The sequence below is a fragment of the Moschus berezovskii genome, chromosome 11 (genome assembly GCF_049115385.1).
Source record: "Moschus berezovskii isolate FMDL1 chromosome 11, NW_MosBer_1.0, whole genome shotgun sequence".
NCBI classification, from domain to species: Eukaryota; Metazoa; Chordata; class Mammalia; order Artiodactyla; family Moschidae; genus Moschus; species Moschus berezovskii.
The window spans coordinates 63,632,866-63,742,542 of record NC_142470.1 but is presented as its reverse complement, the minus strand read 5'-3'; the positions used below and the strand labels follow the sequence as shown (position 1 = coordinate 63,742,542).

General features: G+C 38.5%; 1 protein-coding gene, 1 non-coding gene and 1 pseudogene across 7 annotated transcripts; 2 read left to right on the top strand and 1 right to left on the bottom strand.

The window, feature by feature from the left end:
• Positions 1-7,619: 7,619 nt before the first annotated feature.
• SANBR (SANT and BTB domain regulator of CSR) lies at positions 7,620-67,031 on the top strand. 6 transcript variants are annotated; one of them, XM_055400812.2, is made up of 21 exons: positions 7,621-12,809; positions 19,405-19,563; positions 22,679-22,865; positions 23,679-23,772; positions 25,824-26,062; positions 28,903-28,961; positions 30,353-30,513; positions 33,650-33,736; positions 34,868-34,978; positions 37,810-37,933; positions 40,376-40,528; positions 46,794-46,939; positions 47,781-47,877; positions 48,840-48,872; positions 50,329-50,428; positions 57,452-57,543; positions 58,981-59,009; positions 59,088-59,161; positions 59,641-59,729; positions 63,534-63,625; positions 64,634-67,031. In XM_055400812.2, exons 1-21 carry the CDS (start codon positions 12,759-12,761, stop codon positions 64,668-64,670), a joined length of 2,214 nt encoding a protein of 737 aa, XP_055256787.1. In that variant the 5' UTR covers positions 7,621-12,758; the 3' UTR covers positions 64,671-67,031. The 6 variants fall into 6 exon arrangements, 5 of the variants coding, with proteins under 5 accessions (XP_088697536.1, XP_055256787.1, XP_055256790.1 ...); XM_055400815.2 differs by lacking the exon at positions 7,621-12,809 and adding an exon at positions 14,504-14,766; XM_088841410.1 differs by lacking the exon at positions 63,534-63,625 and having other exon boundaries at positions 7,620-12,809.
• A 27,602-nt stretch (positions 67,032-94,633) lies between these two features.
• Positions 94,634-96,735, bottom strand: LOC148776176 (dual specificity testis-specific protein kinase 2 pseudogene; annotated as a pseudogene).
• Positions 96,736-100,824: 4,089 nt separating this feature from the next.
• Positions 100,825-100,929, top strand: LOC148776175 (U6 spliceosomal RNA). The gene has a single exon (XR_016038709.1). It is a non-coding gene; the product is annotated as a U6 spliceosomal RNA (small nuclear RNA).
• Positions 100,930-109,677: the final 8,748 nt, after the last annotated feature.

Sequence of the window (109,677 nt, the reverse complement as noted above, 5' to 3'; positions counted from 1 at the left end):
CTTGAAGAGATCTCTGCTGCTGCTGCTGCTGCTGCTAAGTTGCTTCAGTCAGGTCCGACTCTTTGCGACCCCATAGACGGCAACCCATCAGGCTCCGCCCCCCCTGGGATTCTCCAGACAAGAACACTGGAATGAGTTGCCATTTCCTTCTCCAGTGCATGAAAGTGAGAAGTGAAAATGAAGTCGCTCAGTCATGTCTTTTCCTATTCTGTTGTTTTCCTCTGTTTCTTTGCATTGATCACTGAGGAAGGCTTTCTTATCTCTCCTTGCTATTCTTTGGAACTCTGCATTCAGATAGTTATACCTTTCCTTTTCTCCTTTGTATTTCACTTCTTTTCTCAGCTATTTGTAAGGCCTCCTCAGACAACCATTTTGCCTTTTTGCATTTCTTTTACTTGGGGGTGGTCTTGATCACTGTCTCCTGTACAGTGTGACAAACCTCCGTCCATAGTTCTTCAGGCACTCTGTCTATCAGATCTAATCCCTTGAATCTATTTGTCACTTCCATTGTATAATGGTAAGGGATTTGATTTAGGTCATATGTGAATGGTGTAGTGGTTTTCCCTACTTACTTCAATTTAAGACTGAATGTTGCAATAAGGAGTTCATGATCTGAGCCACGGTCAGCTCCTGGTCTTGTTTTTGCTATGGGCTTCTCCATCTTCGGCTGCAAAGAATATAATCAAAGAATGTAATATAATATATATCAGGAGTGGGTATCAGCCTGGCTCACGGGCTCTGGGATCCGAAACTATTGGATATAGTATGAGATATGAAATCAACTTATTCTCCAGCTAATCATTAAAAGGATTATTAATAAAACCACTTCTCTCTCTCTAGAGGAAGATTATCTTGGATTTACTTTATTATTTATTAGCACTATTTCCTTGAAATTGTGGGTTAAGATAAATAAGGAATGCCAACTGTTTATCCAGCAGCATATATTTGGTTGTAAAAAGCACAGGCTTTGACATTTCTCTTGAGTAAGATACAACTGGTAACCAAACTTGTTCTCCTCGGAGAGACGAGGAACCCACCCTCAGGGATTTTTACACCATAGTGGTTCCTGTGGCATATGAGGCTTGCCAAAGGTGGATGCCAGGCTTACTGTACTGTGCCCTTTCTGGCAAGCGACGTGACCTTATTACCAAATTATATCCACTTGAGTCTTGTGAGTATGAATATCTGGTGCGTATGCAGAATAGAATTGCAAGTTTTTTCTAACACCATCTGTTAAATCCCTTTTTCACCCATTTCACTACATACCAGTTTGTCATAAACATGAAACTTGCGGCTCTCTGTTCTGTTTATTGATGTCAGTTCCTTTCCCAGTATAACATTGTCTTAATATAACTTTGTAATATGTCCAAATAGCTGAATCTTTTTTTTCTACTTTGATAGAATTAACTTTTGTTGATTTTTATTTTTTTAGTATCCTTTTAGTCAAGTTCCCAAAAACAAGCTGCTGAAATTTTTATTGAAATTGGATTGAACTTGCAGATTACTTTAGAATTAACATTTTTATAAGGTCAAATCAGGGTATATTGATCTTGTATTTGTAGCTTTGATGAATGCTTTTTAGTTCTAAAGTTATTGATTCTCTTTGGTTGTCTGTGAAATGTAAATAATGAATTTTATTTCTTCCTGAAAGGCCTTATACCTTTCTTTCATTTTGACTGTTTTGGCCAGGTTGCCAGTCTATATTTGACAGAGCTGTGGTTGCAGGCATTTTTATCAAATTTCTACTTCAGATTCTAAACTTGCTCTATTAAGTGCTATGTTTGCTGTGAGCTTTATGCTTGTTAGTCTTTTTCAAAAGAAGTTCCTGTTTATTGATAATTTATATATGCCTTTGTTCAGGTGGTGTTTTTTTTTTTTAATTTTTCACCTTTAGTAATAGTAATATAGAGAATAACATTGTTTGTCTGATATTGAGCTATTCTTGCATTCCTACTTGATGTTATTTTTTAATGAAATGATTTATCAAAAATATACATATAAATGAGTATGGTGGCTTAGTTGCTAAGTTGTGTCCGACTCTTGCAACTCCATGGCCTGGGAACCTACCAGGCTCCTCTGTCCATGGGATTCTCCAGGCAAGAATACTAGAGTCGGTTGCCATTTCCTTCTCCAGGGGATCTTCCCAACCCAGGAATCAAAACTGGTCTCCTGCATTGCAAGGAGATTCTTTACCGACTGAGCTACAAGAGAAACCCATAAATGAGTATAGAAGATTATTAAAAGTGGGGTATTATGCAGAAATGTAACTGTATGTTCAGAAGGCAGAATTGCCACTATATGATGAGGTGTCCTAGAAGAAGATAATTTATGTATTGGGTTGTGGGAAAGATCATTTGATTTTTCCATACAATAGTACAGAAAAACCCAAACCAACTTTCTGGCCAACCCAATATTTTGAAAGATGTGCCAGCACCTAGAACTAGATACCTGCCTATAACACAATCAGGGGGATTGGGCTGCTTAGGCTTTCCCACTTTTAAGTTTCTGATGGCTATCCTTCAGCACTCAGGAGTAGGTCAAAGCAGAACATTTGTGTGTTCTTAAAAAATCCAGGAACCAGAAGGAAAGAGCTAGACCATCAGCAAGCCAAGTACAGCTAGTAACGTAGGTTAGGCTCACCCAGGCATTGTCAGATTTTTTAAAAAATATGGTACCATGTAAGAAAGCATTATGTTGAAGTCTTGAATCATTCTGCCCAAATCTGAACTGGCCACTCTCTTTGCCTGGTACAGTTATCCTGGACTTTGTTTTTATTTTCCTGAAGAGTCCGATGATCTTTCTTTTTCTATACCCTACTCTTAGTTTTTCTTGGTTTACTCTCTTTGACGTAAAGCACATTTAGCAGCTTCCTGAGTAAGGCTCTATGGGAGATGAAGTATGGGTCCCTGAATGTCTGAAAGTTGTCTTTAATTCTGCTCTCGGTTTAAATAATAGTATGATATAAAATTCCAAGCTGGCTGTTGTTTTCTGTTAAAAATTTGAAGGGATTCCTCTGTTGTCTCCAGCTTCCATTGTGACCACTGAGAAGGCTTGAAGCTGTTCTGATTCCTGTTCCTTCATATGTGCCCTATTTTGTTTTTGTTCGTTTTTCCCTCTAGAAGCTTGTAGGATCCATCTGAGGATAGTAATGATTGTAAGTTACTTTGTTTTCAGGTTTCTATTTGGCTCCATAGACTTTGCCCCCCTGTATTACTGTGTGTGTATTTATGTTTTATCTCTATCACAATAAAGATTTTCTCTCAGGTTTCTGCTGAACTTTGGTTGTCTGCTTATGTTTAAGAATAAGAGGCTGAACAGTTGATTGAAGGCTTTGAGCAGACAGGCAGGGCTTTTTGTCAGTGAACTTTGTGATAAAGCCAGTTCAGGGGGCATGACATAGGATTTGTTACATTTCCCTGATTTAAACATTCTATCCAGTCTCTGGCAGAGTGACACACCAAACTTACAAAATGGTCAGGGAAACAGACCAGAAAGCTCTTCAACTTTAGGTAGGTAGGCAGCTCCAATGAGAGAGTGGAAAACTGCATGTGTATGGATCTCCTTCCAAACTCACCATTCAGCTAAATCAGTCCTCACCTAAGAAGCTGCTGGTAAGAGAGAGGGAAGGAGAAAGAGGCACCAGTGTTATAGAGAAATATTGCTATGTGAAAACAGAGAGTAGGGAATTGAACAGTGTGTTAAAAGTGAATGTATATTTTAAATTTATATTTGCTTGGGGGAGGTCTCTTTGCTGTTTCTAAGAGAAATACATGTAAAAATCTCCAATTGTTGATATATTCTCATGGTTTTGTCAGTTATTTATTTTTGCTACCTTATAAGTTTTGTACTTCGCATGCTTTCTGTTTTTGTTTTTGCTTTTAATCAGATTTTCTTCTGCAGGTTTGGAAGCTATACATTCTATTTTTATTGTCATTGTGGTTATTTCTAACACATATTTATGTTTACCTTTCTCTGCCAGTATTTAAAGTTATCACCATGGGAGTCTTACAGCAACACCGAGGTATTGACGCACTGTCATTCTCCCCCCTTCCCCCAGACATGGTACCTGTTGTCTCTCTGCTCCTCGTCTTCACCCATGTCGATATCACTTAGGGTATTTATCCCACTTAATTTTTCATTTTGAATATTTGCTAATTGAACAAATAACTTGTCTGAGGTTGCTATTTATTTCCTGTATACATTTTATCCATTCATTTATGTGTTTAATTATCAAATTAGTATAATCACCTGGTTTTAAAAACACATAAGGAAATAAGAGCCGTCCCTTGCCTCACTCCAAAGTCCAGATCCCAGAATCAATTGTGTTTAACTCCATGTTGTTGTTTTTACCTTCTTACTTGTAAGTAATGTGCTCAGCTTGCAATTTTGACTTAGCAACGTTAGAGGTTATCTATTCCCCTCTCCTTCCCACCCTCCATGGAGGATTTGACTGCCTTATACTACTATCCCACTCTTCCTCTCACCCCTCTTCCTAATATTATTTTAATTTTTAGTCAATTCAGTTCAGTCGCTCAGTCATGTCTGACTCTTTGCGACCCTGTGGAATGTAGCACACTAGGCTTCCGTGTCCATCACCAACTCCTGGAGCTTGCTCAGACTCATGTCCGTCAAGTCGGTGATGCCATCCAGCCATCGCATTCTCTTGTCCCCTTCCCCTCCCGTCTTCAGCCTTCCCCAGCATCAGGGTCTTCCCCAGTGAGTCAGGTCTTTGCGTCAGCTGGCCACAGTCTGACAGCTTCAGTGTCAGTCCCTCCAGTGAGTATTCAGGACTGGTTTCCTTTAGGATGGACTGGCTTAATCTCCTTGTGCTCGAATTTTTAGTCAAGTCACTGAAATTGTTTGCATTATTGTGGGCGTGTAAATATTGTTTCTTTCTTCCCTGTTGTTCATTTCATATATAACTTTCTGGTTTTCCCGGTATTGCCTTTGCCTTGCTTGTTTATTTGCCTCGTTTCTGTGTACTGTACCTGGCTACAAGTTGTGGTGCCAAATGCTTTCGTGCTGGGCCTTTCAAGAGTTCTGCAGTGTAAACAGCTGTCAGAATCCCAGTCTCAGGTATAATTTCATCACCTCTGCTAAGTCAGTTACCTCACATTCATTTGCTTTTTTACTCCTTCTGAAAGTCTCATTGTTGTCTTTTATGCTTTGACTTGGTTTAATACCTCTTACTCTTTTATTGTCATTTTGGGGGAGATTTTGAAGGGAAAAGAAAATAAGGTGAATAGTTAATCTCTTGTTTTTCTCTAATCATGTTTTGTATACCCTTGAGAGACTTACCATAGTGCTTTCCACCCTACCTACCTCCCCCTGTTCTGTGTTGAACTCAATTCATTAAGAGGTTTTTCCCACCACCACCACCCCCATCAAAGCAACTCTTGTTGAGGTCACTAGTGACCATTACACTGCTTTTCAGTGACCCGTTCTGTGTCTTTGTTCTACCTGACTTACAGGGGCACAGTTGATTACTTCCTCCTGCTTGAAAATCTTTTTTTGTTTTTCCCCTTGGCTTCCAGGACACCATACTCTTCTGCTTTCCCTGCAATATCATTAATCTCTTCTTTTTCAGTCTTCATTGCTGATGTCTCTTCATATCCCCTATCTCTATATATTGAACAGCCTCAGGGTCTAGACCTTGGACCACTGTTACAGACTTACTCACTTCCCTGATGAGCTTAACCAGTCTTAGTTCAGTTCAGTTGCTCAGTTGTGTCCGACTCTTTGCGACCCCATGAATCACAGCACGCCAGGCTGGTGACTTATGATACCATATGTCTTGATTCTAGAGTTTGTATCTCTTCTTTTATCTGAATTCCAAAATCATGTATCTGCCTGCCACTTCACTATCTCTACTTGGTGTCTTCTAGGCATCTTAGGTTTAGCATGCTTAAAAATCCTGATTTTTCTTTCAAAACCTATTTCTCCTCCATTCTGTGTCAGTAAATGACAACTCCGTCTTTCTTTTTGTTTAGGCCAAAAATTTTGGAATCCTGTGTTTCTCTTTTTCATTCATACCCCATATTTGTCAGGAAATCCCATTCGTATTAACTTTAAAATAGATTTTGCATTCAGGTACTCCATTCTCCACTGCCTACTGTCTGGTCTAAGCCGCATCATTGCTTGCCTTGATTATTGTAATAGCCTTTTTTTTTTTTTATTTCTAAAAAAGAATTTTATTAAAAAAGCACAAATGCAAAGAAATGAACAGAGGAAAATGTATGCGTCGAACCTGGACTGGTCACTTATGATAATATACATGCTACAATTCCATTCTCCCCAATCATTCCACCTTCACCCTCTCCCACAGAGTCCCAAAGACTGTTCTAAATGCCTATGTCTCTTTTGCAGTCTCTTATACAGGGTTCAGGTTACCATTTTTCTAAATTCCATATATATGCGTTAATATACAGTATTGATGTTCTTCTTTCTGGCTTACTTCACTCTGTATAATTGGCTCCAATTTCATCCACCTCATTAAAACTGATTCAAATGCATTCTTTTTGATGGCTGAGAAATACTCCATTGTGTATATGTACCAAAGCTTTCTTATCCATTCATCTGCAGATGGACATCTAGGTTGCTTCCATGTCCTGGCTATTATAAACAGTGCTGCAATGAACATTGGAGTACATGTGTCTCTTTCAATTCTGGTTTCCTCGGTATGTATGCCCAGGAGTGCGATCGCTGGATCATATGGCAGTTCTATTTCCAGTTTTCTGAGGAATCTCCACACTGTTCTCCATAGTGGCTGTACTAGTTTGCATTCCCACCAACAGTGTAAGAGGGTTCCCTTCTCTCCACACCCTCTCCAGCACTTATTGCATGTAGACTTTTGGATAGCAGCCATTCTGACTGGTGTGAAATGGTATCTCATTGTGGTTTTGATTTGCATTTCTCTGATGATGAGGGATGTTGAGCATTTTTTCATGTGTTTATTAGCCATCTTTATGTCTTCTTTGGAGAAATGTCTGTTTAGTTCTTTGGCCCATTTTTTGATTGGGTCACTTAGTTTTCTGGAATTAAGCTGCAGGAGCTGCTTGTATAATTCGGAGATTAATCCTTTATCAGTTGCTTCATTTGCTATTATTTTCTCCCATTCTGAAGGCTGTCTTCTCACCTTGCTTAGAGTTTCCTTTGCTGTGCAGAAGCTTTTGATTTTAATTAGGTCCCATTTGTTTATTTTTGCTTTTATTTCCAATATTCTGGGAGGTGGGTCTTGGAGGATCCTGCTGTGATTTATGTCGGAGAGTGTTTTGCCTACGTTCTCCTCTAGGAGTTTTATAGTTTCTGGTCTTACATTTAGATCTTTAATCCATTTTGAGTTTATTTTGGTGTATGGTGTTAGGAAGTGTTCTAGTTTCATTCTTTTACAAGTGGCTGACCAGTTTTCCCAGCACCACTTGTTAAAGAGACTGTCTTTTCTCCATTTTATATTCTTGCCTCCTTTGTCGAAGATAAGGTGTCCATAGGAGCGTGGGTTTATCTCTGGGCTTTCTATTGTGTTCCATTGATCTATATTTCTGTCTTTATGCCAGTACCATACTGTCTTGATGACTGTGGCTTTGTAGTAGAGCCTGAAGTCCTGCAGGTTAATTCCCCCAGTTCCATTCTTCTTCCTCAAGATTGCTTTGGCTATTCGAGGTTTTTTGTATTTCCATACAAATTGTGAGATTATTTGTTCTAGTTCTGTGAAAAGTATTGTTGGTAGCTTGATAGGGATTGCATTGAATGTATAAATTACTTTGGGTAGTATACTCATTTTTACAGTATTTATTCTTCCAATCCACGAACACGGTATATTTCTCCATCTATTCGTGTCCTCTTTGATTACTTTCACTAGTGTTTTATAGTTTTCTATGTACAAGTCTTTTGTTTCCTTAGGTAGATATATTCCTAAGTATTTAATTGTTTTCATTGCAACAGTGAATGGAATAGTTTCCTTAATTTCTCTTTCTATTTTCTCATTCTCCACTGCCTACTGTCTGGTCTAAGCCGCATCATTGCTTGCCTTGATTATTGTAATAGCCTTTTGACTCTGTTCCTGTCTTTACCTCACCAGGCCTATAGTCTGTTGTCAAGAGTGGAACAGGGTGATCCTTTTTTAGAAAATCTTAATCATTACAGTCTTCTGCTGAAAACCCTTCAGTGGCTTCATATTTGACTCAGTAAAAACTCAAAAGTCCTTATATTGGTCCACACGGTGTTAGGCTATCTGACCCTCTAGTCTTTGCCTTTTGCTTCCCTCTCAAGAGTCACATTGGCCACACTTGTACTTCAGGCATGCTTCCCATATGAGCTTTGAACGTTGTTTTTCTTGTGTCTGGAGCACTTTTCTCTTGGATATCCTCATGACCCTCTGCACCGTTCTGGTTATTGCCCAAAAGTCATCTTCTCAGTGAGCCCATCCGTGTCACCTATTTTAACCTGCAACGCTTTCTGTCTCCCTCTGCATTCCCTTATCCTCCTGCTTTTTTTTTTTTTTCTCCTTTGCAGCACATATTATGTATCCTCCTGCATCCCCATACTTGAAAACAGTACCTGGCAAATTGAGGCACTCAATTATATTGAAAGAATGAGTGGATAAATTGTAATAGTAATTGCCTGTTCCTAATACTCTCACTAATGGCAAAAAGTTTCACTCTGAAAAGAGCATAAATGAAATTATGTTATGAAAAAGAACATAAATGAAATAAATTACTGTTATGAAATTAACAGTAATGTTAATAGTGAACAACAAAATCAGTTCAAGGTAAATTAATGGCTTAAATTCATAACTACTAGTGGAGAAGGCGATGGCACCCCACTCCAGTACTCTTGCCTGAAAAATCCCATGGACAGAGAAGCCTGGTAGGCTGCAGTCCATGGGGTCGCTAAGAGTTGGACACGGCTGAGCGACTTCACTTTCACTTTCATGCATTGGAGAAGGAAATGGCAACCCATTCCAGTGTTCTTGCCTGGAGAATCCCAGGGACAGGGGAGCCTGGTTGGCTGTCGTCTATGGGGTCGCACAGAGTCGGACACGATTGAAGCGACTTAGCAGCAGCAGCAGCAGCATTCCCTAGATATTTATAGTTCATCAATGTTTTGTTCTTTATACTACTAATAGTAATAAAGATTTAAATACATAGAAACCTCAAACTATATGCCTTTTATTACTTAAATTTTGTGCAGTTTAAATTTGGTTGATTTTTAAACACCAATAATACATTCTCCAGGCAAGAATACTGGAGTGGGTAGCCATTCCCTTCTCCAGGGGATCTTCCTGACCCAGGTCTCCTGCATTGGCAGGTGGACTCTTTACCCATTAGAAGAGGGGGAAATTATCTCTACCTTTTACTAGCACAGATACTGAGGGACAAGTGGGAAATTTACTGTTCAGGAGTAAGCAGTCAAGATTTCTACAGTGTTGAGCACTGAGCTGCCCACACATAGCACATATGTGTGGACTATGTATGTATATGTACACAGATGGCTTGCAGGCTGAGCATTTGGCATATCAATTTAAGTGGTTATTGTGAACAGGGACCTCTACTTCATGGTAGTTTTTTTTAAAAAGCTCTCTGCTGGGATATGGGACATTTTGGGGAAGTAAGTATGGCCCCCAACGCACCCTTTTTCTTTCAGACCTTAAAGCAGATGAAGGAAATGTGCTTTTATGAATGACTTTCACTTTACCACATTAATTTTGTTTTTATTGTTGTTTTATACAACCCTTTGCCTTGTCATAAAGGGAGTTATGTTTAATTTTTTTTAAGAGTAGTTATTTTTTTAAAAAATATAACTTGGCTGCACTGGGTCTTAGTTGTGGAATGTGGGATCTTCGTTGTGGCATTTGGGCTTAGTTGCCCTATAGCATGTGGGTTCCGAGTTCCTCGACAAAGGATCAAGCCCACATTGCCTGCATTGTAGGGCAGATTCTTAACCACTGGACCTCTAGGACGTCCCTGTTTAATTTTAAATTATGTTCTCCAGTAATATTTGATGGTAGCTGAAGGTTGGGGGCGGGAGGAGAAGGGGACGACAGAGAATGAGATGGCTGGATGGCATCACCGACTCTGTGGACATGAGTTTGAGTGAACTCCGGGAGTTGGTGATGGACAGGGAGGCCTGGCGTGCTGTGATTCATGGGGTCGCGGAGAGTCGGACACGACTGAGCGACTGAACTGAACTGAACTGAAGTCTGAAAGGTATTTGCATTTTTATTGCCTTTTATCCATAAACATTTTTCCATGTTTTTTGCAGTGCTAATGAAGTCCCTTTTCAGTTCATATTTCACTGTAGTTAAAAATATTTCAGGGAATTCCCTAGTGATCCAGTGGTGAGAACTCAGTGCTTCCACTGCAGGGGGCACAGGTTTGATCCCTGGTCAGGGAATTAAGATCCCTGCAAGTTGGGTAGCACAACAACAAAGATTAAAAAAATGATTCTAGTGAAGTGAGTAATAGAAGTCTGAGTATCATATAATCCTAGAAACCAGGCTGTTGGGTAGAGACTGGTCATTGGCCACCAGTGTTTACTCTCTTGTAATTCAAAAATAGAACTCCCACCTTTTAGTTGGCCATGTAGCTGATCAGATGGTTTCTACCTTTTCTATTCTCCTACTTTGTGGTTACATTGTAGCCACTGGGATAGAAGTCGAAGTGATGCATGTGACTTCCGGATCCTGCCTTTAACAGTACTGGGCATGCATTCTTCACCCTGTCTCCCATTCCCTCTGTAGGGTGTGCAAGTAAGAATGAGTCATCCGCAGCCATTTCAGAGGCCTGTTTCAGTGATTATATTTTGGGTCTCTTTGTTAAAGCAACCTGTGTGTATGTGCTCAATCGTATCAGACTCTTTGTGAACCCCATGGACTGTAGCCCATCAGGCTCCATGGAATTTGCCAGGTAAGAATACTGGAGTGGGTTGCTATTCCCTACTCCAGGGGATCTTCCCAACCCAGGGATCAAACCCGTGTCTCTTAAATCTTCTGCATCAGCAGGTGGATTCTTTACTACTGTGCTACCTAGGAAGCTCCTAGATCAATTTAGTCTGTACTAAAACTAATAGAGGGATAGCTATCTTATGAACAAAAAAGGTTTAGACTGGAGAAGGATAGGAAGTGGATCAAAGTCTTAAGTGAGACTGCCTATTCCACATAAAAGGGCTCAGGACGAAACATCTGCACAATGCCAAAGATTCTTCTTGGGCAAAGATTGTTGAACCTAATGAGGTGGCTATTTGACTTTGGATAAGTCACTTAAACTTCCTCTGTTTGATCTTAAAATGAAAAGATTGAAGAAGTTCTCTCAAGCGTCCTTTCTAACTCTGTCATTCTTTAAATGTATATTGCTCTAGAAAAGACTGGAGAGCAGTGAGGAAAAACTTCAGACTTTATTAATAAGTATCTAAGTTGATCCCTCAGAGAAGGACAATAGTATGTGGATCAGCAGCAGGAGTGGTTATGGATGGAGTCCAGTTGTAGAGCTCTATTCTCTTCTTTCTCTGCTTGCAATTGGTTAATTCTTAACTGACTTCATTTCTTTTGGTCAAAACTTGCTAAAACCAAGGAATAGCAGATAACAACAAACTCACATTCTGACCTTTTCTAAACCACTTCCCTCAGAGCCATGGGCTTGATAATCAGTCTTTAAAGTTAGTGTGGGTGAAAATACTTTTGGGAAAAGTCACCAGCCTGCAATTTGTTCTTCCCACCAGTGTCCTGTGTATCTTAGATCTTTGTTATTGTAGTGCAACAAAGATCCCGTGTCTTTTAGGGAATACACTAAGCTTCTGTAACAAATAGACACACACCAAAAAATAAAATACAGTAGCGAAAGCAAGACAAACATTTTCCTCATGTAACAGTTCAGAGGTAGGCAGGAAATCTAGGGTCTGTTAGGCAGCTTTGCTTCACAAAGTAAACTTCAAAACCCAGGTTCTTTCTGTGACTGCTCTGCAGTCAGTCCTGTGTGGGTTCTTGTCTTCATAGTTTAAGCTGGCTTATCTCCCTTATAACTGAGTTTCAGCTTGTGTGAAAGTGTTATTTGAAAACTGGGTTGCAAGAAGGAGAACATGGGATCTTTATCAAAGCGATGTTTCCCTGAACAGCAAATAGGAAAATTTTAAGCTAAGGATATATGCATATTCATGAAGGGGTTTGAGCAGAGAGAATTCAGCATAAAATTGGGGCAAAGGTCAACAGAGTTCGAGTCTTATTTGATTGAAGTCAGGAGGGTCAACATCATCATTCCATCCTTCACCTGAATGGGGGCCTTAATTCCTGCAGATCTCAAAGATATAATTTTATTATATATACCCCTTGAGGAGGAACTAAAATTGCTTTACCACTGCACTATTGCTTGACTGCCTTTTCTCTATTTCTGCTTTCCCTTTGTTCCCTTAAGATCATTAATTACTGAGACCTGTTTAAGGGCAAGCATTGTAGCCAGGCTTGGATTATGAAGTGGCTTAGGCCCAAATGGCTTCTTTTATGTTCATAGCAGTGCTATTTACAATAGACAAGACATGGAAATAACCTGTCCATCAACATATGAATGAATAAAGATGTGTGTTTGTGTGATGGAATACTGCTGCTGCTGCTGCTAAGTCACTTCAGTCGTGTCCGACTCTGTGTGACCCCATAGACGGAAGCCCACCAGGCTCCCCCTTCCCTGGGATTCTCCAGGCAAGAACACTGGAGTGGCTTGCCATTGCCTTCTCCTGATGGAATACTACCTAGCCGTAAAAAAGAATGAAAAATGCCATTTGCAGCAACATGGATGGACCTAGAGATTCTCAACCTAAATGAAGTAAGTCGAAGAGAGAAAGACAAACACTATATGGTATCACTTATATGTGGAATCTGAAAAAAAATACTGTAAATGAACTTATCAATGAAACAGTCTCAGAGAACAGATTTGTGGTTGCCATGGGCAGAGGAGAGCTAGATTGTGTTTGGGATTAGCAGATGCAAACTATTGTATATGGAATGGATAAACAACAAAGTCCTATTGCATAGCATAGGAAACTATATTCAACATCTTGTAATAAACTATAATGGAAAATAATATGGAAAAAAATGTAACAATTGTTTCGCTGTACAGCAGAAGCTAACAACATTGTAAATTAACTAAAATAAAATTTTCAAAGAGAAAAGATACTGACATGTAGCATTTACCCTACAAGATTGGGCCTTATACATCTGACTAGGTTCCTAGTTCTGTCCGACTCTTTGTGATCCCATGGACTAGTTCTCAAGGCCAGATTACTGGAGTGGGTAGCTTTTTCCCTTCTCCAGCAGATCTTCCCAACCCAGGAATCGAACCAGGGTCTCCTGCATTGCAGGCAGATTCTTTATCGACTGAGCTATCAGGGAAGTCCCCCTGATGAAAGTGAAAGAGGAGAGTGAAAAGGTTGGCTTGAAGCTCAACATTCAGAAAACAAAGATCATGGCATCTGGTCACATCACTTCATGGGAAATAGATGGAAAAACAGTGGAAACAGTGTCAGACTTTGTTTTTTTGGGCTCCAAAATCACTGCAGATGCTGATTGCAGCCATGAAATTAAAAGACGCTTGCTCCTTGGAAGGAAAGTTATGACCAACCTTGATAGTATATTAAAAAGCAGAGACATTACTTTGCCGACCAAGGTCCGTCTAGTCAAGGCAATGGTTTTTCCCGTGGTCATGTATGGATGTGAGAGTTGGACTGTGAAGAAAGCTGATCGCCGAAGAATCGATGCTTTTGAACTGTGGTGTTGGAGAAGACTCTTGAGAGTCCCTTATACTGCAAGGAGATCCAACCAGTCCATTCTAAAGGAGATCAATCCTGGATGTTCATTGGAGGGACTGATGCTAAAGCTGAAACTCCAATACTTTGGCCACCTCATGAGACGAGTTGACTCACTGGAAAAGACTCTGATGCTGGGAAAGGTTGGGGGCGGGAGGAGAAGGGGACGACGGAGAATGAGATGGCTGGATGGCATCACCGACTCTGTGGACATGAGTTTGAGTGTACTCCGGGAGTTGGTGATGGACAGGGAGGCCTGGCGTGCTGTGATTCATGGGGTCGCGGAGAGTCGGACACGACTGAGCGACTGAACTGAACTGAACTGAACTGAGGTTCCTAGTAGTAGTCACCAAAGTAACGTCCTTCCTGAACCTATTAATGTAGGAAACCTCAAGTAGTAACCCAAAGCTATTTACATTTTTCAAGAGACGCCTCCTGATGAAGTCCACGCTTCACCCAAGATATTTCTTGCATCCTCAGATCATGCAATTTTCCTATTTTACCTGGTCTAAGCGGGTATATCAAAGCCACCAACAACTTCATTCTCTATGAGTTCTTTCTCCCCCATTTCGCCCTTCCTTCTGGACTCAGAGGCGATCATTCTGAGTGAAGTTCTGGCTCTGGAGGGCATCTGGTTGCTAAGAGACAGGACGCTGGGAGGGTGGGGACGCTGCACTGCGACAGGCCTGAGAAAGAATTCCAGGGGGGTGGGGAAGAAACCGGCAAAGGCTACACCTTGTAGCCGCTCTTCGCAGCACCCGCTCCCTGCAGCAGGAAAGGAGCTCGTCGTTCATTGGCTGCGCCGCTGCGGCGCTGGCTTGCGATTGGCCAGGCGGCGTCGATCTCCGCGTTCCCCGCCCCGCGGCGCTGGTACCCCGCCGGTTGGGTTTGCGGGTCTGGTCGTGGCCGATTCATGGCGCGGGTGGGGCCGGGCTCTGCAGGTGACGGGGGCGAAACGAGGGCCATTGCGGCCTAGAGGTGAGTGACGAGCCGAGGGAGCTCGGGGGCTGGTCGGGGGCGGAAAGTGCGGCGAGAGGCTTTACGGTTGGTGGCTAGCGTCCCCCTCTGCGGCCTCCTCCGCTTTAGGGCAGGGCCGGCGTCTCGCTAGTGGAAAGTGCCCCCGAACCGCCGCGGCGTGCATCGAGCGGCCCGCCGGCTCTGCCTTCTCCAGATCCCCAAAGCCCATCCCTCCACTGAACCAGCTGAGGGAGCACAGCGTCTGCCGTCCTGGCCCCACCCCTAGTCCCTGCCCTGCATCTTCCCCTGTCCCGGCCCACTGCTTTCCCCACGCCTTTGTCCACCCCTCACCCGCTCAGCGCCCGGAGTTTCTGCACCCGAGGGGACGCGGGAGACCACCAAGGTCTGGGCTGCCTTAGAGGACTTGCAGTGCAGCGAGCCTCTGGGCCGAAGGTTGCGGGGCTTTGATGTGTTCTTTCTAGGTTTCAATTGTGGTTTTATTCTCTCCTTCACTATGAAAGCCAGATGCCCGTTCTCGCGGTCAGAAAGCCTGGCACAAGGCTTCTACCCTGGTAATGACTCAGTGTTGTCTCCCATCCTGTTATGCCAGAGGCCTTTGACCTGCCCTGCTGGCCGCTCTAGAACCTATCCTTCTCAGTCTAGGGGAAAAGTCTCTGTCTACCAGATCTTTTTCTATTTCAAAATAGGAAAAACAGGTGCCAGTCTTGGGCCTCTGTTTGGTCTTGTTAGTACATTTAAACTACCGTCGTGGAAATGAAGAGGGCATGAGATGTGTTAAAAAGTGTAGACTATTTAGTAAATAATTTTTGTTTTTGGTAAATAACGTTTCATACTAAACATTAGCATGTTTTTCATATTTTATCATGAATGGGAGTAAATCTAGTAATAGTGTAATTTGAGCTTCAAACTTTTTCTTATTGTCAGTTTTTGATAAGTCTGTACTTCTTTTCCAGAAGGGGATGCACAGTTGCAGCTACTCTGAGAGAATTCTGACTCTAGGGATGCTTTCTTGAATATCTGTTTAGCTGGAATTAATACTGGGTAGTTTTCCCTTGCTTGGTGTGATTCAGTTGTGTAAGGAAAATATCAACAGAAAAAAATTGTTTTTCACATTTAGATGATGTTCAGTTCAGTTAGTTCAGTCACTCAGGCATGTCCAACTCTTTGTGACCCCATGGACTGCAGCATGCCAGGCCTCCCTGTCCATCACCAACTCCTGGAGTTTACTCAAACTCATGTCCATTGAGTCAGTGATGCCATCCAATGGTTTCATCCTCTGTCGTCCCCTTCTCCTCCTGCCTTCAATCTTTGCCAGCATCAGGGTCTTTTCAAATGAATCAGTTATTCAAATCAGGTGGCCAAAGTATTGGAGTATCAGCTTCAGCATCAGTTCTTCCAATGAACACCCAGGACTGGTCTTCTTTAGGATGGACTGGTTGGATCTCCTTGCAGTCCAGGGGACTCTCAAGAGTCTTCTCCAGCACCACAGTTCAAAAGCATCAATTCTTCAGTGCTCAGCTTTCTTCACAATCCAACTCTCACATCCATACATGACCACTGGAAAAACCATAGCCTTGACTAGACGGACCTTTGTTGGCAAAGTAATGTCTCTGCTTTTTAATATGCTATCTAGGTTGGTCATAACTTTCCTTCCAAGGAGTAAGCGTCTTTTAATTTCATGGCTGCAGTCACCATCTACAGTAATTTTGGAGCCCAAAGAAATGAAGTCTGACACTGTTTCCACTGATCCCCATCTATCTGCCATGAAGTGATGGGACCAGATGCCATGATCTTCGTTTTCTGAATGTTGAGCTTCAAACCAACCTTTTCACTCTCCTCTTTCACTTTCATCAAGAGGCCTTTGAGTTCCTCTTCACTTTCTGCCATAAGGGTGATGTCATCTGCATATCTGAGGTTATTGATATTTCTCCCGTCAATCTTGATCCCAGCTTGTGCTTCTTCCAGCCCAGCGTTCCTCATGATGTACTCTGCATATAAGTTAAATAAGCAGGGTGACAATATACAGCCTTGACGTACTCCTTTTCCTATTTGGAACCAGTCTGTTGTTCCATGTCCAGTTCTAACTGTTGCTTCCTGACCTGCATATAGGTTTCTCAAGAGGCAAGTCAGGTGGTCTGCTATTCCCAACTCTTTCAGAATTTTCCACAGTTTATTTATTTATTTATTTTTTATAATTTATTTTTTTTTATTTTACAATATTATATTGGTTGGTTTTGCCATACATTGACATGAATTAGCCCCAGGTGTACATGAGTTCCCCCTCCTGAACCCCCCTCTCACCTCCCTCCTCCCTTTATCCTCCCTCTGGGTCATCCCCGCACACCATCCCCGAGTATCCTGTAACATGCATTGACCCTAAACTGCTGATTCGCTTCACACATGACAACATACATGTTTCAATGTCATTCTCTCAAATCATCCCACCCTCACCCTCTCCCACAAAGTCCCAAAGACTGTTCAATACAACTGTGTCTCTTTTGCTGTCTCCACAGTTTATTTAAGTGATCCACACAGTCTCATTAAATGTTAATTTTTTAAATGATTTCAGCTTTATTGAAGTATAATTGACATAAATTCTCAAAATTTTTTAAATTTGAAGGGAGTAGCTTTTTGTTCAGTACCACAGCCTTTTCCCTCCCTTGCCTTTTCCCTCCCTTGGCTCACAAACAGAAGCTTTGGAAATTGCTTCATTGAATCATTACTAACTTCATAATGTTTAGACTCTCTCTCTCTCTACCCTAAGCGATCATTCCCATTTGCTATCTACCCTATATTCTACTTCTCGAATATAATGGAAAGAGCATGGATCTGAGAGTCAGTTTTACCTGGGTCTTTGTTCTGCCTCTTATTAACTCTGTGGCCTTGTCCAAATTATTTTACTTTTCTGAATGTGTTTCTTCATCTTGTAAAATTGGGGAAAGACACTATCTTACAGGGTTGTGGTGAGAATTGAAATAAGTTATATAAAAGCCTTAGCACAGCTCCAGGCTCCTAGTAAACACCTGATAAAGAAGTTCTTAAAATTAAGGTTGAAGGAAATAGATTCTTTTTCTCTTTAATACCTCCTCCACAATACCAACAGTTATTATTTGTCCCGCCTCTGCCCTTGCATGGCTCCCTTCTGCTTTGGCTCTCAGCAGATGGTATTAAAATCATCTGTTTGTTTACCTGTATCCTCAGCTCTCTACTAGTAAACTTGAGGACAGGAACCATGCCGTATTTATTATGGTATTCCCAGTGTTTGGCCTGGCTTATAGTTGGTACCCACTAAATGTTTATTGAGGTACATCCCTTTGGAAAGCCTTCTAGAGACTTTTTTTCTTGCTCATCATGTTGCCTGAAGATTCTGGACACACCCTTAGTCGCTTGATTCAAGGTCTCCTGGATTGAACCAGAGGATATGTGATAGTAGGACCAGGGTGGGGAACCAAGTGAAAAAGCAGGGGAAGCCACCACTCTGCAGGAGTGAGTGTGAGTGTGTATGTGTGTGGAGGTGCTGTGGCTTTTTATATATGAGAGTCAGATGTTTGGGTGTGTGTAAGGGTTAAACCTTGTCAGGCCAGTCACCACATTGCTTCTGAAGAGAAGGAATAAGAGAACTTTACAAAAAATGTTTCAAACATATAAAAACAATGCTAATTACATTTGTTAATATAATCTCTTCACCATATATAATTCATAATCACATGCACAATAACTATTATGCTTATCCTAAAATGTCAGATTGACTTGGTTCTGAGTTTCATTTGATTACATCTATCAAATTAAGTATACTCAACCTTCATTTTAGCATGGACATCCAATCACAGAGAAAGAAAGTATGGCTTGGGACTGCAATGAAATTATCATGTAACTCTTTTTTTTTCACCGTTTAGCTCCACCATCCATGAATTGCTAATCAAAATATGAATCAGCCACACATAAGGGGTTTTTGCCTGGCGTGCTGTGATTCATGGGGTCACAGAGAGTCGGACACGACTGAGCGACTGAACTGAACTGAAGGGGTTTTTTAAGGAAGATATATTGTATTCAACTTTTTCTCTGTTCTGTTATGAAAAGCTTTTAACATACAGCAAAATCAAAAGAATTTTATAGTGAACACTTGTTTACCCATCACTTATCTTCTATCCTTAACATTTTATCATCTTTTTAAAATCACATATTTACCCAGCTATATATCCTTCTAGGCTTCCCTGATGGCTCAGTGAATAAAGAATCAACCTGCAGTGCAAGAGTCATAGGAGATGTGGGTTTGATCTCTGGGTCGGGACGATCCCCTGGAGGAGGGTAGAGCAGCCCACTGCAGTGTTCTTGACTGGAGAATCCCATGGACAGAGGAGCCTCGTGGGCTGCAGTCCATGGAGTTGCAAGGAGTTGGACACGACTGAGCAACTAAGCACACACATCCTTCTATCCATGCATCTACCAATCCATAATATTCAAGTGCTATTATATTTGAAGAGACTTGAGCTATATATTCCGTGTTGATTTTTAGTTCAGTTTTATTTTTCTCTTTTATAGTAGCAGTTAATTCTTAGGATGAATTATAACTGATTTATAATGTTTTGAAAGCATTTGGATTTCAGATGCAAATAAATTTGTCTTCTCCTTTTCTAGTTCCAAAAGATGAGTCGTGGATATTCAGAAAACAACAATTTCCTAAACAATAACAACCAAATGGTATTGGACATGATCCTTTACCCATTAATTGGAATCCACCAGACAATCAATTGGGAAACTGTGGCAAGGCTTGTGCCTGGATTAACACCCAAAGAGGTAAATAACAGTCTTCCAGATAGCTACTGAAAAGAAATCAGAAAAAGTGATCAATTTAAAGGAGTAACTACTAAGAAAGAAAAAGTATTTGAGTTTCACATATTCATATGCATGTAAAAACTAAATATGTATAAAATATGATTTGACTATATATAAAATCTGTGTAGATATGTGATTTATTAACCCACCTGCTATGATTAAATTCAGCCTTATTCTACATATTTATAACTGAATGGGTAGATAAAACTTTTGTAAATCCAATTTTATTATTAAATTGCTAATCCTATGCTTCTCAGAATTGAGTAATGTACAGACCTTTTTAAAGGAAAAAACTTGAAAACTTCCAATGATGACCTAAATTACTATCACAGTGGAAATTAAATGTGCACTAACAATACCAGGTATAAACACACCTATACAATCATAAACCAAATTTTACATTTTATAGACACAAGTGAAAACTCAAACCAACATAATTTAAACTAATAAGCTTAATGTGATCAGTAATAGTGTTTTGCTGAAATTAAATTGCGATTATAATGCAAATATTGTATAGTCTTTTGTGGCACAAAATTTTTTGTGTTTAACCTCTATTGCTGAAAGCCCTTCAAAGCCTGTATTCTTTCTCCACTTTTCTCTAACTTGTGGTGAAGCCTTGTGTCGCACCAAGACATTACTTGCCTTCCCTGGGCATTAACACATCTCTTCTCTACTAAGTCTGTTTTCTACCTTTGTCTTAAAACATTCTGTCATCCTAATAATTCAAATGATTTTTATTAATGTAAGCCCCAGAATCAAAACTTGCAACCTGAAAACTCTTAGAGGGTACTCTTTCTGGTAGTTCATCTCTGAACTCTAGTTTGAGAACACGGACCTCAGAATTTTTGCTATTAAAAGGAACCCTAAAGTGAGTGATTGGGGGTGGGAGGAGAAGGGGACGACAGAGAATGAGATGGCTGGATGGCATCACCGACTCGATGGACATGAGTTTGCATGAACTCCGGGAGTTGGTGATGGACAGGGAGGCCTGGCGTGCTGTGATTCATGGGGTCGCAAAGAGTCGGACACAACTGAGCGACTGAACTGAACTGAACTGAAAGTGAATGAATCATCTCAGGTTTCTAGAGGTAGAAAGGACATTAGCGATTTTATCCAGTAGATTTTAAGCATTTTCACTACTGCCTTTCCCATGATACATTCTCAATACTTAGAGAATCAGTGAATGACCCAAGTTCTACCCTCTTCTTTTACAGCTGAGAAAACATATCCACAGAGATTACTTGCCCTTGATTATAAGTCTTTGTGAAATGATGAAGGAACTTACTTAGTGTATATTATCATTCCTTAATCTATACTTTTTCATTTTTTGGATTTTTACATGTTAGGTTTTAAAACAAGGCCAATCTGTGAATTTGACTATTTTTCCAACTTTTTATTGTGAATATTTTCAAACATATGGAAAGGTTAAAAGAAGAGCGTAGCATCCGTATATCTTTTATTTGGGGTCAGCAATTCTAGATGTTTGCTTGATTTATTTATGTTACTTTTTTTTACATTTAAAAGTAAGTTTCAGGGACTTCCCTGGTGGTCCAGTGGCTGAGACTCTGAGCTCTCACTGCAGGGGGCCTGGGTTCAGTCCCTAGTCAGGGAACTAGATCTCACGTGCTGCAATTAAGACCTGATGCAGCTAAATAAATAAATATTCTAAAAAAATAAATAAAAGTAAGTTTCAGACATCATTCCATAGACTGCAGCATACCTCTTAAAATAAGAATATTATTATATAACTACCTAGCTACAGTAGCATGGTCAAACCTAGGAAAATTAATAGTAACTCCATCATATCATCTAATATCCACTGTGTATTCAGATTCACCCAATTGAAAAAATATATAAAATTTTTTTTTTGGTCACACTGCATGGCTTGTAGGATCTTAGTTGCAGGAGCAGGGATCAAATTTGTACCCCCTGCAGTGGAAGCACAGAGTCTTAACCACTGGACTGCCAGGGAAGTCCTTTACTTATATATCTTTTAAATGTGTTTTCAAAGGACTAAACCTTGAGTAGGCATTTGTTTGTAGTAATAGTACTATAATATTATTAGTAAACAGTCTTCATTAAAATGGTGCTCAATATCTAGTGGGCACTTGGTAAATATTTGTGTAGTCAATGAATGATGCCATACCCAATGCATTATTCTCTTACCATGTATGTGTGTACATAGTATATATTTTTCTCCTTTTGCACCTCCCATATTACTCGGTCTGCTATGTAACTTGCCATCCACATTGCTATTGATGGAGGTTTAAACATGAATACTATTAGAAGTGCTCTCTGATGAAGACCCACATTAAGGAAGGCATTTTGTGTTGTGACCTACTACACTCAGAAATGACATTTTCATGGACAACTTAACTTAGCCTTACTATGCTTGATGCACTCTTGATATTTTCCAGTCTACTGTATTTTTTTTTCACTGCTAATCTGGTCTTTCTAAACTAATTCTATGACTAACAGTGAGTTAAGGGAGAACATTGTGCTAGAACAAACTGCCCAAATACATGGCCATATATTTATAAGTGTTTTTAAGTGTTACTACAGTATTTTGTGCAAGATGAACCTCACTGTTACTACATAAATAAGTGTTACTGCAGTATTTTGTGCAAGGTGAACCTCACTGTTGGTAAGAACAAAGACTCATTATTTTAATGAAGAAAATCTAGGATCACACATCAGATACTTTTTGATTTGTTTTCTATTGAAGGTTAGAATTTGGTCTTGTTCCTGGTGGAAAACTCAGTGTGAAAATAACAGCCAAGTTTTCAACTAAAATTTTTAAATTGTCAGCTGATAATAGACATAGGTCATGGGGAAATAATGGTTAGTGAAGGCATTCTTCATTTTCCTACAAGAGTATAAATATATTTAGACTTTGAGTTAAAGCATATTTTTAAAAATCTACCCTGAATTTTTAAAAAGAAAAAAGTAAGTCAGAGACTTTCATGTATTGAAACATGCACTGGTTTTCTAGATGTTACCCAAAAGATTAGTTTTTCACTTATAAAAAGTGATTAAAATCCCCAGACCTGCGTTTCCTTCCTTTATGCCATTACAGTGTGCAAAGAGGTTTGATGAGCTGAAGAGCAGTGGAAGTTCACCTGTGGACAACCAGTATAGTACCCTCATGGCTGCTGGAGAGAGTCCTGTTGAAACTTTAGCCACTTATATCAAATCCTCGCTTCTTGACACACAAGGAGAATTTCAGGAGACTCCAGTTGGTCAGGATGCAGTTTCTAAAACAGGTAAGGTTTTAAAAGCAAAATGCAGTACTTATCCTTATGATAATTCTGAAAAATATTATGCATTCCCGTCAACTTTATTTAAAGGGTAATAGAAACCTTAATGGGAAAAATCTGTTAGTATTTGTATCTTCCTGAGCTTTAGAAATTTGTCTTTGCTATATTTTAAAGAAATTTAGATGTTCACATACAGGGCGAACACTATTACCAAAAAAAATCTTTTCACTGTATTAAAATCTACTACTCCATTGTGTTAGCCTATTTGTGTCATAAAATTTAGAGGACTTTGACCTGTACCTTTTACTTAATTTTTTTTTAAACTGAGAGACTCTTGCTTGTCTCTCACAATACTTTTTTTACAGCTCCCCTCTATGAAAGTCAACAGTAGCTTCAGATGACACAAAAGCAGGGTATGGGAGATGTTCTCCACATTAAATTGAAAATGATAGCTAGTTTTAGAAATCTCAATGCAGTGAATTGTTTTAATCTCAGCAATAGCAGAATATTGCTACAAAAATTTGCTTCAGGAAGAGAAACTGTTATTGTAGGCTTTTGAACATTTGACCCCTGTCCCTCCATACCAGGTTAGTATTTTTTTTTTAATCTTTAGTGTAATGTTAGCAATTTGTGACTGTTTTTCACTGTTTCTTTCATATACCTTTAGAAATATTAAGGCACCTAACAAAGTACCATCTTTAACTACTCTTGGAAACCTTGCGTTTATAGTATAACCATTCAATAAGTAAAAACCCATTTTCAGCTAGAAATGCTAACCTCCCCCCTTTGTCTTTGTATGTGTTTGTTTCTGTATTTAAGGAAGACATAGTATAGCTTCCACAAGGAATTGTTCTTCAGAAAGTGAAAATTGTACTACTCATAATGGTGGAGAAAAGACTGAAGAATCTGAAGGGTAGGAGGCTGGTTCTTTGCTGGATAAGCTTTTACTATGAATATCAACTTCAAATTATAAAATGATGATTATATATATATCAGTTACCATAATTTAGAAATTTCATATTACACAGTTGCTAAAACAATTGATATCAGGGTAGTTGATGTGTTAAACTATCAACAACTGCTTAATAGGTGAACATATGGCTTATTCAAACTACTTATACATTAGACAACAGTTTTCCACTTTAAAAATTCATTTTCATCTTATAAATATTAGAAATAACATCTATTAACATAAAGTTTTGGAAAGTAAAATTTAAAACCCAAAGACAAATCTCTGCCATTAGTTCTATAACTTTATTAAAGAAACTAGATGTGTATTTTAGAATTATTTGGATATAATTACTCGTTATAGAAACATTTAAAAATTAAAATATATATTTCAGTGTAATGCACGTTTTAATAATTTTGTATTGTTTTGTGTATTTTATGTATAATAAACTGAATATATTTTAAGTATTCACTTTTGATGAGTGTTAGCCTTATAACCAATAAAGATAACATTTTCATTATCTCTAAAGGTTCCTTTAGGTATTTTCAGTTTTGATAGTTTTTTAATAACACATATCATAAAATTTACCCTTTTGAAAAGTTCTGGGGATGGATTCTAGAGATGATGGTGGTGATAATTGCATAATAATATGAGTGCATTTACTTTATATACATTTTACCACAATAAATAAAAATTCACCCTTTGTAGCTTATGAATTTTACTTTACTCACGTAGATTTTTTTTAAATTTTATTTTTACCATGACACATATTCAAACTACATTCTTAATATTCAACAAATACTTTTTCTTAGTTGCATGGCATTTGGGATCTTAGTTCCCCAATCAGAGATCAAACCTGTGTCCCCTCCTTTGCAAGGCAGATTCTTAACGACTGGACCACCAGGGAAGTCCCCTCACATGGATTTTTAACTGATAGGTTTGTTTGTGTAGCATAAAAATTTATCAGGTTAATTCTTTACTATTATTATTTAGTATTTCATGTTTTGGTCCAAAAATTCACCGAATTTTCATGTTTCATTATACCAGCCATTATCTGTTTATATTTTGACCGTAATTTCTTTGGAAGAACAGTTTGCAAAGTTGCTTAAATTCCTTTATTTTGACAAAGCGCTGATTCTTAATCCTTTTTCTGTTGCCAGTTTTACTTCAGATGTAATTTCTTTGTGTTAAAAATTTTTGAAGTTCATTTAAGTACACATTAAATTCATATTGTAGATTAGTGTATCTCTTCCTATTTAATCTCTTCCTTTTGTAATGTAATGACATGAAGGCAGTTGTGGATCACACTGGTATTTCTTTTTGAGGTAATATAATTTTCAAGGGCATATAAATTCAAAGAGTATACAATTTTTGAAGTAGTCTTTCTGATATATCATCCAGACCTATTCTTAAATTGTTTTTTAAGTATGTAAATAAGCACGTTGTAGTGTTGAGAGCTTTTCAACCACATTTACTGATTTATATTTATTGAATGCCTAGATACAAGCTTTATAGCTGTTAAAAATAACAAAATAGCTATGCTAATTATTCACTATTCAATGAATAATTTTAACTTTTTCCTATTCATGAATAGTAAGAAAATTCTGGTGTTTCATCTTTATCTACTTCTGTATCCATTACCATGTAAAAGTGCCATTTTATGTTCCTCTCAAGAACTAGAAATTGTAATTTAATTTTTCTTTGTGAATTGGCATTTTTTAAAAACTCTAATTATAATTTGAAAATAATAAGTTTCAAACCTTTTATAAGTTGTATAGTAAAAAAATTTTGTTTTACTAAGTCAGTAGCTTAACTGAAATTAGTCATAGTTTTCAGATACAGATCAGGGTAGAAAGGTGCTAATGTAAACTTCTGAATGTCAAACCTTGTAAAACTGATATGTGGTTAAAACCTTGAAAAACGTCTGGTTCTGATACTTCCAATACATGTCAATATTGTTGGCTCCTCTTCTAAAACTCTAATAATTTCATTTCTGTGTAACATTTTTCATGAAGGCCAAACATGGTGATCCATGTATGTGATGAAGCAAAAAACTTGAAAGAAGATTTTATTTGCCCACGAGATCTTTTGATATCAGAAATGAAGTACTTTGCTGAATATTTATCTGTGGACGCCCAGCGCTGGGAAGAGGTGGACATTTCAGTTCATTGTGACGTTCACATTTTCAACTGGTTGATAAAATATGTTAAAAGGAACACTAAGGAGAATAAAGATTGTGAGATGCCCACTTTAGGTAAAAGACAATCTATTGCTTACTTTGTAGTGAAATTTTTGTGTCAGTTGGTAGTTGCTTCAGGCAAAATAGGAAATGTGGAAAATTGTTCAAACCTTAGTATTTATGTTCAGATTAGTAATCACCGTTTAGGAAACTGATACCTCATTCTTTTTTAGCAAATTTTAGTGAATTTATGGCAAATGGACAGGTCTCTAGATTAGCCATTTTCACTGTATGTTTCGATGATCTACCACTGGTATCCTAAAGATTGTTTTAGAGGGTCCACAAGGTCAAGGGAATCTGCTTAATAATGCCAGGATGTTATTTGTTTTTCCCTCTGTGTTGACATTTGTTCAGAAAGTGCAGAAGTAATAGCGGATGGAACTGTTGGAGCTTTAGCACACAGCAGGGAAGGAGCATCACGTTGTGTGAGGGGCCACTGTGTTGTTCAACTCATGTGCTCATAGTAAAATCAGGAAAAAAAGAAAAGGAAAAAATACTTTCTCTTAGGAATATCCTTGATGAGGCAGTAAAAATGACTAATTTTATTAACTCTTGACACTACATTCTTTTGACATTCTACATGATGACACAGGAAGTGCACTCTTGCTGCACACCGGAGTATGATGGTTGTCTGAAGGAAAAGCACTTGTGCAGTTGCCTGAGTTGCAAGCTAAATTAGCTGCTTTCTTACAAAACCATTTTTACTTAGAAGAATGGCTGACAGACCCTCACTTAAGCATCTGGCAGATACTTTCTTCCTTTTTTATTTTTTTTCTTTTGGCTGTACTGCACAACTTGCAGGATCTCAGTTCCCCAACCAGGGGTTGAACCCGGGTCACGGCAGTGAAAGCTCAGCATCCTAACCACTAGGACCAGGGAATGTCCCAGGCAGATAGTTTTTTGAAAATGAATTAAGTGAGCCAGTCATTGAAAGGGAAATAACTAACAATATTTGTTGCCAGTGATAAAATTCATGCTTTTAAGTAAGAATTAAGAGTTTTGGAAAGCTTGTATCTGCTTCCATGTGCTTGATAGTTGCTCTATATTTAAAGCCTTTTCTTTAAATATTAATAAATAAGACTTTTTATTATAATGTATAATGAAACGTTTCAACATTTGAAAGATCTGCATAACTCAGTAAACCAGTGTCTTTCAAATGATTGATGCATGATGTTAACAAAAAATCATGCATAGATTAAAGATCCATTCTAAGTGCAAGGTAGCTCAGAGGATTTTGAGATAGTAGAATAGGAAATGCTCTTAGTATGATTTTGATTCCCATTGCAACTAACCTTTAAGAAAGACTACCCACAAATTCAGTGTGGAAACAAATGTGAGAATCAAACTATCTGCCCTTAAGTCAGAAACTGAAGAGATTTATAGAAAACATCTTTTCATTTTGTTTTGAAAAATACAGTTGTTTTCATAAAATTATGTTAATATGTAATGAGTTTATTAATTCATTGAAAAAGAATAATGAATATTTTAATTTTTTTCTGTTTTATTTTCCAGTATAGTAAATACAGGTAAATATAACCCACTTAAACAAAAGCTGTCTAGGAATCTCTGTTTTTAAGATTTTGTTTTTAAAAGAGGTCTTGAGAGCAAAAGTTTGAGAACCAATGTTCTAGATGATAAGAGTAATTACTAAGTAATCTTTTTGGGGCTTGTATAGGAAATCACACTGGTGGGGTTTAATATAAGTATTTCTGTGCACTAGAATTACATTTTACAGTAATATCAAAATATTTCTAATTTCTTCAGTTCAGTTCAGTCACTCAGTCGTGTCCAACTCTTTGCGACCCCATGAATCACAGCACGCCAGGCCTCCCTGTCCATCACCAACTCCTGGAGTTCACTCAGACTCATGTCCGTCAAGTCGGTGATGCCATCTAGCCATCTCATTCTCTGTCGTCCCCTTCTCCTCCTGCCCCCAATCCCTCCCAGCATCAGAGTCTTTTCCAGTGAGTCAACTCGTCGCATGAGGTGGCCAAAGTATTGGAGTTTCAGCTTTAACATCAGTTCTTCCAATGAAACACCCAGGACTGATCTCCTTTAGAATGGACTGGTTGGATCTCCTTAATTACATCGCTAATAATCCAGACCTTGGGTCTTAACTGGAATGGGTCATATTATAGTTGAAATTTTTCACCAACTCCTTCCTTTCTTTGCCATTTCTTTTTTGAGAACCTTCCATCTAGAATTGTTATTTAAGGAAAGATTGGGATTACTTATTATAATTATTGTGTACATAGTCCTTTATTTAGGAGGACTGTCTTAGTACTGTAACAGTAAATATCAAAATGTTTCTTTTTCCTTAAATATAACTCATGGAAAATGACTGAGGTTTACTGAAATAATAGCATCAGCCAGAATCCCCTTTCCCTGGCTGTACCTTTGAAGTCTGTCTGTAGGAAGTGACTTTTCATTTCTGCAATAGTAAATTTTCTATTATCTTTAAGAATCTTTTAAATTAAGCATTTGTTCATAACAAGCATTTGAACCACTTTTGAAATAACTTCACTGTGATTTTTGTGTGATGAGTTATATTCTCAATTTTAATTATCCTTTTCCCTGGTTTAGTTAAGGAGGAATTAGCATATATCATATCTTTAGCTGGAGTCTTTTTACTTGATGTAAATCTAATTCCAGGGCAAATTTGCTATATGTTTTCTCTATACCCTAAATTTTAACTTCGCATTTTCTTTCTTTCTTACATATAAGCCATAGTAAGATTTTATTAAATTGTTCTTATTAAAGTAACCTCATCTTTTAAGGAGAGAAGGAGCCTGTTCTAAGGAGATTGAGATGAAAATCAAAAGGAGAATTTAATTTTTTCTCTCTCTCTTTTTTAGAGCCAGGAAATGTCATTTCAATTCTTATTTCTTCAGAGTTTTTGAAAATGGATTCACTGGTAAGTATTAACAAAAGATCCAACTCTGCTATAAACCTGTGCTTGATTTAACATATAACTTGATGTTTTCTTCAAGTGTCTAGAAAATTCAGAGACATCTTCCTAAAGTAGTTGTTGATTCAAGACTGTGATTCATTAGAATAAGCCGCTGGTGCTTGGAGGTACTTTGTTCTATTGGAAAAGTCTTAAGGCTGCTGTGTGTCATTTGTGCAGGATGCGTATAAAGCTGGCAACTTATCCTCAAGGGAGGAGTTAGCTGTTGCATCAGATGAAACTAAACAGAATTAATTTTGCCCCTAAAGGGATTTGGCCATAAAATCAAATTAAAAGAAAATTAGTTGCAATATATATTATTTTACTATTTAAATAATTGGTTTAAGCTTGTACTGCTTATTTGGGGCTTTCATTTATAGTTGAGCAAACTAAGAAATGAATGCCCAACTGCTAAAAGATGTATTTTGTATGTGTAAACCACATGCTTATGTCTGTTGTTAAAAATAGTTGATGAAACATAAAAGCACAATATATACATATCAAACTCTTAACACTGAATATATTTTTCTTCTTTTTCCTTTTATTTAATACATGTCTTTATCATTCCAATGTTTTTTTATGTTTTTTGTAGTTTTAAATGAATATTTGCTTTTAACCTTTGGTAAAACTACACAGAGCAAAATATTCCTTTACTGTGTTAACAGATGTGAAGTTCATTTATTTGTTTGAGGTTTTATTGTATTTTTGTATTTCTTAGTCCCTCCGTCTTCTGTTGTTGGTGTTAATTGCTTCAGGGGAGGGTTATAGAAAAAAAAGAGAGACTAAAAGAGTCTCTGAGTTTTGATTTTTGTAATCCAGGACCTAAAGCATGATTTTTATGTCATAGCAAAATATTTAGAAGAATACATAATTAACCAGTGCTGTTTTTCCCCAAAACACAATCTACCTTGAAAAGTAAGTAAATATACCTGGCATTGAAAAAAGGCAGAAAGCAAGCACAACAGAACTGAGAAAACCCTAAAGTGACTAAAATTGTTTCCGTTAGAGAAATGGAGACGTAAAATTGTCACTAAGTTTAGTAATAGAAAGTCACATACCTGTACCCTTGAGTTTGTGGACTTAAGATTTATATCTGCCACAATCATGAAAGATGTTCATTAAATTGTTGTTCAAAATATTCTAAGAAGTTTGAAATTTTTTCCAGCTATGTTTGTATAAATTTGACCTACTAGACCACTTTGGAACAGTATCATTTAATGCAAACAGGCAGAGCTAAGTTATTGCCTAGCAATACATGGATTAAGCCTTTAATGAATCTTTATCTTTGAAAACTATTGATATGACATTATCTTTTCTGTTTCTATCTTCAACACTTATTTTCTGTGTTTTTTGTTTAGGTTGAACAGTGTATACAGTATTGCCACAAAAATATGAATGCCATTGTAGCAACCCCGTGCAACATGAACTGTATTAATGCAAATCTTCTTACACGTATAGCTGATCTGTTTACACACAATGAAGTTGATGATTTAAAGGACAAGAAAGATAAGTTTAGGAGGTAATTTTTAACATTTAATTTTAAAGGTAATGTTCCTATTAGAATGTGTTATTTTTATTTGATTTTAGTAAAAGTTCTGTATTTAGAATATATTTGGAAATCTATTTCCATTTTATTTTAAATGAATTAAAATATGGGGCTTCTCAGGTGGCTCAGTGGTAAAGAATACACCTGCCAATGCAGAAGATGCAGGAGACGTGGGTTCAATCCCTGAGTTGGGAAGATCCCCTGGAGAAGGAACTGACAACCCACTCCAGAATTCTTGCCTGAAAAATTCCATAGACAGAGAAACCTGGTGGGCTGCAGTCCACAGAGTCATAAAGAGTCCGACGCGACCGAGCAACTGAGCATACCTGCGTAAAGTAAAATATATTCTGAGCTGATGGCTCGAGGTGAAAAATAGTAACTAAATTAGTTACTTTATAAAAGGCGTATATAAGCAGATTACGATGGTGAATTATGTTAAAAATTATCAAGAAAGGGCCTTAGTATAAAGGGGAAGAGTTGTGTGAGATGAGGTCAACAGCATTAGGAACTGTTTAGGTCATACAAGGAGTGTATACTTTATTCTAGGTGGAATGGAAGCAGAGGAGTGGCATGATCTGATTTGTTTTTAAGAAATCAGTGTATTCTGTGTGAAGAAAAGACTATAAGGATATAAGAAGCAAGACCTATTTGAAGTCTAGTGAGGTGGTCTAGTGAGAGATGGAAAGCTTAGGACTAGAGTATAGGCAGGGGCTCTGGAAGGAAGTAGGTGGATTCAGAGTATGTCATTACAAAGATTTGACAGATTTTCAAATGTGGTGATATGGGAAAAGAGAATATTTTAGGATAATTACTAGGTTTTAAGGTTGAGTAAGTGAATGATAGTGTCATTAATAGAGCAGTGACTGGGGTGAGGGGAATCAGAAGATGTGTTTGGATCTTGTTGCTGCTGCTGCTGCTTGTCATTGGGATTGGATCTTATTAAGTTTATTTAATACATTTAATATACTTCTTGGACATTCAGGTAGGATGTCAGGCAGATCTGAGTCGAAGTTTAGGTCAGAGTTCAGGGCTTAAAATAAAAATATGAGTAGATGAGGTTTAAAGCCATAGAACTGAATGAGATTTCCTAGCCAGACCATGTGTTCTCCACCGAATTGCAATGGCGCCTTTACTGTAAATCAGGAGACTATATATGTGAGGTCTCTTTCTGAATTCTCCATTTTGTTCTGTTAATTTCTTTGTCTATACTTTTATCAGTAGGACACTGTCTTAATTACAGTAGCTTTCTAATCTTTTTTTTGGTATCTAATAATCTAAAATTCTGGAGAAGGAAATGGCAACCCACTCCAGTATTCCTGCTTGGAGAATCCCATGGATAGGGAGCCTGGCAGGCTACAGTCCATGGGGTTGCAAGAGTCGGACATGATTTAACGACTAAACCACCACCACCACCACCACCAATCTGAAATTCTCCAGCTTTGCCGTTCTCCAAGATGGCTATCTTAGTCATTTTATGTCCTTTGCATTTCCATATGAATTTTACAATCAGCCTGCCCATTTTCTCTTTCTTTTTCTCTCATATACACACACACATACCTGCGAATTTGAGGGTTAGTATTGAACCTGTAGATTTGGGAAGAGACATCTTAATAATATTGAGTCTTTCCGTTCATGAACATGGTATAACTCTATTTTAGCAGTGTGTTATAGTTTTTAGTATAGAGACATTTTTCCTTTTTTTAAGTTAAATTTATTCCTAGGCATTTGAATTTTTTGGTGCTATTATAAATGCTGTTTTGTTTATTTCCTAATCGTTAACAAGAGCATAGTGATAAAGACTGCCCAACATTTGGAAGATTCAACAAAGGAGAGTTAAGGAGCCTGAGAAGCAAGAGCCAGAGGGTCAAAAGGAAGGCAAAAGGAAAGAGGGTTTCAAAAAAGAGGAAGCAATTAAGTGTTCAAATATGTGGAATGCTGCTACCATGTAGAGTAAGATGAGGACAGAAATGTGGTTGGTTGGATTTAAACAACTTTTTTCCAGATGTTTGCTCTGAATGATTACAGAAAAATTAAGTTCATGTCTAACATGATTGTGTTATGTGCATGCTAAGTCACTTTAGTCATGTCTGACATTTTGCAGCACCATTGATTGTAGCCTACCAGGCTCCTCTGTCCATAGCATTCTCTAGGCAAGAATACTGGAGTGGGTTGCCATACCCTCCTCCACAGGATCTTCCCAACCCAGGGATCGAGCCTGCATCTCTTACATCTCTTGCATTGGCAGGCGAATTCTTTACCAGTAGCATCACTTGGGAGGTCCAGATTATTATATTATGCATAATAGTAAAGTGTTAACATTTATTGAATGTTTAATACTATGTCTAACACTCTTTTAAAACACTATCTCACTTAACCCTCTTAAAATCTTCAGTTCAGTTGCTCAGTCGTGTCCGACTCTGCTACCCCATGAATCACAGCACGCCAGGCCTCCCTGTCCATCACCAACTCCCAGAGTTCACTCAGACTCATGTCCATCGAGTCGATGATGCCATCCAGCCATCTCATCCTCTGTCGTCCCCTTCTCCTCCTGCCCCCAATTCCTCCCAGTATAAGGGTCTTTTCCAGTGCGTCAACTCTTCGCATGAGGTGGCCAAAGTATTGGAGTTTCAGCTTTAGCATCAGTCCTTCCAATGAACACCCAGGACTGATCTCCTTTAGGATGGACTGGTTGGACCTCCTCTTATGCATTTGAAATTAGTAGCCCCATTTTCTAGATGGAGAAAAAAAGTTTCAGAGATTTTAAGTTGCCAAAGGTCGTGTATGAAATTATTGGTAGACCCAGGATTGTTAAACTTCCCAAATCCTCAATCTGGAATTTTCCTAACAGAGAACTGAAAGAGAGGGAGATATCCATGTGTCTCATTTTTCTTGTGAAAATTGATTCTTGATCAAGCAATTCTCCTTAGTAGGTTTACTTATTTAGAGCAGTAAAAAATGTATTAGAAATTCCCAAGGAAGGACTCTCTAAGGACTTATTAGTCTTATTTTCTACGTGTGCAAATAGGTCAGTGTTTATTTTCATCACTATCAAGTAATTTTGGTAAAGTGGATAGAGAAAATTAATTTGTTGGTCATTTGTTGTTACTAGTAAACTTTTTTGTAAGAAGATTGAGAGACTGTTTGATCCTGAGTACTTGAATCCAGATTCTCGGAATAATGCAGCAACATTATACAGGTATATTTTTCTTTAGTTTGCTATATATTGCAGCTAAATTCTTTAACTTTAGTACATTTGAAATTTTCTTCTTGAATGTTTTTTGTATTGTCTTTCTTTGTTGTTTTTTAATTTTTATACAGTTTTAAAGGTTACTTTCCATTTACAGTTATTACAAAATATTGGCTATATTTCTTATGTTGTATAATACATCCTTGAGCTTGTCTGATACCCAGTAGTTTGTATTTCCCACTCCCCTACTCCTATTGTGCCCTTCCCTACACTTTCCCCGCTGATGATGTCCTCTATTAGTCTGCTGCTTTTTTGTTATATTCACTAATTTGTTGTATTTTTTAGATTCCACATATAAGTAATAACATACAGCACTTGTCTTTCTTTGTCTGACTTATTTCACTTAGCATAATGCCCTCATGTATGTTGCTGCATATATGACAAAATTTCAGTTTTATGTTCAAGTAGTATTCCAGTGTGTGTGTGTGTGTGTGTGTGTGTGTACTCACCACATCTTTATCCATTCCTGTGTGTGTGTGTGTGTGTGTGTGTACGTGTACTCACCACATCTTTATCCATTCCTGTGTGTGTGTGTGTGTGTGTGTACTCACCACATCTTTATCCATTCCTCTGTGTGTGTGTGTGTACTCACCACGTCTTCTTTATCCATTCCTCTGTTAATGGACATGGGGTGTTACATATCTTGGCTGTTGTGAATAATGCATCTGTTAACATTGGGGTGTATGTATCTTTTCAAATTAGGTTTTGTTTTTTTTTTTATGTATACCCATGAGTGAAATTGGTGGATCATATGGTAGTTATATTTTTATTTTTTTGCAAGACCTCATACTGTTTTTCACAGCGGCTGTACCAATTTACATTCTAACGATGTACAGGTGTTCCCTTTCTCCATATCCTCACCAGCATTTGTTATTTGTGTTCTTTTTGATGATGTCCATTCTGACAGGTGTGAGGTGATAGCTCATTGTGGTCTTCATTTACATTTCCTTGATGATTAGATGTTGAACATCTTTTCATGTCTGTGTTGGCCATCTATATTTCCTCTGTGGAAAAATGTCTGTTCAGTTCCTCTAGCCATTTTTTAATCAAGGTTTTAATTGTATCTTTGTGTTATTATAGATGCTGTTTGTGTAGGAAACTTTTAACAAAAGAAACAGAAAGAAGAATTCCTTGCATTCCTGGAAAAATCAATGTGGATCAGCATGGAAATATTATATACATTCATATAAGGTGTAGTGAAAATAAAATACAGCTTCTTAAATGTGAATTAATGGTGTATTTATAAAGCAAAACTACTTCTAAAAGGAATGGGACAACATTTTTTCTTCATGTGATCCAACTTTGATTTAGAAAGATGGTACTTTCGAAACAAAGTTGTTGTAAAAGTATATTTTATCTTGAAAGATGTTCTGATCGGTGCCATTAAAATGATTTTTCACTGATAGATTTTAAGTGTTATATTGAATTTGACAAGAGAACCAGATTTATTTTCAGATGAATTTTAGAGTGAGGCAAATTGTCTTTAAAATTGGATTTTCTGTATTTAGTCTTCATACTTCTTCAGTATTATATTAATGTATAGTTCTTTTTCATTCCCCTTAAGTTCAAAACTAGTTCTCATCCTGAGTTGGAGAGTAGGTGGAAAGGGTTATAAATAGGAATAATGTCTCAGGAAAACAAAAATGTTAAAATATATTTGTGTGTTCTCTGACAGTATCCTACTGCTAGTGATTTATTCAGAGAGGTAATGTTGATTTATGAAAGCACTTAGTAAGGACATTGATTGCTGTATATAAATAAAATAAGCACGCAAATGATTAAATGAGCTAAAATATGTCTGTGTATTTGTATCAAACACAAAACATATTTTGTATTTGTATAAAACATCTGTATAAAACACATCTAATTGATTCTGAATGTTCGGTCTTTGAGAATGTAAAAGAATATGTAGTGTGTGTTAGTTGCTTAGTCATGTGCAACTCTTTGCAACCCCATGGACTATAGCCCACCAGGCTTCTCTGTCCATGGAATTCTCCAGGCAAGAATACTGGAGTGGGTAGCCTCCAGTATTTCCTTCTCTAGGGGATCTTCCCGACCCTGGGATCGAACCCAGGTCTCTTGCATGACAGGCAGATTCTTTATCATCTGAGCCACCAGAGAAGCCCAAAAGAATGTATAGTTGCACAGAGAATTGATAGTAAATTAAATAAGAAAAAAAAAACAGGTTATAAAACAAGACTCAAGGGTCTTCCCTGGTGGCTCAGTGGTAAAGAATCTGCCTGCCATGCAGGAGACACAGATTTGATACCGGGTCTGGGAAGATCCCACCTGCCGTGGAACAACTAAACCTGTGAGCCACAACTTCTGAGCCCACAGGCCATAACTGCTGAAGCCCTAAGTCTATGCTCTGCAAGAAGAGGGCCCACCACAGTGAGAAGCCCATGCACCACAACTAGAGAGTAACCCCCCTTCTCGCCACAACTAGAGAAAAAGCCTATGCAGCAAGGAAGACCCAGCACAGCCAAAAAAAAATAAACTTTTTTTTAAAACAGAAACATGTTCATTAACTGTGGTGTTACCTTTGAATGATAGTATTATGGATGATTTTCATTTGCTTTTCGCTTTTCTTCCTTATTAAAAATGTGCAGTACTTTTATTAAAGAAAAAACCGTACAAATGTTAATTTCATATTGTGAACATTAAAACAGAAATCTAGAGGAAAAACATGACATTTGACTCTAGTATTAATAGCACAGTCAACATTAAAATGTTTCATTTTTCTCTTCATATAATAAAGGGAATATAAGCACTTGGGATTTTATACCTTTTTATCTTGAGACTTGACTCGCCTTTTGAAAATTACTTCCATTTTGACAGCAATAACTTAATATTACTGTATGAAAAAACAGAACTAAATTTGACATCTGTTTTGTTGTTTTATTCAAAGTATTTTTCCTGCAAGTTAGCTGTTGATGACATTTTTTAAATGTCTTTAAATAACTTAAAACAGATGTAATTTGTAATAACATGATGGCATTTTGTTGTATGTTGAACTAAAGACAAAAATAAAAATAATTCAGAAAGATTAGGGACTTAGAGAAGCATAGGAACTTGTTACGTGTAACTATAGCAAATGGAATTTTAAGTCTTGTCTTTTTAAATTTATATCATTGAACTTAAAAATGTGTATTACTGAGACCTGATTGTATATTACTTTATTATTCCATTACTAGAAAATAATTTTGAAAATAATGTACAGAACTGATACATTAATGGAGTGTTTAAAATTATCAATAATTTATGATGTGTACAATTAAATATGTTCCATTTAGTGACATATGCTTAAGTCCCAACTGTTAGCCTGCTTAAACTGTGTTTATTTTTAAAAGAAACTCCATACCTCTCTTTTCTTTTGGCTGTGCTGGGTCTTTGTTGCTTTGCACAGGCTTTTTCTAGTTATGGAGAGCAGGGGTACTCTTTGCTGTGGTGTGTTGGCTTCTCACTGCAGTGGCTTCTCTTGTTGCAGAGCACAGGCTCTCGGCACAGGGGCCTCAGTAATTGTAGCACGTGGGCTCAGTAGTAGCAGTGTGTGGGTTCTAAGACAGGCAGGCTTCAGTTATTATGGCACACAGGCTTAGTAGCTGCAGCTCACAGGCCTTAGACCATGGGCTCAGTAATCATGGTGCATGGGCTTAGTTGCTCTGTGGCCTGTGGGATCTTCCTGGACAATGGATCAAACCGTGTTGCCAGCATTGGCAGATAGATTCTTAACCACTGGACCACCGGGGAAGTCCTTAAATTATATTTAATTTATAACCCTTTATCTTGAGTAGTAAAATAATTTGGCATTCAGTCTGTGACACTTTTCTGTTGTCCACAGGAAAAAAACAATAAAATTCCCAAATGAAATTTTATCTAGCATTCAGTATAGTCCCTTCCATAGCCGTCATTTGGGGAGTGTTCTTGAAAATAAGCCACAAATTTTAAAATATTTGTTTAAAACAAATTGTTTATATTGCTTACTTGTGAAATAATGTAACAACTGAGGCTCTTTTCTCTAGAGATAAGACTTGGGATGTTCATGAGTATTTGAATAGTCTTTTTGAAGAATTAAAATCTTGGAGAGATGTATATTGGCGCTTGTGGGGAACAGTCAACTGGCTAACTTGTTCAAGATGTTATCAGGTAAGTTGTTTGTTTTTTTAATATCCTGTTGTGTAACCACTGAGAGCAGGCTCTTTTGACATATGCTATTTAATTAGTTAGGATGTGTTTGTACAATATCTGGCATCTTTTTAAGAAACTAGTGGCAGAAACAATGGTGCTGTGAAACATTGCTTGCATCTGACCTCATTTCTCTTACTGTTATTCTTCCTCTTTTTTATTTCCATTGCTGAAACAATCAATGACTTGATGAATTTTTATAAAACCAACAGGTTTTTAAGTGATTGAATTCATTTTTTTCAATGGAAAAAAAATACAGAATTCTTGTTGCCTTTCATTTATTTCCAGCCACTGTCTCTCTGTTAGCCCATAAATTTCTTTAGAAATTCATAAACACCTTTGCAGATAGGATGCTATTGAGCTGTGCCCTTCTTGTTATTAATAAATTGTGTTACCAAAAATGTTTTGTCCACTTCTTCTAAATGAAAGCTTAAAAGCACAAGAAAACTTACAATTTGAAGGTCTTTATAATAAATCCTTTTATAAAATAATTAGATCTTTATTGGTCACAATCATTCCTAATTAGTCTTATGTATAAATTCAGAGTGTTCTGCATAAAATATTTTACGAATCCTGTAGGTCTCCCTGCCCCCTCACTTGGGTACTCATTTTCAAAGGAGTAAGGCAGCACAGAGAGCAGCTTATTAGAGCCATCAGAGTGACATTTTATTCAAACTGTGTAAGTTTCTTCCCAGTGACTCCCTATGTCCTCACAGTTTTTAAAAGCTTGATTAATTGAAGTATAATTTACATACAGTAAAATGTATCCTTTTTGTGAGGTTTGACAAACTGATACAGTCGTATAGCTACCACCACAATCAAAGCATAGACTACTTCTGTCATCCTTAAAAATTCCCTTGTGGCTGTTTTTAGTCAGTTCCTTGTCCCATCTCAGCCTCTGACAGCCACTGATCTATTTACTGTCTCTGTAATTTTGACTTTTCCAGAATGTCATATAAATAGAATCATACAGTATTTGGCTTTTTGAGTCTAGTTTATTTTATGTAGCAAAATGAATTTGAAATTTATTCACATTGTTGTATCTGCCCATTTGTTCCTTTTTAGCCTTAGGTAGTAGCCCGTTGTAGGAATATACTACAGTATGTTTATCCCCTTACCAATGAAGGACTGCAGGTGCTTCTAGTTTGGGGCCATTATGAAGAAAGCATCTTTAAACATTCCCATACAGACTTTCGTGTGAATATGTTTCTCTTGAGTATTTACCTAGAAATAGGATTGCTGGGTTGTATGGTAAATGTAAACTTAACATTTATACCATACCTAACAGTTCTCCAAAATCCCTGAACCACTTTTTATCCTTTCCAGCTATGTATAGGAGTTCCAGTTGCCCCATATCTTTTCTAACACTTGATATTGTCAGGTTGGTTTGGGTGTTTTTTTTTCCTACTTAATAGATATATAGTTGTCCTCCCCACAGTGGAGTGTCACTGATAATCAAAGATATCAGGCTCCTAAAACCTGATTTGTTTAACATGTCAGAATGCAGAAAATTTGAAGGATTTTTTTCCCCTTCTTCAAAGCAAATGAATATTGATTTATAATATTTAGTATTTATTATGGAGAGTTTATAAACTCATAAAATAGTCTGTATGCAAAATACTTTGTATGAGTATGCACCTTACAGCTTTTACCAGATTCAAAAAATTTTAATTGAAAGCTATTGTTTGAAAATCATAATTGGAACTAACTGCTAAGAATTCTGAATTACAGACTATCTTTTGTGTTCAGGATCAGTGCTTAAAATTGTTCATTTTCTTTATTTTACCAACTTACAAACATATCTGGACATAACTATTAATCTTATAATTAACCATCAGTAAATATTTCACTGGTGATTCAGTTACTCCATAGTTGTCACAGATAGAGTAATGTTAAGTATTTACCTTAAAAAATACGTCCAAGAATAATGGAGGCAAAATTTTATTTAATTTTTTCCATTGGAAAACCTCTTTTGTGATTGGCCAATTATAAAATTAGATGTACATCAAGATCAATTTAATTCCTCTGAAATTCAAATAGCGTTTTTTATTTTGCTTTTTAATAACTTTGTTGAGGTATTATTACATGCCATAAAATTCATTCATTTTAAGTGTACAATTTACTGATCTTTAATAAATTTGGAATTGTGCAACCATCACCACCATCCAACTTTAGTACATTTCTATCACCCCAAAAAGATCCCTTGCATCCATTTGCAACCAATCCCCAACCTAGTCTTACTTTTAATCCCAAGCATCCACAAATCTGCATTCTAGCTCTAGAGATGTGCCTTTTCTGTATATTTTATGTGATGGAACATACAGTATGTGGTCTTGAGTATTTTTGAGATGTATAATTTCACTGTGGGAATGTTACTTGATTTTATGTATTTCTTTTATTCAGACTTTTCTGTGCATAGAGTTTTCACACTGTCAGTATCACTCAGAGACAGTGATTTATCCTGCTGCAGGAAGTTCACTGAGTACTGTTGGCACTGGAATTTATCCCTGCTGTAACCAAAAGGTTCTTCGATTTGACCCCACTCAGCTTACAAAGGTAGATTTTGAAGGTTACCCTTTTGTAATTACAGCACTTATTAACACTTTGTATTTAAATATTTTCCTCTTTTATTGTTTTTAAAATGTAAATATACATTCATGTAGAAAAGATTTTACTACATAGGGAAATATAGTAAAAAGTAGAAATCTCATTTCATACCACTCCCTCATTCTACTTCTCTTTTTATTTTATTTTTCAAATTGCTTTCTAGTTTTTTTTTTTTTTGTCCTTTTTTTTTTTTATTGGAGGCAAATTACTTTACATTAATATATTGGTTGGTTTTGCCAACCAATATATTGGCAGATTGACATGAATCTGCCCCGGGTGTACATGTGTTTCCCCTCTTGAACCCCCCTCCCACCTCCCTCTTCCTCATATCCTCCCTCCAGGTCACTGTTCATAACTTCCCTTCAGACCTTGTTTTATATATTTTTGGCACAAACTAAATGTTATTTTTCACATTGGAAATAGACTGTTCATCTTATTTTGTAATTTGCCTTTTTCACTTAACAGTGTACCTCGGTGATCATTCTGTGTAATATCAACTGCTCTGTAGACTGTAGGCGTTAGGCTAGAGGTAATAATTTGTAAGTCTTCTTGTAAATGAGTGATCGTTGAAACCAACAGGTATAGGTGAGCGTAAAAACGGGGATGGGGGAGGGGGATACTGGCTTACGCTATCATTTTCATAAACCTCAGTCATCTCCCTATGCAGTATTGTTCTTCGGACTTTACTTCCATCACTGGTCACATCCACACCTGGGTGTTGTTTTTGCTTTGGCTCCATCTCTTCATTCTTTCTGGAGTTATTTTTCCACTTTTCTCCAGTAGCATATTGGGCACCTGCCAGTCTGGGGAGTACATCTTTCAGTGTCATAGCTCTTTGCCTTTTCGTACTGTTCATGGGGTTCTCAAGGCAAGAATACTGAAAGGGTTTGCCATTCCCTTCTCCAGTGGACCACGTTTTGTCAGAACTCTCCACCATGACCCGTCTGTCTTGGATGGCCCTACATGGCACAGCTCATAGTTTCATTGAGTTAAACAGGCTGTGATTCATGTGATCAGTTTGATTAGTTTTCTGTGATTGTGGTTTTCATTCTGTCTGCCCTCTGACAGATAAAGATAAGAGGCTTATGGAAGCTTTCTGATGGGAAAGACTGACTGTGGGAAATTAAGAGAAGCAGAAGATATTAAAAAGAGGTGACAAGAATACACAGAAGAACTATACAAAAAAGATCTTCATGACCCAGATAACCATGGTGGTGGCGTGATCACTCACCTAGAGCCAGACGTCCTGGAATGCAAAGTCAAGTGGGCCTTAGGAAGCTTCACTATGAACAAAGCTAGTGGAGGTGATGGAATTCCAGTTGAGCTATTTCAAATCCTAAAGGATGATGCTGTGAAAGTGCTGCACTCAAAATGCCAACAAATTTGGAAAACTCAGCAGTGGACACAGGACTGGAAAAGGTCCATTTTCATGCCAATCCCAAAGAAAGGCAATGCCAAAGAATGTTCAAACTACTGCACAATTGCATTCATCTCACATGCTAGCAAAGTACTGCTCAAAATTTTCCAAGCCAGGCTTCAGCAGTACATGAACCATGAACTCCCAGATGTTCAAGCTGGATTTAGAAAAGGCAGTGGAACCAGAGATCAAATTGCCAGCATCCGCTGGATCATCAAAAAAGCAAGAGAGTTCCAGAAAAACATCTACTTTATTGACTATGCCAGAGCCTTTGACTGTGTGGATCACAACAAACTGTGGTAAATTCTGAAAGAGATGGGAATACCAGACCATCTGACCTGCCTCCAGAGAAATCTGCATGCAGGTCAAGAAGCAATTGTTAGAAGCAGACTTGGAACAACAGACTAGTTCTAAATTGGGAAAGGAGGCTGTATATGGTCACCCTGCTTATTTAATTTATATGCAGAGTACATCATGCGAAATGCCAGGCTGGAATCAAGATTGCTGGGAGAAATATCAATAACCTCAGATATGCAGGTGACACCACCCTTATGGGAGAAAGTAAAGAAGAACTAAAGAGCCTCTTGATGAAAGTGAAAGAAGGGAGTGAAAAAACTGGCTTAAAACTCAACATTCAGAAAACTAAGATCATGGCATCCAGTCCCATCACTCATGGGAAATAGATGGGGAAACAGTGACAGACTTTTATTTTGGGGGCTCCAAAATCACTGCTGATGGTGACTGCAGCCATGAAATTAAAAGACACATGCTCCTTGGAAGGAAAGCTATGACCAACCTAGATAGCATATTAAAAAGCAAAGACATTACTTTGCCAACAAAGGTCTGTCTAGTCAAGGCTATGGTTTTTCCAGTAGTCATGTATGGATGTGAGAGTTGGACTATAAAGAAAGCTGACTGCCAAAGAATTAATGCTTTTGAAAATTGTGTTGAAGAAGACTCTTTGAGAGTCCCTTGGACTACAGGGGGATCCATCCAGTCAATTCTGAAGAAAATCAGTCCTAACTGAATGTTCACTGAAAGGACTAATGCTGAAGCTCAAACTCCAGTACTTTGGCCACTTGATGCAAAGAACTGACTCATTGGAAAAGACTCTGATGTGGGAAAGATTGAAGGCAGGAGAAGAAGGGGATGACAGAGGATGAGATGATTGGATGGCATCACCAACTCTTTGTACATGAGTCTGAGCAAGCTCCAGGAGTCGGTGATGGACAGGGATGCCTGGCATGCTGCAGTCCATGGGGTCACAAAGAGTCGGACATGACTGAACTGAACTGAACTGTCATCTCCCATGAGTTACATTTAAGGAAAAGAAAACTGTGGCTTTTACTATTTTCTAAGACAATCCCCCTAAATAAAGGACTATGTACACAATTATTAAAATAAGTACTTGCAATCTTTCCTAAAACAACAATCCTAGATTAAAGGTTCTCAAAGAGAAATGGCAAAGGGAGGAAGGAGCTGGTGAATAATTTCCTCAGGAAGCTATAATATGACTCATTCCAGTGAAGACCCAAGGCCTGGATTATTAGCAATTTAATTAAACATTTTGGTAGTTTTCTTGGTTAGAATAAAGATTGCTTTTATAAAGATTATGTTTGTAGCCACTGATTTAAGGTCCAAGATTACAGAGTGACTAGTTTTGCTTTTTTTTTTTTTTACCTTTACTGTATTCATAAACATCTGGATCAAACAGTGTTTTTTTCCTTTCTACATATTTTTATTTTTATTTCACACATGTATCTCCATGGTTTGGCATATCTGGGCTCTGACTGGTTGAAAATTTTGACTTAGCAATTCTGTAATTTTAAGAACCATCAGAAACTTTTTCTATTAATTTGATCACAAAAATGTATTAAATTATGAACTTCCTCAGAAGACTTTTATACTATCATTATAAATTTATTTACTATTTATTGCAATTCTAATGCACAGAAAGACTTTATTAAACCACCAGTGTGATTTCCTATACACATCAGTGCCCCAAAAAGATTACTTAGTAAATATTTTTCCCATCATTTAGAACATTGGTTCTCAAACTTTTGCACTCAAGATCTCTAAAAAAATCTTAAAAGCTGAGATTCCTAGAGATCTTTTGTTTCTGTGGGTTATATCTATCACTATTTACCATTGGAAATTGAAACAGGAAAAGTTAATTTTCATTCATTGAAAAATAAGCTCATTACATGTTAGCATATTTTTATGAAAAATAACTATTTTCCAAAGCAAAAAAATAAGTGACAGTAACACTGTTTGACATTTTTTATAACTCTCTTCAGTGTCTGAATTAAGAGAAAACCGCTGGATTCTCAGATCTGTTTCCACATTAAATTTGTGGGTAGTCTTTCTTAAAGGTTAGTTGCAATGGGAATCAAAATCAAGGAACTTTTCCTATTCTGCTATCTCAAAATCCACTGATGTGGGACTTTGCTGGACATCTGGTGGTTAAGAATCCGCCTTTCAATGCAAGCGACAGAGGTTTGATCCCTGGTCAAGGAACTAAGATCCCTTATGCCACAGGTCATCTGAGCCTGTGTGTGTCAACTAGAGAACTCTCACACGCTAGAGCCTGTGCTCCACAACCGGAGAAACCCCCATATGGCATCTCGAGAAATCTCAGCACAGCCAAAATAAATAAATAAATGTTCCCCAAACTGACCTATATAGATCCATGTGATCTCCTAACAGGTTTTTTTAGTCAGGAATGTTGCTAAACTGATTCTAAAATATTTATGGAAATACAAAAGAATAGGTAAAAGACTCTCAAAGAACACAAAGGTAGAAGTACTGGGTTGGCCAAAATGACTTACCAGGTTTTTCCATGACAGCTTAGGGATCTGAAAGAACTTTTTGGCCAACCCAATACTTTCTCTGCTTAATATAAAAATTTATTGTAAGTCTTGGTGATTATGACAGGGTGACATTAATGAAGATTAAACAGATGGACCAGTACAAAAGAATAAAATACATTTGAACTTTGAACAACACTGATTTGAACTGCGTGGGTCCACTTATACCTGGATTTTTAAGAATAAATACGTACAGTACTGTGTATATATAATATGCAATTGGTTGAATCCATGGATTTTTGTATATATGGGACTCCTAGAACTGTTTCCCCAAAGATACTGAGGAATACTGTACTCGAAGCTACCTGGATATTTGACTGTGACAGAGGTGACATTACAGAGCAGTGGGCACAGGACAGACTTCCCAGGAAGAGGTACCGGGACATTGGGACATCAAAATGCGAAAAAAATGGTCCAAACTGGTCCCCCAAAAGTCTGTATGTGGAGCTTAACCTGATAGTCCAGTGGTTGAGAATCCACCTGCCAAAGCTGGTGACACAGGTTCAATCCCTGGTTGATGCCTGGTCTGGGAATATGCCACATGCCACCGGGCAGCTAAGCCCATGTGCCACAGCTACTGAGCCTGTGTCCTGGAATCCATGTTCTGCAACTAGAGAAGCCACCTTAATGAGAAGCCCACGTCACACAGCTAGAGAGTATTTCCTGCTTGCTGTGGCTAGAGAAATCCCACTCTCAGCCATGAAGACCCAATACAGCCTTAAATAAATAAATATTTTTTAAAAGCCTATAGCAAAGCTGATAAAGCTATTAAAAGATAATACCATAAAGGAAGAAATTTTAAATTCAAGTACATTAGCTACATTAACTGACACTGAGGAGCCAAGCTCACAGGTGGGACCAGGTATTAGCAACATGTAGCCATAAAAGGCTCGTATTAAGATTTTTTTTAAACTTGTACAAATTAATAGAAAAAGACAATAGGAACTTCACACAGGGAAGTTCCTCATTGTCCATTAAACATGGAAAGGATCTCAACCTCATTTTTAATTGGGGAAATGCAGATTAAAACCACAGTCAAATACCACTCCATGCTCAACAGAATGACTACAAATACCAAGTGTTACCAAGACTGTAGAGCAATGAGCACTCTCATACACTGCTGTTAGTCGTTTAATTTGTGTATCAGGAAACATGTTAAAGAATGTTCATAATACTACCACTAAGGTTAGTTCGGAACTGCAAACAAGCCACCCACCAACTACGGAATAGATAAGCAAATGATAATTGTTCGTATAGGGAAATATTGTGCATCTATTAATAGTTACATGCAGTAACATGTTTGAATCACAAAAACATAGCATTAAAGACAAATGAGACAAAACTAAACTGTAGTGTTTAGAGATGTATCCTTAAGTGGTAAAAGGATAAAAGTAAGGAAAAGAAAGTGAAGTTGCTTAGTCGTGTCCGACTCTTTGCGACCCCATAGACTGTAGCCTACCAGGCTCCTCCGTCCATGGGATTTCCAGGAAGAATACTGGAGTGGCTTGCCATTTCCTTCTCCAGGAGATCTTCCCAACCCAGGGATTGAACCTGGGTCTCCTGCATTGTAGACAGACACTTTACCGTCTGAGCCACCAGGGAAAAGTAAGGAAGGAAGTACCAAAAAACTCGAGGTAGAGGTTATCCTTTGAGAAAGAGGAGGTGATTTTGGTTGGGAATGGCCCTGTGGGAATCCTGGATTACGGGCAGTATTCTGTTATTTAGTGTGGATTGTGTTAAATGGATATTAGTTAAGGTATGCATTTATGTTTCATGCTCCTTTCTGTATGAGTGATATTTTTTCTTAAGAAAAATTTGTAAACTTGTTCATGGGATGGTGTGACAGAGCAAAAAGGAATAGTAACCATCGTCTTTAAAGGAATGTTTCTATAATGAACCAGACTCTCAGATTTAGTCTTTTACATAACAGGGTTGTAAAGTAAAGGACCATATGGTTACTCTTCGTGATCAAGGTGAAGGTGAAGATTTGCTGTCCTGTCCAACTGCCAAAATACTGGATGATCTGCACAAACACAAAGATGTCATCCTTGTGCCTTTTGCTAAAGATACAATTAGGTGAGGTTAGGGAAACCCTGTACTGTAGCTCTATTCAATCAGTGGTTCCCATCCTAGAATCTTCTACCCCCAGTGCTTCCCCAAATCAGTAATGGTAGTCCTTAAGTAGTTTATGTTATTTCAGAAAGCCTAATTGAAATTGTGTTAGCTTACAATAAGAGCAGATGTGTTTATTTGATAGGGGGGAAAAAATTCAAAATATTGGAAGTCCATTAGTCCTCCTAATAATAGGAGTTCCTGGTGACTGAAAGGGTGAGGCCCACAATCCAGTTTTTGAGGGTTTTAAAAAATGTTCTTAAGTTACTTGAGACCATCTTAGCTTGACTGATTGAACTAGAAAAAAAATTGATGGTTGCAACAAGTTATCTTTGCCTAGATTTGAACTTCTAGGATTCAGTAATTAATGTAATCACTTCCATCATTCTGCAGTTGCAATGGGCTATCAGGTTGTGGGTAGGAGGACCCTCTAACAAAAGCTGTTCTCCAAACAGTTTCCACCATTGTAACCTATTTTACCACCTGGCAGTTATGATGCTTGAGTGTAAGTGGTGCTCCCCCCATATGGGGTGACTTCTGCTGGGGGAATCATGAGATGCATTAAGAAATGTAAATGTTGAATGGCACGTGTTATACTTAAGAACTATATTTCTGAAGAGCGATTTATAGAACATTTGCAGTTAAAGCAGTATTGTTTGCATTTTAATTCTTAAGAAATTAGGGCATTCCCTGGTGGTCCAATGGTTAGACTCTGCATTTTCATTACTGGGTATGATGTAGGCAAAAAAAAAGAAAGAGCTTAAGAAATTGGACACTTCTTCCTAAAATGTCTTTTTCTTTCAAGTGATTCTGGTGGTCCCTGTGATGAAAAGGGTCTAGACTGTGATGTTTTACTGGAGCCAAATACACCATGGGGCCCCAAGAGTGGGGAGCTTAATGCTGTAAGTAGCTTGTTTCATTTATTCTTTATTTATAAAAACAACTGATGATATTTAATCTTTGACAGAAATATGATCGGTTTAAATTAATACTGCAATTTTCATTAATAGACATTTACTGACTATCATAACAAAGTGTTATGCTGAATTAACAGGACTAAAAGGCTGATATTTTCCTTGCCTTCAAAGAATTAATAATCAAATTTTTGGGGAAAATATAGTCTTCAGGGTTTATTATGGACAAATAGTGATTTGCAGAATAAAGATCATATGAATGGGATATTTTATCCCCTCTTAGTCCTATAAACTTTTTTGGTGTAAAATTCTCTTTTTTTAAATTGTATTCAGTAATGCATTTAGTTTTTCCAAGGTTTCAAAACTGAGATGTTTTTAAGGTGATTGGAAAGCTTTGATGCATTTGATTCCTGTGACTAATAGCCAGGGAGTCTCTGTTTGCCTGTGAACATCCTGTCTTTGTGTTAGTTGAAGTCACATTTACCTAAGAAAGTGAAATATTCCATGTAAAATGTGCTATAAGCTTCAGATTGCTATTAGTGTTTAATTATTGACATTTATTTATAAATTATATATAAAATAACGAATTAAATTTCTTGAATATCCATATATATATATGGTTCCTTAATTTATAATAAAATATAAACATTAAAAAGTGAAATAATTCATAAAATAACATATTATCTCTGTATGTGATTTATTTGTCCTTTAGAAATTACACTAGGAAATATTGGGGTTTTTTTTTTTCTTTTTTTTGTAGACATACACATTTTGCTCTAGGCAGGGAATATAAAAGATTGTACTATATCATTTTTAGATAAGCTATTTCGCCCTAGAAGGGAGCCATACTTGTAACTCTCTAACTCTTCTACAATATCTGCATGAAAATAAGGAGCTGCAATCTTAAGTAGATGCATATGTATTAATCTCTTATTTGAATTGTTTTATAGTTCTTATCACTGAAAAACTGGACTCTGCAGCTGGTAAGTGAACAACTATATTTTACTTTCATAAATCTTTCTCCCTACATCAAAGTTTAGTTTAATAGAATCTTCTAAGTATCTTATTTTATAGTGAAGCGAGTGAAGTGAAAGTTGCTCAGTCTTGTCTGACTCTTTGCGACCCCATGGACTACTATACAGTCCATGGAATTCTCTAGGCCAGAATACTGGAGTGGATAGCCTTTCCGTTCTCCAGGGGATCTTCCCAACCCAGGGATCAAATCCAGGTCTCCCATATTACAGGCGGATTCTTTACCAACTGAGCTATTGTAGAAAACTCTTACTTTTTAGGTGTTAGTTAAATGTATAATATCCTTCTCAGCATCTATAATTTCACATTTACTGAAAATATCATTGGCTTCCCTCATAGCTCAGTTGGTAAAGAATCCACCTGCAATGCAGGAGACCTCAGTTTGATTGCTGGGTTGGGAAGATATACTGGAGAAGGGATAGGCTACCCACTCCAGTATTGTTGGGCTTCTCTTGTAGCTTAGCTGGTAAAGAATCCACCTGCAGTGCTGGAGACCTGGGTTCGATCCCTGGGTTGGGAAGATCCCCTGGAGAAGGGAAAGGCTACCCACTCCAGTATTCTGGCCTGGATAACTCCATGGACTGTAAAACAGACATATACTCCATTATCTGGCTGCATAACCTGTAAGTTTTCTTAAAGGACTTTTTTAAAAGTCACTTGGAAGTCAGATTTAGAATTTTGAACAGAACAACAAATCAATTAAGTTCCATTTATTTGGTTGGTTGATTGACTTATTGGTTTTTTTTGCCTGTTTGCCATTACTATGTCATCTGCCACCAGTATTCACAAGAATGGAATAGAAATTTGTATCAGTGATAACAGACAGGAGGGTGGATGGATGCACGAAACTGGTATGGATATGTTTAATCCAGGACCACATTCACCCAGAGAATGTGCACATGTACTTATTTGTTGTTTAGTCACTAAGTCATGTCTGACTCTTTATCAACCCCATGGACTGTAGCCCACCAGGCTCCTCTGTGCATGGGATTTCCCAGGGAAGAACACTGGAGTGGGTTGCCATTTCTTTCCCCATTGCTTGTTTATGAGACTACATTAATACTGACAATTATTGTATTTTAACTTAATTTTAATAATCAAGGAAAATATTTTCAGTTGAGAAACAGGGTTGCGGTTCGGCAAATACTAAGTACCTATAATGTGCCCATCACTCTGCTAGAATCTATGAAAATAGTAAATTTTCTAAATATTTCATGTAATGTTATCCTGTCTTAAATGTAGAAATTCTTAGATCCATTTCCCAAATGTTGTGCTAGGCAGTGGTCATTTTATCAGTTCTTCTTTGGCTCATTCATCCAAAGTAAGTAGATAAATGTGTTTGGAAGAATTCATTGGTGATGTGATAAGATAAAATTTTAATATGGTATGTTTTGTTTTTTATTTTAGAAACAACAGTCATTATTTTCAGAAGAAGAAGAATATACCACTGGGTCCGAGGTCACTGAAGATGAAGTTGGAGATGAAGAAGAAGTATCCAAGAAACAAAGTATGGATTTCTAAGTTGAAACTCATCTCACTTTTATAAAGAGGCTATATCCTGAAGGATTTAATGCAAGGGATGAGGAAGGGGCTTTATAAGTCTACATGGTAGGTTACAATGTGGAAAAAATAATAGAGACTTCATCAGTATTCTCTAACCCTGACACTAACACAGAATACTCATAAAGTTATTCTTAAAAACTGTGGTATTACTAAGAAATAATCCTCTGAGTTTTTATTTCAGGTATAATTTAATGGGTTTCTCAAAATGTGTGACTACATCAGTGTACCTGAGATGATTTGAAATGACACTCGCATGAAGCATTAAATAATAGTCATCAAAGTATTTTTTTTAACAATTAAAAACATTATTTTATACAACTGTAAAATGAACTTGTATCAGAAATTTTTTAACTCATTAGAGTAATAGCAGAGAAGGGTTAGGGTTAGGCATTTGACAATTCAGGTATTTATAGGCATTTGAAAAAAAGAATGTTAAAAAAAAGATTGCAAATTAGATACAAAACTGATTAATGTTCTACAGGGCAGTAAATCCATAATCTTTGGGGTTATTTTTCCTATTAGAAATAATTTGCATTTCTGTTAGACATAAAAATTTGCTTGGTAACATGAAACTTCACAGCATCTAGGCCTTCATCAATAGGCATTTTTCTCTTAATATATTACTATATTTCACTTGCTTGTATGTACTTTGTTAAAGATTTTTTTATTAGTGATTCTGAAGGATATTTGTCTGTAGTTTTTTTCTGATGTCTTTAAGTTTTGTTATCAAGCTAACACTGACCTCATAAAATGAGTTGGAAAATGTTCACTACTCTTTTCTGAAAGAATCTATGTAGTATTTGTATTCTTTAGCCCTAAAATGTATGATAAAATTTAGCAGTGAAGTCATTTGGGCCTGGAGTTTTCTTTATAGGAAGGTTTTTAACTATGAATTCACTGTCTTTTATTAATATAGCACTATTCAAGTTTTCTATTTCTTCTTTAATCTGTTTTGACAACTTCTTTCAAAGAATATGTCAATTTTATCCAAATTGTCAGTGTCAGATTTATTAGCATGAGGTTGCTCACAGTATTTTCTTATCCTTTTCTATCTGAAGGATCTCTGGTGATGTCCCTCTTTCATTCCTGGTATTGTTAATTTGTGTTTTATATTCCTTTTTTCTTGATCAATTTAGCTACAGGTTTATTAGTTGTATTGATCTTTTCTAGGAACCAGCTTTTGATTTCATAGACTTTCTCTGTAGTTTGTCTATTTTATATTTCATTGATCTTCAGTCTTATATTTACTATTTCCTTCCTTGAACTTACTTTGAACTTAATTTCCTCTTTTTTCTAGCTTTTTAACGTGGAAACTTAAATCATTGATTTTTTACTTTCTTTTCTAGTATAAGCATTTAAAACTATAAGACTCACTCTAAACACTGCTTTTAAGTATTTCTCACAGATTTTGGCATATCTTGTTTTCATTTATTTTTAGTACAAAATATTTTCTAATTTCCCTCATGATTTTGTCTTTGACCCATGTATTGCTCAGTAATGTGTTTAATTTCCAAATATTTTCAGATTTTCTGAATACTTTTCAGTTGTAGATTTCTCATATAATTCCATTGTGATCGAAAAATATTCTCTCTGTGCTTTCATCTTCTAAGTTTTATTGACACATGTTCCAGACGTGCATGGAAACAATGTGAATTCTGTTATTGGTGGAGTAGTCTGTAAATGTAGAGTGAAGTCGGTTTGTTTTTCTAGTGCTCATTTTCTGACTACTTGTTCTATCAATTAGTAAGAGATTAGTATGGAAATCTCAAGCTATCATGTTAATTTATGTATTTTTCCTTTCAAATCTGTCAGCTTTTGCTTTATGTATGGGTTAGAGCTTTGTAACTGGACACATATACAATTATAGTGTATTGACTCTTCTATCATGCTATAGTTTCCCGGGTGGCACAGTGGTAAAGAATCTGCCTGCAAATGCAGGAGACTTAGGAGACATGGGTTCAATCCCTGGTTTGGGACGATCCCCTGGAGTAGGAAATGGCAACTGACTCCATTATTCTTGTCTGGAAAATTCCATAGAGAGAGGAGCCTGATGGACTACAGTCCATGGGGTCTCAAAGAGTCAAGACATGACAGAGCAGCAGGCATGGTATGGCATAGTATGTGTTTGAGCTTTGTAACTAGGCATGAATACATTTATAGTGTACTGACTATTTTATCATGATGGAGCCCTCTTTATTTATAGTAGAATTGCTTATCCTAAAGTCTGTTTTGTTTAATAAATTTAGATTTGTTTTGTTTATCATTTTAATGACATATCTTTCTTCTATCCTTTTATTTTCAACGTCAGAGTTTTTAATTTAAAGTATGTATCTTGTAGATAGCAAATTGTTGGAAATTGCTTTCGTGTCCAGTTTGACAGTCTCTGCATTTTGATTGGACAGTTTATTGTATTTAAATTTAATGTGTTTATTGATATGGTTGTATTAGGTTTGCCGTTTTGCTATTCATTTTCTAATTGGCTCAAATGTTTTGTTTCTCTGTTTCTCCTTTCCTGCTTTTCTTGTGCTAAGAAAATAATTTTAGTATATTATTTAAATTATTAGCTTTTTAGTTATATTTCTTTGCATTTGATTGTTCTAAAGATTTCAACATGCCTTTTTAATCTATCACAGTCTACTTAAAGGTAATATGAATTACTTCAGGTAAAATATTAACATAAGAACCTTTAGAGAAGGGAGCATAGAAAAATATATACCTTTAGTCCTTTATATTTACCAACATGTTTATCATTTGTCTCTGTCTCTTTGTTACCATCTGATGTTATTTTCTTTCATTCATGAGTGAGTGAAAGTCTCTCAGTGTGTCCTACTCTTTGCGACCCCATGATTCTTTACCAACTGAGCTTGAAGGACTTCTTATTTCCTGTTGCGCAAGTATACTGCAAGTGTACTAGTGAATTCTCTTGTTTTTATTCACCTGAAAATGTCTTTATTTTGCTTTTGTTTTTGAAGTACAAGTTTTCTCAATTTATAATTCTTGATTAACAACTTTTTTCTTTTAACCCTTCTTTTTAAATTTGGAGGATAGTTGCTTTATAATGCTGTGTTGGTCTCTGTCATACAGCAGCACTAATCAGCCATAACTGTGTAACTGTATATCTATATATTGCCTCTTTCAGCACTTTAAATATGTCATTTCAATGTCTTCTGGCCTCCATTGTTTCTGAGAAGTTAGTCCTTGTGGTAAAAATTTTCCCCTGTTACGTATGTAATGTACACTTTTAATCTCACTGCTTTCGAGATTTATCTTTTTTTATTTTTGACTTTTAAAAGCTTGACTACGATATGGCTAGATGTGATTTTCTTTGTGTTTATTTTATTTGGGATTTGTTGAACTTCTTGAATCTATAAACCAGTATCTTACAACTATTATTTCTTTAAGTATTTTTTGTGCCCCTTTCTCGCATTTGTTTTCTGGATCTCTCCAAAATCACTGCAGATGCTGATTGCAGCCATGAAATTAAAAGACGCTTGCTCCTTGGAAGGAAAGTTATGACCAACCTTGATAGTATATTAAAAAGCAGAGACATTACTTTGCCAACCAAGGTCCGTCTAGTCAAGGCAATGGTTTTTCCTATTGTCATGTATGGATGTGAGAGTTGGACTGTGAAGAAGGCTGATCGCCGAAGAATCGATGCTTTTGAACTGTGGTGTTGGAGAAGACTCTTGAGAGTCCCTTATACTGCAAGGAGATCCAACCAGTCCATTCTAAAGGAGATCAATCCTGGATGTTCATTGGAGGGACTGATGCTAAAGCTGAAACTGCAATACTTTGGCCACCTCATGCGACGAGTTGACTCACTGGAAAAGACTCTGATGCTGGGAAAGGTTGGGGGCGGGAGGAGAAGGGGACGACGGAGAATGAGATGGCTGGATGGCGTCACCGATTCTGTGGACATGAGTTTGAGTGTACTCCGGGAGTTGGTGATGGACAGGGAGGCCTGGCGTGCTGTGATTCATGGGGTCGCGGAGAGTCGGACACGACTGAGCGACTGAACTGAACTGAACTGAACTGAATATACCTATGGCCTTTGATATTGTCTCTGAGGTTCTGGGTGTTTTCTTCAGTCATCTCTCCCCCCCGATTGGATAATTTCTAATCCTTGACTTCACATTCACTGATTCATTTTTCTGCCATTTCAGATTTTCTTTTGAGCCTATCTGGTACATTTTTTCACTTTTTCATTTGTTATACCTTTCAGCTCTAGAATTTCTTCCCTGGTTCTTCTTTTATACTTTCTGTTTATGTGTTGAGATTCTCTCTACCATTTTTTCTTTGAACATATTTGTAGCAGTTGCTTTGAAATTATTGTCTCCCAGGTCCAACATGCTAGCCTTCTCAGTCAGTTTCTATTAACTATTTCTTCTGAGTGGATCATAACTTCTCATCTTCTTTATCTCATGACTTCTGGGTGAAAACTAAATTCTGTAGGTCGTCTTTGTGCAACTCTAAAACCTTTTATTCTCCTAAGAATTGTTGGGATTTTTGTTCTCATAAGCAGTTAACCTGCCTAAGTCACACTGCAAAATCTGTCTCCCTGCTGGTGTCTCTGCATAAGTTTTTTTTGCCTGCTAACTGCTGCTGCTTTTGCCTGCCCCCCACCTCAAAGGCCACACCAGCCTGTGTAGTTTAGTGAGCCTCTTCTGGTACTATGTCTCGGTTTCTCATAAAGTTCAGGCGGAGGAAAGAAATCTGCTCTGGGTTCCTTCATGGTCGCCAAAACTGTTGACTGAAAAAATATATTCACATTCTGAAAGTAGAGTGCTATTTTATCTGGTGGGAATGTTTAGGACACTGAGCCCAGGAGACAGCATCTCAATAGCTCTGAGAAAACTGCTCCATGAAGGCAGGGGGATGTTAGGTTATATGCAGGTTTGCAACAAATAGAGCAGGCAGTCTGAACATCAAGATCAGGTATCAAGTGAAGGAATTTAGCATTCTGTGTATGGGAAGATGCAAGCCTTTGGGCTCACTGAATTTATTTATTTCATATGTACCTCAGCTATCTGGGGCCAATGCTGTTTCCTTGTTCACCTTGCTTCTTGCATTCCCCCAGCTTCTCAGCAATCACATGGAGGGTGGCAGCATCTGCAGGATGACAGTTGGAGAGTTTAGTGGTCAGCCAAGAAAAGAATTTATTGGGAGCTCACCTGCTTGGTGGAGAAGGCAATGGCAACCCACTCCAGTACTCTTGCCTGGAAAATCCCATGGACGGAGGAGCCTGGTAGGCTGCAATCCATGGGGCCGCGAAGAGTCAGACACGACTGAGCGACTTCACTTTCACTTTTCACTTTCATGCATTGGAGAAGGAAATGGCAACCCACTCCAGTGTTCTTGCCTGGAGAATCCCAGGAATGGCGGAGCCTGGTGGGCTGCCATCTATGGGGTCGCACAGAGTCAGACACGATTGAAGTGACTTAGCAGCAGCAGCACCTGCTTGGTGGTTTCCTTGCTTTGGGGTTCCCCCTAGATTCCTACTTGTTTTTCCAGTCCCAGATCTGACCTGTGATAATTCAAGCCAGCAAGACTCTCAGAAGCTCAAGCTAAAAACAGTTTGGGGAAGTCATTCAAAGGCACAGGAAATGTGCCTCCTCTCACAGAGTAGTTCTGTCTTGCAGTGATCAACACCCCACCCTAGTTTCTGCTTGCCTTTTTAGCTGAGCTTCCTAGGGTATTCCGTGTACTTGCATAGTTTAACATTCAGCTCAAAATTTGGGCATAGTTCGTGTTCACATTTTAGGCCTCAGGTCTCTTTCTTGTTTCCAAATTTTCCCCTTTGAGTTCCTAGCTTCTCTGTTGCTTTGAACTCTATCATTTTCTCCCTGCAACTCGAGGTTATAAGAGGGAAAGTGCCCTCAGATAAGAAAGATTTTTTCACATGTAAACAGTGAACTTTCTCTCTTCCTTTGATTATTCTCCAGTACCTGCAGATGATTGTTTATACTATTTTTGTTCTGTTTTTATCATTATTTGGTGGTGGGGGGGAATTATCCACCCTTTCACACTGCTGTTATCATGTAGCCCACCCTGTCATGGCTTTTAGCCATATAACATTTGTTAATCTCACACATTAACAGAGAGACACATGTCAGGGGCCCAGGACCAGCAGACAAATAAATCTATCTAGATTCTAGATGTTGTTTTGTCTTTATTCTGTTATCTTCAAGATTGTCTTCTATGTAGCACATTTTACAGGTTTTTCATTTATGGTAGTGATGAAGTTTCTTTTTTAAGATTGAGCAAAAACTGTAAAGATGGTGTGCAAATAATTGATAATTGGGAAACAGCAATCTAATGTATTGTTATCAACCTTCCAACCTTGTTTTTAGAGAAATACTTCTTTCCCCATCCTCTTTTTTTTGCCTGTCTCCTTCCTCCACTAAACTGTCAGCCAAGAGTGAGGTCCGAATGCTCATTGCAGGAATGCCCTGGTTTTGAATACAGTTTATCCCAGATCGGCTTCTTCCTAGGATCATTTATCTTCTACCTCCATTTTTACCCTTATAGCCCAACCTCCTGTGTGAACAAAGGCATTTTAAAGATTGTGTGTGTGTGAACTCTTCTTTCATCCCCTTCTCAATTTGTGATTTTCTGGGTTACAATTATTTTTTACATTGAAAAATTCGGAATTAGGAGATGACTCCACTGTCACATTAGGTTCAGGGTAATAAATATGTGTAATTTCCCCAACATTTTTCTACATTTAATTTCATTGGGACTTGGAATTCATTGCCCTCATTCTTTTTCCCTAAGATTTTCACCAAGTAGAAAGAAGAAAAGTAAAATGAACCTCTGTAAAGCACTTTTAGTTTTATTTCTCCATATATTTACTTTTTATTCAAAGGTAATTTCTTAGTCTTTAAAAACAGTGTTTTATTTTTTCAGTGATTTTATTGTTTGGATGTGATAAGTGCATGGGCTGATAACACTGATATTCTATTATCAGGGAAAAAGGAGAAGCCAAAGAAGTTCACTAAACAACCAAAAAAGCAGATGTCTTCACCCTGTGGTCAGAAGAAAGAAAAGGCACTGGAGAAGGTAACTATAAATTATCTATTACTATTCTAAAGTTTGTATTAAGAAATAAGCAGGTACATCCAGGAAAAATCTGAAAAAGAAGAGCTACGAGTACCACAGTGAAATGCTAGCAGTGTAAAAATGAGTGATAAATCGCTGTAAAGACTGAGATTAAAGATCTCTAAGGTATATTGACACATGAAGAAAGGAAAGTGAAGTATAAGAAAGATAAATTAGCAGTTTTGGATTAGCATATCCAAACTACTACTATATATAAAATAGACAACAAGATCCTATAGCACAGGGGTCTATATTCAAAGTCTTACAATAAACTACAATGGAAAAGAATGTGAAAAAGAATATATATAAATATATATATATATATATAATGGGCTTCCCAGGTAGCTCAGACAGTAAAGAATCTGCCTGCATTGTGGGAGATCCAGGTTTGATCCCTGGGTTGGCAAGATCCCCTAGAGAAGGGAATGGCAACCCACTCCAGTATATATATATATAAGCTGAATCACTTTATACCAGAAACTAACACACCATTGCAAATTAACTATACTTTAAGAGAAGAAGAAAAAAGGAAAAGTGCAGAGCAGTATGTATAGTGGTATATTATGTTAACATTTATGTAGAATAGATAAAGGAATATATATGAATTTTCTTATGTATCAATAAAATAGCTGTAGAAAGCTATATCAGAAATTGATAAAATTGTTTGCCTCTAAGACAGGGAGGCCTGGCGTGCTGTGATTCATGGGGTCGCGGAGAGTAGGACACGACTGAGCAACTGAACTGAACTGAAAGAAGGGAACTGAATATCTAGGGGGAGGGACAGAAACTTTTTACTGTGTGTCCTATTTATACTTCTTGAATTTTGAACCAGTATTACTTATTCAAAAAATAAAACAATTTTTAGAATTGATTATATTTTATGACCTTTTAAAATTATCCTTATTTCCTCATGCCTTCAAAGGAAGGAGTAAAAAGCCAGGTAGGAATAAGAGAACAGTATAACTACTGTTGGCTAAAAGAGGAACTGTGGATTCTAAAAACGTGTGAAAAACTGGGGCGGAGACACAGCCACACAGTATATGTTGGATGGATTGCACATTCATCTCCATGTCAAGGACCGCAGGCACAGAATGAGTGAATTCTAAAAGACTGCATTAGAGGTGGGGGGCTTCCAGGTCAGATAAATAAAATGGGTTCAAATTCTAGGTCTTCTTCCCTTTGGATAAGTTTCTTAACTCCTCTGAAACTGTTTTAATATAGAGATAATAATAGCATCTGTCTCAAATGGTTGTTGCAGGGCTTCAATGAAACAATGCTTGTAATGCTCTTGGTACAGTATCTTGTACCCATAAATGTAAACTCTTTTTTGTTATTACCTATAATGCTAATCAGTAAATATGTTCTAATTGGGCCTTAATGTTGTCTACTTTTTTTTAGTCAACTTCTAGAGATGTGTCTCCTTTCATGTGAGTATTACTCCTTAATCCAGTCAGATGTTCACTCTAAAAACATCAATGCTGATTTTTGTTTAATTTTTTCAATAGTGTGAGTATGCAGAAGAATAAGTGGGATGCCACAAGATCCTTGAGATTCAACCAAGACGCACAAAGAGAAGATGGTAAGTAGTATTATTTGGGTAATGTACAAATTGGATATAAATAGCAATGATAAGAGTCTTTTATGAAGTATGCTGAATAGCTTTAAAGGTTCCAACTGGAATAAGGCCCAAAATTAGCACATTTCCTTAGGCATCAACCAGAATTTCATTACTTGACAACCCCAGTAGATAATGTGTGGTTTCATGCATCCGTCATTCTGAGGTCTCTCAGACTGACTTTCATCCACTGCTTCCACTTTCAAGAAGGCTGAATATGTCTTCAGCTGATTTACAGTCATCTTAAAAGCAGCCCAGTTATATACATATGAGCCATTTTGCCACTTGAAGCCTAAAGTCCTTCAAAGATAAATAGGTATATGTGTCTGCAAATAATATACAATGGTGTTTTCATGGATTTTAATAATTGCAGTCTTCTTTAAGAAATAAAAATTATTAAACATCCTCATAAAAAGTAAAATTTATTAATTTTTACCTTTCAGATCAGCGGCGGATGTCTGAAATTACTGGGCACCTAATAAAGATGAGATTAGGTGATCTGGATCGAGTCAGGTCAAAGGAAGCAAAAGAAGTAAGAATTACGTACTCATGTGTGGTACTTGCTTAGTACTCTTTCCTACTTTGTTTTCATCATAAGTATAAAGATGCTTTATGATTTTAAAAGAGTAAGTTTTTAATATATTTTTGTATTCTATACCAGTTAGCCAGTTCATTCACATAAAAGTTTTTCACCACCTCTTACGGTCCATAGACCTGTGTAACACACATGGTAAAGTACACTGCCACTGAAAGTATAGTACCCAAGGACAGATTAACTGCATCGTGGAAGGTGACCTCCTGGAGTTGCTAATTTTATCCGCTCTCTATCGGTGCTTAGATGTTATCTTTAAGATGTTATCTTGCTATAAAAATGATAACAAGAATGCCTGTACTCTTACTGAATTACATATTAGTTATAACATTATGTGTCATCATTAGTCTCAGTATTATTTATTTACAGTAACTTTTGCCCCTAATGCTTTTATTGAAAAATTTACTTCCCTACAAGAAGAAACAGGAAAAAAAAATCTTCATCACCATGGGTTAGACAAATATTTCTTAGCCACAATGCCAAAAGCATGATCCATAAAAGAAAAAAATTGGATTTCATCAAAATTTAAAACTTCTTTTTGAAAGGCATTATTAAGAGAATGAAAAAACAAGCCATAAACTGTGAGAAAGTAAACAGCCCAATAAAAAGAAGCAGGCAAAAAATTAACCATAAACTTCATAAGAGAAGGTAGCAAAGAAGCCCAGGAAAAGATGCCAACATCATTAGTCATCTTTTTTTTTTTTTCTAAGTCTTGTCCAACTCTTTTGTGATCCCCTGGACTGTAGTCCACCAGGCACCTCTGTGCATGGGATTTCCCAGGCAAGAATACTAGAGCAGGTTGCCATTTCCTTCTCCAGAGGATTTTCGTGATCCAGGGATCGAATTCCTGTCTCCTGCAGTGCAGGCAGATTCTTTACTGCTGAACCACCACCAGAAACGCCATTAGTCATTATTATTGTTGTTCAGTCACTAAGTCTTGCCCTACTCTTTGTGACCCCATGGAATGTAGCATACCAGGGCTCCTCTGTCCTCCACTGTCTCCTGGAGTTTGCTCAGACTTTTGTCCATTGGATCAGCGATGCTAACTATCTTATCCTCTGCTGCCCACTTCTCCTCTAGCTGTCAGTCTTTTTCAGTGTCAGAGTTTTCGCCAGTGAGTCAGCTCTTCACATTAGGTGGTAACAGTATTGGAGCTTCAGCATCAGTCCCTTCAATGAATATTCAGGATTGATTTCCTTTAGGATTGACTGGTTTGATCTCCTTGCAGTCCATGGGACTATCAAGAGTTTTCTCCAGCACCACAATTAGAAAGCATCTGTTCTTCGGTGCTTAGTCTTCTTTATGATCCAACTCTCGTATCCATACGTGACTATTGGGAAAACCATAGCCTTGACTATATGAACCTTTGACAGCAAAGTGGTAGCTTTGCTTTTGAATATGCTGTCTAGGTTTGGCTTAGTTTTCCTTCCAAGGAGCAAGCATCTTTTAATTTCATGGCTGCAGTCAAAATTTCACCATGAAATTTTGGAGTGTCCACAGTGATTTTGGAGTCCAAGAAAGTAAAATCTGTCACTACTTCTGCTTTTTCTGCTTCTATTTGCCATGAAATGATGGGACCAGATGCCATGATCTTAGTTTTTGGACGTTGAATTTTAAGCCCACTTTTCACTACCCCCCATCAAGAGGCTCTTCATTTCCTCTTCACTTCCTGCCATTAGAGTGGTATCATCTTCATATCTGAGGTTATTGATATTTCTCCTAGCAGTCTTGATTCCAGCTTGTGATTCATCGTGCCCAGCATTTCACATGATATGCTATGTGTAAAAGTTAAATAAACAGGTTGACAGTATTTAGCCTTGACGTATTCCTTTCCCAGCTTTGAACCAGTCCATTATTCCATGTCTGGTTCTAGCTGTGCTTCTTGACCCACATACAGTTTCTCAGGAGACAGGTAACGTGGTCCGGTATTCCCAGTTCTTTAAGAATTTTCCAACGGTTATGATCCACACAGTCAAAGGCTTTAGCGTAGTCAATGAAGCAGAAGTAGACATTTTTCTGGAATTCCCTTGCTTTTTCCATGATCCAATAAATGTTGACAAATTGATCTCTGTTTCCTCTGCCTTTTATAAACCCAGCTGTACATCTGGAAGATCTCAGTTCACATACAGTTGAAGCCTAGCTTGAAGGATTTTGAGCATTACCATGCTAGCATGTGAAATGAGTACAATTGTGCAGTAGTTTGAACATTCTTTGACATTGCCCTTCTTAGGAATGGAATGAAAACTGACCTTTTCCAGTTGTGTGGCCACTGCTCAGTTTTCCAAATTTGCTGACATATTGAGTGTAGCACTTTAACAGCACCATCTTTTAGAATTTGAAATAGCTCAACTGGAATTCCATCACCTCCACTAGCTTTGTTTGTAGTGATGCTTCTTAAGGCCCACTTCATACTCCAGGATGTCTGGCTCTAGGTGAGTGACAACAGTATGGTGGTTATCTGGGTCATTAAGACCTTTCTTGTATAGTTCTTCTGTATATTTTTGCCACCTCTTCTTCATCCCTCCTGCTTCTGTTAGGTCCATACCATTTCTTTCCTTTATCGTGCCTATCCTTGCGTAAAATGTTCCCTTGACATCTCCAGTTTTCTTAAAGAAATCTCTAATCTTTCCCATTTTGTTGTTTTCCTTTGTTTCTTTGCATTGTTCATTGTAGAAGGCCTTCTTATCTCTCCTTGCTTTTCCCTGGAACTCTGCATTCAGTTGGGTATATCTTTCCTTTTTCCCTTTGCCTTTCACTTCGCCTCTTTCCTCAGCTATTAGTAAAGCCTCCTCAGATAGCTTCTTTGCCTTCTTAGTCATTAGGGAAATGTAAGTTAATCCCTCAACAAGATACCACTATATACCCACTAAAACGTCTAAAAAAATTTTTTTAATATGCTAACAAGGATATAGAGCAACTGGAACTGTCATATATAACTAGTAAGGATGCAAAAGGGAATGGCTACTTTGAAAAACAGTTTGGCTGTTTCTTACATTGTTTAATGTTTACTCACCATACAGACACTTCACACGTCTTTACAGGGGCTTTATTTAGAATTGTTAAAAACTAGAAACAACCCAAGTGTGCTTTACTTGATAAGTGAATAAGACTGTGGTATATATAAAAGAGAATGAGCTACTGATACATGCTGCAACATAGATGAAATTCCTACACATTATGGTAAATGAAAGAAGCCTTATTCAAAAGGCTGTCAGCTATATGATTCTGTATATATATAAGGTTCTGGAAAATGCAAAGGCATAGGGACATAAAACAGGTAAGTAGGGGGATTCCTGGCGGTCCAGTGGTTAGGACTCTGTTCTTTCACTGCCAAGGGCACAAGTTCTATTCTTGGTCAGGGAACTAAGATCCTGCAGACTACACAGACCAGCCAAGAAAAAAAACCCAAAAGTTGATGGTTGCCAGAATTTGTACTGTAAAGTCGTCAAATCATTGGCCTTAAAAAGGGGCACTAGGGGATTTTCTTGGGGTGATGGAACTCGGTTATGTCTCCATTATAAGTGTTCACACAACTGTATGCATTTGTCAAAACTCAGCTCAGAACAGTGCACTAAATAAGGTGAATTTTAAAGTAAAATAGTACGTATAAATTATAACTCAAAGAGCTAAACTTTTAAAAAATCAAAATAAAATTGTTTCTAAATTAAAAAGTAATGCTGTTTCAATAAAGCCAAGCTTCTGTTGGTTCCATATAGATAGTAACTTAATTTTGCTCCTTTACAGTTTGCGGGAGGTATTTATTCCAGGCTTGAAGCACAAATCAAGGCCTCAGTGCCAGTCAGTGCTCGGCAGAGCAGCTCAGAAAAAAACACAAGGTAAATCAGCAGAAGTGAATTCAGAATGCCAGCTTTGAAGTGATGATTTTTTTTTTAAGGGAAAAATCATATGAACACTAGAAGCATATAATTTGAGTTTGGTTTTATTTTGTTTGGAGATGAGATCATCAAGACATTAGTTAGAGCCAGATTTTAACTTAAGACTTTAAAAGGTCATGATGACAAAATTTAATGAAAGTATAGTATTTTTAAGTCAGTTTTCTTTTTATTGAGTCAGCTTGGTTCTGAGCCAACAGCTGACAAATGTAAGCTGTAGTGCCATTGCAAACTAGCAGGATTTTTATGCTGTTTATTGATAACATATTACTACTTTATATAAATCACTTAAATTTTCTTATTTCTTATTCTTTCTTTATAAAATCTAACTTGTGGGACTTCCCTGGATGTTCAGTGGTTAAAAGACGCCACGCTTCCACTGCAGGGGGCTAGGGTTCAATTCCTGGTCCGGGAACTAAGATCCCTCACACTGCGCAATGGGGCCAAAGGAAAAGAATATCTAACTTGTATGTTCTGTGTCATTTTACAGCACAAATTTTCTTTGAAAGATTAGCAGTTACTGAAATTTAATCATTAATACTACAGATCCAAATGCCTTATCTGCAATTCTGAAATCCAGAAAACTCAGAAAGCCAAGTTTTTTTCATACATTTGTGGCAACTCAAACCTGATCTGAGCTACTGTGGTGCTATTTGTAGCTTTTATTTATCCTACTTAATATAAATGCTCATTTGTGTCAGTGAAGAAATATTCATGTGTTTGGTTATGGGGCACTATTCCAGATTCATAATATACAATGTATGTACATATTATCTCCACCAAACTAAAAAAATACCTGAATTGCAAAATGCATTTCACTCTGAGAATTTTTAAAGTGGATTATGGAGGTACATGATTTGTCAGTGTCAGTCGGGCTTAACCTAAAGCAGTGGCAACTTCTTATTGTTTTAGAAGCACCTCTTACGTTCTTTTCTGTTTAAAAAAATCTAGGTCTAAAAGTCGTTTTGGTCAAGGTCGACCTGTGTAAAGCACCTTGAAATATAAGAAGACAGAAGACATACCTCTGGACACTTGAAATTGCTTACTTGAAGATCTTCGGAATGATTACTTCTAAATGTTTTAAGTTATTTATTAAATATTCTTGCAAGCCACATAAATCTAGTGGTAAGGGAAGTATATAGTTAAGTCTTATGAAATTATAAATATGAAACTTCTTAAATCTGATTTTCCTTTGGTGTTGAGAGAATTCATTCTTAGGTAGGTGGATAAGGAGTCTGGGGCCCTCAAATAGGAAGGGGTCCAGGGCCCTCAAGAAGGAGAAAGGGTCTAGGGCTCTCAAGGAGAAAAGGACAAACATTTTTTTTCTACATTAGTCACATGAAACATTTTTTCTTTAAGCCCAGAGCTAGTGACTGAAGGGTATGCTTTTCCTTAAGCTCTGTACTAATGATTATGTAACAGCAATGTATCTTGCTCTAGGACATGTTTATCCTTCTTAACAAGAACCTTCTGACTAATCTTGTTTTGATAAGATGTTTGTTGTGGGAGTGGGTCTGGTCAGACCTATTGTTAGTTCTAATCTTATTAATTTAAGATGTATGTTGTGAGAGTGGGTCTGATAAAAGTATATAAGGCCTTGATAAGACTATGGAGGTGGGGGGGGCACTCTCCATCCCCTTTCTGATGTCTGTGTCAGAAGGTTTCTCTGTCCCTTTTTATACTTTAATAGAACTCTGCTACACAAAAGCTCTTGAGGGATCAAGCTTGGTCCCTAGTCCTGAAGCTGAAATCTTCTTAAGAGATCATGAATCTGACATCATTCACCGTTAGCTTTCAGTGTGATGCTAGGCTATGTAAAAAAATAGTACTTAGAAATTTACATAGTTAAGACTCCCAGGTATTTGTTATACTTTATTTATTTGAAAGAGAAGAGGCCTAAACTCTCAAATAGCTAAGAGTTTTTTAAGATCTTAAAAAATTAGGGGAACACATCTAGTAGTGGTACTGTACATGTGCACTGATTATAGTATGACTTTGGGCTGTAAATCTTGTGATAGCATTGAGAACTGCCATTTATGTGATGAAATCTCCAGTGATGCTAATTTTATGTTTGCATGACTTTTAAGGATGACAGATCTCAAAACTGAATTAAGTTTTAAGGTGAAGTATTTCCTGTTTTGGGCAGAAGGCTTAATTTTTTTCAGTGTTATTCCAGAGAAATCACAAGGTTAATCCAACTCTTTTTTCAGTTTTTAATATGTATTTATTAGTCTGGAATTACTCATTATTACTTCTTTCTTCTGTGAAGCTAGTTAAAACAGCTGAATTTGTTAAAACAAATTTGGATTCTGAATTTGTTAAAACAACTGTTGATAGTTTTAGGATAGTAAATCATTTCAGTTGTATAAGACACCCACTGTGCAGTTCTCAGGGCACTAAAACTCAACCATAATTCTATAGCCATTCAAATAGCCCCTTAAAATGGTTATTATAATCAGTTATTACTTTAGAGATGTCTGAAAGGAAAGATTCCCAGATAAACTTCATGGATGAAAAATCGAATTATTCAGGAGAAATGTTTTTCTAACCAAGCAGAAAGAGTGCTCAGGGAAATTTTGTTCCAAACCATAATCATATAACAATTATGTGTTTGGAAATTACTTATATGTAGGTCTCTAAAACTCTTTGATTTGCATTGTTTTTATTTTTAGTCTTCATTTATCTTATAATTAAAATTTTCTTCAAATTATTTAGAAAACAGACTTGATAGTGTATGACAGAACAGCAATTTCTATTGAAATGTTGAAGTGTTATGTATTTTTAATGAATATTTTATTTGGTAAATAAAGTAGATTTTATTTGATGTTATATGCTTAGCTTTGCCAAGATTTTTGAAGTTCTGTTTGGAAATTCTGTTGCAGTCGACATATTTTTCAGTTATTTGATATTTTTGAAATAGTTTATAAAATTTTTATTTGCAAAAGAAAATGTTTTATACTACATGATCTATAAGACCTGTTAAATACCAGTTTTGTTTATGTATTCTCTGATCAAAAGGATTTAGGTTTGTATGTGTTATATAGTGCTGTGACTGTCACAACTTAAAGAGGAAAATATCTCATTTGATTTTTAATTGATGGTAACGAGGCAGATTGCTTCTCCCCCAGGGGGACTATACCACTGAATTGATTTTTACAAACAGAATTTATCAGAATTTTATTTTCTTCAGAATGTGCTTTAAATTTTGTGAATGTCTGTAGTTCATAACACAAACATTTTAATCAAACTCGTAATAGCATTTGTTTTGCCAAATACTTTGAGGTTTTATCTTACATTAATTCTGATTTCACATTTATTTAATTGAAATAAACATTCATGACAAAAGTTGTTTGCACAGTCCCTTGATCTGAATCATTCTGTCTTCTCAAAAAGTTCAGATGGGCTCTAGATCATAGGTTTTTATGGAAGAAATGAATTTTGTACATTTTAAGATTGTTTAAATTAGATTATCCTGGTAAAGATTCAGCAAACATTTAAGGGATAAAATATTGCAGAAAAGATGATTGATAACTGTTGCATCATTTTGTTATTGTCTTCTTCAGAACACTTAGCCAGGTAGTGAGCTGTGCTGAGTGCTTTGGAAGCTGGAGCTGAAGCCCTGTCATGCTAATTGTGTGTGTGTGTGTGTGCCCACTCAGTTGTGTTGTAGCCCACCGGGCTCCTCCATCCATGGGATTTCCCAGGCAAGAATAATGGAGTGTGTTGCCATTTCCTTTTCCAGGAGATCTTACTAACCCAGGGATCAAACCCACATCTCCTGCTTGGCAGGCAGATTCTTTACCACTGAGCCACCTGGGAAGCCCACCACACTAATCTGCCAAAGGCAAATGTATAAAAACAAAAAACCTTTTATCTTCAACATCTCGAAGTAATTCTTTAATCCTCAACTATTCTATTATGAACCTCACATTTTCACACCTCCCAGTTAAAAGGCATGGGGGCTACATAGCCAGTTTAATTCTAAGAGTTTTCAGTTCAGTTCAGTCGCTCAGTTGTGTCCAACTCTTTGCGACCCCATGGACTGCAGCACGCCAGGCCTCCCTGTCCATCAGCAACTCTCAAACTCATGCCCATTGACTCGGTGATGCCATCCAACCATCTCATCCTCTGTCATTCCCTTCTCCTCCCGCCTTCAATCTTTCCCAACTTCAGGGTCTTTTCCAGTGAGTAAGCTCTTCACATCAGGTGGCCAAGGTATTGGAGTTTCAGCTTCAACATCAGTCCTTCCAAAGAATATTCAGGACTGATTTCCTTTAGGGTGGACTGATTGTATCTTCTTGCAGTCCAAGGGACTCATGAGTCTTCTCCAACACCACAGTTCAAAAGCATCAATTCTTCGGTGCTCAGCTTTCTTTATAGTCTCACATCTATACATGACTACTGGAAAAACCATAGCCTTGACTAGATGGACCTTTGTTGGCACAGTAATGTCTCTGCTTTTTAATATGCTGTCTAGGTTGGTCATAACTTTTCTTCCAGGGAGCAAGTGTCTTAATTTCATGGCTGCAGTCACCATCTGCAGTGATACTGGAACCCCACCCAGAAATAAAGACAGCCACTGTTTCCCCATCTATTTGCCATGAAATGATGGGACCAGATGCCATGATCTTAGTTTTTTGAATGTTGAGCTTTAAGCCAACTTTTTCACTCTCCTCTTTCACTTTCATCAAGAGGCTCTTTAGTTCTTAACTTTCTGTCATAAGGGTGGTGTCATCTACCTATGTGAGGTTATTGATATTTCTCCCAGCAATCTTGTTTCCAACCTGTGCTTCATCAGCCCAGTGTTCCTTGTGATGTACTCTACATACAAGTTAAATAAACACGGTGACAATATGCAGCCTTGACATACTCCTTTTCCTATTTGGAACCAGTCTGTTGTTTCCATGTCCAGTTCTAACTGTTGCTTCCTGACCTCCATACCTGACTTCCATTCCTCAGGAGACAGGTCAGGTGGTCTGGTATTCCCATCTCGTTCAGAATTTTCCACAGTTTATTGTGATCCACACAGTCAAAGGCTTTGGCATAGTCTAAAGCAGAAATAGATGATTTTCTGGAACTCTCTTGCTTTTTCCATGATCCAGCGGATGTCAGCAATTTGATCTTTGCTTCCTTTGCCTTTTCTAAATCCAGCTTGAACATCTGGGAGTTCACAGTTCATGTACTGTTGAAGCCTGGCTTGGAGAATTTTGAGCATACTTTGCTAGTGTGTGAGATGAGTGCAGTTGTGTCATAGTTTGAGCATTCTTTGGCATTGCCTTTCTTTGGGATTGGAATGAAAACTGACCTTTTCCTGTCCTGTGGACACTGCTGAGTTTTCCAAATTTGCTGGCATATTGAGTGCAGCACTTTCACAGCATCATCTTTTAGGATTTGAAATAGCTCAACTGGAATTCCATCACCTCCACTAGCTTTGTTCGTAGTGATGCTTCCTAAGGCCCACTTGACTTCTCATTCCAGGATGTCTGGCTTTAGGTGAGTGATCAGATCATCGTAGTTACCTGGATTATGAAGATCTTTTTGTATAGTTCTTCTGTGTATTCTTGCCACCTCTTCTTAATATCTTCTGCTTCTGTTAGGTCCATACCAATTTCTGTCCTTTATTTTGCCGTTCTTTGCATGAAATAGTCCCTTGGTGTATCTCTTATTTTCTTGAAGAGATCTCTAGTCTTTCCCATTCCATTGTTTTCCTCTATTTCTTGGCACTGATCACTGAAGAAGGCTTTTTTTTTTTTTTTTTTAGTGTAATCCAACTACTTACTTACCTTTTTTTTTCTACTTTACACTATTGTATTGGTTTTGCCATACATTGACATGAATCTGCCCCAGGTGTACATGTGTTCCCCATCTTGAACCCCCCTCCCACCTCCCTCCCCATCCTGTACCTCTGGTTCATCCCAGTACACCAGCCCCGAGCATCCTGTATCATGCATCAAACCTGGACTGGCGATTCATTTCACATATGATAATATACATGTTTCAATGCCATTCTCCCAAATCATCCCACCCTCGCCCTCTCCCACAGAATCTAAAAGACTGTTCTATACATCTGTGTCTCTTGCTGTCTCATATACAGGGTTATCATTATCATCTTTCTAAATTCCATATATATGTGTTAGTATACTGTACTGGTGTTTTTCTTTCTGGCTTACTTCACTCTGGATAATAGGCTCCAGTTTCATCCACCTCATTATAACTGTTTCAAATGTATTATTTTTAATGGCTGAGTAATACTCCATTGTGTATATGTACCAAAGCTTTCTTATCCATTCGTCTGCAGATGGACATCTAGGTTGCTTCCATGTCCTGGCTATTATAAACAGTGCTGCAATGAACATTGGAGTACATGTGTCTCTTTCAATTCTGGTTTCCTCGGTGTGTATGCCCAGGAGTGCGATTGCTGGGTCGTATGGCAGTTCTATTTCCAGTTTTCTAAGGAATCTCCACACTGTTCTTCATAGTGGTTATACTAGTTTGTATTCCCACCATCAGTGTAAGAGGGTTCCCTTTTCTCCACTTCCTCTCCATCATTTATTGCTTGTAGACTTTTGGATAGCAGCCATTCTGACTGGTGTGAAATGATACTTCATAGTGGTTTTGATTTGCATTTCTCTGATTATGAGTGATGTTGAGCATCTTTTCATATGTTTGTTAGCCATCTGTATGTCTTCTTTGGAGAAATGTCTGTTTAGTTCTTTGGCCCATTTTTTTTTAATTTATTTTATTGGAGGCAAATTACCTTACATTAATATATTGGTTGGTTTTGCCATACATTGACATGAATCCGCCCCGGGTGTACATGTGTTCCCTTTCTTAAACCCCCCTTCCACCTCCCTCTTCCCCATATCCTCCCTCCAGGTCATCCCCGTGCACCAGCCCCAAGCATCCTGTATCATGCGTCGAACCTGGACTGGTCACTTATACATGCTACAATGCCGTTCTCCCCAATTGGCCCATTTTTTGATTGGGTCATTTATTTTTCTGGAATTGAGCTGAAGGAGTTGCTTGTATATTTTTGAGATTAATTTTTATCTCTCCTTGCTATTCTTTGGAACTCTACATTCACATGGGTATATTTTTCCTTTTCTCTTTTGCTTTTGTCTTCTTTTCACAGCTATTTGTAAGGCCTCCTCAGACAGCCACTTTGCTTTTTTGCATTTCTTTTTCTTGGGGATGGTCTTGATCCCAGTCTCCTGTACCATGTCATGAACCTCTGTCCATAGTACATCAGGCACTTTATCAGATCTAGTCCCTTAAATATATTTCTCACTTCCACTGTATAATCATTATGGATTTGGTTTAGCTTGTACGTGAATGGTCTAGTGGTTTTCCCTACTTTCTTCAATTTAAGTCTGAATTTGGCAGTAAGGAGTTCATAATCTGAGCCACAGTCAGCTCCTGGTCTTGCTTTTACTGACTGTATAGAGCTTCTCCATCATTGGCTGCAAAGAATATAATCAATCTGATTTCGGTGTTGACCATCTGGTGATGTCCATGTGTAGAGTCTTCTCTTTTGTTGTTGGAACAGGGTGTTTGCTATGACCAGTGTGTTCTCATGGCAAAACTCTATTACCCTATGCCCTGCTTCATTCTGTACTCCACATTTTGAAAACCATAATCATGGAAAAGTAACCAATCTAATCACATGGGCCACAGCCTTGTATAACTCAATGAAACTATGAGCCATGCCATGTAGGGCCATCCAAGATGGATGGGTCATGGTGGAGAGTTCTAACAAAATGTGATCTGCTGGAGAAGGGAATGGCAAACTACTTCAGTATTCTTGCCTTGAAAACCCCATGAACAGTATGAAAGGCAAAAAGATAGGACACTGAAAGATGAACTCCCCAGGTCGGTAGGTGCCCAATATGCTACTGGAGATCAGTAGAGAAATAACTCCAGAAAGAATGAAGAGATGGAGCCAAAGCAAAAATAATACCCAGTTGTGGATGTGACTGGTGATGGAACCAAGGTCTGATGCTGTAAAGAGCAGTATTGCATAGGGACCTGGAATGTTAGGTCCATGAATCAAGGCAAATTCAGTTCAGTTCAGTTGAGTTCAGTCGCTCAGTCGTGTCCAACTCTTTGCAACCCCATGAATCACAGCACGCCAGGCCTCCCTGTCCATCACCATCTCTCGGAGTTCACTCAAACTCATGTCTATTGAGTCGGTGATGCCATCCAGCCATCTAATTCTTTGTCGTCCCCTTCTCCTCCTGCCCCCAATACCTCCCAGCATCAGAGTCTTTTCCAATGAGTCAACTCTTCACATGAGGTGGCCAAAGTATTGCAGTTTCAGCTTTAGCATCAGTCCTTCCAATGAACACCCAGGATTGATCTCCTTTAGAATGGACTGGTTGGTTCTCCTTGCAGTACAAGGGACTCTCAAGAGTCTTCTCCAGCACCACAGTTCAAAAGCATCAATTCTTCGGTGATCAGCTTTCTTCACAATCCAACTCTCACATCCATACATGACTGCTGGAAAAACCATAGCCTTGACTAGACGGACCTTTGTTAGCAAAGTAATGTCTCTGCTTTTTAATATACTACCTAGGTTGGTCATAACGTTCCTTCGAAGGAGTAAGCGTCTTTTAATTTCATGGCTGCAATCAGCATCCACAGTGATTTTGGAGCCCCCAAAAAATAAAGTCTGACACTGTTTCCACTGTTTCCCCATCGATTTCCCATGAAGTGATGGGACCAGATGCCATGATCATTGTTTTCTGAATGTTGAGCTTCAAGCCAACCTTTTCACTCCTCTTTCACTTTCATCAAGAGGCTTTTTAGTTCCTCTTCACTTTCTGCCATAAGGCTGTTGTCATCTGCATATCTGAGGTTATTGATATTTCTCCCGGCAATCTTGATTCCAGCCTGTGCTTCTTCCAGCCCAGTGTTCCTCGTGATGTACTCTGCATATAAATTAAATAAGCAGGGTGACAATATACAACCTTGACATACTCCTTTTCCTATTTGGAACCAGTCTGTTGTTCCATGTCCAGTTCTACCTGTTGCTTCCTGACCTGCATACAGGTTTCTCAAGAGGCAGGTCAGGTGGTCTGGTATTCCCACGTCTTTCAGAACGTTCCACAGTTTATTGTGATCCACACAGTCAAAGGCTTTGGCATAGTCAATGAAGCAGAAATAGATGTTTTTCTGGAACTCTCTTGCTTCTCCATGATCCAGCGGATGTTGGCAGTTTGATCTCTGGTGCCTCTGCCTTTTCTAAAACCTGCTTGAACATCTGGGAGTTCACGGTTCACATATTGCTGAAGCCTGGCTTGGAGAATTTTGAGCATGACTTTACTAGCGTGTGAGATGAGTGCAATTGTGTGGTAGTTTGAGCCTTCTTTGGCATTGCCTTTCTTTGGGATTGGAATGAAGACTGACCTTTTCCAGTCCTGTGGCTACTGCTGAGTTTTCCAAATTTGCTGGCATATTGAATGCAGCACTTTCACAGCATCATCTTTCAGGATGTGAAATAGCTCAACTGGAATTCCATCACCTCCACTAGCTTTGTTCGTAGTGATGCTTTCTAAGGCCCACTTGACTTCACATTCCAAGATGTCCGGCTCTAGTTCAGTGATCACAACATCGTGATTATCTTGGTCATGAAGATCTTTTTTGTACAGTTCTTCTGTGTATTCTTGCCATCTCTTCTTACTATCTTCTGCTTCTGTTAGGTCCATACCAATTTCTGTCCTTTATTTTGCCGTTCTTTGCATGAAATAGTCCCTTGGTGTATCTCTTATTTTCTTGAAGAGATTTCTTGTCTTTCCTATTCTGTTGCTTTCCTCTATTTCTTTGTATTGATCACTGAAGAAGGCTTTCTTATCTCTCCTTGCTATTCTTTGGAACTCTGCATTCAGATGCTTATATCTTTCCTTTTCTCTTTTGCTTTTCGCTTCTCTTCTTTTCACAGCTATTTGTAATGTCTCCTCAGACAGCCATTTTGCTTTTATGCATTTCTTTTCCATGGGAGTGGTCTTGGTCCCTGTCTCCTGTACAATGTCACGAACCTCTGTCCACATTTCATCAGGCACTCTATCAGATCTAGTCCCTTAATCTATTTCTCACTTCCACTATATAATCATAAGGGATTTGATTTAGGTCATACCTGAATGGTCTAGTGGTTTTCCCTACTTTCTTCAATTTAAGTCTGAATTTGGCAGTAGGAGTTCATGATCTGAGCCACAGTCAGCTCCTGGTCTTGTTTTTGCTAACTGTATAGAGCTTCTCCATCTTTGGCTGCAAAGAATATAATCAATCTGATTTCAGTGTTGACTATCTGGTGATGTCCATGTATAGAGTCTTCTCTTGTGTTGTTGGAAGAGGGTGTTTGTTATGACCAGTTCGTTCTCTTGGCAAAACTCTTATTAGCCTTTGCCCTGCTTCATTCCGTGCTCCAAGACCAAATTTGCCTGTTACTCCAGGTGTTTCTTGACTTCCTACTTTTGCATGCCAGTCCCCTATAATGAAAAGGACATCTTTTTTGGGTGTTAGTTCTAAAAGGTCTTGTAGGTCTTAATAGAACCATTCAGCTTCGGCTTCTTCAGTGTTACTGGTTGGGGCATAGACTTGGATTACTGTAATATTGAATGGTTTGCCTTGGAAACAGAAATCTCTGTCATTTTTAAGATTGAATGCAAGTACTGCATTTGGGACTCTTGTTGACCATGATGGCTACTCCATTTCTTCAAAGAGATTCCTGCCCACAGTAGTAAATATAATGGTCATGTGAGTTAAATTCACCCATTCCAGTCCATTTTAGTTCACTGATTCCTAGAATGTCTATGTTCACTCTTGCCATCTCCTGTTTGACCACTTCCAATTTGCCTTGATTCATGGACCTAACATTCCAGGTTCCTATGCAATATTGCTGTTTACAGCATCGGACCTTGCTTCTATCACCAGTCACATCTACAACTGGGTATTTGTTTTGCTTTGGCTCCATCCCTTCATTCTTTCTGGAGTTATTTCTCCACTGATCTCCAGCAGCATACTGGGCACCTACCGACCTGGGGAATTCCTCCTTCAGTATCCTATCATTTTGCCTTTGGATACTGTTCATGGGGTTCTCAAGGCAAGTATACTGAAGTGGTTTTCCAATCCCTTCTCAAGTGGACCACATTCTGTCAGACCTCTCCACCATGACCCACCTGTCTTGGGTGGCCCCACACAGCATGACTTAGTTTCATTGAGTTAGACAGGGCTGTGGTCCATATGATCAGATCGACTAGTTTTCTGTAATTATGATTTCAGTGTGTCTGCCCTCTGATGCCCCCTCCTAGTACCTACCTTCTTATTTGGATTTCTCTTACCTTGCTCGTGGGATATCTCTTCACAGCTGCTCCAGCAGAGCGCAGTCGCTGCACCTTACCTTGGACAAGGGGTATCTCCTCAAGGCCGCCCCGCCTGACCTTGAACGTGGGGTAGCTCCTCTCGGCCCTCCTGCGCCCATGCAGCCACCGCCTCTTGGAGTTGGGGTAGCTCCTCTCGGCCGCCGCCCCTGGCCTCGGGCGTGGGGAAACTCTTCTCGGCCAAGCTTCTGCGCCTATTTGGTTGCGCTGCCGGACCTGGCGTCTCACGTCTGCGCCGCCAGTGGCGTCTCGCGTCTGTGCCAGTGGTCAAATAGGAGATGGCAAGAGTGAATGTTGACATTTTAGGAATCTGTGGACTAATAGGCTTAATGCTCTCATTTAAAACTGATCTAGAGACTTCCCTGAGGGCTTCCCCTGTGGCACAGTAGTAAAGAATCTGCCTGCAGTACAGGAGATACAGGTTAGATCAGGAAGATCCCCTGGAGAAGGAAATGTCAATCCACTCCAGTATTCTTGGCTGGAAAATTCCATGGACAGTGGAGCCAAGGGGTGGCAAAAAGTTGGACATGACTGAGCACAGATAAACTTCCCCGGTGGTCCAGTGGTTAAGACTTCAGTTTCCAAGGCAAGGGAGACAGGTTCAGTCCCTGGCCTGGAAACTAAGGTCAGGGAATACGATCCTGCATGCCTCACTCACAGCCAACAATAATAATAATAATGATAATGATAAGGCTGATCTATTGAGAAGGATGCTATGGGAATGATATTATTTCCAAAAGGATAGTTGGAGGATTAAATGTTTTAGAGATCTAAAATACAATGTTTTCTGGCTAATAGAAACATTAACTAGTATTATTGCTGCATTGTTATTTTAATATTTGGGAATTGGCCTTAAAGTCTTTAAAATGAGAGATGGATACCCCTCTTCTTCTAACTTGAGTTGTTAAGACTGATGTGTGTTCAATGCAGGAAAGGTGAGAGGTGCCTAAAACTTAAGTAGTTGCTGTGGCATCATTTGTTATTTTTTTATACTGAAAGTCTTGCTTTACTTAAGCAGTGTAAACAGGATTTATAGGAAGAATTAGGTAGGAAAACTATTTCCTGATGGGTGGTAGTGACCTGTGCTGTTTTCAGTGAGGTTCCCTGAAGGAGAGTGCGACTGCAGCCATTGTTTTAGAACAGCTCTTCTTCCAAGGTTATCTTTCCTTCAGAAAATGTAGCTGGTTTTGCTTTATCTGCTTGTCTATGCCAAGACAAGCAGAAGGAAATGGCAACCCACTCCAGTGTTCTTGCCTGGAGAATCCCAGGGACAGCAGAGCCTGGTGGGCTGCCGTGTATGGGGTCGCACAGAGTCGGACACGACTGAAGCGACTTAGCAGCAGCAGTAGCATGCCAAGACCAGTTCTTATGAACTAGAGGTGGTGGTAGAAGTGTAGTTGCTAAATGTATGTGCTGAGATGTTGCTGGCTCTCTGAGTGCCTCTTGCCTTTAGTCTTACAGGTAACCCCCAGACCGGGTATTACCCCCATTTTCCAAGTGGAGAAAAACTTTCAGGGAGCTAAAGTAACTCACATACTAGGCCTGTAGCATTTGAAACAGTTTCATCGTGGATTGCCTAAAACATTCTCTCCTGGAGTGCCTTCTGCCTCACTGGCAGCTCCTTCACACAGAACAAGTGACCCCAGCTCCCTCTTTGTTGTTCTAGTCTTGTTTAATCCAACTGCCTACTTGATGTCTGTATTTGGAATATCAGTAAGTGTCACCAACTTGACCTGATAGAAGCATGACTTGTGATGTAGCTCCCCAACCCACCACCAACTCCCTGCTTGCTCAGTAAATGGCACCACTGCCCACTCAAGTGCACAAACTGAGTATCTAGAAATTATTCATCATTCCTCTTTTCCCTTTGCTCCCCACATCCAATTTCATCAGCAAGTCCCATACATACGCTGTATCCATTCGCTTCTCTCCATTGCCGTAGCCTACCACTCCATATTAATAACATCTCCAAGGCTTCTACATGCTTCCAGCTCCCACTTCAACCTCTGTTATCCACAAAACAATTACAGTAATTTTGAAGTGTGATTCAGATCACATCACTTCCTTGCTTAACACTCCAGTAACACTTCTTCAAACTGAGAATAAAACCCAAATTCCTTTGCCCAGGTTTATACAGTCACATTCACTACTGTACACAAGCCTGTTACCTAACACAAGCCTGTTAGGTTTCCTTTCCCTTCTTGCTACTACATTCCAGTCACATGGTCTACCTGTTCCTCCAGTAAGTAAACATTCCCACCTTTTAGTTCCTTTACATTAGCTGTCCCACTGCTAAGAGAAGTTTCTTTATTATACTTCAGATTTTAGATTTCCTCCTAGGAGGCATTTCTATGTACCCAATCTGAGGTACCTACCCAAGTCACTCATTACATCATCATAGTTTATTCCTGTACAAATCACAAATCTGACATTGTTGTTTCATTATTTTTCTATATTTGTTGGTTTGAAATTTGTCTCCAATGTCAGAAAATGAAATGCATCCAAATAGAAAAAGAAGTAAATATACCTAATCAAGAATACTGGAGTGGGTAGCCTATCCCTTCTGCAGCAGATCTTCCCAACCCAGAAGTTAAACCAGGGTCTCCCGCATTGCAAGCGGATTCTTTACCAACTGAGTATGAGGGAAGCCCATATCTAATCACAGATGACATTATCTTGTATATAGAAAATCCCAAGAAATCCACCAGAAAAACTATTAGAACGTATAATTAAGTTCAGGATGTCAGGACACAAGATCAATATACAAAAATCCATTTTTATACACCAGAAAAATACGAAAATGATGTTTTAAAAAATTCCTTTATAATAACATCAAAAATAGTAAAATATTGAAGAATGAACTTAACAAAAGAAATGTAAAACTCTTAGAGGAAGACTCAGGGGTCAATCTTAAAAACTTTGGATTTGGCCATGAATACTTAGACATGACAATAAAAGCACGAGCAACAGCAACAAAAGTAGATAAATTGGACTTTACCAGGTTGAAAACATTTGGATGCAATCAAGTGAGAAGACCGCCCATAGGATGGCAGGATATATTTACAAATCATATATCTGATAAGGGACTTATATCCAAAATATGTAAAGAACTCTTAAAATTCAGCATTAAAAAGACAACCCACTTTTTTAAATAGTAAAGGATGTGAATAGACATTTCTCCAAAGAAAATGACTGGCCAAAACTGCTTGAAAAGATACTCAACCTCACTAGCCATCAAGGAAAGGCAAATGAAAGCCACAATGAATTACCACTTTATACCCTGTAGAATGGTTATGAGCAAAAAGCCACCTAATAATGTTTCCAAGAATGTGCAAAACTGGAATCCTCATGCACTCCTGGTCAGGATGTGAAATGGCGCAGCTGTTTTGTACTTTGCAAAACAGTCTGGAAGTTCCTCAAAAAAAATAAAGAGTTACCACCATTTATCTACCAATTTACCCTGACAAGTATGTCATTTTCTATGTATTCTCTTCCTGTGTTTACGTGTACACTCGTATACGCACAACGCAGTATTATCTGCCTCTTTTTTTAAACAGGTGGAGAAACTGAGTCCCAGACATGGCAATTCGTCCAAGAGGAACAGAAAAGAATGACCCGAGGAGTGTGCTCTGGGTGACAGTAATACTGTGTTAAACCAGGTAGCATGTGTGTGAAACACTTAAAACGTGCCTGGCATATATAAGTGTTCAAAAAAATGTGAAACATTATTAGATCATTATTATTTTGAAATAACTATATTATGCTCATTCCCATTTTTTGGCCTTACCTCATGCTGTTCCCCCCATCTTGATTGCTCGTGTGCTTTTTGCTACCTGTTGCAGTTTTCCTCTAGCTCCAAGTCCCTACTCAACTCTAACCTCTTCCATGAATCTGCTGACCTCTCTCTTCTCTTAATTGTGTTACACTCACAACATGGCCACAGTTTAGCAGTCAGATGTTCTCACTGCTCTTGTTGATGTTATTGATCTTGACACCATACACCTCTGATGTTGTTAGTAAAATTATATATGAAATAAGCAATACAGGGTTCACGTTTGCTCTTTTTGAATGGTGGGTTGTTGTTTTAGACTATGCTTATCTATAGATAATATATTTTCCAAATTAAAAAAAAAAATGAGGCAGCCAGAAGCTATTGCTCACTGAAATTATGAGAATTTCAAAAAAATTAAGAAAAAGTGAAGCTTCAGCAAGAAATGTAGGCAACTGTCAAAATTATTTTACATCAGGAACAAATACTTGAGGGAAAGGGTCTCTAAAGTATATTCATTTCTAACAGTAAGTAGTGATATGATAATATTATAGTGTTTAAGTGTATGGAGTCTTATGCTCAGGGAAGAAACATGACTTTTACCCAGTAAGTAGCATAGCTGAATTTTTGTTAAGTGACATCTATCTTTGTCCAACAAATCAGTGTAAGTCTCTCTGACAGTGGTTTTGGAGTAGGTAGGTCTAGGTTAGTATTTTTTTTAATGAGTTTATCCATTTTTGTTTTTGTTTTTTTTTAGTTTATTGGCTGTGCTGGGTCTTCATTGCTATGCACAGGCTTTCTCTAGTTTTGGTGAGCAGGGACTACTCTCTAGATGTGGTGTGCAGTCTTCTCATTGTGGTTGCTTCTCCTGCAGAGCACAGGCTCTAAGGGCATGTGAGCTCAGTAGCTGTGACACAGGGGCTTAGTTGCTTTGAGGCATGTGGAATCTTCCCAGACAAGGAATCAAACCTGCATCCCCTGCATTGGCAGGTGGCTTCTTAACCACTGGACCACCAAGGAAGTCCTAAGTAGTATTTTTTTAAATTATTTTAATTGGAAGCTAATTACTCTACAATATTGTGATGGTTTTTGCCATACATCAACATGAATCAGCCACAGGTGTGTGTGTCTCCCAATGCTGAACCCCCCTCTCACCTCCCTACCCACCCCATCCCTCTGGGTTGTCCCAGGCAGGGCACTGGATTTGGGTGCCCTGCTTCATGAATGGAACTTGCACTGGTCATCTGTTTTACATATGGTAATATACATGTTTCAATGATGTTCTCTCAAATCATTCCACCCTTGCCTTCTCACACAGAGTCCAAAAGTCTGTTCTACGTCTGTGTCTCTTTTGCTGTCTTGCTTATAGGATCATCATTACCATCTTTCTAAATTCCATATGTATGCATTTATATACTCTATTGGTGTTTCTCTTTCTAACTTACTTCATTCTGTATAATAGGCTCCAGTTTCATCCACCCCATTAGAACTGACTCAAATGCTTTCTTTTTCATAGATGAGTAATATTCCATTGTCTGTATGTACCACAATTTCTTATCCATTCATCTGCCAATGGACATCTAGATAACAGTGCTTCAGTGAAAAGTTGGGGTACTTGTGTCGCTTTCAATTCTGGTTTCCTTGGTGTGATTGTCCAGCAATGGGATTGCTGGGTTGTATGGCAGTTCTATTTCCATTTTTTTAAGGAATCTCCACACTGTTCTCCATAGGGGCTATAACAGTTTGCATTGCCACTAACAGTGTAAGAGGGTTCTGTTTTCTCCACACCCTTTCCAGCATTTATTGCTTGTAGACTTTTTGATGACAGCCATTTTGACCAGCGTGAGATGATACCTCATTGTGGTTTTGATTTGCATTTCTCTGATGATGAGTAATGTTGAACATCTTTTCATTTGTTTGCTAGCCATTTGTATGTCTTCTTTGGAGAAATGTCTGTTTAATTCTTTGGCCCACTTTTTGATTGGGTCGTTTATTTTTCTGGTATTGAGCTGCATGAGCTGCTTGTATATTTTGGAGATTGATTCTTTGTCAGTTGTTTCATTTGCTATTATTTTCTCCCATTCTGAAGGCTGCCTTTTCACCTTATTTATGGTTTTCTTCATTGTGCAAAAGCTTTTAAGTTTAATTAGGTCACATTTGTTTATTTTTGCTTTTATTTCCATCACTCTGGGAGGTGGATAACAGAGGATCTTGCTGTGATTTATGTCACAGAGTGTTCTGCCTATGTTTTCCTCTAAGAGTTTTATAGTTTCTGGTCTTACATTTAGATCTTTAATTCATTATGAGTTTATTTTTGTGTATGGTGTTAGAAAGTGTTCTAGTTTCATTCTTTTACATGTGGTTGACCAGTTTTCCCAGCACCACTTGTTAATGAAGAGTTTGTCTTTTCTCCATCGTATATTTTTGTCTCCTTTGTCAAAGATAAGGTGTCCATAGGTGCATGGATTCATCTCTGGGCTTTCTATTTTGTTCCATTGATCTGTATTTCTGACTTTGTGCCTATCTTGATGACTGCAGCTTTGTAGTATAGGCTGAAGTCAGGGAGGTTGATTGCTCCAGTTCCATTCTTCTTTCTCAAGATTGCTTTGGCTATTTGAGGTTTTGGTTTTTTTGTTTTGTTTTGTTTTCTTACAAATTGTGAAATTATTTGTTCTAGTTCTGTGAAAAATACTGTTGGTAGCTGGATAGGGATTGCATGGAATCTATATATTGCTTTGGGTAGGATACTCATTGTCACTATATTGATTCTTTCAATCCATGAACATGGCATATTTCTCCATCTATTTGTGCCATCTTTGATTTTTTTCATTAGTGTTTTATAATAATTTTCTATATACAAGTCTTTTGTTTCTTTAGGTAAATTTATTCCTAAGTATTTTATTCTTTTTGTTGCAATGGTGAATGAGATTGTTTCCTTAATTTCTCTTTCTGTTTTCTCAGTTAGTATATATGAATGCAAGGGATTTCTGCATATTAATTTTATATCCTGCAACTGTACTATATTCATTGATTCAGTTCAGTTCAGTTCAGTCACTCAGTCGTGTCCGACTCTCCACGACCCCATGAATCACAGCACGCCAGGCCTCCCTGTCCATCACCAACTCCCGGAGTTCACTCAAACTCATGTCCACAGAGTCGGTGATGCCATCCAGCCATCTCATTCTCTGTCGTCCCCTTCTCCTCCCGCCCCCAACCCTTCCCAGCATCAGAGTCTTTTCCAGTGAGTCAACTCATCACATGAGGTGGCCAAAGTATTGCAGTTTCAGCTTTAGCATCAGTCCTTCCAGTGAACACCCAGGATCGATCTCCCTTAGAATGGACTGGTTGGATCTCCTTGCAGTCCAAGGGACTCTCAAGAGTCTTCTCCAACACCACAGTTCAAAAGCATCAATTCTTCGGTGATCAGGTTTCTTCACAGTCCAACCCTCACATCCATACATGACCACGGGAAAAACCATAGCCTTGACTAGACGGACCTTGGTTGGCAAAGTAATGTCTCTGCTTTTTAATATATTATCAAGGTTGGTCATAACTTTCCTTCCAAAGAGTAAGCGTCTTTTAATTTCATGGCTGCAATCAGCATCTGCAGTGATTTTGGAGCCCCAAAAAATAAAGTCTGACACTGTTTCCACTGTTTTTCCATCTATTTCCCAAGAAGTGATGGGACCAGATGCCATGATCTTTGTTTTCTGAATGTTGAGCTTCAAGCCAACCTTTTCACTCTCCTCTTTCACTTTCATCAAGAGGCTTTTGAGTTCCTCTTCACTTTCTGCCATAAGGGTAGTGTCATCAGCATATCTGAGGTTATTGATATTTCTCCCAGCAATCTTGATTCCAGCTTGTGCTTCTTCCAGCCCAACGTTCCTCATGATGTACTCTGCATATAAGTTAAATAAGAAAGGTGACAATATACAGCCTTGACGCACTCCTTTTCCTATTTGGAACCAGTCTGTTGTTCCATGTCCAGTTCTGACTGTTGCTTCCTGACCTGCATACAGGTTTCTCAAGAGGCAGGTCAGGTGGTCTGGTATTCCCATCTCTTTCAGAATTTTCCACAGTTTATTGTGATCCACACAGTCAAAGGCTTTGGCATAGTCAATGAAGCAGAAATAGATGCTCTTCTGGAACTCTCTTGCTTTCTCCATGATCCAGCGGATGTTGGCAATTTGATCTCTGGTGCCTCTGCCTTTTCTAAAACCTGCTTGAACATCTGGGAGTTCACGGTTCATGTATTGCTGAAGCCTGGCTTGGAGAATTTTGAGCATGACTTTACTACCGTGTGAGATGAGCGCAATTGTGCGGTAGTTTGAGCATTCTTTGGCATTGCCTTTCTTTGGGATTGGAATGAAGACTGACCTTTTCCGGTCCTGTGGCCACTGCTGAGTTTTCCAAATTTGCTGGCATATTGAGTGCAGCACTTTCACAGCATCATCTTTCAAGATTTGAAATAGCTCAACTGGAATTCCATCACCACCACTAGCTTTGTTCGTAGTGATGCTTTCTAAGGCCCACTTGACTTCACATTCCGAGATGTCTGGCTCTAGGTCTGTGATCATGTTATCGTGACTATCTTGGTTGTGAAGATCTTTTTTGTACTGTTCTGTGTATTCTTGCCACCTCTTCTTAATATCTTCTGCTTCTGTTAGGTCCATACCATTTCTGTCCTTTATCGAGCCCATCTTTGCTCTAGTAATTTTCTGGTGGTGTCCTTAGGGCTTTCTATGTAGAGGATCATGTCATCTGCAAACAGAGTTTTACTTCTTTTCCAGTTTGGATTCCTTTTATTTCTTTTTCTTCTCTGATTGCTGTGGCTAGGACTTCCAAAACTGTTGAATAGTAGTGGTGAGAGTGGGCACCCTTGTCTTGTTCCTGATTTTAGAGGAAATGCTTTCTATTTTTCGCCAATGAAGATACTGTTTGCTGTGGGTTTGTTGTATATAGCTTTTATTATGTTGCGGTATGTTCCTTCTGTGCTGCTTTCTGGAGAGTTTTGATCATAAATCGGTATTGAATTTTGTCAAAAGCTTTCTCTGCATCTCTTGAAATAATCATCTTGTTTTTATCTTTCAATTTGTTTATATGGTGTATCACATTGATTGATTTGCAAATATCGAAGAGTCCTTGCATCCCTGGGATAAAACCCACTTGGTCATGATGTATGATCTTTTTAATATGTTGGATTCTGTTTCCTACAGTTTTGTTGAGGATTTTGCATCTGTGTTCATCAGTGATATTGGCCTGTAGTTCTTTCTCTTTGTGGCATCTTTGTCTGGTTTTGATATCAGGGTAATGGTGGCCTCATAGAATGAGTTTCGGAGTTTACCTTCCTCTTCAGTTTTCTGAAAGTGTTTGAGTAGTAGAGGTGTTAGCTCTTCTCTAAATTTTTGGTAGAATTCACCTGTGAAGCCATCTGGTCCAGGGCTTTTGCTTGTTGGAAGATTTCTGATTACAGTTTCAATTTCTGTGCCTGGGATGGGTCTGTTAAGATTTTTTATTTCTTCCTGGTTCGGTTTTGGAAGGTTATCCTTTTCTAAGAATTTGTCTAGTTCTTCCAAGTGGTCCATTTTATTGACATATAATTGCTCATAGTAGTCTATGATCTTTTGTATTTCTGTGTTGTCTATTGTGATTTCTCCACTTTCATTTCTAATTTTATTGATTTGATTCTTCTCTCTTCTTTTCTTGATGAGTCTGGCTAACAGTTTGTCTATTTTATTTATCTTCTCAAATAACCAGCTTTTAATTTGTTGATTTCTGCTATAGTCTCCTTCTTTTCTTTCTCATTTATTTCTGCTCTGATTTTTATGATTTATTTCCTTCTACTAACTTTGGGGTTATTCTTTTCTTTTTCTAGTTGCTTTAGGTGTAAAGTTAGGTTGTTTATTTAATGTTTCTCTTGTTTCTTGAGGTAGGCTTGTATTGCTATGAAACTCCCTCATAGCACTCCTTTTACTGAATCCCATAGGTTTTGAGTTGTTTTGTTTTCATTTTCATTTGTTTCTATGTATATTTTTATTTCCTTTTTGATTTATTCCATTATCTGTTGGTTATTCAGAAGCGTATTGTTTAGCCTCCATATGTTTGTATTTTTAATAGTTTTTTTTCCTGTAGTTGATGTCTAATCTTACATCAAATTGTGTTCAGATACATTGATATACAGATACATTAAGCCAGAAAAGATGCTTGAAATGATTTCAAATTTTTAAAATGTAACCAAGGCTAGATTTATGGCCCAGGATGTGATCTGTCCTGGAGAATGTTCCTTGTGCCTTTGAGAAAAAGGTGAAATCCATTGTTTTTGAGTGAAATGCCCTATAGATATCAGTTAGGTCTACCTGGTTCATTGTATCATTTAAAGCTTGTGTTTCCTTGCTAATTTTCTGTTTGGTTGTTCTATCCATAGGTGTGACTGAGGTATTAAATTCCCTCACTATTATTGTGTTACTGTTAATTTGTCCTTCTATACTTGTTAGCATTTGCCTTATGCTAAGTTAGTATTTTTTTAGAGGTCACCAGGTGACTGTTGTGAGAGAGGTTGAGAACCTTATCATGTGACATGCCATCTTTAAGTGACTAACACTGTAAACCTCAGTCAAAGTTGCATGCAGGAGCATAAAAAAGTCAAGAAAGCATTTTGATGTTTTCAGAATATATGAAAGCACGTGTATTGCACTATATATGTGCTGCAGTACAGTGGCTCACCAGAGTGCTGCCGTAAGGTGGTGCCAGAGTACAAGAAAACCATAGTTTCAGTCCCGTTAAGCTTGATGCTTGCTTAGTCTCCCTTGCCAAGTGCACATATGCATATAGGTTGTAGAGGGAAATGGAATATTGAGGAAAGAACTGTTAAAAGGAATTTTAGCTAAAATGCATAAGGAATCCTAGAAGGCAAATGAGAAAAAGGAAGAAAAGGATTAAACAAACAAACAAGGAGCACCATTTAAAATACCAAGTTTGAATTTCACGCCCTTTCTTCAATACCAGACTTGCCTATTCCCATAACAGTGCTTTTGTATACATATTCTATAGGTCTGTTATACCCATGCATGTTGTTATATTTTTACTACATATACTGTGTATCCACAACATAAAATACTATTTAAATTTAGTATAATGAACTCATTCTGTGTATCTCATTTGATTTTTTATACTCTGCATTTTTGAGATTTATACATTTTGAGACAGATAACTTCTGTTTTTTTAGCTACTCCATAGTCATCTATTCTGTGAATCTACAAAAATATGTGTTTATTTCCTTTTCAATGGGCATTGAGTTTATTTTAAATATTTTTTGTAAAATAATACTGCAGTAGAAACATTTGATCATTGTCTTTGTGCATCTGTGAGTTGCACAAGTCAACTCTTCTCCAGAGTTCCCCCACCGCCTGGCCCGCTAGCATATATGTGAAGGTCCCCATCATTTCTGCTTTGTCACCAACAATGAAGGTTGTATCAATTAGGTTGACTAAATTAAGCCACAATAACCAAGAACTGGGCTTCCTAGGTGGCACTAGTGGTATAAAGAACCCATCTGCCAGTGCAGGAGACAAGAGACATGGGTTCGATCCCTCGAGCCCCTCAAGGAGGGCATGGCAATCCACTCCGTTAGATTTGAACACAACTGAAGTGACTTAGCACACGGGCACACAACCAAGAACCACCAGTGGCTTAATTCCAAAGTTTATTTCATGCTGCAACTGCAGTGCAGTTCAGCAGTTAAAGGCTATTCATTGCAGTCACTCAGGGACCTGGGCTGAGAGGATCCATCCTGACACATGCTTCTGAGAGGCAGGGACAGAGACTAAAGGGTTTCCACTCTGGCTGTGAAAGTTTCTGCACAAAAGTGACACACATCATTTCTGCTCACATTTAATTGGCCAAAACAAATCATGTGATCACCTCAGAGTTCCAGTTTCTCCCTTGAGAGTCTGAATGTTTGTGAATGGTTACCACACACTGATAGACTTTAATTTTTATCAGTTTGTTAAGTATGAAACAGTGACTTGTTATTTTTATTTGTATGTCCCTAATTATTACTGAGGTTGGGCATATATTCAGATGTTTTTTGTCCATATGTGTTTACTCTTTTGAAAATTGCCTCTTTTTATCCCTTGCCCACTTTTCTATTGAGTTTTTCAAATCTGATTTTGTAGCATATCTTTATAGTCTGGCTACTAATCCTTTATTGATTCTATCTTCCAGACTGTGGCATTGCTTTCCACTTTGTTTAAGGATCCTTTGTTAATGGAATTTAATTTTAATGTAGTCATTTTTGCCTTTTTTTTTTCTTTATGGTTAGTAGTTTCTGCATCTTATTTAAGTAATCCTTTCTTTAGGACTTCCCTGGTGGTCCAGTGGCTTAAGACTCTAAGCTCTCTGTGCAGGGGCCTGGGTTGCATCTCTGGTCAGGGAACTAGATCCCACATGCCACAACTAAGGGTTTGAATGCTGCAGCTGTAGATCCCGAGAGCTGCAACTAAGATCCAAAGTAGCCAAATAAATGAATATTGCTTTTTTAAAAGGAATCCTTGTTCAAAATTTATAGCAATAGTTACTAACATAAGTTTTAAAGTTTTGTGTTCACACTTAGCTCTTTAATCTACCTGATATTAACTTTGGCTATAAAGTGAGGATCTGATTCTTATTTTTTTCCATTTAAATATGAAATGATTTCAGCCTCATTTTTAATTTATAATGGTGCCTGTCATATAGTGTCACGTTTCTGAATATGTATAAGTTTTTCCAGGATCCTACTTTTATCCATTGGTCTTTGTCTAATCTTGTGCTAGAACTATATTGTCTTAATTTACTCTGGCTTTATAAAGACCTTTGTATCTGATTAAGTCCAACAACCTTGTTCTATTTATTTTTAAAAATAGTTTATGTGGTTTAAAAATTAAAGGCTATACAACGATTGTATGTCAGCAAATAGAAACCATATTAGGTGTTTTAATGTTGTGCTGTGCTGTGCTGTACTGTGTTGCTCAGTCATGTTCGGCTCTTTGCAAGACTGTAGCCCACCAGGCTCCTCTGTCCATGGGGATTCTCCGGGCAAAAATACAGGAGTGGGTTGCCATGCCTTCCTTCAGCAGAATCTTCCCAAGCTAGGGATCGAACCCAGGTCTCCCACATTTCAGGCAGATTCTTTACCAGCTGAACCACCAGGGAAGCCCAAGAATACTGGAGGGGGTAGCCTATCCGTACTCCAGGGGATCTTCCTGGCCCAGGAATTGAACCAGGGTCTCCCACTTTGCAGGCAGATTCTTTACCAGAAGAGCTTCCAGGGAAGCCCAGGTGTTTTAATAGATGGGTGTCAATACTAGAAAGCAGCAATGGAGAATTTGAAAAATGAAGAGGATATTGAGGTATGAGAGTATTTGCAGGTACAACCACCACCCTTAGGGCTGAGAGAACAAAGTGAAGAAGCTTTCTATTTATCATTTTTCCTTTTACTTGGTGAATGGTATATTTTTGTCCTTTAGAGAGTTTTTACATTAAGCTTCTCAAGTTTAACAATCTAATCTTTCATGACTTTAGATTCTGAGTTATGTGTAGAAAGGTCTTTCACATTTAAAGGCTTTAAAGAAATTCTCCATGTTTCCTTGTGGAACGTGTATGATTTTATTTTTCCCATTTAAGTATTTTATTCATTTGAAAGTTTTCATGGTATAATATGTGAAGTATGGATGCAGTGTCTTTCAGATGGTTACCCAACTTCCGTGCTGACGATAAATACACATATTAGAATTCTTTCCCCCACTAGTTTGAGATGCTGAATTTTTTACGCACTGAATCCTGGTTTAAGGTAATTCTAACTGCAAATCCCCCAAAGGGCTCAAGTACAATAGAAGTTTACATGTCATTTGAGTAAATTTCAAATACGTATTCTTCATTAGCAGACAGCTTCCTGAATTGGTAATTTGAGGACCCAGGCTCTTAACTATCTTCTGACTCCACCCTTTTTAAAACAGGCTTCCAAGTAGCCATACTTATCGGAGGACGGGGATAGAGGAGATGATTATGTGTGGGCAGGCCTGGTAGTGGCTCACATCACTTTGCCTCAAATTCTGTTGCTTTGAACACAATCACATGGTCTCACCTGTTTTTCCATAATTTCTTTTTTTTTGTAATTTTAAAAAATATTTATTTGTTTTTGGCTACACTGGATCTTCATTGGTGCTCACGGGCTTTCTCTAGTTGCAGTGAGTGGGGGCTATTCTCTAGTTGAGTTGCATGGGCTCTTCATTGCAGTGGCTTCTCTTGTTGCAGAGCACAGGCTCTAAGGACTGTGGGCTCAGTGGTGCTTGGGCTTAGCTACCCCACAGCATGTGGGATCTTCCTGAACCAGGGTTTGAACCCATGTCCTCTGAATTCCAAGGCGGATTCTTAACCTCTGAACCACCAGGGAAGTCCCATAAATTTCATTTCTAATTAGAATCTCCTGTTGCCCTCTTTTTTTTTTTAAGTTTTTTTTTTATGTAGACCATTTTTTAAAGTCTTTATTGAATTTGTTACAGTATTCTGTTTTGTGTTTTGGTTTTTTGGCCCCGAGGCATGTGAGATCGTAGTTCCCCAACCAGTCTTAGCCACTGGACAGCCAGGGAAGTCATTCTCTTCCTTAATCTTGTTAGAGGCTAATATATTTTATCATGTTTTCGAAGAACCAGCTTTTAGGGGGAAAAAAGCCATTGGATGAAGATTATGACCCATTCTCCCTCACCCTCAATCCCACCCCCACAAACCAAAATGTTTGAAGATCAATACAGTGGCTGACTTTATTTTGGGGGGCTCCAAAATCACTGAAGATGGTGATTGCAGCCATGAAATTAAAAGACGCTTACTCCTTGGAAGGAAAGTTATGACCAACCTAGATAGCATATTCAAAAGCAGAGACATTACTTTGTCAACAAAGGTCCATCTAGTCAAGGCTACGGTTTTTCCAGTAGTCATGTATGGATGTGAGAGTTGGACCACAAAGGAAGCTGAGTGCTGAAGAACTGATGCTTTTGAACTGTGGTGTTGGAGAAGATTTGAGAGTCCCTTGGACTGCAAGGAGATCCAGCCAGTCCATCCTAAAGGAGATCAGTCCTGGGTGTTCATTGGAAGGACTGATGTTGAAGCTGAAACTCTAGTACTTTGGATACCTGATGGGAAGCACTGACTCTTTTGAAAAGACCCTGATGCTGGGAAAGATTGAGGACAGGAGGAGAAGGGGACAACAGAGGATGAGATGGTTGGATGGCATCACCAACTCAATGAACATGGGTTTGGGTAGACTCTGGGAGTTGGTGATGGACAGGGAGGCCTGGCGTGCTGCAGTTCATGGGGTCACAAAGAGTCAGACATGACTGAGTGACTGAACAGACTGACTGACTCTTATGAAATTCGTGAGGTTAGTTACAGACCATGTTTGCTAATGTGAAAAGTTTTCTCATTCCTAGATGATGAAATTTTTTTTTATCGTGCATTTTATTTTATTTTTTTCAAATAATCCAATTTTTATTTATTTTTTTTTCAAGTTGAACAGACTAAATTTCTTTAAACAAACTTACTTATACTCCAGAGTCCTTTAAAAACTTAATAGCATTTATACATTGAAGGTATTTGATTTTCTTGTAACTAGCACTTCAAATGCAACAAGCATTTGAAGCAACAAGCATTTGACCCAACAAGTAAAACTTTCTACAGTTCATAACTTTTATAAATAAAATAAATTAAATGTACAGTGAATAAGTTCTCTGAAATATTTCAATATTTCTGCAGGTTTAGTAACATCGTAAAATACATTTCAACTAAGATTCACAAATCTAAAAACCTGTTAGGCATTTTTAGGCGTTTTAAGTTGGAAATGAAGACCAATTTACATCGTAATATGCCAATTACAAATAGTACTTCAAATAGCAAATACTACAGTTTGTCCCTAACTTTAAAAACTATTCATGAACTCAACACTGAACTATTGATGGCTATGAGAATTGTTTCCTAGCCTTTTTGAAAATTTCAACCCATTTACGCTTAAGGTAATTATTGATAAGTACGATCCCGTAGCCATTTTCTTTATTGCTTTGGGTTCAAGTTTATACACTCTTTCTGTGTTTTCTGTCTATAGAAGATCCTTTAGCATTTGTTGGAGAGCTGGTTTGGTGATGCTGAATTCCCTCAGCTTTTGCTTGTCTGTAAAGCTTTTGATTTCTCCTTCATATTTGAATGAGATCCTTGCTGGGTATAGTAATCTGGGCTGTAGGGTATTTTCTTTCATCACTTTAAGTATGTCTTGCCACTCCTTTCTGGCCTGAAGAGTTTCTGTTGAAAGATCAGCTGTTATCCTTATGGGAATCCCCTTATGTGTTATTTGCTGCTTTTCCCTTGCTGCTTTTAATATTTGTTCTTTGTGTTTGATCTTTGTTAATTTGATTAATATGTGTCTTGGAGTATTTCACCTTGGGTTTATCCTGTTGGGGACTCTCTGGGTTTCTTGGACTTGGGTGATTATTTCTTTCCCCATTTTAGGGAAGTTTTCAACTATTATCTCCTCAAGTATTCTCTCATGGTCTTTCCTTTTGTCTTCTTCTTCTGGGACTCCTATGATTCGAATGTTGGAGCGTTTAACATTGTCCCAGAAGTCTCTAATATTGTCCTCATTTCTTTTAATTCGTTTTTCTTTTTTCCTCTCTGTTTCATTTATTTCTACAATTCTATCTTCTAGTTTGCTTATCCTGTCTTCTGCCTCTGTTATTCTACTGTTTGTTCCCTCCAGAGTGTTTCTGATCTCATCTATTGCATTATTCATTGTATATTGACTCTTTTTTATTTCTTCTAAGTCCTTATTAAATCTTTCTTCCATCTTCTCAATCCTTTTCTCCAGGTTATTTATCTGTAACTCCATTTTGCTTTCAAGATTTTAAATCATTTTCACCATCAAAATTTGAAATTCCTTATCAGGTAAATTCCCTATATCTTCTTCTTTTGTTTGTGTTGGTGGGCAATTATCTTGTTCCTTTACTTGCTGGGTATTTCTCTGCCTCTTCATCTTGCTTATATTGCTTTGCTTGGGGTGGCCTTTCCCTCTTCTTGCAGTTTGTGGAGTTCTCTTTATTATGTAGTTTCTTCGCTGTGTGTGGGGTTGGACGGGTGACTTGTCCCGGTTCCCTGGTTAGGGAAGTATGTGTCGGTGTTCTGGTGGGTGGAGCTGGATTTCTTCTCTCTCCTTTAGAAGACAATGGGCTGCTTTTCTGGGAGCCTGATGTCCTCTGCCAGTATTCAGAAGTTGTTTTGTGGACTTTACTCCGCGTTCAAATGTTCTTTTGATGAATTTGTGGGGGAGAAAGTGGTCTCGCCGTCTTATCCCTCCGCCATCTTGTTCCTTCCTCCCCAGAACACTGGATTCTTATATTCCACTTGGTCGTGGAGTATCTCTTCACAGCTGCTCCAGCAAGGTGCAGCCGCTGTACCTTACCTTGGACGAGGGGTGTCTCCTCAAGGCCGCCCCTCCTGCCCCGAATGTGGATCAGCTCCTCTCGGCCCTCCGGTGCCCAAGCAGCCACCGCCTCCTGAACGTGGTACAGCTCCTCTCGGCCACCGCCCTAACCCTGGGCGCGGGGTAGCTCATCTCCGATGATGAAATTTTTAAAAATTTAGTACAGAGAGCATTTTTTAAGAGCCCAGCTGGCAAGACTATACAGTTACTTTGTAAATACATAAATTTTCCCAAATTTGCAAAGCAGTTTATAAAAGATTCTTGTCAAAACTCAGCTAGCTAGCAAGCTGACAAACTATTTCTTTTTTTTTTTTTTTAGTTTAGAGAAATGATGTATATTGCAAAGTCCTTTGTGTGTGTGTGCTTAGTTGTTCAGTCATATCTGAGTCTTTGCAACCCAATGGACTGTAACCTGCCAGGTTCCTCTGTCCATGGAATTTTCTTGGCAAGGATACTGGAGTGGGTTGCCATTTTCTCCTCCAGAGGATCTTCCCAACCCAGGGATGGAACCCTCATCTCTTGTGTTTCCTGCATTGGCAGGCAGATTCATTACCACTGCACCACTAACATTCCATAAGCTTGTGTAATATGTGACATAGTGAAACCCATATTTTCTGTATTAAACTGTGCATTGTAGAGACAGAGAGGGCCTGGACAGAGGAAATGTAACCTGATTATATCCTGTGATAATACTATAAAAGCTCTGTTAAAGAATAATCATTAATACGGACTGGTCATTTCCTGTTAAACTACAATTCTGTCTATTGTATTTTTGTTTTCTATTTCATTAATGTTTGTTTTTTACTTGAACATATACAAAAAGCAGCCTTTGTTCATGGATAGGTTTACAATATTATAAAGTTGTTCATTTTCCCCCAATAAGATACAAATTTAGTGTGATTACAGTAAAAATACCATGTTTTTCATGGAACTAGATGAATTGATAGTGAAGTTTATATGGAAAAAATATGCAGGAAGAGCTAGGAAAATCTTGAAAAAGAAATGAAATGTAGTGTGCAGAATAGACTGGCCCTATCAGATGTAAAAGCACTCTATGAAGTCTCTACAACTAAAACTGGGTGTGTATCTACTAGAATCCAGAAATAGACACAAGAAAATAAAGAATCTGAATATATGACAAAGGGGGCATCTCAAACCTACTGGGAGAGACGGACTTTTAATAAATTAAGCATTGAGACAACTGAATATTTTGAAAATGACAAATTTGCACTGTACCTGATCATATACTAGAATAGAATCTCAAAATATCAGAGAGCTATTTGTAAATAATTAAATCAAAAAAGAAGTAGAAAAAATGTGTATGAACTCCTCTATAATCTTGGAGTGGGAAAGTAATAAAGAAAAGAGTGGTGACTGCTTTTTATTTTATTTTATTTTTTTTTGCACCTGTAACGACTTTATTCATTTTTAAATCTCAAAGTGTCCTGGGAAAGTTTTACCAAAAAAAACCAGAAACAAGATATGAAAATATCTGACCAGCTTCATCTTTGGTTATTTCTTATTGCGGTTCTATTAGGACAGACTGTTCCCGTAACTCCGGCCATAGCAGAAAGGGAAGAAATCAGTCCACGTATAAACCAGTTGGGTATATCACGTGTTGACAAATACACAGAGCAGGCCCTCAGGCCTACAAAATCAGCCCCACTCCCAACCACGAAGTTGAAAGTCTTTCAGGGCAGAACATTAAGACTCCTTCATAAATATGAAAATAGATTAATCAACTGGAAAAGATCTTTGAATAGGTTAGCTGAGAGCCACGACCACCACTCTGCCTTGCCTTGCATAGAAATGTAGTGACATGGTCTGGCTGTGCAGTAAGTGCAAACAGCAATTATTCAAGTGTCTTAAGACATTCTGGCAAGAAGCACCCCAGTCTTCAGGTCTGAGAAATAGCCATGCCCTTTATGGTCTCCTGGTCAGCTCCAGGTTCCACCCATTAGCTTATACACCCCAGGAAAGGGCAAGAAACAGACCTGGGGTAGGAAAAGAACCTGGGGTAATAGCTGCCTGCCAGCTTACACTAGAACTAGGAGTCCTCTGGTCCTGTCGGGAAGTCTCGGGGATCCGGTGGGAGCCAGAGCTCCTTGCTGGATTTCAGAGGCTTCCTATCAGCCATTGGCTCTAACTAGGAAGGCCTCTCATGGCTGCCTCACCTCACATAGCCACTGGGCAGTGGGAGCCTCACAGATGAGTCTGGCTTGGCTTAGCCTGCGTGCTCTGTGGGCCCCCAGGAAGAGTTTAGGCTGTACACCAAGGGGGCCCTGTGGCTTCAGCTAAAGGTCTGTCCCCAGGTGAGGTGGGGATGAACTCTGCTCACCCATCCTGCTCTCCCTGGGTCCTCAGGCCCATGCCTGAAATAGAGAAGGGGATTGGAGCTGAGTCTCTTGGCCTTTCTTCTTCTACCTCCATCTCCTCAGGGGCACCTGCAAGGCATGGGCTGACCCCCTGGGGCTTGGGCCCAAAACCATTTTCTTCCTGGGGGTTGGAGCAGTCCATTGCCTCATGGGCTGGAACAGCTGCCTGGGCAGATGCTCGGAATGGTGGGTGGGATCTCCCTTACTCTGTACTTGTGACTGCTGAGGCATGGTGGGGGCCCATCAGATAGTGATTCTTCCCGGCCCACAAATGGACAAGCCTCCTGATGCAAGAACTCAGGTGAACTAGGCAAAGAACGCCACCGGCGAGCAGGTGGGCCCAGGGGCTCCTGCCAGTCAGCCATGGGCATTGTTCCAGGCCCTGGTGCATCCAGGTCAAATACCAGGGAGATGACAGACTTGCTGGGCAGGTCAAAGAACTTGATCTTGCCACCTTTGAGGTCCTGGCGAGCACTGAAAGGGTTGATTTTGGGGGCTCGGGCAGCACCAACTCGTTGTGGCTGGTAGTAGGGATCCAAGACGTTCACTGTACGTGGGGGCTTATTGGAGAAAATATCTGACTGGCTTCGAGACAGCCAGATGGTATGTCTTGGGCGTGGGGACTTGGGAGGTATCTTGTCATCCAGTAAGCTCAGTCGCTTCACCCCAGGTCCTTTCTCCAAGAGTCCCTTGGCTGTGGGCTGCAGCTTCCTGTCCCTCTCCAATTCTTCCTCCTGTAGGCGGCTCAGAATTTCCTCCAAGGTCTTCCCAATCTCCACAAAGGATGGGCGTAGTTTGGGGTCCATATTACAGCAGTTGAAGGTGAGCTGCAGAAAGTCTGGGGGACAGTCTCCCACCATGTGCTGGAAAGCATCGTAGTCTAGCCCAAAATTCTCTGTCCGGGGAAGATAGTCTGGATCAGCCTGGATGCGGGCGATGATCTCACAGAGGATGATACCATAAGAGAACACGTCGGCCTTTTCATTGTAGGGCTCATCTCGGAGAACCTCAGGTGCCATCCAGAAGGGTGAGCCCACCACAGCTAGCTTCTCACTTCCCGTGCTGACATCAGGGATCTTCTCAGCCAGGCCAAAGTCAGCTACCACTGCAGAGTAACCATTTTCATCCCTCTTTATCAGGCAGTTCTTAGAGGTGAGGTCCCGATGGAAAATGCCTTTGAAGTGAAGGTAGCTGAGGCCCACTGCTGTGTCATAAGCCAGTTTCACCCTCACAGTCCAGGGCAAATGCAGGTTACTGTCCTGCAACTGTTCCAGGTTTCCAGAGTTGATATACTCTGTGAGTGCATGCAACTGTCCTTGATGTACACACACACCCATGAACCTAAGGATGTTGGGATGGGAGAGTCTATTCATGAGCTGCACTTCTTTCAGCATGTTTGCCCGGTTACTGCTCAACGTGTTCATCTTAAGAGCCATCACCTGGCCGGAAGCTCGGTGGCGCACCTTGAACACTTCAGAGAAGAAGCCAGACCCTATTTTTTCACAGGTGAAGTCATCTAAACGTGTCAGTCTGGAAAAGGCACTTATAAGAGCTCGATATGAGGAGGGCCAAATTCTTCCCACCTGGGTCATGTTCCCATCCCCTCCACCACCTCCTTCAAAATCCTCAAGACGCTCCACACGTGGAGGAAATCCTGCAATTGAATTCCGTTTGCTCCGATCCATAGTCTTCAATAATCACTTTTTTCTTCTTTTAAGAATGAATTCCATACATAATGAGTTTTTGTTGAGTTTTTCTTCTCTTCTGGCTTGACACTGAGGCGGGACTGAGCAGCGAGAGGGGTGCCTGCGCGGGCGGGAGGGGGAGGCGGAGGCAAAGAGGGAGCATAGTAGCCCTCACTGCTCGGAGGCGGCAGCGGCTCTTAGCCTGCGGAGGCGGTGGGGGTCCCTCTCGCAGAAGCCGGCGACTCGGCGGGGCCAGCGGCGGCGGAGGGCGAGGAGGCTACTGCCATGACCCCCAAGTCGGGGTCGCTCCCCCGGCTTGTTCGGCGGGGTCAGGAGGATGATCCGGTCGGAGAAGCAGGTGACTGCTTTTTAAAATAACTTCATGGCATAAAGAAAATGAATAAGTCAGGAAATATTGCAACTTGTAGAAAATATTAAAGATTTTAATACATAGGGCTAATCTCACTAATATATAATACTTATTTAAAAATCAAGATGAAAAATATAAAAGACAAAAACTGATGAAAAAAGAATAAAATATTGGATAGACAGTTCACAGAAAAAGATATATGAATGGCCTTCAAACAAACAAAAGGTGCTGAGTGTATTATAGGAGAAATGCAGCTTAAAACTATACTGAAGTACCAATTCTCAACTTTCAAAATGACAAAAAAAATTGAAACGAATAAAATGGTACTACCTTAAGGAGGGGAATTTGGCAATGTCTAGCAAATATACATGTGCATTTATCCTTTGACCCAGCAACGCCGCTTCTGGGCTTCCCTCAGCTCAGTCAAGAATCTGCCTGCAATGTGAGGGACCTGGTTCAATTACTTGGTTGGGAAGATCCCCTGGTGAAGGAAATGGCAACCCACTCCAGTATTCTTGCCTGGAGAATCCCATTGACAGAGGAGCCTGGCAGGCTACAGTCCATGGGGTCTCAAGAGTTGGACATGACTTAGTGACTAAACCAACCATGCCACTTCTAGGAAGTTACTACAAAATTACATCCTGACAAGTGTAAAACGATACAAAAGTAAAATTAGTCATTATAGCACTATACACAATAGCAGTAATGTGAAAACAACTCAAATGTCCATCAGCAGAAACCTGGTTGAATAAATAGGACACCAACAAATTAGAGCTATCCTCTCCAGTATTCTGGCCTGGAGAATTCCATGGACTCTATAGTCCTTGGGGTTGCAAAAAGTCAGACACAGAGCAACTTTCACTTTCAACACATTTAGAGTACTGACTAGCCATTACCAAGAACAAGGGCAAAGATTATTTCCATGAATTTTTTAATGTGGTTTTTATTTATTTATTTTTGGGTGTGCTTGATTTTCATTGCTATACATGCTTTTCTTTTTTCTCATTTTTTCTCTAATGTGGTGAGAGGGGACTACTCTCTAGTTCCAGTGCACAGGCATCTCATGGCAATGGCTTCTCTTATGGAGCATGGGCTCCAGTAGTTGTGAGGGCTTCAGTAGTTGTGGCATATGACCTCAGTAGAGCTCCCGGGCTCTAGAGCACAGGCTCAATAGTTGTGGTTCATGGGCTTAGTTGCTCTGAGGCATCTAGGATCCTCCCAGATCAGTGATCAAACCCATGTCCCCTGCATTGGCAGGTGGACTACTCACCACTGAGCTACCAGGGAAGCCCTATTTCTGTGAATTGATGTGGGTGTATTGAGCCAAGAAGCAAGAAATGTATAGAGTAAGAGTCTTTTGTTTAGGAAATAGAGAAATTCATAGACTATTTTTAAACAATATACTCAATTTTATTTAACAGTATATCCATATTAGTTCAACAATAAATACATTTATTTTTGCAAAAAGAAATAGAAGACATCAACAAAAAAATTGACAAAACTGATTATCTATGGGGCACAGGAATTAAGGTGGAGAGGTTAGGAAAAGCTCGGTTTCTCTGAGCATAACTCTTTACATAGTTTTGATTAAAATTTTTTTTTTTTATTTTGAAATCATTATGTTGAAAGAAAAAATGGGACATGAGAGGATGGTCATGTCCCGGGGTCTTGAGTGAGTGTGTCCCTGGGATCAGCCACCAAGTGAGGGTTCTTGACTTTGTGAAGAAAAGAATTCAAGAGCAGGCCATTGTAAAGTGAAAAGTTTATATATAGAGATATATACCCCACAGACAGACTGTGGGCCATCTCAGAAGGTGAGAAAACTGGAAAAGAGAGATCACTAAAGAAATCTTTAAAGATTATTCAATCAAATTAAGAAGCATTGTGTGGCAGATAATGTTGGGTTGCTTACCCAGCAGCCATTCCCTTCCTTCTTTGCTACTAGAATTCCAGATTTTCTCAAGTGGTAAGTGGTAAGATGCTTATAAGGGAAGTCAACCCTTCACTAGCCCCAGAAGATGAATTTTGATTAGTCCAGGCTAGTAATGGTGATTCAACTTCCCTTGCAGTGATTCATTTAAGAAGGAGCATGTGATTGTGGATAATGAGAGGTAAGGGAAAGTCTGTTGTAGCATTTCTGGGAAGTTTTCTCTGCTATTTAAAAATAGGTGTGAGTAAGGGATGCACTCTTCTTCCCTTTCAGAACTCAGGATTTTGTAATGTCATAACATGAAGCTTGGAATTGCTGAAACCATACTGCAGTCATGAAGAAAGCCAAAAGAGGACAAAGTTGCTACACTGAAAAATGGACTTCAATTTAATGAAAGTCTTTGGCTAAGCAAGCAAATATATCCTAACAGATCCAAAAGCATTTTTGACCAAAAAAAAAAAGGGGGGGAGGGAATAGTTCTAAGGAATTCTGGCCAAGATAGTAAATATAAAAAATGATTTCTGAAACAAATTGATTTAATCTTTTTGAAAGTTTATTTTGAAATAATTCAGAACTTACAGAAAAAAATTAGCACAGAGAATTCCCATATACACCCACAGACCACATTCAAGTTTTGTGAATTGTCCCAATTATATTTTTTATATTACCTATAAAGGATCCAGTCTAGATTCATGCTTTGTACTTAGTTGTCATGTCTTATCACACTCTGTCAGTCTGGGACAGTTCCTGAGTCTTTGAGTTTCATGCCCTTGACATTTTTGAAGATTATAAAACAAAGGAATTTTGTAGACTGTCCTTGATTTGGATTTGTCCAGTAAACCCTCATATCCTACTGAGTGGCACAGTGGCAATTTGTACTTTGTTGGTGCTATTAAATTTGATCATTTGGGTAAGATCATATCTTCTAATCTCCTTTATGAAGTTATTTTTCTTCTTTGTAATTAAAAGTATTTTATGTGGAAGTACTTTGAAACTATACTAATATCTAGTTACTCATCACATTTTTTATCAGTTAGTATTGGAACTCATTGATTATTCTTCCTTCAGTCAACTACTATTATGATAGTTGCCAAATGGTATTTTTCTCTTTCTGTCTTACTATAAGAAAAGGCTGTCTCTTATCCACATATTTGATTTGTTTATACCATGCATCCTTCTAAACTCAATGAGTTATATAAATATCAGTTTGATCCTCAAATTATCCCAGACTTGACCAGCGGGAGCCCCATCAAGCTGGATACGTTTCTTCTTGACATCTCCCCATCATTTATTTTTAGGACTTCCATCTTCTCAGCACAATAAGATGTTTCAAGCTCAACTTGTGTTTTCCCTATTCCACTCTGGATTCAGAGTCTTCAAAGAAGACTGGTTCCTTTTAGTGACGAGTGGTATTTAGAAACCAACGTCTGGGTCCTAGATATTCATTTCTACTGGGATATTTCTGCTTCTGGGCCCACTCTGTGGTCAGAGCTAGGAAATATAAATAGATACTTTACTTCCATATTTATTTCTGTAACTATTCACCTATATTATAAACTATTAGTTCACACTGATAATGCCAAACCCATTTCAGTACTGCAGGATTCATCTAACATTTTCCCTTTTTTTTCTTCCTTCTCAGTTGGTGATCAATCTGGCTACCATTATCTGAAATATATTTTCGCATGTACTGAATCACCCATATAAGCCAATCTCCTAACCACCCCCATGCTGCTCCCAGCACTCTCTCCAGTGCTCTCCTCACAATGGGTTGTGATGACCTGCTGCCATAGTGTTATCCCTGTTGCCTTGCTCTGATCCCATCCTTATATGGACCACCATTACATTTTCGCTTGTGAAAGCAATTGATTCTGAAAATAAATAGCATGGAAACCTTTTCTTTGCTAATAAACATCTTATGTGAAATCAAGAAAGCACTCAAGTTTATTTAACTTTTTAATATTTGAATGGTGGTATTCAAAAAAGTATCTGGTCTAAAAACAGTTGGCTTTTAAAAATACATTTAAAATATCTTGAACAGGCAATAACAGGAATAAATCACAAAAATATTATATCATGCAAAAACAAAAAAACAAACTCAGGTATGAAAGAAGTCTTTACATACTGTGTTTTACATACTCTGCCCACTTTGGCACCATGTATACTAAAGCTAGAACTATACAGGAAAGATTAGCATGACCTCTGTGCAAAGATGACACAAATTTATGAAGAATTCCTCTATTTTGTTATATGTATCTTACCATGTTAAAAAGTAATAAACTAGAAAGAGTATATATTGTAACATTATATCTAGATGAAATCTGGAAATAAATAGGAAAAATTGAATCTATAGTAACAGATAGCAGATCAGTGGTTGCCTCTTTCAGGGGGATTTGCTGCAGAGGGGCATGAGGGGGAACTATGATGGAAATGGAAATTCCATTTTGGGGTGATCAAAATGGTATATAACTTGATTATAGTATAAATTTGTCAAACACTTGAAATGCTTTTTATTATATGTAAATTATATTTCAACTAAATTGATTTTTAAAATATTAAAATTATAGAATTCTGAAGAGCTGGAAAGGATCTAAGTGTCTCCTGCTTTTTCAGATGATAAAAATTGAGGTCTAAAGAGGCTAAATCATTAGACCAACTAGTTGGAGGATAGACTTAAGTTTTCAAATTTCAACTAGTTCAGTATCTTTCTGTGCCTGTGTCTTCTTTCTTGACATGACAGGATGCCTGACCAGAAAAGTACTCTGCAAAAGATCAAATTTGTGTTTTTCCTTTCACAGTACAGGTTAGGGTAGAGAATGACAGAGGGAAGCTTTATTTAGAATAGGCAAGCAGTAAGGAGCTCTGAATGTCCTGGGAGAAAGGCATAGCAGGACTTTCTGTGTTTTACTATAAAAAAAATTTTAAAACTGCCTCATTTTTTGGCAAGTGGTGCTTGCTGTAGAGAAAGGGAGAAATGGTCCTTCTGGAACCGCTGCACATTGAATCATCCTGACCCAGCCCTCCTGTGATTGTGTGTGACCCGCTCAGGTTGATTGTGAAGAGTGGGCCCTTGGGAGGCCAAATGTGGAACATCCTTGGCAAGCAAATTAAGCTGTCTTCCTTGTTCAGCCTCATAGCAGGAATATGGACCTACAAGGGCCTCATCTACAAGCAGTGGACAAGCACTGCCTTTTGGATGAAGGGAGATGGCTTTCCAAAAGTGACAGTGTGAGATGAGAAACTATGGCATTAGCCAATTGATCAGGCTCTAATTAAGAAGAGAACAGAGCCCACTATAATCTGCATAAGTCATTGCTTGTGATATCTGGGCAATCTATGGGGGAGTGTTCTCCCGGTGGGATATAATGGGCATTCTGCTAAAAGGGCTTTGGGTGATTAAGCAGTTGTTTGGAAAAAACAAAAGCATTGCAAATACATAGGTACTTGAGTTTGTGAAGCAGGTTATAGTAATTTTACTGGAAATGTTAATTCATCCATGCAGCAGTATTTATGAGCATATACTTACTGTGTGTCCTGTGCCAAGAACCAGGGATAGTGGCTACACTCCTAGAGTTTAGGGGGTAGAGATAAGATACTTCACAAAATAGACTGCTGTGCAGTGGGGAGCATGAGTTCCAATGGGAATTCAGAGAATAGACCCCTAATCTACCCTTCAGGTGAGAGGAGGGGAGATCAGAGGATGCCTCTCCAAATAAAGTAACATTTGAGGTATAGAGCTGAAGTAGAGGCTATTCATAGGAAAGGGATGACATTGTTCTAGGAAGGTGGAGACAGAATAAAGAAAGCCTGGAGATAGGATTTGAATCTCTCATGGAAAGGCAAGTGTAATAGTTTGATGCACCTGGAATAGAGTCAGAGTAGCAGGAAAAGATGTGAGATGAAGCCCTGGAGACATAGGCTTTGATCCTAAGAACAATGATGAACCACTCAGTTCAGTTCAGTTCAGTCGCTCAGTCGTGTCCGACTCTCCGCGACCCCATGAATCACAGCACGCCAGGCCTCCCTATCCATCACCAGCTCCCTGAGTTCACTCAAACTCATGTCCACAGAGTCGGTGATACCATCCAGCCATCTCATTCTCGGTCGTCCCCTTCTCCTCCCGCCCCCAACCTTTCCCAGCATCAGAGTCTTTTCCAGTGAGTCAGAAGGGTGTTAAATGGGACAGTGGCATGAATACAATGTCTAGAATATTTTTTCTGTTTGTTTTTTTCTGGAAAGAATGGACCAAAGAGACTTGATATACATGGTGACCATTAAGACACGTTGAATTGAGTGAGAATGATGGAGGGAAATAGATTTGTGTTAGGAGATACAGGACATTCCTGATAGCTCAGTTAGTAAAGAATCCACCTGCAATGCAGGAGACCCCGGTTTGATTCCTGAGTCAGGAAGCTCTGCTGAAGAAAGGATAGGGTACCCACTCCAGTATCCTTGGGCTTCCCTTGTGGCTCAGCTGGTAAAGAATCCACCCACAATGCGGGAGACCTGGGTTCGATCCCTGGGTTGGGAAGATCATCTGCAGAAGGGAAAGACTACCCACTCCAGTATTCTGGCCTTGAGAATTCTACAGACTGTATAGTCCAAGGGGTTGTAAAGAGTCAGACACAACTGAATGACTTTCTCTTTAGGAGATACAACTTTTCAGGACTTGACTGGGTTTTAGGGATGAGGGAAGAGAGAGAAGTACTGGATGATGCACAGTTTCTGATAGATGATACATCTGAATAATTATAACATTTTTATGCATATATGTGGAGAAACACTCAAGGCAACCCTTGCTATCCAAACTCAGTAACTTCATATTCAAGGAAATTTTTGGATAATTTCTTTTTGTCTCAGTTCAGTCACTCAGTCATGTCCAACACTTTGTGACCCTATGGACTGCAGCATGCCACGCTTCCTTGTCCATCACTAACTCCGGAGCTTGCTCAAACTCATGTCCATTGAGTTGGTGATGCCATCCAACCATCTCATCCTCTTTCTATCTAAACTCCTCCTATTAGTTGAAACTCAAGAACAAATAGATTTGAATAACGCCATTTCTTTGGATTTCCTACCTAAATCTAGAAATGGAAATTCAGGATTTAGATAGTAGCATATTTGTAGTATATTTATTTATTTTTAATATTGTCCTGGTTGTACCATGCAGTATATGGGATCTTAGTTCCCTAGCCAGGGATCAAACCTACACCCCTTGTAGTGGAAGTGCAGAGACCCAACTACTAGCCAGCCAAGGAAGTGTTCCTGGGTCCTGTTTTTTCGTTTGTTTGAATTTGGTCGTGCTGGGTCTTTGTTGTTGCACACCAGCCTTCTCTGGTTTTGGTGAGCCGGGATTACTCTTCGTTGCAGTGCATGGGCTCCTCATTTTGGTGGCCACTCTTGTTGTGGAGCACAGACTCCAGGGTGCATGGGCTTCAGGAGTTGCAGCACGTGAGCTCAGTAGTTGTAACTCCTGGGCTCTAGAGCTCAGGCTCAGTAGCTGTGGCACACGGACTTAGCTGCTCCACGGTAGGTGGCATCTTCCCAGACCAGGGGTCAAACCCATGTCCCCTGCATTGGCAAGTTGATTCCTATCCACTGTACCACCAGGGAATCCCCTGGTTCTGCTTTTTAAAGAGTTTTGTTTTGTTCTGTTCCTTGCCATGTAGGTTCAATATTTTAGATTAAAAATTCTATATAATGAGATACAAAGTTTATATTTTAATCAGTTGGTATTTAGAAAAGAGCTCCCAAGACATATGGTATATTATATGTATTTGTATGACAAATTTAAACTTCTAAATATGCGTAGCTCTATTTTTTAGTATTTTAGTTTCACATAATTGGCATGTTAAGAACTAAGGAAATATATTTTCTGTCAAGTGACCAATTTGACAAAAATCTATTATCTTTACAAAAGCCAATATAATTTTTAAAATACTCAGCACCCATTGTAAGATTTCAACAAAGAAAACAAAACAAACTTGATTTTAGTAACAAAACACTTATAGCTGAGTTTTAAAATAAAAATCCCATATTCACTTCTGGTATAACAAGGACTTTTATCACTATTTGACTTATATGACTATCATATTTTTTTTTCTCAAATTTGACTTAAAATGTGTGTGAAAATATCCAAAAAATATCACCGATGATTCTCTGGTATTCCAACATAGTTTTTCAGAGTCAGAGGTTACAATATATATCAAATGTCAAGGACTTTTTGAGGTTTGTGAGGTTTCAAAACATTGAAATATGACTGAAAACTACAATAATATTTATATGGGATTGGATAATAGGAAAAATTTTAATTTTAATGTTTTCTCTCTCAGCAAGAATTCCTTGAGTGATAGATCACTAGAGTTCCCTTCCATAAACCAAAAACATAAGTTTTTCCATGGACCCAGACATGTTTGGACCTCTATCTAGGCTATGTAGATTTCAGATAAGCTTATACTTACATGTAATGTATCTATCACCTACTTCTCAACATCTCCTAAACTCTCACAACATCCACCCCCTCAACTAATGCCCTACCCCACTCCATTTTTTACTGAAAAAAAAATAATCCTTTCATTATATATATATGATTTACCTACACCTGCAGCCACCTTTTCCTTGCCTCCTACATTGAAATTGACTTTGTTTCTGCCTGGATCCTTTGGGTTGTCACCTTGCCAAGAATGCCACTCCCCTCTCCTACATCAGCTCTATCAGGATATGCCACCCACAAATATGCCTTTTTGGTATATTATTTTGAGCTCAAGACACTTAAGAAACAGCAGATGCAGGAAGAGCTCTTTGACCTCCTTTTTTCTACCTAAAAACAGGCCATAAAATTTCCCAAGAGAAAGGTGTTCTCTGTGTATCAGGAAGAGAAGAAAACCCTTATCACCATAGTCTGGGAATCAGTGCTGAAATGGATCTCTACAAACAAACTTACTAAATAAAATAACTCATCTATTTCAACCTGCCCCCATACATGGCATAGCCACTTTCCTATAATTTACTATACCAGCTCAAACCTCTTTGTCTTTTTTTCACAAGTTTATTGTGTCTTTGTCTAAAAGGTAAAAAAGCTTTCTAATCTGGTCACTTCTTCATATCTTCAGTCTCTTGTGAAGGGCCCATGTGCATGTAAAAATTTAACAAAACTTGTATGCTTTTCTCCTGCTCATCTAAATGTCAGTTTAATTCTGAGGTTGAACCCAGAGGGTAGAGGAGAATTTCCCCCTTCTCCACACCCATCAACTTCAAAACATGTCTCAACTCATACTTTAAATCATTCCTTTTGACTCAACATTTACCCTTCAGCCACTATTCCATTGTGCCATTCTCCCTCACAGCAAAAATTGAATTTTTCCTCAGCAGTGGTCTTCACAGTTTTGTTTGTTTTGCCTGCCCTGGGAGATTTGGTAAAGCTATGTACTCCCTTGGCACATAGCATTTCAGTTTTTAGTTTCCCCTTGGCAAACATTTTTAGTTTAACATGTAAATTTTTCATGCTGTTTATATAGTTGGAAAGGCTGTAATTTCCAGAATATTGTATATAAAAAGATAAAAAGAAATTCTAATGTAGAAGTCTGACCCAAAGTAGCTACTAAAGAATTTACCCTCACAGTGGTCAAACACAATAAGTGCATTTTATAATTAAACATTAATAAACACCAGGACACAGGGTACAATAGTTTAGGGACAGGTCTCCTGGTCCAATTGGCTCCAACCAGGAGTGCCGTGGTGGTACAAAGCTGCATTTACACAGCCATGGCTTCAGTCAATTTTCTGAAATAAGCTGTCCTATTAGAGCTTTGATGAAGCATCTGGCTAGGTATGGACAGCTTCTGAAATGGTAGGAAAAAGTGCGCACTTCAAAGAAAGCTTTGTCTCAGCCACGACCATCTCCCTCACTTTGTAGCAGGTACTATCTGACATTCCAAACTTAGAAAGAGAAATTTAAAATACTGAGGTAATGCTTGGCAGGACTTATTTAAAAAATCCTTTGGTCTCTAAAGAAACTTCTTCGGGCCATATATAACCAGCTATTGAACACAAGATGCTTTGCAGGGCGAGGAGAGTGGAGCTAACGTTATAGCTTATTGGGGAAAACAGTCTTTAAGTATCCAGAACCACCTCTCTAAGGATTTAGTTTAAAAACCTTGGGCACTGTCTCCAGAGCCTTCAAAAAGTCTCACAAAATGCAGAAACATAACTGGTGCAGCATCCTTTTTGGAGTCAATGGTACCTTTCGGTAACGTTTAATTCTCCATCACATCAACCAAACTGGAAAAGCATCTTTTTCTCTGTGAATAATAGATTCTCGCCACCCCCACTCCCCAGCCTTTTCTTTCTGCGCGTTTCTCTCACTGCCAAGTATATAGTTTACTGTTAAACTCCTGGCACGCTTGAAAGTCATTTATCATCTATTCTGTCCTCAATATAAAGCATCAATTTGAAACACTCGCTTTAGACACTGTTTAGAGAGGCTGTGATGAATACCTGCTGATGTGATGCAGTGGGGTGTTTTGTTTGTTTAAGAGCCATAGGAAGAAGTCTGGTTTTGTAGTCGAATTCCTTCTTCAAGTCGGGCGCTTTCCAACAGCAGGTGGCCAGGTGACGCTCACAGCGTCCGCAACACGAAGGTGCAGACGCCTTCAGTTTTTTGTGGGAAATGTCCCAGTAGGGCGGGTTTAGGCTGGGAGAAATATCAATAACCTCAGATATGCAGATGACACTACCCTTATGGCAGAAAGTGAAGAGGAACTCAAAAGCCTCTTGATGAAAGTGAAAGAGGAGAGTGAAAAGGTTGGCTTGAAGCTCAACATTCAGAAAACAAAGGTCATGCCATCTGGTCCCATCACTTCATGGGAAATAGATGGAAAAACAGTGGAAACAGTGTCAGACTTTATTTTTTTGGGCTCCACAATCACTGCGGATGATGACTGCAGCCATGAAATTAAAAGACGCTTACTCCTTTGAAGGAAAGTTATGACCAACCTAGATAGTATATTAAAAAGCAGAGACATTACTTTGCCAACCAAGGTCCGTCTAGTCAAGGCTATGGTTTTTCCCGTGGTCATGTATGGATGCGAGAGTTGGACTGTGAAGAAAGCTGATCGCCGAACAATTGATGCTTTTGAACTGTGGGGTTGGAGAAGACTCTTGAGAGTCCCTTGTACTGCAAGGAGATCCAACCAGTCCATTCTAAGGGAGATCGATCCTGGGTGTTCATTGGAAGGACTGATGCTAAAGCTGAAACTGCAATACTTTGACCACCTCAGGAGTTGACTCACTGGAAAAGACTCTGATGCTGGGAAGGGTTGGGGGCGGGAGGAGAAGGGGACGACCGAGAATAAGATGGCTGGATGGCATCACCGACTCTGTGGACATGAGTTTGAGTGAACTCCGGGAGTTGGTGATGGACAGGGAGGCCTGGCGTGCCGTGATTCATGGGGTCGCGGAGAGTCGGACAAGACTGAGGGACTGAACTGAACTGAACTGAGGAGCATGCGCAACAGATGTTCCCTAGGAACCCGCTGAGCACGCGCACACAGACCTCCGGATTGGCCGGGGGCGGGGAGACTCTTCCGAGCATGCGCTGTCGGGTCCTGGCGCCTGTCAACCGCGGCAGGAGAATCGTTGTGTGTAGCTCACTGCCCTCTTTGACCGGATTCCAGACTCCTGGAAAAAGGCTAGTATATTTGTTTTTATGACTGGAGTTTTAACGTCTGTTTTTCCTTCTTGAATAACCCCCCCCCAAATACAAATATATATTGAATACTCATTGTAAAATATCTAACAATTGACATTCAAAACCCACTAGAAAAATAGGCAAAGAACCGGGGAACAAAGACTTCACAGGAAAATGATTACAAATAGGCCTCAAACATACAAAAAGATGTTTAGCATCAGTTGTAATGAAAAAGTGAAAGTGTCCTCTTTGCGGCCCCATGGACGGTAGCTAGCCAGTCTCCTCTGTCCATGGAATTCTCCAGACAAGAATACTGGAGTGGGTTGCCATTCCCTTTCTCCAGGGGATCTTTTAGACCCAAGGATTGAACCCAGGTCTCCTACATTGCAGGTGGATTCTTTACCAATGTAGCCACCAGGGAAGCTGCAGTGAGTTACTGTTATGTACTTATTGGCCTTGCAAACAAGGAAATGTCTAGAGGATACGGGGAAACAGGCACTGCCTCAGGGCAGATGGACAAGGAGAATGTCACAACCCTTAGTGTTTACCAAACTGTAGGTGTATTTACACTTTGATTCAACTAAATCCATCTTTGAAGAATTCTTACTATAGACACACTTGCTTACATATGAAATGATGTATGAGGCTGTTGGTTGTAATTAGGTTGAAAATTACACAAATAACCATCAGAGGGCTGATTTTAAAAAACATTATTCAGCTGTGAGAAAGAATCAGGACGTTCCCTGTGTACTGATATGGAAAGATCTCCAGGATGTCTTGCTAAGTTAAAACACTCTTGTACTTAGGCTTTTTAACTTAGCAAGTAAGATATGCCTTTTGTGTAGGAGAAGCGAATAAGATTTTATGATCCTTTCTTGTTTCCACATAAATAAATTCTGGGAAGATACACAGGAAACAATCATAATTTCTTGTGGGGTGGAGGGAAAGACAGGGTGAGGGACTTTCTGATAAATGTGTTATGATTTATTGGTTTTTGAACCAGGTGAATGTTATCCATTAGAGGTAAAAAATTATAACTTTTAAAATATTCAGAAATATGTACTATAAAATATGAAACCTGTCCCCTTCCTTCTAAAGATAACTATTATTAACAAGACCAAGAGCTTTGGTTTTAAAAGACCCTTTTCCAGGACTTCCCTGGTGGTCTAGTGGTTAGGAATCCACCTGCCAATGCAGGGGATACAGGTTTGATCTCTGGTCCAGGAAGATCCCATACGCCACAGAGCAACTAAGCCCCAGCACTACAACCATCTTCTTCCAACATCTTACTTGATTTAATCTTAA

Bases quoted from the DNA above. Each gene is read 5' to 3' on its own strand.
- SANBR (XM_055400812.2), top strand. From the start codon at position 12,759: ATGCCATTTGCAGCAACATGGATGGACCTAGAGATTCTCAACCTAAAT. The intron at 22,866-23,678 runs GTAAGGTTTTAA...TCTGTATTTAAG, and splicing joins GGATGCAGTTTCTAAAACAG to GAAGACATAGTATAGCTTCC. The intron at 59,162-59,640 runs GTAAGTAGTATT...TTTACCTTTCAG, and splicing joins AGACGCACAAAGAGAAGATG to ATCAGCGGCGGATGTCTGAA.